General features: G+C 41.9%; 1 protein-coding gene across 9 annotated transcripts; it reads left to right on the top strand.

Annotated features, from left to right (window-relative positions):
• Window positions 1-54,324: 54,324 nt before the first annotated feature.
• rps6kl1 (ribosomal protein S6 kinase-like 1) lies at window positions 54,325-143,577 on the top strand. Of its 9 annotated transcripts, XR_011888049.1 has the most exons (12): window positions 54,325-54,382; window positions 70,780-71,156; window positions 74,999-75,123; window positions 76,133-76,225; window positions 78,335-78,382; window positions 84,865-84,997; window positions 86,501-88,006; window positions 88,134-88,223; window positions 108,023-108,105; window positions 129,799-129,882; window positions 137,461-138,773; window positions 142,926-143,577. XR_011888049.1 is itself a non-coding variant. In XM_072274087.1 (11 exons), the coding sequence occupies exons 2-10, from the start codon at window positions 70,874-70,876 to the stop codon at window positions 129,832-129,834; spliced, it is 2,397 nt and encodes a 798-aa protein (XP_072130188.1). In that variant the 5' UTR covers window positions 54,325-54,382; window positions 70,780-70,873; the 3' UTR covers window positions 129,835-129,882; window positions 142,926-143,577. The 9 variants fall into 9 exon arrangements, 8 of the variants coding, with proteins under 8 accessions (XP_072130188.1, XP_072130175.1, XP_072130140.1 ...); XM_072274087.1 differs by lacking the exon at window positions 137,461-138,773; XM_072274074.1 differs by lacking the exon at window positions 142,926-143,577 and having other exon boundaries at window positions 137,461-140,818.
• Window positions 143,578-144,179: the final 602 nt, after the last annotated feature.

The following is a 144,179-nucleotide window of genomic DNA, read 5'->3' as shown; positions in this document are numbered from 1 at the left end:
AGGATGCTTAGTATTACCAGTGTTCATTACATGTGAGTGCCAGAAAAGCACATACACTTAGCAGAGTGCTTGCCTGTATAAAGTATGTGTGTAAGCATGTGTAATTAATGAAAGCAGATTCTAGACCCAATTGGAATACTAACTTGCTAAAGCACTTACTATAGAGTGTACATTGGTAGTGATTTGGAGTTGGACACCATCAATGGCGTCGAGGTCTTCATTGACACGATGGACAAACAACATTGGTAGTACTGAGTGGCATGTCCATAGTAACATGTGAGAGCATATCTCACATAGGTGAATGTTATGGGGTGTCATATACTGAAAGAGAGACACTGAAATATAGGCTCATCACAAAGCAGCAAGGGTGACCTGCAGGCTAGCAGAGTGAAGCAGCGTCTTACGCCTCCTTTGGTAGCAACATTTCTCTACTCACCATCCCAACAGTAGATGAGTAGAAGAGGCCACTCTCAGGGTGGAGGACTAACACCTTATATTCTGTCTGGGTAGCTTCCAAACTGATGGCATATCGATTTCTCCTTCCAGTAATTTTTCCTCCCACTCCCCTCTTCTTCTTTTCCCCATTCTGACCTTTTACCTCTTCTTATCTGCTCATCACTTCCCCCGGGTCCCCGCCTCCTTCCCTTTCTCCTATGGTCCATTATCCTCTCCTATCAGATTCCTTTCTCTCCAACTCTTTTTTTTATTTCCTACCAACCTGGCTTCACCTATCACCTTCTAGCTAGCCTCCTTCCCCTCCTCCACCTTTTTATTCTGGCATCTACCCTCTTCCTTTTCACTTCTGAAGAAAGCTCTTGCCCCAAAATATTAACTGTTTTATTCATTTCCATAGATGCTGCCTGACCTGCTGAGTTCCTCCAGCATTTTGTGAGTGTTGCTTGAGATTTCCAGCATTTGCAGATTTTCTTCTGCTTATGAAAATTAATTATTGATTGCCTCAGCAACTGAGGTAAGTCACTGTGAGGCCTTAATGTGCATATTTGTATTATAAAAAGTGATTAGAAAACATAAAAACTCAGATTTAAAGTCAGTTGGGTTTATTTAGTGTATGTATGCACAGAGGCAAAGAAAGACTTACTTGGGGCAGTATCACAGGCACACTGCAGCATTCATCAGAAAAACATGAATTGAACATACATTTATACACAATATTTACAAGAAAGAAGACAATTAGAACAAAGTCTAGTTTAGTGCAAAGTGATCAATGTGGTCATAGTGTTTCTAAACTGTAGTGAATTGGTTGTGCAGGTTGATTGAAGAGCAAAATGGTTGAAGGGAAGTAGCTGTTCCTGAAACTGGTTGGGTGTCAGATCAGCTTAATGCCCAATGCAAGAAAATGGCATGGCCCAGATGGTGGGGGTCTTTGATGGTGGATATTGCCTTCTTCAGGCAGTGTCTCTTGTAGATACTAATGATGGTGGAGAGAGATGTATCCCTGTTTTGAGCACTACTCTCTGCAGCTTCTTGCATTCATACACATTCAAATTGCAGTACCAGACCAGTCAGGATACTTTCAAGAGTACATGCACATAGAAATTTGTTAGTGTTCAATGACAAGCCAAATCTCTTGATCCCCAATGTCAGTCTACAATGTAGACTATAAAAACACCTAAATTTATACTGTACCTTTAACATTAGATGCATCGTGTGATTTATAAAATCTGATGATGATTATTAAAAACATCATCCATTCCACGCTGAAATGTTTCTGGAATAAACAAATGCTACAGGAGTAAATGAGCACTATTGATATACAAAATATAACAACAATCCTAAATAAAAGCAGAAAATGCTGGAAAAGCTCAACAAGTCAGTCAGCATCTATGAAGAGAGGCGCAATCCTGGACCCTTCATAATCTTACACGAATTGCTGACAGTGCATCATATGATGAACATTAAGGCTAGCTCAGGATTTAAAACTTCTCTTTTTGAAAAGTTCAGTTCTGCTTGATTTCAGCAAAGCCCAATCCTCATATTGGCCAGTGCAGAGCATTCCTGGGCTCTGATTCTTTGTTTCATTTGCCACCAGTTATATAGCACTGTCTTCTGCAAGAATGAGGGAAAAATATTACAGAAATTCACACAAATGATTGTGTGGCTGTGGTGTTTAACTAGAAAGCACTATGTCATGAGTATTTGAGGTTTTCAGTAATGCAGAATATTATGGCTGTGGTACATGAACGATAGAAATGATCCAAATCTTTAGAGATTGTGGGAAGATTAATTATGTAATTACAGTAAGCCCCCTCTGTTTCTCTGAGGTTGCAAGATTTCTCTCCTTTCACTTAAGATTTCAGTGCCTGAAAACCCTACTTGCACACCACTTAATGTACGCTATTTGATGAGCTTGTAAAAATACAGCATTGTATGCAGAATGTATCTCTCATTTAAGAAAAAAACAGCCAATTTATGATGTACTTTCCCTGGCAATAATCGGGATCATGATCGGGTTTTCTCAAGTTCTTCGCTCATACAGTATTACAAGCAAATCAACACAGCTGCTTTTCCTGTAAATAAACATATTTAAGACAACACTGAAATTAACACGAGGATACATGGTTATTATGTTTTGGCAACTGTTCAGTAAGTGTGGTAAAACAGTGCATGCAACACTGAATAACAAACGCTGCTAGGGTGTAAAAACTCAGTTCTCGCAAAGTAAGTCTTGTAACTAAAAAAGGGAATAGTATATGGGCCAGTGCGATGAACCGCAAAAACTGCAGGATAAGCAACTTTGGACTCGAGCCGGCTCTGAGAATTAGAAAAGCAGCAAAATAAATCACGTAGAGCGAAAACGTCAATATAAACAGAAGAAATTTGGGGCCGTTTTGACACATCGGCAAATTTGACAGATGCAGGTGAGCGGTGGGGAGATTTGGATGTGGATGCAATGACATACCGACGAGTTTGAAGCCCAGCCGCGGGTGTGGGTTCGGCGCACTTTACCGTCAAATTTTACGTAGGTGTACAAAATACCACATACCATCCTTAATGGAGAAGCCCATCACCCGCCCGCCACGCTACCACCCTGCCTCGGCCGTTAGTAACCCATGGCAACCATTTGAAGGGAAGGGGTCCGCGAGGCGCGGCTCTCCTGCGGGTGGTGGGGGTTGGGGAACAAGATGGCACCCCTCATACTGAGACTCCATCACGCCAGCATGGGACTCATCATCGCAGTAAAGGTTCTCGTGCCTTCAGCTAAATCCAACATTCAGGTAAAAAAAATAAAGTGATCATTATTTTCACTGTGTGCCGTGTTGTACCATTTGGCGATCATGGTCTTTCGTCTGTCTTTAATCCGAGAAGTTCCAATAAACTCTTAAAAACTTTTGCCTACCCATCCCTCGATCACAAGCTCCCTGACTGACGGGGTGCAGCAAGTAAGACTGGGGAGCATCATGTCTAGCACCCGGACAATCGGTACCGGTGCCCCCTAGGGATGTGTGCTCTCCCCACTGCTCTTCTCCCTTTGCACTAATGACTGCACCTCACAGGATCCATCTGTTAAACTCCTGAAGTTTGCAGACGACCCAACTGTCATTGGCCTTATCCGTGACGGTGATGAGTCTGCATACAGACCGGTGGTGGAACGGCTAGCCCTCTAGTGTGGTCAGAACAATCTGGAGCTAAATACGCTCAAGCAACACTCACAACACGTTGGAGGAACTCAGCAGGTCGGGCAGCATCAGTGGAAAAGATCGATCGACGTTTCGGGCTGGAACCCTTCGTCAGGACTGAAGAGGGAAGGGGCAGAGGCCCTATAAAGAAGGTGGGGGGAGGGTGGGAAGGAGAAGGCTGGTAGGTTCCAGGAGAAAAACCACTAAGGGGAAAGATAAAGGAGTGGGGGAAGAAGCAGGGCGGTGATAGGCAGGAAAGGTGAAGAAAGTATAGGGGAAAACACAATGGGTAGTAGAAGGAGGCAGAACCAAGAGGGAGGAGGTAGGCAGCTGAGGGAGGGGGCAGAGTGAACTAGGGATAGAGGACGGGAGGGGGAGGGAATTACGGGAAGTTGGAGAATTCTATGTTCATACCAAGGGGCTGGAGACTACCTGGACGGTATATGAGGTGTTACTCCTCCAACCTGAGTTTAGCTTCTTCATGGCAGTAGAGGAGGCCATGTATGGACATATCTGAATGGGAGTGGGAAGCAGAGTTGAAGTGGGTGGCTACTGGGAGATCCTGTCTGTTTTGGCGGACGGAGCGGAGGTGCTCGATGAAGCGGTCCCCCAATCTGCATCAGATTGCACTTATGTAGAGGAGGCCGCACCGGGAGCACTGGATACAATGGATGACCCCAACAGACTCACAAGTGAAGTGTTGCCTCACTTGGAAGTACTGTTTGGGGCCCTGAATGGTGGCAAGACTGTGCTCAAGACTGTGCAGATGACAGTCAACTTCAGGAGGAGCCCCCTAATACTCCCCCCACTCACTATACTCAACAGTATTGTGTCTGCTGTGGAGACCTTCAGGTTTCTGGGTGTCACAATCTCCCAGGACCTGAAGTGGACACCCAACGTGGACACTCTTATCAAGAAGGCTCAGCAGAGGTTGTATTTCCTACGTCAACTCAGGAAGTACAACCTGCCTCAGGAGCTGCTGATTCAATTCTATTCAGGAATAATCCAGTCTGTTCTCTGTTCATCCATCACCGTCTGGTTTGGATCAGCTACCAAACAAGACAAGAATAGACTCCAAAGAACCGTCAGGGCTGTGGAAAGGATTATTGGTGTGAAGCTGCTCTCGATCCAGGACTTATATGCATCTAGAGTCAGGAAGCGAGCAAGCAGCATCATTGTAGGCCCATCACACCCTGGACATCACCTGTTCCAACTCCTTCCTTCTGGTAGGCACTTTAGATCACTGTATGCCAGGATAAATAGGTACAAGAACAGTTTCTTTCCATATGCCATCAGTCTTATGAACACTTGAATTTTAGTCTATTATAAACCAAGTCCACCTGTACATACACGGGTATACCTCATTGTATATAGTTCATGATTATTTGCACTATTGTTTGCTTTTTGATTCTGTACAGCGAGAGCTCAGGGAAACCGGCATCAAATTTCCTGTATGTGTCCACATACTTGGCGATAATGAAGGATTCTGATTCTGATTCTGCTGTTAATCATGAATACCATCGGCTGTCGAACATCAGTACAAGATGTTCGACCTTCTCTTTCTTCATTACATGTCCCAGAAATTCCAGCTGCCTTTTACTGATTGATGATATCAGCTCTTCTTAGTCCGGCTTTTCGCAACGCTTCCTCATTTGTTACATTGTCCTTCCTCGATATTTTCATCATTCTCAAAATAACGTATTTCTGCAGCTTCGAGTCTTCCCTTGTTTTGCTTTGATGTTGTCCAACATTCGTTAGTGCGGAATGAATATAGCACCGTAGCACTCTGAGCACTCTGAGCACTACCCATAGAAATATGTTATTCCTTAGTATCTTGCTCAAATTCTCGAACATGCATTTAACAATCCCAAGCCTTCTAATTTCAACATCAACCCTACCGTTAGATGTTATCGTGCTCCCTAAGTAATTGAACTTTGTTTCTTTAATTGTTTCGCTGCCCACTTTTAGTTCGTACAGAATGCTGGAGGAACTCAGAAGGTCAAAAGCACCTACGGAGAAGAATAAACCCTGATGAAGTATCTCGGCCTGAAACGTCAACTGTTCATTTTTGTCTATAGATGTTACTTGACTTCCTGAGTTCCTCCAGGATTCCGAGTGTGTTGCTCAGGATTTCCAACATCTGTATTTATGGACTTGGAATGTAAGGGAAAAAAATCTTGGGAGGAACATTGTGGGTAGTTAGAGTTTTTTGAGTGGGTGGTTGGATGAGAGGAAAGAAAAAGGCTTCTACACCCTTTTTTGGTGACTCAGGTGAGAGGAGTATGTATCGGGTCAAAACCCAACGGAAGTCAGGAGAAAGGATAAAAGAAGCAGATTCAGGTAAGGCCTGTCCTTTTGGATAGTGTCGGTGTCAGAAGCCTAACCTCAGCAGAAAATAAAAGGAAGGAAAGAAGGGTCAAGTGGAGAGGTCATTGTTGGAGTGTGCCAGTGATAAGAGTGTGAAGGCTTTGGCTTAACAGGCTTCAGCATGAAAAGGTGGAGGTACAGTTAAGAAGAGGCAAACCTTTTTTCTTTTCTTTGTTTAGACTAGTCAGGATGGAATGCTCATCCTGTCAGATGTGGGAATTAGGTACTCCTGTTGGTTTCCCTGATAAAGACATCTGCGGGAAGTGCATCCAACTTCAGCGCCTGACTCACTTGGTCAAGGAGTTGGAGCTGGATTTGGATGTACCCAGGATCACTTGCGAGGCTGAAGATATTATAGACAAGACATTTGAAGAGGTGGCCACAGCCAAAGTATAGGCTTCAGACAGTAGATGGATGACTACCAGGAGAAGTAAGGGGATTAAGAACTCAGTGCAAAGTTCCCCTGTGGCCATTCCCCTCAGCAACAAATTTCTTTTTGGATTCTACTGGGTGGGGGGGGATGACCCATCAGATCATGGCAGCAGCTGCTAGGCTGGTGGCACTGTGGCTGGCTCTGAGCCTCAACAGGGAAGGGTAAAATCAGGCAGTGCTGTAGTTAGGGGGACAGAAGGAAGATTCTGTGGCTGCAAAAGAGACAGCAGGATGGTGTGTTGCCTCCCAGGTGATAGGATCCACGTATCGGAGCAGCTGCGGGATACTCTCATAGTCATAGTCATAGTCATACTTTATTGATCCCAAGGGAAATTGGTTTTCGTTACAGTTGCACCATAAATAATTAAATAGTAATAAAACCATAATAATTAAATAGTAATATGTAAATTATGCCAGGAAATAAGTCCAGGGCCAGCCTATTGTTTCAGGGTGTCTGACCCTCCAAAGGAGGAGTTGTAAAGTTTGATGGCCACAGGCAGGAATGACTTCCTATGACGCTCTGTGCTGCATCTTGGTGGAATGAGTCTCTGGCTGAATGTACTCCTCTGCCCACCAGTCCATTATGTAGTGGATGGGAGACATTGTCCAAGATGGCATGCAACTTGGACAGCATCCTCTTTTCAGACATCACCGTCAGAGAGTCCAGTTCCATCCCCACAACATCACTAGCCTTACGAATAAGTTTGTTGATTTTGTTGGTGTCTGCTACCCTCAGCCTGCTGCCCTAGCACACAACAGCAAACATGATAAAGGGGAGGGAGAACAGACAGAGGTCTTGGTTCATATTGGCACCAATGAGATTGGGAGAAAAGGGGAAGAAGTCCTACACAGTGGGTATATAGAGTTAGGAAAGAGGCTGAAGAGAAGAACATCCAAGGCTGTAATCTCCAGATTACTCCCTGTTCTACAAGCCAGTGCAGATAGGAATGGGGTGATAGCACGAGTGAATGAATAGCTGAGGAGATGATGCTTGGGACAGGGATTTAAGTTCTTGGATCATTGGAACTTTTTCTGGGGATGGGGTAACCTGTACAAGAGAGACAGTTTGCACCTGAACTGGAGGGGATCCAATATCCTGGCCAGGAAGTTTGCTGAGGGATGGATTAGACTGGAAGGTAGATGTCAGGAAATGTATTGAAAGGCAAAATTGAAATAACAGGTATAATGAGCCAGATAGTTTGAAGTGTGTATATTTTAATCCTAGGAATATTATGGGTAAGAGTGATGAACTTACCCAAGCATGGAACTACAATGGTTGAGAAAGGGGCGGGAATGTGTGATTAATGTACCAAGTTTTTGAAGCTTTAGAAAAGCTAAAGAAGGAGGGAAAAGAGGAGGTGGAATTGTAATACTAATTAGGGGCAGTATCACAGCTGCACTCAGTCCATCTGGGTGGAACTTAGGAATAGGAAGGTGCAATCTCACTGATGGGATTGTACTACAGATAATTTATATCCACTGGGACATGGAGGAACAGCTATGTAATCTGATTAAGGAAATGTGTGAAAATAATTGGGTTGTTGTCATGACGGATTTCAACTTCCCTAATATAAACTGGTACCTACTTGGTCAAAGGGAGTTTAGATGGGTCTGAATTTGTTAAGTGTATCCCGGAAGGTTTCTTAAATCAATTTGCGGACGGTCCAGCAAGAGGAGGGGCTGTACTGGACATTGTGTTGGGTAATGAGCCTGGCCAGGTGACTGACCTTTCGGTGGATGAACAGTTAGAGAACATCGACCACAACTCCATATCTTTCAGGATAGCTATAGATAAGGATCGTAAAGTAGAGATAACTCAGGAAATTATAGACCGATGAGTCTTACTTCAGTGTGGGTAAGTTGTCAGAAAAGATCCTGAGAGGCAGGATTTATGAGCATTTGGAGAGATGTAATCTGATTAAGGATAGTCAGCATAGCTTTATCAAGGGCAAGTCATGCCTTACAAGCCTACATCTTTGAGGATGTAACAAAACGCATTGAGGAAGGTAGAGGAGTGTATGTAGTGTATATGGATTTCAGTCCCAAGAACCTTCTCCCTAGTTATGGTAACTTCACACGCTTCATCACCCCTGACACCTGGAACTTCCACCATGCTGCTAGTGTCTTCCAATATGAAGAATGATACAAAATACTTTTTCAGTTTGTCCACCGTTTTGTTATCCCCTATTACTACCTCTCCAGCATCATAATCCAGGGTTCCAATATCTACTCTTGCCTCTCTTTTACAGTTTATGTGTCCAAAGAAACTTTTAGTAACTTGTTTAATATTATTGGCTTGCTTATTTCCATGTTCCATCTTAACCTTAATGATTTTTTAGTTGCCTTCTGTTGGCTTTTAAAAGCTTCTCAATCCTCTAGCTTCAATTTTTGCTTTATTATATGTCTCCTCTTTGGCTTTTATGTTGGCTTTGACTTCTTTTATTACCCATGGTTGTGTCACCTTTCCTTCTTCCTTTTTGGGATGTATATTCCTGTGCCTTCTGAATTGCTCCCAGAAATTCTGGCCATTGCTGCTCTGCCATCATCCCTGCCAGTCTTCTTTTCCAATCAATTCTGGCCAACTCCTCTCTTATGCCTCTGTAATTCCCTTTACTCCACTGTAATACTGATACATCTGACTTTAGCTTCTCCTTCTCAAATTTCAAGGTGAATTTGATCATACTATGATCACTTGCCCCTAAGGTTTCTTTTACCTTAAGGTCTCTAATCAATTCTGGTTCATTGCACAACACTCAATACAGAATAGTTGATTTTCTAGTGGGCTCAGACACAAACTGCTCTAAAAAGCCATTTCATAGGCACTCTAGAAATTCCCTCTCCTGGAATCCAGCACCAGCCTGATTTTCCCAATCTACCTGCATATTGAAGTCCCCCATGACTATTGTAACATTGCCTTTTTGGCATGCATTTTCTATCTCCCACTGTAATGAAAGCCACATCCTTACTACTGTTCAGGTGTCTATATACAAGTCCCCTCAGGATCTTTTTACTGTTGCAGTTCCTTAGCTCTATCCACAATGATTCAACACCTTATGACCCTATGTCATCTCTTTCTAATGACTTGATTTCATTTTTTTACCAACAGAGCACTGCTGCTCCGCTGCCTTTCTGCCTTCCTTTTCGATACAAAGTGTATCCTTGTACATTAAGCTCCCAGCTATAATCTTTCAGCCATGATTCAGTGATGCCTACAAAATCATATCTGCCAATCTGCAACTGTGCTGCAAGTGCATCTACCTTATTCCGTATACTCCGCGCATTCAAACACAGCACCTTCAGTCTCATATTCATCCTTTTCAATTTTGTCTGCCTTTTATGTTGCAACTCATTCTGTTGACTGCTACTTTATCCTATCAACAGCCTCGCTTCACTATCTATCGTCCCTGTTTGTAAACCAGCTACCTCATCTTCAGCACTATTACCCGCCTTTCCTATGATACTTCTTGCATTGAAATATATGCAACTGAGGACACTAGTTGCGCCATGCTCAACCTTTTGATTCCTTACTTTGAGTTCTTACCAACATCTGCCTATATAACCTCTCCACTAACAGTTCTGGCACTCTGCCTCCCATCCCCTGCAACTCTAGTTTAAACCCCATCATGCAGCATTAGCAAACCTTCCCACTAGGATAATAGTCTCCCTCTCATTCAGGTGCAAGCTATCTCTTCTGTACAGGTCCCACCTTCTTTGGAAGAGAGCCAAATGATCCAAAAATCTTATGCTCTCCCTCCTACACCAACTCCTTAGCCACATATTACACTGTTTAATCTTCATAGTTCTGGCCTCACTAGCACATGGCACAGGTAGCAATCCTGAGATTACAACCCTGCAGGCCCTGCCGTTTAAATTAGCACCTACCATAACTCCCTAAACTCCTTATGCAGAACCTCGTCACTCATCCTATCCGTGTCATTAGTACCTATGTAGACCATGACTCCTGGCTGTTCACCCTCCCACTTAAGAATGCTGAGGACTTGATCCGACATATTCCAGACCCTGGCACCCAGTAGGCGACATATGATCCAGGAATCCCACCCACAGAATCTCCTGTCCGTTCCCCTAACTAATGAATCCCCAATCACCCATAGCTTGTCTCTTCTCCTTGCTTCCCTTCTGAATCACAGAGGCAGACTCAGTGCAGAGACTTGACCATTGCAACTTTCCTCTGTTAGCTCATCCCTCCCAATGGTTCCAAAGTGATATACCTGTTGTTGAGGGAGATGGCTACAGGGGTACTCTGCAAAGGCTTCTTAACCCCTTTCCTCTCCCTTACTGTCACTCAGTTTTTGTGCCCTGCACCTTGGGTGTATCTGCCTCTCTATTATGCCCTATCACCTCTTCAGCCTCCTGAATGATCCGGAGTTCACCTAGTTCCAGCTCCAATCCTTCAACATGGTTGTTAGAAGCTGCAGCTGGATGCACTTCTTGCAGTTATAGCTGTCAGGGACTAGGATGACCAGAAGTAAATGCAATGCCCATAATGTAGCTTAACCAGAACTTAATAAAGCTGCAACATAACTTCCTGACTCTTAAACTCAGTACCTTGACTAATGAAGGCAGTTGCCACATGCTGTTTTTTCATTACCTCATCAACTTATGCAGCCACTTTCAGAGAGCAATGGACTTGGACACCAAGAGCCCTCTGTGCTTCAGTGCAGCATACTATTCAGGATCCTGCTATTAACCATGTACTGTCCCTTTACATTTGATCTCTCTTAAGTGCAACACCTTGCACTTTGCCGTGTTAACTGAATCTTCCATTTCTCCAGCCATATCTTGAACTGATCTACAATCTGCTGTATCCTTTGGGAATCTTCTACATTATCCATAATGCCACCTAACTTACCAACACACCCATTCATATTTCGATCCAAGTCATATATTCTGAGGTCCCAGTATGAGTCACTGTTGAATACCACTAGTTATGGACCTCCAGCCAGAATAAGTCTTATTGACCACTATCCACTGCCTTCTATGGGCAAGCTACTTCTTAATTCAAACAGCCAAATCAGTCTTCTGGATAGTTTATCATGTAGGACCTTGCCAAATTCCTTGCAAAGAATCCATGTACACAACATCCACAGCTGTACAGTCATCAGTCACTTTCATCAGATATACAGGTATAAAGGATAAGATATTAAAAGTAACAAGATACTGTAAATGCCCTTTTCGAAATGCTGGAGGAACCCAACAGGTCAAACAGTATCTATGGAGAGGAATAAACAGTCAACGTTTCAGGTCAAGGCTCTTCATTGAGACTCACGCTTTCTTTTCCACATAGCACAGGTATCAGAATTAGGTAGCACAGGTCAAAGATTCAGAGTAGATTTGGGGAAGAACATTTTTACCCAAAGAATGGCAAGAATCTAGAACACTTTGCTTGACTTGGAGGTGAAATCAGGCAGTTTCACAATATTTAATAAGTAGCTAGAAGAGCATTTAAATTGCCATTGGAGAGGAGATTACAGATTATAAGTGGGTGTAATGCTGTGGTTAAGATTTCTACTGCTATACTATGAGGTATTTTTATTTTAGCAGTTTTCTGCAAAAGCAGTGTGTCCTGTTAGTAAGAGTGTTTTGGCTTTGGCTAAAGATAAGGAGCTGTTTTGTCCAACTTAGGAATGTTGTATCGGCCAATCAGGATTGTCTTGGTATGTGTTATAACTTTCTGCCCAGTGGAATACGATGGAAGATTGAAGAGAGCTGGGCAGGATCAGATACCTGAAGGACAGTAGTCTGGTTTGGGCTCATTTGGTGAGAGTGCAGCACAAGGGAAAATGCCTGCAGAATGCTCCCCGAAGGAGAGACCCCAGTGCTTTATGCAGATGAATGGTTCCGTGGAGGAAGTGCCAATTCTCCTGAGGTAGCTAGTTCATTCAAGATAGTCTTCCAGGGAAGCTTGAACTGTGGCTGGTATCTTTCACATAGAACGTGGGTTCAGCATCTGAGTAAAGCGACATATCCGAATACTCCGGAAATGAGCTTCAATATTTATGTGCACATTAGACTGGTTTACTGTAATGGGTCCTTTTATTTTTGTTTTCTTTTTCTGTTTGTTAAAGCTGAACTATTGGTAAATGTATTTCCTTTTGTAATTTTATACCAGAATACGATCTGTTATTTTTCTGGCAAATGATAACTTTGCATGGGGCAGTATTTACACAGCATTCACCACATTCAATGTTCTTACCTGGAACACCCCAACTTTCCTGTATGGTTGGATCCCTGATCATACTGACACTAGACATACATTGCTTATGATAGGTGGCCTTCTCATTGCAGAGTCATATGGCTGTTAGCAGAGTTAGCTAACAAGCCAAGTTTGTATTCGAGCCGGTGGGAGAGTTGCATGGGATTAGTATGGAAAGGTACTTGATGGTTAGCATGGGCATTGTTGGTCAAAAGGCATGTTTCTTTTCTATATGTTTCTATATATGTCTCTTCTACTCCCTCTCCAGCACCTGGTAATTTTTCCTATTGTAGTAACACCTCAGCCATTGTGGGATCTCAATTTTCCTTCTCTTAGTTCCTGCTATCCAATCCATTCTATCTCACTAATTAGCTAATATTTTAATCAAAAATTGTTTAAAAATATAAAATAAGTAGTGAAAGTATGATTTATTTAAACATCATATTCATTTCTTTTGCAGTAGACAGTTTCTTCCTTCTCTAATCCAGGTAACTTCCTGATCAATAAATCTACTTCACTTAATTAAAGTTATGAAAAATGACAATAAATGACACTTCTAATTGTGTTCTCTGGTTGAAAAGAAATCTGGTGCATTCAATGCTGCCCCCTCCAGGTTTTTTAATTATCTATTGGTGCTGAAGAAACACAATAGCAGTACTATCAATTTGCACTTTCATTTTTAAAGCAGAAAAACAATTTCAAGCAACACACACAAAAAATGCTGGTGAACGCAGCAGGCCAGGCAGCATCTATAAGAAGAGGTACAGTCAACGTTTTGGGCCGAGACCCTACGTCAGGAAAAATTGAAAGAAGAGATATAATGAGATTTGAAAGTGGAAGGGGGAGTGGGAGATCTGAAATGATAGGAGAAGACCGGAGGGGGAGGGATGGAGCCAAGAGCTGGACAGTTGATTGGCAAGAGGGATCCAAGGCTGGAGAAGGGAGAGGATCATGGGATGGAAGCCTAGAGAGAAGGAAAGGGGGAGGGGAGCCCAGAGGATGGAGAGCAGGCAAGGAGTTATAGTGAGAGGGACAGAGGGAGAAAAAAAAAGAAAAAAAGGAAAAATAATAAATAAATAAATAAATAAATAAATAAGGGATGGGGTAAGAATGGGAGGAGGGGCATTAACAGAAGTTAGAGAAGTCAATGTTCATGCCATCAGGTTGGAGGCTACCCAGACGGAATATAAGGTTTTGTTCCTCCAACCTGAGTGTAGCTTCATCTTGACAGTAGAGGAGGCCGTGGATAGACATATCAGAATGAGAATGGGACGTGGAATTAAAATGTGTGGCCACTGGGAGATCCTGCCTTCTCTGGCAGACAGAGCGTAGGTGTTCAGCGAAATGGTCTCCCAGCCTGCCTTGGGTCTCGCCAATATATAGAAGGCCGCACCAGGAGCACCGGACGCAGTACATCACACCAGCCGACTCACAGGTGAAGTGTTGTCTCAACTGGAAGGACTGTCTGGAGCCCTGAATGGTGGTGAGGGAGGAAGTGTAAGGGCATGTGTAGCACTTGTTCCGCTTACAAGGATAAGTGCCGAGAGGAAGATCGGTGGGAAGGGATTGGTGGGGGCGGGGGTACGAATGGACAAGGGAGTCACGTAGGGAGTGATCCCTGCGGAAAGCAGAAAGTAGGGGGAAGTAAAGATGTGCTTAGTGGTGGGATTCCGTTGGAGGTGGCAGAAGTTACACAGAGTTATATGTTGGACCTGGAGGCTGGTGGGGTGGTAGGTGAGGACAAGGCGAAACCTATTCCTAGTGGGGTGGCAGGAGGATGGGGTGAGAGCAGATGTGCATGAAATGGGAGAGATGCGTTTGAGAGCAGAGTTGATGGTGGAGGAAGGGAAGCCCCTTTCTTTAGAAAAGGAAGACACCTCCTTCGTCCTGGAATGAAACGCCTCATCCTGAGAGCAGATGCGGCGGAGATGGAGGAATTGCAAGAAGAGGATGGCATTTTTGCAAGAGACAGGGTGGGAAGAGGAATACTCCAGGTTGCTGTGAGAGTCCATAGGCTTATAATAGACATCAGTAGATAAGCTGTCTCCAGAGATAGAGACAGAAAGATCAAGAAAGGGGAGGGAGGTGTCGGAAATGGACCAGGTAAACTTGAGGGCAGGGTGAAAGTTGGAGACAAAGTTAATGAAGTCAACGAGCTCAGCATGCATGCAGGAAGCAGCGCCAATGCAGTCGTCGATGTAGCGAAGGAAAAGTGTGGGACAGATACCAGTATAGGCTTGGAACATAGATTGTTCCACAAAGCCAACAAAAAGGCAGGCATTGCTGTGACCCATACGGGTGCCCATGGCTACACCTTTAGTTTGGAGGAAGTGGGAGGAGCCAAAGGAGAAATTATTAAGAGTAAGAACTAATTCCGCTAGACAGAGGAGAGTAGTGGTACAGGGGAACTGGTTAGGTCTAGAATCCAAAAAGAGGTGGAGAGCTTTGAGACCTTCCTGGTGGGGGATGGAGGTATATAGGGACTGGACATCCATGGTGAAATTAAAGCGATGGGGGCCACGGAACTTAAAATCATTGAAAAAATTCAGAGCATGAGCAGTGTCACAAACATAGGTGGGAAGGGATTGAACAAGGGGGGATAAAACCGTGTCGAGGTATGCAGAAATAAGTTTGGTGGGGCAGGAGCAAGCTGAGACAATGGATCTCTCTGGACAGGCAGGTTTGTGGATCTTGGGTAGGAGGTAGAAACGGGAAGTGCGGGGTGTGGGAACTATAAGGTTGGTAGCAGTGGATGGGAGATCCCTTGAGCAGATAAAGTTGGTGATGGTGTGGGGGACAATGGCCTGGTGCTCCTTAGTGGAGTCATGATCGAGAGGTAAATAAGAGGAGATGTCTGCGCGTTGTCGCTGTGCCTCAGCAAGGTAGAGGTCAGTACGCCAGACTACAACAGCACCCCCTTTATCGGCGGGTTTTATAGTAAGGTTAGGATTAGTGCGGAGGGAGTGGAGAGCAGAGCACTCGGAAGGAGTGAGGTTGGAATTGGAACAAGGTGTGGTGAATTCGAGATGGCTGATGTCCCATCGGCAGTTAGCAATAAAGAGATCCAGAGCAGGCAGAAGACCAGAGCGGGGTGTCCATGAAGAGGAGGAGGGTTGAAGATGGGAGAATGGGTCATCGGTGGGTGTGGGAGAGTCCTTGCCGAAGAAGTGGGCTCGCAGACAGAGCCAGCGAAAGAAGAGTTCAGCGTCATGGCAAGCGCGGAACTCGCTGGGCTGTGGGCGAAGGGGGACAAAGGTGAGGCCCTTAGTGAGGACAGAGCGCTCTGCTTCAGAGAGTTGAAGGTCGGAGGGGCTGGTAAAGATCTGGCACAGATGAGAGCTGGGATCAGAGGGGGGAGGGGGAGGGAGGCTGGGGGTGTCAGTTGAGAGGGGAGTGTTGGGGTGAGAGGAAGAAGGGCCCAGGAGTAGGTGATGGGATGTGAGGGAGACGGGTTGCAGAGTGGTGGTGGGGGAAGTGGAGACAAGAGTCACAATAGCAGCACGTGAAGATCTGGCCTGGAGTTCAAGACTGGAGTCTTGAGAGCTAGGATCAAAGGGGAGAGGGGGGAGACTGGTGGTGTCAGTGGAGAGGGGAGGGTTGGGGTAAGAGGAAGATGGAGGCTCTGAGGGCCCAGGAGCTGACGGTGGGATCTGAGGGAGACGGGGTTGCAGAGTTTGAAACAATTTCAAAGTGCTTTGCAGAAAGGCAATTAGAAAAGTGTATCGACCATTACAAAGGAGATGTTAATTGATCAAAAAAAAACAATTTTTAAATAGCATCATTAAGTAGTTGGTAGAGAGGAAGAGGGAAACTATAACTGTGGGTAACAGTGAAGTGAAGGAAGTAAGCGTATGCAAGAGTCAAAACTGGAATAATTAACGCTTCTGGAGATTTTTACACTGGATAAGGTGAGAGATATAGGGAAGGGCCTCATGAAGGAATATTTATTTTTAAAAATAAGTTGAAATTTTTAAATTGGGGGCATAGGAGGATCAGAAATTTGTGTGAGTTATTTTTAAAGATTTGTATATCATAACATAGTGAAATGCGTCATTTACCTCAAATCAAATCAGCAAGCATTGTAGTGGGTAGCCTGTGAGTGTCGCCATTCTTCCGGCACCAACATAGCACACTCACAACTCACTAACACTAACCATACATCTTTGGAATGTGAGAGGAAACCAGAACATCCAGAGGAAACCCACACAGTCATGGGGAGACCGTATAAATTCCTTGCAGATAGTGGTGGGAATTGAACACAGATTGTACAACTGGCTGGTGCTGTAACAAAGTAATGATAACTGCTATGTTACTGTGCTCCCCAGTTAAGGTAAAACTAAGCTGATAGTTAGCAAAGGAATATGGGCTCAATATGGTCAACAAATATCCTAGGGATTTGAAGTTTACAGAGTAAAATATTGGAAATTAGTCTAAAGAGCACAAAAACATTGGCATCAGATATGTTGTAAAAGGGATGGGAACTGGTGATGTTACAGAAATGTTAGTAGCAGGGTTTGTGATATAAAGGATATGGGTTTAGAAGTTTGGAATTCAAGTAAAGGCATCCGTTAGTCTTGCGAGACCATGGATCTGCGCCTGGAAAGTCTTCACTCTCCAGGGTGCAGGCCTGGGCAAGGTTGTATGGAAGACCAATAGTTGTCCATGCTGCAAGTCTCCTCTCTCAATGACACCAATGTTGTCCAGGGGAGGGGCATTAGGACCCATACAGCTTGGCACCAGTGTCGTCGCAGAGCAATGTGTGATTAAGTGCCTTGCTCAAGGACACAACATGTTGCCTCAGCTGGGGTTCGAACTCATGACCTTCAGGTCGCTAGTCCAATGCCTTAACCACTTGGCCACCTGCCCACTTGGATTTCAAACAGGATGCTGAATTTGCAACTGAAATATGGCTTGGCTAAAAGAATTTGAATTTGAAGGCATGAGTAACGACTTCACAGTGAGAACCAAGGAATAAAATAAAAGCCATCTTACAGTCCTCAACTGGCAGGTTCCTCAGCTGTAAAAATTACATGTAACTACTTTGGCAAAATGGTATGGCCCCCCCCCAATGACAAAGCTGTCCTTATTTTTACATCTTTCAGTGAGAATATGTGCAAGCAAGAGAGAACATGGTGCAACTGTAAAGAGGAAACTATGGAATTTTAGAGAGGAAATGGTTGAAATATGAAACGGAAAACTATTAATGAAAAAGTCTGACTACATAGAAAGCATAATAAACAAATCATACTGTTTTGAGTTAAAGAGAATGCAGTGCCAATGTTAAGGGATAGTGTTATGTATGCATCTATTTCTTTTAGAGCAATGACCTCCCCCTCCTCTTTAGCACTAGATATTGATCTGTTGTCTGAGCATGTGCTGTTCTCTACGTATGTTCATTTTCTCTCTGTCTCTGTGTCTCTCTCTATCACTCCCTCCACAACAAATTGCCGGTGAGTACAAAACGGAATGTCAGAAAAATCACGAACTGCACAAACAATTACAGGATGAAAAAGTGAGGGCTAAACAGCACACGAACACCGAAGCACCCATGAATAACAGTGAAAGACGCACCGAACTTAAAGTGAAAATAACGTGGCGATGGCTTCAGTTGGGAAAGTTGATGAATTTGATAGCACTAATGAAGGCTGGGGGTCGTATATCGAGAGAGTTGAACTGTATTGTAATGCAAACAACGTGGAGGAGCAAAAGAAAGCCCCTACATTTCTTAGCTTAGTGAGCCCAAGAATGTACAGTCTCTTATGTAACTTAGTAACCCCTGCAAAGCCAGCAAGCAAGCCCTTCAACAAAATTGTTACAATTTTACAAAATCACTTGAGCCCTAAACTGCTGGCAATAGCTGAGAGACTTAGAATTTACGAAAGGAACCAGTCAAAAGATGAAATCCTTTCCGAATACATTGCAGAACTACGCAAATGTTCCCAGCACTGTGACTTTACAGATGGACTTTCTGGTGCATTAAAGATTAGACTTGTATGTGACATGCATAATCAAAGCACCCAAAAGAGGCTACTATTCGAAAGAGACCTAACCTTAGAATGGGCATTGACCATTGCAATATTATTAGAGACTGCAGCAAAGGATGCAGCAGAACAACAGAAAAAGAGGTTAGGATGTAAAATGCACAAAATGTCCCTGAATGGTGCAAAAAGCCAAAAATTTTACTGATGTGGGAAATCCTCCCATGAGGCAAATGGCTGTTGGTTCAAAGAAAAAGTCTGCAGAAAGTGTAACAGACAAAGTCACATAGAGAGGATCTGCAAGGCAGACAAAATGCACAACCAAGTTGAAGATCTCAAACACAAAACTAAGCAAATGCATAAAGTTATCAAATGTAAAACAGAATCAGACAACATAGTCTGACAAAGGTGAGTGCATGCCTAGAATTGCATAGTATTATTGAAGCAGATCACAAAATTATATGGATCACAATAGATGTGTCCAGTATAAAACTGAAAATAGAACTAGACACAGGGTCAGCTTTGTCTGTAATTTCAGAGGCTGACAGCTTCTTAAGATATCATTAGAGAAGACCTCAGTGATGCTAAAGACTTGTGCAGGCAAAAAAAGTGTCTCCCAAAGGCAAACTGAAAGTAAATGTGATGTATAGAGGCCAAACAGAACAACTAGAGTTTTATGTATTGAAAAGTAGAGTGCCAGCACTTTTCGGACATGAATGGTTGAGAAAAATCCAACTAAACTGGCACTCAATCAAAGCTCTCAGTGTGACATCAAAAGGCAACGTCAGCCTAAATGGTACCGCTAACCAGAGATTGTCAGCTGCTTAATGCTAATGAGGTGTTTGAGAAGGAGACTGGTAAACTCACTGGCATGAAAGGCCAGAATTGGACTGGATGAAACAGCAACACCAAGATTCCAATGCCTTGCGTGTTACGTCCTAAAGTGGATGCTAAACTGTAGAGCTTGGAGGCATCTGGCATTCTCTCTAAGGCTGAGTGGAGTGATTGGGCCATGCCCATTGTCCCGATGATCAGGAAAGGGAAAGCTTTCGCATATGCAGGGATTTCAAGGTGAGCATCAATCCGGTGCTGTGTACAGTGCAATATCCCCTGCCACAAATAGAAGACATTTATGCATCTTTGGCAGGTGGGGAGAAGTTTTCAAAGATAGGCTTGTGACAGGCCTATCTGCAAATGGAGATTGAGGAGTCAAGTAGGAAGTTCCTCACAATCAAGCTCACAAGGGACTGTTTCAGTATAATCATCTCATCTTTGGCATCCTATCAGCTCCAGCAATTTGGCAAAGATAAATGGACCAAGTGCTCCAAGATATCCCAGGAACACAGTGTTACCTTGATGACATCATCGTGTCTGGCAGAAATGATGAAGAGCACCTCCAGAATCTTGGTAAAGTGCTTACCAGACTGAGTGAGTAAGGTCTGTGCAACAAAGAGTGAAAAATGTGAGTTTTTCAAGAATGAAATCTCATGTTGTGGACATTTCATTGACAAGCATGGCTTACATAAGTCACAAGATTGAAGCAGTGATACAGGCACCCTGTCACATACCCTGTGACGGGAATAAAGAACCAGCAGAAATAGACAACGCTTTGGAGTCCAGTATTGCTATAAACTAATAATATTTATTAGTAACTATGCAATACAGTAATATAAATGTAGATAAATCAAACAGGTTAGCAATGATTATATAAGTAAGTATATCAGTAAGTGTGGAAATATATGTATGGAAAAACCAAGCTTCTTTAAGTCTAGGGGTAAAAAGATACAGTCTTACGATGATGAGTAAAGTTCAGTTCAGATCAGTTCGTGATATTGAGTTGAGTAGTGATGGAGAGAGACAGAGGGAGAGATTTGAGTCTTCAGGTGAGCTGACGCTGTCGATCTTCTCGTTGTCCTTCGAAATCCTTTAAAAGTCACTGACTGTGACTTTAACAAAGGGGACCGGTTTTCTGTGATGGAGCCATGAGGGTGGACACATGGACAACTCCCCACCAGTCTACCCCTTTTCTTTCCACTGCAAGAGCAATGGATCGATCCGCCTGATCGATCCTCCAAAACCCACTTTTCCTGCGGGCACAACAATGCTCATTCAGTGTCCAAAACATGTGTCTGAGGTCTATCATCTGACCCCCTATTTTATCTTCCCGTGCTGAGCATCCACTGTCATTCAAATGCTCCACCTTCCTCTCTCTCTCTGAAGAAATGCAAGCAGGCAAAAGTCCTTGAGAAGTGTCAACAACCTGCCGAAAAAATCATAACATCGAGTGTCCATTAAATAACGCTGCTTTCAGTCACCGTAGCAACCTACGAGCTGCTCAGTGCTGTCTCCAACTCAGCAGAAATCCAAAAATTACTTCCAGTGCCCTAAAGTGACAGTCCAACAGTTAATCTTCGTCTCTCTCTCTCTCTTCAAAAGCACAGTTAATAGGGGTAAACGAGCACAGTTCATAGGGGTAATTCGGGATCCCGTCACACACCCAAACTGGAAAATGTGCCACAACTCAGGCCATACTTGGGCCTTGTAAACTACTACCACCGGTTTCTTCTAAGCATTGCCACAGTGTTACATCCATTGAACACTGTTACAGACAGGAGTAAAGTAGGAATGGTCAGAAAGATGTGAAAAAGCATTCACGGAAACAAAGAGACTAATAACATATAATAAACTGCTCACCCATTATGACTCATCCCTGTCCATCAGATTGGTGTGCAATGTGTCCCCTTATGGCATTGGAGCTCTTTTCTCACACATTATTGAAATATGGATCTGAACACCCAATTGCATTTGCTTCAAGGTCACTGATGAGCACAGAATGCAACCACACACATTGCAACCGAGAGGCCTGTAGTCTAGTATGGGGAAGAAAGAAGTTCCACCACTACTTCCACAGACAAAAGTTTCCGGTGGTGTCAGATCACAGGCCCTTTGTGTCCATTTTCAATCCCAGGAAGGGAATTCCAGTGATGACTGCTACCCAATTACAACACTGGGCACTATTCCTAGGAGCCCACTCTTATGACATAGAGTTCAAGGGTACCAAACAACACAGCAACGCTGATGCTTGTCATGTCTTCCACTAGTGGCAACTGAAGAAGAAAAGTCTTTATACTGTGACCCAGCAGAATTTTTCTATACTGCATTGTTAGGCCAGTTGCTGGTAACAAATTCCAAAATACAAAGGGAAATAACGAATGACCCGACATTGTCAAAATTCTATGAAATTAGCATGCAAGAATGACCAGCTGATGGTAACACTATGTTTCCAGGGTTCTCAGCGAGACAAGACCAACTGTTAGAATGTCAAAGGACACTGATGTGTGGATCTCCTGTGGTTGATCCCTCTAAACTGCCCACCAAAGTATTAGAAAATCTGCATGAAGCACACCTGGGTACAGTCAAGATGAAGAGTATTGCCCAGAGCTACATGTAGTGGCTGGGAGTAGATAAACAGATTGAAGACTTGACCAAAAGCTGTTCGAGATTCCAAAACGTTCAAAATGCACACCCACAGGCACCATTCCACCCGTGGGAGTGGCTGTCTTCACCATGGCAAAGAGTACCTATTGACTTTGCTGGGCCATTCATGGACTCCATGTTTCTGATTGCTGTGGATGCTCATTCGAAGTGGCTGGAGGTTATACCAATGAAGTCAGCCACCTCAGTACAGACTGTCTCCACACTAAGGGCTATCGTCACTAGAAATGGCTTACCAGTACAAACTGTGAGTGACAATGGACCACAATACATGTCAGAAGAATCAGAAGAATTCCAACTGTTCATGAAAAAAAAATGACATCAGGCACTTCAAATTAGCTCCTCACCACCCAGCAATGAATGGGTTAGCTGAAAAGTTTATCCAAACTTTCAAGAAGTCCAGTAAAGTGATGGACAAGGAGGATATTTCTCTACAGCACAAGGTGGACAATTTTCTTTTTGTGTATCAGAACTCTGTTCATGCAACAACAAATTAAACACCTGCAATGCTGTTCATGAACAGGAAACTGAGATCTTGCATAGACCTCCTGAAACCAGATCAATGGAGGGAAGTGCGGAATAAACAGTTCAACCAATTGCCATGTGAATCAGCAAAGAGCTTCAATATTGGACAAGAAGTCCTAGCGTGTGATTACCGAGAAGACAAGTGTCCATCTGGTAGGATAGCTACAAGAACTGGACCAGTGATGCACACAGTGGATGTTGGAGCTCAGACATGGAGATGTCATGTGGACCAGATACTGGCTGCTCAACCAGAGAGCATACCTGAATCGGTTGCATCCAACAAGATGAACACGTTACAGCCACCGAACTTACCTTTCAGTGATGATATCACTGACAGCAATGTTACACTGGAAAATGAGAACGTTGTCTTAGATAAGACACCGACCAAACCTGGTGCCACTCCATAGGTCCAGAGGCACTATCCTAAAAGAAAAAGAGCGCCACCCAAGAAACTGAACCTTTAGAACTGTGAAGTTAGTTGTGGACTGTTATTATGGAAACATGTTTATTTAGAAAATTGGTTTTTGAAAGGGAAATTGAATGTTTTTTACATATACAGTTTAATGTTGCATTGATCTAAAGGGGGAGGAAGTGGAGTGTCTGGGTCTATTTCTTCTAGAGCAATGATCCCCTGCTCTTAGCACTACATATCGATCTGTTGTCTGTGCATGTGCTGTTGTCTACACATGTGCATTGTTCTCTCCCTTTCCCTCAAATTTGTGCTAATTTGAATTAAAATATCAAAAGTTATATAGGCAGATTTGCTGATGACACAAAGGTAACTGGGTTAGCAAGTGGTAGGGAGATATGAAGAGCTTAATGCTGTGGAGCAAGAAATGCTCTTGCTCAGAAGCATATTAATTCCACTGATATTGCACTTTCAGGGAGGATACAACAAGCCTATTTGCTTTAACTTTAGATCCACATACTTTCTCTCTCTAATTGTCAAAAGCAATTTCAAACAAATTCAGAGATGGGGTAGGTCATACTCACTAATCCATACACTTTCCGCTGTCATTTCTTGACTAATGCAAAGAAAAAAGATGTATGATCATATACTGACATCACATTCCCAACATGATCATCTTTTGCTTGTAAATATCTGTTGTGATGATCCAATATATAAAGTATTCCTTTGTTTAGATAAGTCTTTGGTTACCATGGTGATGTACCAGCAGGTCTGCTGTCTCCAGTTACCATATTCCTCATGAGGGCCTTCTGGTATCTCTTACTTGCCATATCTAGTGGGGTACATATGCAGTTTTTGTCTCACTCTATGTTTTTTTTTAATATAACCTGCAAGTTAATCCTTCAAGCAAGTTAATATAACCTGCAAGTTAATCTCGCTGTCCAACAGCTTTAATAAGAACTACAGAACCCAAAGCTGGAGTAGGTCATTGGAACCTGCAAGATAGTTCTGCTATTTCTTAAGAACATAGCTGACCACCTACTTCAGTGCCATTTTCCAAAAAGAGAAGTCTCCACCGTCAGCTGCAGTAGGAAATTCCAAAGGTTGATTTCCTGGTAAAGAAATTTCTCCTTATCCCAGTACTGAATGTCTTCCTCCTTAGCCAGAGAAAATGTCTTCCCCATTTTTAACTGGATAAAATCTATTCATTTTGTTAGATTTCATTGAGATCTCCTCATTCTTTAAGCCTTCAAAGAATACAGTCCCAGTCTATTCACCTTGCTTTCTATAGCATTTCTGCCATTCCTGAAACTAGTCTAGTGAATCTTCACTTGCGACCATTTGGTGTAGAAAAAATATTCCTTCCAAAGTCAGTGCCTTTCAGTCTCACCATTTTAAAAATGCTCACTTTTTCTACAACGTCAAATTGGATAACTTCACATTTTTCCACATTGTATTCCATATGTCCCTTGAAGCCTTTTTATGTCCTTCTCTGCATTTAGTTTATTAACATTAACAAACTTGGAGATGTGATGTTTGGTTGTCTCTGTTGATACAGATTGCGAAAAGCTCGGATCCAAGCACTAATCCCCAGAGAATCAAGCTAGTCTTAGCCTACCAACTGAGAATAAAACACTTATTTCCAATCTTTGGTTTATGCGCAGTCATAATATTGTTGTTATGGTCACAAACACAAGAAAATCTGCAGTTGCTGGAAATCCAAGCATTGCACAAAATGCTGGAGGAACTCAGCAAGCCAGGCAGCATCTATGGAAAAGAATTCTGATGAAGGGTCTTGGCCCTAAACAACAACTGTTTGCCCTTTTCCATAGATGCTGTCTGGTCTGCTGATTTCCTCCAGCATTTTGTGTATGATTCTTGCTATGGTGTACTGTTATTACATTCTGTAACATTGATATAAAGTCAACAAGGTGGTAGTCCCCTGTTTTCTCTCTCCCTATCCTCCAATCTATACACAATTCGAAAATCCTACTGAACCTTGGAAGATGTTACCTGGACTATCTCCAAACCCATCTTCAAAATTCTGGATGCACATCATTGGTTCTCTGGGATTCATCACTTTTCTAGTTCATCAACTTGTCCTGTACTCTTTTTTATTACATTACATAATTAATTCCTTCAGTTCCTCATTTTTACAGTCCTTATTTCTTGAATACACCTGGAAAGTTTTTCTTTGAGAGTGCATACAAGATTATTTTATAAATTCATCTCTATTTCCTTATTTCCTATTATAAATTCTCAGTAAAATAAAAAAAAATACTGCGAAGGCTGGAAGTGAGAAACTTCTTCTGTTCTGGGCCCGCACTTGCCTGTTTTTTCTTTGTATGTACTGATGAAAGCTCTTTCAACCCATGTTTATATTTCTCACTCTGAACTTGGACACAATGAGGCGGTGATCGGTCCAGCAGTCGGCACCACACATGGCTCTCGTCACTCTGGCATCCATCCTGTCCCTCTTCCTGGTGATGATGTAGTCAATCAGATGCCAGTGCTTCGAGCATGGGTGCATCCATGATGTCTTCTTACGGGTGGGTAGGCGGAACAGGATGTTGGTGATGACAAGGTCGTGTGTGGCACATGTCTTGAGGAGCAGAAGGCCGTTGTTGTTGCACTTGCCAGTGCCGTGTCTTCCAATGATCCCTTCCCAGGTTTGGTAGTCTGTCCCTACTCTGGCATTGAAGTCCCCGAGAATGATGAGCTTCTCTGACTGTGGGATTGCGGAGATGAGGGCATTGAGTTCTTCATAGAACTTGTCTTTAATGTCATCTGGGTTGGTCATGGTGGGAGCGTAGGCACTAATCAGCGTAGCACTCTTCTTGTTTGCAAGTGGGAGCTGGAGTGTCATCAGGCGGTCGTTGATGCTCTCTGGGTGCTTGGTGAGTTTACGGGCGAGGTTAGAATTGATGGCAAATCCCAGGCCTGCTTCTCGTCGTTCAGCGCTGCTGCGACCGCTCCAGAAGAACGTGTATCCACCACTACATTCTGTCAGCTGGCCCTTGTCTGCTGGCACGTTTCGCTGAGAGCTGCTATGTCCACATTGTAGCGAGCTAGCTCTTTTGCAACCAGTGCAGTTCTTCTCTCTGGTCTGTCTGCCTTGATGTTATCTCGCAGAGTTCTCACCTTCCATGTGCCAAGGTTGAGCACCATCACTTTCTTCTTCACTGTTGTAGGTCGACCGCTATGAGGGATCCCCACCAGCCACGGTAAGCTGGCCTGGGTGAGGTGAAGCAGACTATGTTTGAGGCACCTTTTCTAGCCCGTTCCTCCATGGAGGTGAGCAGAGCGATCCTAAAGAGGGCTGCTCAGACACCTGGGGGCTGCCGAACTCAACTGCTGCTTCGGTCCAGTAGAGAGCGACCCTATGCCCTGTGCCGCCTGTGTCCGGGTTTGTGACTACAGCTTCCAGTGTATCCGTACCTGCTGCTTCGCCACTCCCCCATCGCCACAGGACTTTAGGTTGCGCGTTGGGTTTGAAGTCATGACTTGCGCTTGACTTGGATTAAAGTGAGGGAGAGTTGCGCAGGTCGTCAGCCTCACTCTCTCGTCCCGGCCTATCTGGACCCAGTGGCAAGACATAGTCGAGACGGCTGGAGATAGGTCAGGATGCAGTGGATGGCCAGCAGTGTTCTGTGTGTCTCACTGTGCCCTCTTAGTGCTCCACGACGCATTGCTGAGAATCGCCTTTCTGCCCATTGAACCAGTGATGGTTTCTTCCGCGCAGTCCACCGAATCCAGGCTTCACACGCTAGGTAGACAAGCCCTGAGTGTTGTGGGTCTATGGCAGTTCTTGCGGCGTGCTCGCAAGCCTCGCTACCCATTGTTGGGCATTCCCATCTGCCTTTGCAGCAGTTGGGATATGTCTCCTCTTCCGCCTGCTCCGCCATTGGGATGATCACCTTGGTTACTGGCCTATGGAAGTGGGCTCGCAGCTCGCCACCGCACTGGCCGTACCAGGTGGCAGGGGCCGGCGGCGGCGATCGCGACGAGCGGCAGGCCAGATCCAGGCCTTGGGCCTCGCCCCCTTCGCCTGCCGCCACCTCGCACTGGCTGCAGGCCGCCGACGGTGCAGTGGCGGCGGGCGGCCCGGGGCCAGGCCCCGGCCTCGGCCTCACCAAGAGGCAGCATCGTGCCTCCCCACACCGTGGCGACCGGAAGACGCACCGGCCCAGCCTGCTGCACCAACTGCACCATCAAATGCACCCACCTATTTAAAGACTGCAAAGAGCCTGAATGTCTTCAAGCTGAAAAGCAGCAGGGTTGCAGAAGAATTCGTCGATGACCTTGAAGGCAGACTACCAGACACACCACAGGATGACAGGACCAGCATTGAGGAACAGTGGACGGCCTTCAGAGACGCTGTCTACACTACCGCCCTCAAACATCTCGGACCAGCAACCCGAAGAAACCAAGAATAGTTCGATGAGAATGATGAAGAAATACAGGCACTACTAACGGAGAAACATCAACATTACAGAGCGCATCAGAATGACCCCACGTCGCTAGCCAAGAAAGATGCCTTTACCAACGTAAGAAGAAAGGTGCAGAAAAAACTTCGCGAGATGCAGGACAGCTGGTTCAGCAAGAAGGCCGATGAAATCCAGGGCTATGCAGATAGCCACAACATAAAGCGCTTCTACGATGCACTTAAGGCTGTATACGGACCCCAGTCCTCCGGCTCCTCACCCCTACTCAACGCAGATGAGACGCAGCTGCTGACAGAGAAGAAGCAGATTCTGGATCGGTGGGCTGAGCACTTTAACAACGTCCTTAACCGCCCTGCCGACATCAACGACGAGGCCATTGCCCACCTGCCCCAGGTAGAGATCAACAAGAACCTCGACACCCTCCTCACAGTAGATGAAGTCAGGAAGGCAGTGAAGCAACTCTCCTGTGGCAAAGCACCAGGACCCAATGCAATCCCTGCTGAGGTATACAAAGCAGGCGGCCCTGTCATGATGCAAAAGCTGACTGTACTCTTCCAGTCCATGTGGAAAAAGGGACAGGTCCCGCAACAGCTGAAAGATGCCAGCATAGTGCACACCTACAAGAGGAAAGGCAACCGCCAGTCTTGCGACAACCACCGAGGCATCTCCCTCTTGTCCATTGCGGGGAAGATTCTGGCCCACGTCCTGCTCAACCGCCTTCTCCAACATCTTGAGCAAGGTCTGCTCCCAGAAAGCCAGTGTGGCTTCCGTGCTGAACGAGGGACTGCGGACATGGTTTTTGCTGCGCGCCAACTCCAGGAAAAATGCCAGGAGCAACACAGCGACCTCTTCGTGACCTTTGTTGATCTAACCAAGGCTTTGGATACAGTCAGCAGAGAAGGCTTGTGGAAGATCATGGAGAAGTTTGGCTGCCCCAGCAAGTTCATCATAATCGTCCGGCAGTTCCACGACGGTATGATGGTGAAAATTCTGGATGACGGCGGCGAGTCGGAGGCCTTCGCAGTGTCAAATGGCGTCAAACAAAGCTGCATTCTTGCCCCGACTCTGTTCAGTATGGTATTCTCTGCCATGCTGACAGATGCCTTCCGTAACTACGAAGGGGGAATCCACGTCAGGTACAGGACTGACGGCAGGTTGTTCAACCTTAGGTGCCTGCAGGCAGTTACAAAGGTGCAAGAGGCTGTCATCAGAGACTTCTTGTTTGCTGATGACTGTGCACTCAACGCCAGCACAGAGCAGGAGATGCAGCGTGAAATGGACTGCTTCTCACAAGCCTGCAACAACTTCGGTCTCACTATCAGCACCAAAAAGACCGAAGTTATGTACCAGCCTGCCCCAGGAAAGCCATACCAGGAGCCGCGCGTCACGGTGAAGGGCCAGAACCTCCAGGCAGTCGACAACTTCACCTTCCTGGGCAGCATACTCTCTTGCGCAGTGAACATAGGCACTGAGGTCAACAACAGGATTGCCAAAGCCAGCGCCGCCTTTGGGAGACTCCGTGAGAACGTCTGGGAGCGGAGAGGACTCAGCCTTATCACCAAGCTGAAGGTCTACTGTGCAGTTGTCCTTACCACCCTCCTTTACGCCAGCGAGACCTGGACTGTCTACAGCAGACACGCCAAACAGCTCAACCACTTTCACCTGAGCTGTCTCCGCAGACTCCTCCACATCAGGTGGCAGGACAAAGTCCCCGACATGGAAATCCTGGAACGAGCTGGGCTCTGCAGCGTCTACACCCTCCTGCTGAAAGCCCAAGCCAGTTGGGCTGGACATGTGGTCAGAATGCCAGACAGCCGATTACCTAAGCAGCTGCTGTACGGAGAACTGTGTCAAGGCAAGCGCTCAGTCAGGGGGGCAGAAGAAACGTTACAAAGACTGCCTCAAAGCATCCCTCAAAGGCCTGGGTGTTGATATCAACACGTGGGAGACGCTTGCCCTCGACCGTCCAGCTTGGCACAGCAAGATCACCACAGGAGCCTGTGCAGCTGAAGTCAGGCGCATCATCGAGGCGCAACGAAAGTGTGCTGTGCGCAAGGCCCGAGCAGCATCCACTGCCACGACAGCACCCACCCACTTATGTCCCATGTGGGCGAGCCTTTAGGGCCCGGATTGGCCTCATCAGTCACCTCCGGACCCACAGCCACCAATCTCCCATTTGACTTTGAAGCCATGGTCATATTCGACTACGAAGGACGAACAACAACAACATATTTCTGTGTAGCCTACACCCATGTTCTCTTCTCCCATATAATGGATTTATTATCCATATTAATATCTAAACTATCCCCTGAGACAAAGGTAGAGACATTAGTAAAAGGAAGGCAGCTATCACAAATAAAGCATGTGAATGTGAAAGCAAGGTGGAGTTGACCATAGAAGCAGTGAAAATTTTGATTCAAGCACTGGAACCTGCCCAATACGTTTATCAATTTAATGGAAAAAGAATTGAGGGAAGGGGGCTGGACAGGGTTGAAGCAAGCATTGTTCATGTTTCCTATAGCTGCACACCACTGTTGTAATGCATTGTTATTTGAGTTACTGTCACCTTCCTGTCAGCTTGAACCATTCAGTCTAGCCTTTTCCCTCTGACCTCTCTCATTAACAAGGCTATTGGATATTTTGTTTCTAAATTTGAAGCACCATTTTCTGAAACTAGAGGCTGTTGTGTTTGAAAATCTGAGGAAATCACCAGTTTCTGAGATACTCAAACCACCCCGTCTGGCACCAACAATCATCATCTCCACTCACCTCCCTTTTCCATATAACCCTTAATTCCCCTACTATACAAAAATGTATCTGACCTTGTTTTAAATATATTTACTGAGGTAGCCTCCACTGCTTCATTGGGCAGAGAATTCCACAGATTCACCACTCTTTGGAAAAAGCAGTTCCTCCTCATCTTCATCCTAAATTTACTCCCCGGAATCTTGAGGCTATGTCCCCTAGTTCTGGTCTCACTTACCGGTGGAAAGAACTTTCCTGCCTCTATCTTATCTATCCCTTTTATAATTTTATGTTTCTATAAGACCTCCTCTCCAGAACTAGACACTAGACACTAGAATACTACAGCACAGTACAGGCCCTTCGGCTCTCGATGTTGTGTGGACCCATATATTATTTTTAAAAGGGTATTAAACCCACAGTACCCCATAATCCTCTATCTTTCTTTCATCCTTCTGCCTGTCCAAGAGGCTCTTAAATACCCCTAATGTTTTAGCCTCCACCACCATCCCTGGCAAGTCATTCCAGGCACCCACAACCCTCTGTGTAAAAAAAAATTATCCCTGATGTCTCCCCTAAAATTCCCTCCCTTAACTTTGTGCATACGCCCTCTGGTGTTTGCTATTCGTGCCCTGGGAAACAGGTACTGGCTATCCACCCTATCTATGCCTTCATAATCTTGCAGACCTCTATCAAGTCCTCTCTCATCCTTCCACGTTCCAAAGAGAAAAGTCCCAGCTCTGCTAACCTTGCCTCATAAGACTTGCTTTCCAATCCAGGCAACATCCTGGTAAATCTCCTCTGCACCCTCTCCATAGCTTCCATATCCTTCCTATAATGAGGTGACCAGAACTGAACACAATACTCTTAAAAGTGTGGTCTCATCAGAGATTTGTCGAGTTGCAACATGATCTCTCTACTCTTTAACTCAATCCCCCTATTAGTGAAGACTAGCATCCCATAGGCCTTCTTAACTATCCTATCAACCTGTGCAGCGACCTTGAGGGATGTATGGATTTGAACCCCAAGGTCCCTCTATTCATCCACACTCTTAAGTAACCTACCATTAATCCTGTACTCAGCCTTCTGGTTTGTCCTTCCAAAATGCATCACCTCACACTTATCCGGATTGAACTCCATCTGCCATCTTTCTGCCCAACTCTGTATCCTGTCTATATCCTCTTGTAACCTTCGACAACCTATAGCTCCATCCACAACTCCTCCAAGTTGTGTCATCCACAAACTTACTCACCCATCCTTCCACCTCTTCATCCAGGTCATTTATAAAAATCACAACGAGCAGGGGTCCCAGGACAGATCCTTGCGGCACTCCACTAGTCACTGACCTCCAGGCAGAATACTTTCCTTCCACTACTACCCTCTGCTTTCTTCCTGTAAGCCAATTTTTTATCCAAACAGCCAAGGTTCCACTGATCTCATGCCTCATGACTTTCTGGATGAGTCTCTCATGGGGGACCTTGTCAAATGCCTTGCTAAAATCCATGTAGACCACATCTACCATCCTACCCTCATTAATTTCTTTTGTTACCTCTTCAAAAAACTCAATTAGGCTCGTGAGGCAAGACCTTCCCTTCACAAAGCCACGTTGACTATCCTTGAGTAGACTGTACTTCTCCAAATGCTCGTAGATCCTATCCTTAAGAATCCTTTCCAATAGTTTGCAGACCACCGACATAAGACGCACCGGTCTATAGTTCTCAGAATTCTCCCTATTACCTTTTTTAAACAAGGGAACTATATTTGCCCTTCTCCAATCCTCCGGCACCTCCCCTGCAGCTAAAGAGGATTCAAAGGTCATAGCCACTGCTCCAGCGATCTCTTCTCTCACTTCCCACAGCAACCTGGGGTATATCACGTCCAACCCTGGGGACTTATCAACCTTGATGTTTTTAAGAAGATCCAACACTTCTTCTTCCTTAATCTCCACATTGTCCAGCACACAGGCCTGTTTTATTTCGACCTCACCCTGATCAAGGTCCTTTTCACTTGTGAATACTGAAGCAAAGTATTCATTTAGGACCTCCCCAACCTTCTCCACCTCCAGGCACATGTTGCCTTCTTTATTCTTTAGCAGCCCCACCTTCATTCTTGTCATCCTTCTGTTCTTCACATACACATAGGACATCTTGAGGTTCTGTTTAATCCTACGTGACAAGGCCTTCTCATGCCCCCTTCGAGCTCTCCTAAGTCCTTTCTTAAGCTCCTTCCTGGCTACCCTATATTTCTCATGAGCCCTCCTGCTTCCTGCTTCTTATATCTAACATATGCTTCCTTCTTCCTCTTGACGAGTTGCTTCACGTATTTCATCAGCCACGGTTCCCTTTTCCTACCATTTTTTCCTCGTCTCGGTGGGACAAACCTATCCTGAACCCAGCACAAGTGGTCCCTAAACTTCCTCCACATTACTTCTGTGCTTTCACCCTTGAACATCTGTTTCCAATTTACTCTCGCTAGTTCCTGCCTCATCCCTTCATAGTTAGCCCTTCCCAATTAAGAACTTTCCCATTTTGTCCGTTTTTATCCTTTTCCATAGCTATGCTGAAGCTAAGGGAGCTGTGGTCACTCTCACCAAAATGCTCCCCCACTAGGAGGTCTGCCACCTGACCAGGTTCATTACCCAGAACTAGATCCAGTATGGCCTCCCTTCCCGTCGGCCGGTCCACATACTGTGTCAGGAATCCTTCTTGAACACACCTGACAAATTCAGCCCCATCTATCCCCCTTGCAGTCAGGAGGTGCCAGTCAATATGAGGGAAGTTGAAATCACCCATAACTACAACCCTGTATTTCCTGCACCATTCTAAAATCTGCCTGCTTATCTGCTCCTCGGTGTCCCGAGGGCTATTTGGGGGCCTATAGACTACTCCCAGTGCCCTTCTGAAATCCAGCAAGTACAGTCACAGGTGACTCAATCTCTCCTCATCTCTGGAATCAACCTGGTGAACCTCCTCTGCACTGTTTCCAAAGCCAGTATATCCCTCCTCAAGTAAGGAGACCAGAACTGCATGCAGTACTCCAGACGCAACCTCACCAGTACCCTCCTGTACAGTTGCAGCATAAATTTCCTGCTCTTAATTTCAATCCCTCTAGCAACGAAGACCAATATTCCATTTGCCTTCTTAATAGTGTGACGACAAACCAAGTTATCAGAAGATTGATGCTAATGAGAGAGAGATAAGGCAGACAATGGAGAAATGTTTAAAATGTTAATGAGAGAGGAGAGAGAGAGATAATGGAAAAGAAACACAATTCAGAATATTGATAGACCGGTTGCTTTGAACCTGAACTGTTTAAAGTTTGATGGACAGGCGATACCCCAGCAGGGGGATAAAAAGAACAGGTTCGATAAGGCACAGGACACACCATGAGATCACAAGATAACGAGACCCCTGGAAAGAGTGGTGTGCCCCCACAAGTTGTGGGAGTTTAGAGGTCTGGTTCGCGGGAACCGACCATAGGCTCACCGGGTGTAAAGGTACGATCGGTGGGGACCTGGTGTGTGTGTCTGCCCTTGCCTGGGTGCTGGGTTCACCGCGGAAGTACGTCGTATTCGGAACAGAGGGGTCACAGTCGGTGACCACAGCGGGACAGAAGATATAAAAGGGTCCGCCTGAAACCACCTGTGAACATCAAAGGTCTGCCTGAATCAAATTTGCATCACTCTCTCTCTCTCTCTCTCTCTCTCTCCCTCCCTCCCCCAACAGAACAACAACGATTACTGCGAACTGCACTAAGCTGAACTGAACTCTGCATCACTTAAGACTGATCATTTTACCCCTAGACTGCGATAGAGCTTGGTTGATTCCTATTACCCTAGTTCTGTGTACATGTGTGTTTTATCATTGCTAACCTGTTGCATTTATATCCTTACGATTAGAGTACTGTGTTACTTATTTCTTTAATAAAGCTTTATTAGCTTCTAGTAAACCAGACTCCAACACGTGGTCCATTTCTGCTGGCTTGGCAACCCAGTCACGGGGTACGTAACAATAGCCTGCTGCACCTGCAAACCAACCTTTTTGCAATTCATGAACAAGCACTCCCAAGTCCCTCTGCACAGCAGAAAACTGCAATTTTTACCATTTAAATAATAATCTGATCTTCCATTGTCCCTTCCAAAGTGGATGACCTTGCATTTACCAACATTGTAGTCCATCTGCCAGACTCTTGCCCACTCACTTAACCTATCTATATCCCTCTGCAGGCTCTCTGTATCTCCTGCACAATTTGCTTTTCCACTCAATTTAGTTTCAGCAAACTTAGATACACTACCCTCAGTCCCCTCTTCCAGATCGTTAATGTTAGATCATGAACAGCTGTGGGTTCAGCGACGACCCTGCAGCACACCGCTCACCACTGATTGTCAACCAGAGAAACACCTGTGTATCCCACCCCTCTGCTTTGTATTAGTTAACCAATTCTCTATCCATGCTAATACATTACCCCCAACTCTATGCATCTTTATCTTATGGATAAATCTTTTACGTGGCACATTCTCAAATGTCTTCTGGAAATCCAAGTAAATAACATCCATCTGTTCCTCTCTATCTACTACACTTGTTATATCCTCAAAAAAACTCCACTAAGTTTTGTTGTTGCATGAATGAAGTCACCAGAAAAAAATTACTGGTAGATACAAAGCAACTTCTTTATTTGACAAAACAAGGTACAGCAGGCATCATATGGATACTCTTTCGGTGGAAAGGTCTGCTGACCCAACGTGGGGCTCCATATTTTGTATGCCAGACATCAAAGGACAATTCCACATTTACAATGTATGGACAATGCTTTCTTTGAAAACTACAGTTGAAGTCAGAAGCTTACATACACTTAGGTTGAAGTCATTAAAGCTCATTGCTTAACCACTCCACAGATTTCATATTAGCAAATGATAGTTTTGGCAAGATGTTGAGGACATCTACTTTATGCATGACACGAGTAATTTTTCCAACAATTATTTACAAACAGATTATTTCACTTTTAATTGACTATATCACAATTCCAGTGGGTCAGAAGTTTACAAACAAAATCAGAAGAAATCAGCCAACACCATAGGAAAAAAAAATTGTGGATCTCCACAAGTCTGGTTCATCCTTGGGAGCAATTTCCAAACACCTGAAGGTACCACGTTCATCTGTACGCAAGTAGAAACACCATGGGATCATGCAGCCTTCATACCGCTCAGAAAGGAGACAAATTCTGTCTCCTAGAGATGAACGTACTTTGGCGCAAAAGTGCAAATCAATCCCAGGACAACAGCAAAGGACCTTGTGAAGATGCTGGAGGAAGCAGGTAGACAAGTACCTATATCCACAGTAAAACGAGTCCTATATCAACATAACAACCTGAAAGGAAGAAGCCACTGCTCCAAGACTGCCATAAAAAAGCCAGACTACAGTTTGCAAGTGCACATGGGGACAAAGATCCTACTTTTTGGAGAAATGTCCTCCGGTCTGATGAAACAAAAATTGAACTGTTTGGCCATAATGACCATCATTATGTTTGGAGGAAAAAGGGTGAGGCTTGCAAGCTGAAGAACACCATCCCAACCATGAAGCATGGGGGTGGCAGCGTCATGTTGTGGGGGTACTTTGCTGCAGGAGGGACTGGTGCACTTCAGAAAATAAATGGCATCATGAGGAAGGAAAATTATGTGGATATATTGAAGCAACATCTCAAGACATCAGCCAGGAAGTTAAAGCTTGGTGGCAAATGAGTCTTCCAAATGGACAATGACCCAAAGCATACCTCCAAAGTTGTGGCAAAATTGCTTAAGAACAAAAAAGTCAAGGTATTGGAGTGGCCATCACAAAGCCCTGACCTCAATCTGATAGAAATTTTGTGGGCAGAACTGAAAAAGCATGTGCGAGCAAGGAAGCCTACAAACCTGACTCAGTTACACCAGTTCTGTCTGGAGGATTGGAACAAAGTTCCAGCAATTTACTGTGAGAAGCTTGTGGAAGACAACCCAAAACATTTGACCCAAATTAAACAATTTAAAGGCAACGCTATGAAATACTAACAAAGCGTATGTAAACTTCTAACCCACTGGGAATGTGATGAAAGAAATAAAAGCTGAAATAAATCATTCTCTCTACTATTATTCTGACATTTCACATTCTTGAAATAAAGTAGTGATCCTAACTGACCTAAGACAGGGAATGTTTTCGAGGATTTAATGTCAGGTATTGTGAAAAACTAAGTTTAAATGTATTTGGCTAAGGTGTATGTAAACTTCTGACTTCAACTGTACATACAACCTTCACACCTCCTGATTCACATCCACACCACAGAATTTTAATCAGCATTGTCTGGACTGGGATTCACAGCTTTTAGGAACCCATTGGTCAGAGCTGCACTCCAAATGAAATGTACATTTCCAGATGTGAAGACTGATAGCCAAAGTCAATTGTTAAATGTACATGTCCTAAACCCAAAAATCACTCTAAGGCTACGTCCACACTAGACCGGATAATTTTGAAAATGCCGGTTTTGGGTAAAAACGATAGGCGTCCACACCAGGCATTTTTGAAAATACCTCTATCCACATTAAAACGGGTATTTGAGCGAACTTCCTCCTACTGGGCATGCACAGGATACATCTACAGAATTCACCTGCTTCGACAAGTATGCCCGACTCCGACAGTTTGGACCAAGCAACAGGTGATGGCTGTGACATGTTTGGTGTGGAATCTCGCCATGAAAGACTTGATGCATATTTGTCTAGTTACAGACTAGAAAAATTTAAAAGGAAATTGCCAAATGACGGACAGCTGTTGGCTCTCACGCAGGAGGACTTAAGACTAAAAAAATAAATACTGGAGCGTAAGGAGGCAACCGACAGAGAGTTCACAGACAGTATGACCCAACTGACGACGAACATTGAAAAACGGGCTAACTCTGTTGCAGAGGGATTTACAATGATGAGGAATATGATAGCACCCCCCCCGTACTTTTCACCGCCACAATACCAGCTTCACAGCCACTACAATAGCTACACATATGGACACACAGACCCCCGGGTGGCCCCACCAACATCTTCCCCACTCCCACAGAGGGGTCACCCTGGAAACATTTCCTACAGCCATAGTCTCTTCACCGATGAAAGGGACAACAGCTACAATTAAATGCAATAAGGCTTGTTACTGGGCAAAAGTGAAATTTGCTGTTACCTCATTTGTTTGCCTTTACTTTTGCCATGTCTTTCCGTATTATTTTGCTGTATTTAACGTGCAATAAAACGAGTTACTGGGCAAAAGTGATTTTATTTTTACCTGAGTAAAAGTGAAACTTACAATTTTCCTTTTTTGGCCCTAACATTTTCAAATGCTACTAAACATAAGCTACTACTTCTGGCCGCCGCGGTGCAGGGAGGCGCAATGCTGCCTCTTGGTGAGGCCGAGGCCGGGGCCCAGCCCTGGGCCGCCCGCCGCCACCACACCGTCGGCGGCCTGCAGCCAGTGCGAGGCGGCGGCGGGCGGAGGGGGCGAGGCCCAAGGCCTGGAGCTGGTCTGCCGCTTGTCGCGACCACCGCCGCCTGGTAAGGCCAGCGCGGCGATGAGTTGCGAGCGCACTTCCATAGGCCAGTAACCAAGGTGATCATCCCAACGGTGGAGCAGGCGGAGGAGGAGACATCTCCCAACGGCTGCAAAGGCGGATGAGGATGTCCAACATTGGGTAGGGAGGCTTGCGAGCACGCCGCAAGAACTGCAGTAGACCCACAACACTCAGGGCTTGTCTACCTAGCGTGTGAAGCCTGGATTCGGCGGACTGCGCGGAAGAAACCATCACTGGTTCAACGGGCAGAAAGGCGATTCTCAGCAATGCGTCGTGGAGCACTAAGAGGGCACAGTGAGACACACGGAACACTGCTGGCCGTCCATTGCATCCTGACCTACCTCCAGCCGTCTCGACTATGTCTTGCTGCTGGGTCCAGATAGGCCGGGACGAGAGAGTGAGGCTGACGACCTGCGCAACTCTCCCTCACTTTAATCCAAGTCAAGCGCAAGTCATGACTTCAAACCCAACGCGCAACCTAAAGTCCTGTGGCGATGGGGGAGCGGCGAAGCAGCAGGTACGGATACACTGGAAGCTGTAGTCACAAACCTGCACACAGGTGGCCCAGGGCGTAGGGTCGCTCTCTACTGGACCGAAGCAGCAGTTGAGTTCGGCAGCCCCCAGGTGTCTGAGCAGCCCTCTTTAGGATCGCTCTGCTCACCTCCATGGAGGAACGGGCTAGAAAAGGTGCCTCAAACATAGTCTGCTTCACCTCACCCAGGCCAGCTTACCGTGGCTGGTGGGGATCCCTCATAGCGGTCGACCTACAACAGTGAAGAAGAAAGTGATGGTGCTCAACCTTGGCACATGGAAGGTGAGAACTCTGCGAGATAACATCAAGGCAGACAGACCAGAGAGAAGAACTGCACTGGTTGCAAAAGAGCTAGCTCGCTACAATGTGGACATAGCAGCTCTCAGCGAAACGTGCCAGCAGACAAGGGCCAGCTGACAGAATGTAGTGGTGGATACACGTTCTTCTGGAGCGGTCGCAGCAGCGCTGAACGACGAGAAGCAGGCCTGGGATTTGCCATCAATTCTAACCTCGCCCGTAAACTCACCAAGCACCCAGAGAGCATCAACGACCGCCTGATGACACTCCAGCTCCCACTTGCAAACAAGAAGAGTGCTACGCTGATTAGTGCCTACGCTCCCACCATGACCAACCCAGATGACATTAAAGACAAGTTCTATGAAGAACTCGACGCCCTCATCTCAGCAATCCCACAGTCAGAGAAGCTCATCATTCTCGGGGACTTCAATGCCAGAATAGGGACAGACTACCAAACCTGGGAAGGGATCATTGGAAGACACGGCACTGGCAAGTGTAACAACAACGGTCTTCTGCTCCTCAAGACATGTGCCACACACGACCTTGTCATCACCAACACCCTGTTCCGCCTACCCACCCGTAAGAAGACGTCATGGATGCACCCACGCTCGAAGCACTGGCATCTGATTGACTACATCATCACCAGGAAGAGGGACAAGATGGAGGTCAGAGTGACGAGAGCCATGTGTGGGGCCGACTGCTGGACCGACCACCACCTCATTGTGTCCAAGTTCAGGCTTCGCATTCTGCCCATGAGAAGACCACAAGGGCAGAAGACTGCAAAGAGGCTGAATGTCTCCAAGATGAAAAGCAGCAGGGTTGCAGAAGAATTCGTCGATGACCTTGAAGGCAGACTGCCAGACACACCACAGGATGACGGGACCAGCACTGAGGAACAGTGGACGGCCTTCAGAGACGCTGTCTACACTACCGCCCTCGAACATCTCGGACCAGCAACCCGAAGAAACCAAGACTGGTTCGATGAGAATGATTAAGAAATACAGGCACTACTAACGGAGAAACATCAACATTACAGAGCGCATCAGAACGACCCCACGTCGCTAGCCAAGAAAGATGCCTTTACCAATGCAAGAAGAAAGGTGCAGAAAAAACTTCGCAAGATGCAGGACAGCTGGTTCAGCAAGAAGGCCGATGAAATCCAGGGCTATGCAGACAGCAATGAGATAAAGCGCTTCTACGATGCGCTTAAGGCTGTATACAGACCCCAGTCCTCCGGCTCCTCATCCCTCCTCAACGCAGATGAGACGCAGCTGCTGATAGAGAAGAAGCAGATTCTGGATCGGTGGGCTGAGCACTTTAACAACGTCCTTAACTGCCCTGCCGACATCAACGACGAGGCCATTGCCCGCCTGCCCCAGGTAGAGATCAACAAGAACCTCGACACCCTCCCCACAGTAGATGAAGTCAGGAAGGCAGTGAAGCAACTCTCCTGTGGCAAAGCGCCAGGACCCGATGCAATCCCTGCTGAGGTATACAAAGCGGGAGGCCCTGTCATGATGCAAAAGCTGACTGTACTCTTCCAGTCCATGTGGAAAAAGGGACAGGTCCCGCAACAGCTGAAAGATGCCAGCATAGTCCACATCTACAAGAGAAAAGGCAACCGCCAGTCTTGCGGCAACCACCAAGGCATCTCCCTCTTGTCCATTGCGGGGAAGATTCAGGCCCGCGTCCTGCTCAACCGCCTTCTCCAACACCTTGAGCAAGGTCTGCTCCCAGAAAGCCAGCGTAGCTTCTGTGCTGAATGTGGGACCGCGGACATGATTTTTGCTGCGCGCCAACTCCAGGAAAAATGCCAGGAGCAACGCAGCGACCTCTTCATGACCTTTGTCGATCTAACCAAGGCTTTCGATACGGTCAGCAGAGAAGGCTTGTGGAAGATCATGGAGAAGTTTGGCTGCCCCAGCAAGTTCATCACAATCGTCCGGCAGTTCCACGACGGTATGATGGTGAAAGTTCTGGATGACGGCGACGAGACGGAGGCCTTCGCAGTGACAAATGGCGTCAAACAAGGCTGCGTTCTTGCCCCAACTCTGTTCAGTATGGTATTCTCTGCCATGCTGACAGATGCCTTCCGTAACTACGAAGAAGGAATCCACGTCAGGTACAGGACTGACGGCAGGTTGTTCAACCTCAGGCGCCTGCAGGCAGTTACAAAGGTGCAAGAGGCTGTCATCAGAGACTTCTTGTTTGCTGATGACTGTGCACTCAACGCCAGCACAGAGCAGGAGATGCAGCGTGAAATGGACTGCTTCTCACAAGCCTGCGACAACTTCGGTCTCACTATCAGCACCAAAAAGACGGAAGTTATGTACCAGCCTGCCCCAGGAAAGCCATACCAGGAGCCGCGCATCATGGTGAAGGGTCAGAACTTCCAGGCAGTCGACAACTTCACCTACCTGGGCAGCATACTCTCTCGCGCAGTGAACATAGACACTGAGGTCAACAACAGGATTGCCAAAGCCAGCGCCGTCTTTGGGAGACTCCGTGAGAACGTCTGGGAGCGGAGAGGACTCAGCCTTACCACCAAGCTGAAGGTCTACTGTGCAGTTGTCCTTACCACCCTCCTTTACGCCAGCGAGACCTGGACTGTCTACAGCAGACACGCCAAACAGCTCAACCCCTTTCACCTGAGCTGTCTCCGCAGACTCCTCCACATTAGGTGGCAGGACAAAGTCCCCGACATGGAAATCCTGGAACGAGCTGGGCTCTGCAGCGTCTACACCCTCCTGCTGAAAGTCCATGCCAGGTGGGCTGGACATGTGGTCAGAATGCCAGACAGCCGATTACCTAAGCAGCTGCTGTACGGAGAACTGTGTCAAGGCAAGCGCTCAGTCGGGGGGGCAGAAGAAACGTTACAAAGACTGCCTCAAAGCATCCCTCAAAGGCCTGGGTGTTGATATCAACACGTGGGACACGTTGCCCTCGACTGTCCAGCTTGGCACAGCAAGATCACCACAGGAGCCCATGCAGCTGAAATCAGGCGCATCATCGAGGTGCAACAAAAGCGTGCTGTGCGCAAGGCCCGAGCAGCATCCACTGCCACGACAGCACCCACCCACTTGTGTCCCACATGTGGGCAAGCCTTCAGGGCCCGGATTGGCCTCATCAGTCACCTCTGGACCCACAGCCACCAATCTCCCATTTGACTTTGAAGCCATGGTCATCTTCGACTATGAAGGACGATCAACAACAACTACTTAAAAATGACATTTTGGATGTAGTGACAATTGCATCTATTGAATGTTTGCACAAGCAATACATTAATAAAGCACCTTGTTAAATGTATAAAACATGTCTGCATCAGTGTTACTGTATCTTGTATTTCCATACAATGTTACATTAGGCTGTTACACATCTATTGTCAGAGAAGTACTTGCATAAGTAGGTAAACCACCTCCATACAAGCAAGGACAGAAAACAGGGCAAAGTGAGTATACTTATTTATTCAGTATTCCAGTAAGTTTCAAATCCTTGGAGGAAGAATTCAAGGTAACAAGAGCCAGAGAAGTGCTACAGTATAGGGACTCAAGTGACCCAAAGGTGGCTAGAGCAGGGATCCAAGTGAGGACTGGCAGGAAGTGGAGGGCAGAGGAAGCTGTTCAGGAGGCAGAGGTAAGGTGCATCACAGGAGGCTGGTGGGAGTGGTCACACGAGGCCGAGCTGGGCTAGGATCCTTTCCAACTCCCCAAATAGACACCAGAGGGAAGGAAAGGCGTCGTCTAGTTCAGGAGGAGGTGACAGCAGTAGGGGAGGAGATGAGAAGCCTGCAAGGCGGTGGGAATGAAGCAACAGGGAGCTTGGACAAGATGGGAGAATGCGGTTGAGAGGAAAGTGACCTGGGCTGATCTTTGGAAAGCCGAACCACACCGCATCCAATTTCTCATCCAGGCAGTGTACGATGTGCATCCAAGCCCATCAAACCTGCACACATGGGGCAAGGCAGAGTCATCTGCGTGCCCACTGTGCTCCAAGCGAGGAACCCTGGAGCACATCCTCAGCGGCTGTGCAAGGGCACTTGGTGAGGGATGGTAACGACGATGAGGAGGCAGTGTGCATGTGGCAAAATCTGCAAGAACGATCGTGGCTTGAAGATCCACCAAGCGAGGATGAAGTGTTTGGCGGGAGCAGGAGCAGCACAACGCGCAGGTGTCCAACCTGGTGAGACGAAGGAGGGGACAGGCCCGGAGTCACCCCATAGTGCCCTGAACCTCCAAGTGTTGCAAACTAATCCCTCTAACATGAAGTCTAACGGGAGGCGGATCAAATGGCCTGCAGCTAACATGACTTCACTGTGAAAGCAGTTCGATGAAGATGTTAACCAAATTCTGGAGGCAACGGCGAAGGGAGGGGTTGATAGGAAGCTGCAAGCCATGACAACAATTATTGTCCCAGTGGAGGTTGGTTGTAGGGGATTCGTAGCCCGTTCTTTAGTTACAGCCTTCAGCATTTTGGGCATCAAGGGAGAGAGGAAGAGGAGAGCCATCCGCAGTACCACCGATGTGGCAGAGAGGGCCTCAAGATGGCTATGGCTCAAAAGAGGGGAGCCATGGAGTCATAAGTAGCTAGCCATCTGGACACAAGCTGGGGTCTGATCAGCCCCGGCTGGGTCACCTGGAGGAGGTTGTATGATGTTGAAAGACCCGAAACACCCGATGATTCCAGGAACATCACTGAAGATGTGTCCAGAAGCATCAATAGATGTATATACACAGCTTGGGTCAAAGTATTTGGTGAGTACATTTCTAACTCTTCTGGCTTCAGTCTCGTTGCCATCTGTTCTGAAATTGTTAGGTTGTGTGGGCCGTTGAAATTAACGTAGACAATAAAGTAAACAACACACGCATGAAGCCGTCCGCCATTGTTGTTGTGGTGTTGGAGGTTGCGTTCGAAAACAATGAAATGCCGCACTGCCGCCATCATCTGTTCCGGCACATCAGGACAGCATTTTTAAAAAGAGTCGGTTACCCCGTACACACTACACCGACCATTAGGCGTTTTCAGATTTATTCACTCTGGAGAGCGTTTTTGAAAAGCTCCATTTTCGGGGGAGGAAAACGCCGTTTCAGTGTGGACGGAGAGTCAAAACGAAGAGAAAGAGCTTCGGTTATGGACTTATCTGGTCTAGTGGGGACGTAGCATAATAGTTTGTCAAACAGGACCTGCCTTTGCTGACTCCATGCTGCATCTGCCTAATGGTTCCAGTTGTTTCCAGATGCCTCGCTCTTCCTTCTTTAATGATGGCTGAAGCATTTTCCCAACCTATACCTCACTCTTCCAGCTTGGAGATCACCCAAGCCATTTTCAGGTTCATTGTCAGATTTTGATACACATGTCCTTGGACAGCAGGGTCTAAAATATATCCAATGTCGCCCTCACCCTGATAACCAGCTTCATGTGTGGTTGCATCAGGTTGTGAGTAGAATTTAAGTACTATCTGTCCCCAACGTTGCGAAGGATGGAATGGTTCAGTTGCTGTGATATGTCCCACTCAGCTGGACGTTGCTGCACTACCTGTCTTTGTGGAAAAGTTCTTCCCGATCAAGACATTTGACAAGTCCATCAGTCAGCCGTTAGCACGGAACATGGAGCAGATGCCACAGGAGAAGACTTGATGGACACGGGTGGTTCTCTGAGCAGAATGCCTCATTGCCAGATCTCACCAATAGGCATCAGCACCTTGCCTGGCTGGCAATGAGAGGGGCCCTCCCAATCAGATTCTTTCTGCATGCCTGGAGAATCACTCCCACTGTGTACTGCCCATTGGATGATTGTAGTGAGTACAAGATGGTTGCTCAATTCATTGCAGATTGTGGATTGGCAAAGAGGGTATGGAGAAAGTTGAAAGGGCCTTTGTCACGGTCCATCTTGAGCAGGTTTGTGACTGAGGACTCTCTGATCTATGGGTTGTTCCCAGAGACACACACACATATGGGTATCAACTGCTGCTGGAAGATCACCAACTTGGTGAAAGACACCCTTTTGTCTTCTGAAAACTTGTTGGTCTGCTTGCCCATTAAGATGTCCATAGAGCAGGGATTCCCAACCAGGCGTCCATGGACCCCTCAGTAATGGTGGGGGTCCATACCATAAAAAATGTTGGGAACCCCTACCATAGAAGAATGCTGCTGTTTGGCACATTCTGGGCTGCAGGAGTACATCCCGAGGAACACACTGCAGCCACTGCAAAGGCTCAGTGGGGAAGGACCACAGTATACAGTTCTTCTGCTACTGAACAGAGTTTCTGGGTTGGGTGAGGAATCGTTTCAATTATTTTAATAGTGCATCTCCCCAGGGGACCACATGAGTGGCAACAATCCTAGTTGCCTTAAGGTATGTTATAAAATATTCCTTTATGCTTGACAATAAATGTAAGAATGAAAAGGCATTGCACGGTTTATTCTTGTAGATATGCCTTATTATGAATAAAGTTTATTTTAGTTCTTAAAAATTAACAATGATTTATATTTTTTAAACAGAAAGTGTAACTGCAATAATTAAACCAAGTACAGGTCGACCTTCACTAATCTGGCACCATTGAGACCTGAGGAGTGCTGGATTAGTGAAAATGCTGAATTACAGAAGGATGACATTAAGCATAATCAGTGCCGGATTATCGAAGGAACCGGATTACAGGTAATCGGATTAGTGAAGGTCGACCTGTACTTCACAAACTCTAGTTTGTCCATTCTACCTTTTATTTATACATTGTTCTTACTGATGCCCAAGTAACACATAGCACAAATAATTGAAACTGATACTCTTACATAGTTAGGGAAATCTTAATCTAATTTTAACTACTTTTAATATTTTTAATATTTAATATTTGTAATCCGGGGAGTGTGAAGCGCAGAATCAAATATCGCTTTGATGATTGTATGTTCTAGTACCAATTGTTTGGTGACAATAAAGTATAAAGTATAAATCTCTTTACACTTCCCATCTTGCTCAAGGTGTTGGCTACATCTTATTGGATTGAGCTCCAGCATTTTGTGTGTCTTGCTCTGTAAATTTTAATTTTTTTTTATTATTATCACAACTCTGTTTTGCATGCCATCCATATAGATTATTTCATCACATCGGTGCTTTGAGTCGGTACAGGAGAAAAGCAATAACAGAATGCAGAATAAAGTGATATAATTACAGTGAAAGTGCAGGTTGATAGCAACGTGCAAGGTTATACAGTACTGTGCAAAAGACTTAGGCACCCTAGCTATATACCAATTTCCCTTGGGATCAATAAAGTATGACTATATATATGTGCCTAACAGTTTTGCACAGTACTGTAACAAGGTAGATTGTGAGGCTGAGTACATTTTATTGTATTAGGAGACATTCAATAGTGTGAGAGAAGCTGGTGCTTGAGTCTGGTGGGTCATGTTGCTAGGGTCATTCAGGGGTTATGAAATTATGCATAGCATATTTATTGATTAACTAAAGTGAGAACCAGTTTTCAGGCAAAAGAATCTGTTCATTCTTTAACTTCCAACTGGTACTTTGTGGCTAGTGAACCCAGTCATTGAAATAACACAGGGAAAAACAATAGATGAATGTTGCTAAACACAAGAGATTTTGCAGATGCTGGAAATTTTGAGGAATACACAAAGTGCTGGAGGAAACCAACCGGTCAGGCAGCAGCTACAGAGGGGAATAAACAGTTGACATTTTGGGCTCAGTCCATTCATCAGGACTGATGAATGTTCCTGCTATTAGCACTTTATTAAATGTGTATCACAGCTCAGGTGACACACACAAAAATTCACTGCTCAGGTGAGATGTTTTGTCACTTAACCTGGTTAGTTGTAAATTCATGGAGTCATGAATATAGTCAATACTTGTAACAAAAAGTTATCTGGCTTTTGGAATTGGTAGATAGATAGATAAATACTTTATTGGTCCCAAAGGAAATTACCGTGTCACAGTAGCATAACAAGTGCACAGATATACAAATATTAGGAGAAAAGTAAGAAACAATAAAAAAATAAGTTACCTCAAACAGTCCAATAGGAGGAGGCCACCACTTTCCCAACTATAGGTTGATTTATTATAGTGCCTAATGGCCAAGTGTAAAAATGACCTCCTATGGTGCTCTTTGGTACTATTGCTGAATATGCAAAGCAGTCCTGCTAGTTGGGATGTGCTACCAATGTAAATAAGTAATTCTGCAAATTTACCTGACAATTGTCCAAATTAAATTGGTGATTGTAGCAATTGAAGCTGCAGTTAATTGTTCATTGCTATTTTGTGTTGAAGAAGTATAAAACATGCTGTCAGGAGAATGCAATTCTCTTGGATTCGCCTGAACATTCTGTCTCCTAGAGGCTCACTGTGTGAATAAACACTTTTATATTTCCTAGTTACAGCTTCCATGTGGCTCAGTTTTAGTTCTGTCACAAGACCTGCTTTCAAGCTTTTGTATTTTTTGCCCAGTGGGAGGGGGAAAAAAAGAAAGTGAGTCCAGAGTGTGTGAAGTCTTTGAATTTGTTGGCTGCTTTAGAGAGGTAGTGCGAAGTATAGACAGAGTCCATGGAGGAGAGGCTGGCTTCTGTGATGTGCTGAGTCATGTCTAGAATTCTCAGAATCAGGTTTATTATCACTGGCATATGTTGTGAAATTTGCCATCTTTGCAGCAGTTGTACAATGCAATAGTTCGATGATTCGATTTAGTATCAGAGAATGTATACAGTACACAACCTGAAATCCTTACTCTTAATAGACATCCACGAAACAGAAAAAAAACAATGACAGAAACGTTAGAAACATTAGAATCCCAGAGCCACCCTCCCCCCACGCACACGCAGCAGCAAAAGCATCAACCCTCCCCCCACTTGCTCCAACAAAACCATCAACCCCTACAATCCATCATGCAAGCAATAGCAATGGCCCCAGAGACCATGATCTAGAGTCCATCAAAAATTACTGTTCATCTCAACACTTCAACATCTCAGACAGGCTCTCTCTCTCTCTCTCTCTCACTAGTGAGGGAGAGAGAGATAGCACTCCTACCACAGTGAGAGGGGAAATCAACAGTTCGCTGTTTCGATGTTATAATCTGCTGTGTCGCTTCCATGTGCCCCTACCTCTACCTGAGGACCAACAAATTCTCACTCACCATTCAGAGAGAGAGATTGGTTGAGTGCAGAGGCCTTCTTTAGACAGCAGTGTATACCATGTGCCTCCTGTCTCGATGTTTCAATCTCCTATGATGCTTCAGTTGGCAACACTGGCAAGAAATTGGGTCATCCACGGGACTGCAGCCCAAAGGTACACATCTTCCAGGGCACACCTGGTGATATTGAATGCCAGGCTGCTCAATGAGTTCTGAGAGCCAGAACCCACCTCCCCCGGCCCCCCTTGAAGAACTGTGGTTTGAGCGCAGCTGTAGATCACGGACTTTGACAAGACCCCAGCCACCTTGAAAAAGAGAGAAAAGAGATATGTGAAGAGGAGAATTAAACTCTTTCACAGACGAACTGGAAGAAGTCGCCGCCCAGGTTCACAAAAACCTCTGGCGCCATCTTTAACTCCTCCCACTCCCAATATATAATAATAGATTACAGTTTTAAAAAAAAGTGTGCCTTCTGGGTGATGGGGGGGGGGGGGGGTCCTTAATGATGGATGCCACCTTTTTGAGGCATTGCTCCTTGAAGATATCCTGACTGCTGGAGGCTAGTGCCCAGGATTAAGCTGACTGAATACACAACTTTCTGCAGCTTCTTTTGATCCTGTGCAGTAGCCACCCCCATATCAATCAGATCGTGACGCAGCCAGTTAGAACGCTGTCCACGTTACATATGTAGAAATATACAAGTGTCTTTGGTAACATACCAAATCTCCTCAAACTCCCAATGAAATTATAGCTGCTGTCGTGCCTCCTTTGCAGCTGCGTTGATATGTTGGGCCCAGAATAGATCCTCAGAGATGTTGACATCCAGGAACTTGAGATTATTCTCTCTTTCCACTTCAGATCCCTCTGAGGACTGGTGTGTGTTCCCTTATCTTGCCCTTTCTGAAGTCTACAACCAGTTATTTGGCTTCTGTCTCTCTCTATGCTGTTGGAAGATGTTACTGAAGTTCTGCAATTTATGGACTAGAGTCTAACATGCCCCTGGACAAGTTCTGGATTTCTGTGAAAGAAGAGTATCTTGCCTTTCATGGGAAGGCAGTGAACATCTTGCTGCAGTTTTCAACTTCTTACATGTGTAAGCAAGCTTTTTCTTGTTTAACAAGCATCAAGAGCAAGGATAGAGATTGTCTCATTTCAGTTGAAGGTGAAATCCATGTGTGGTTATCTCAAGTTCAACCCAGAATTGAGTCCTTGTGCAGCAAAAACCAAGCACAGGTTTCACGAGCTAGGCCTAAATTTGAGCCTGAACATGTGACTTAGTAAGAAAAAGCTTTTTCAAAGTCTTGTATAAAATTGTGTCTTAGGCTATATTTTTATTCATATTGCTTTGGCTTATGGTTTTTAGTAACTTCACTATTCAACATTGTCAATAAATTTTCATGTTGTTAATAGCATTAATTAAAATCAATTTACAACTTTAAATGTACTAAGCCTACCTTGAGAAAAATTAGATTCTGTTTTGGCTTAAGCCAGTTATTTAACAGAAATTTATTATATTCACCTTATGAATTTTTAAAATTTATGAAATGGAAAGAAAGATTAATTTCAAGAAAGGCAAGCTGAGCTTTTTTCCAGAAAAGTTGGCTAAAAATTAGTTCTCTATTCAAAATAGCATTGACAATTATTTTTGGATTATTTGATCACGCTAATCACATTAACGTACCATGAGCTGTAGATGTAATAATTTTTACGCAAAGATTCCCTGAGACTTGAAAATTATTTCAAGGGTTCCTCCAGGGCATAAAGGTTGAGAAAGGCTGGATTAGACTGTGGACTGTGGTTTCTTCCAGTTTTAGAGTTTTTGTATTCTGTGTTTTTCCCATTCTTTCTTGTTGCCACGATCTGCTTGGTGCAATTTTTTAGGTATTTTTGTGCAAGTGTAGGGGATTTGGGGGTTGATGTTTTTGTTGCCATTTGGCGCGTTTTGTTAGTTTTTTTGTGTTTGGGGGTTGATATTGTTATCATTTGGTGTGTTGTTAGTTTTTTTGTGCGGGGTGTTTTGGGTTTGATGCTCTTATTGCCATTTGGTGCTTTTTGTTAGTTTTTTTCTGTGGTATGTTTTGGGTTTGATGTTCTTGTTACCATTTTGTTAGTTTGGTTTTATTGTGCAGGGTGTTTTGGGTTTGATGTCTTGTTGCCGTTTGGTGCTTTTTATTAGTTTTTTTGTGTGAGGATGTTTTGGGTTTGATGTCTTGCTGTTTGACATGTTTAGTTAGTTTTTTTTGTGCGAGGTGTTTGGGTTTGATGTTCTTGTGGGGTTAGGTGCATTTTGTTCATTGTTTTGTGGGTGGAGGGGTGTTTGGGGGCTAATGATCATGTTGCCATTGTCTTTTTTTGTGCAGCAGGGACGAATTTGAAGTTTTTCCTTGAACGATTTCTGTTGTTTTCTTTGTTTCATGGCAATTTGGAGAAGACAGATCTCAGAGTTGTATATTGCATACATACTTTGATAATAAATTAACTTTTGAACCTTTGAACCTGACATTGAGTGCAAGGGTTGTTGGTGTGACACGATTCAATTAACTAATGTATCTCAGTCCTGCACACCTTCTCATCACCATTTGAAATTCAGTCAACAATAGAAGTATCATCAGCAAATTTATAGATTACTTTTGAGCTGTGCCTAGCCACACAGTCATGGGTGTTGAGAAAGTAGAGCAGTGAACTAAGCACATATCCTTGAGGTGCAACACACACAAAATGCTGAAAGAACTCAGCAAGTCAGGCAGCATCTATAGAAAGGAGTAAACAGTTGACATTTCAGGCCAAGGCCCTTCTTCAGGACTGAGAATGAAGTGGGAAGGTGCCAGAATAAAAAGTGGGGGAAGGGGAAAGAAGCTAGCTGGAAGATAATAGGTGAATCCAGGTGGGTGGGAAAGATCAAGGGCAGGAGAAGAACTGAATATGATAGATGACCCCAGCAGATTCACAGGTGGAGTGTTGCCTCACATGAAAAGAACGTGAGGCCCTTAATGGAGGTGAGGGAAGAAGTGTGTGGGCACTTAGGCCACTTGTCAGGATAAGCACTGGAGGGAAATTAGCGAGGAGGGAAAAATGGACAAGGAAATCATGTAGGGAGTGATCCCTGTGAAAAACAGAGGGGGGAGGAGATATGTTTAGTGGTAGGATCCCTTTGGAGATGGCATAAGTTGTGGAGGATATTGTATTGGATGTGGAGGCTGATGATGTGTTAGGTAAGGACAAAAGGGATTATCTCTATTACCGTGGCAGGAAGATGGGGTGAGCTCGGATATACTGGAAATGCACCTCTGTGCCATACCCCACAAACAGGATTTCTTGATGGCCAAACATTTCAATTCCAATTCCCATTCCTGTTCCAACCTGTTGATCCATGGCCTCTTGTGCCAAGATGAGGCCACCCTCAGGATGAAGGAGCAACGCCTTATACTGTATTCCATCTGGGTACCTTCCAACCTGATGGCATAAATATCGATTTCTCTGTCCAGTGAATATATCTTCCTCCCTAACCCCCCATTCCTCCATTCCCCATTCTGACCTTTCACTTCTTGTCACCTGCCTATTACTTCCCCAGGGTCCCCTTTTCCTTCCCTTTCTCCTACTGTCCTCTCTCCTCTCCTATCAGATTCTTTCTTCTCCAGCCCTTTACCTTTCCTACCCACCTGGCTTCACCTATCACCTTCCAGCTAGCCTTCTTCCCCTCCCCCCACCTTTTTATTCTGGCATCTTCCCCCTTCTTTCTCAGTCCTGATGAAGGGTCTTGACCCAAAATGTTGACTGTTTACTCTTTTCCATAGATGCTGCTTGACCTGCTGAGTTCCTCCAGCATTTTGCGTGCGTTGCTTTGGATTTCCAGCATCACATTTGTGATTATCGTTTAGATGCACCAGTGTTGATTATCAGTGAAGTGGAGATGTTATTTGCAATCTGGACAGATTGTGGTCTTCTGGTGAGGAAGTCAAGGACCCAACTGCAGAAGGAGGTACAAAGGCCCAGGTTTTGGAGCTTTTCAATCAGAACTGTAGGAATGACTGGGTTAATTGCTGAGCTGTGCTCAATAAAAAGCAGTCCAACATAAGTGTTGGCATTGTCCAGATGATCCAAGGCCACATGAAGAACCAATGAGATTGCATCTGCTGTAGACCTATTGTGGTGATAAGCAAATTACAATGAGTCCTGGTCCTTGGTGAGACAGGAGTTAATTCTCTTCAGTCTCTTGCAGTTTTGGGCACAGCAGTTGCCCATACCAAGCTGTGAAGCAGCTGCAGGGTGAATATGTTACAAATAAGAAATATGAAAACAGAATGTTGGAAGTACTGAGATCAGGTAGTATCTGTGGGAGGGTGACAGTGCAAATGATGATCTTTTATTGTAATCTCTCCTCATCTCCACTAATATTTCCAGAAACTGCAAATAAGAAGGGGAGAAGTAAGAGACTGCAGAATTTGGTCAGCTTCAGAATAGAAGGACTTTCTTGGTCTTTTCACTCAAACAGTTGGCAATATGTACTTTATGAAGTCCTTCAGTCAGTCACAAGAATTGCAAATCAGGGAGGTCAGGTAAAATTTTTATGGGTTGCAGCACATGTAGGGGTGAAGGGGAATGAGAGGGTGGATGAGTTGGCAAAGAGGGCTTTAAAGAAAGAAAATATAGAAATGCACATTAGTATCAGTAAAGCAGAGGTTAAGTGTGTAATCTGGGAAAAAATTAGATTAGATTAGATTCAACTTTATTGTCATTGTGCCGAGTACAGATACAAAGCCAATGAAATGCATTTAGCATCTGACCAGAATTGCAAAGAATAGTGTTATTTACAAAATAACTGCAAATGAAAAAGTGCTACAGCACACAAATATAAAAGTACTGAGACAGTACAATACGGATGCAATACTGCTTAGCGCTGTGATGAGAGGTTCAGCAGTGTCACAGCCTCAGGGAAGAAGCTCTTCCTGTGCCTGCTAGTGCGGGAGCGGAGGCTCCTGTACGCCTACTGGATGGGAGGAGAGTAAAAAGTCCATGGTTAGGGTGAGATGCATCCCTGATAATGCTTTTCACCCTGCCCAGGCAGCATTTATGGTAGATCTTCTCAATGGTGGGCAATTGGGTGCCGATAATCAACCAAATGTGGCAAGAAAGGTGGGACATGGAGGGGAAAGGGAGGCATTTATATCAAATACAAAAAAGTGTTGCAGCTACTAGGGGAGGTAGTGGATACAGAAGAGAGGAGACTATGTGGACTAGGTTAAGGCTGGGGCACTGTATGTTAAACAAAACATTGAAAATGATAGGGAAACACCAGACAGGATTGTGTGAGGAACATCAGGAAGAGGAGTCAGTAGAACTTGTAGTTCTGAGTTACAGGAAGTATGGTGTACAGAGAGAGATGATGATAATCAATCTAAGGGAATTGGGGGTGCAGGAATTCACATTAAAAGGGTTGCTGGGCATGGGTGAAAAAGCACAGGTCAGGTTATTTCTAGTTTTCTTAAGGGGTACAGGGTTTTTTTATAGGATATGATGAATAAGTAGGAATAGGGTACTAGGATGGCCAAAGATGGGAGGATAAAATGTAGGTTAGGGTATGTGTGTGTGTGTATGATTGGGAGCAGAAGGTGGCGGTAATGCACCATCAAGCTGGGTGCCAACCACCGTAAAACAAGAAGGAGAAGAAGGACTTACTTTCAAACAGAGGAATTTCTTTAGTCATAGATTGGTGAATCTGTGGAACTCGTTGCCACAGATGGCTGTGGAGGCCGTCATTGGGTGTATTTAAAACAGAGGTTGAGAGATTCTTGATTAGTAAGGATATCAAAGATTACGGGAAAGAATGCAGGAGAATGGGGTTTGAGAGGGATAATAAAGCAGCCATGATGGAAAGCCAGAGCAGGCTCAATGGGCTCAGTGGTCTAATTATGGACTTGTATCTTATGGTCTTATCAATGACCAAGGATGGTGTACTGGATGCAGAGGCTCATGCGTGTGAGATAAGCACCAGGGGTACTCTGTCTCTATTTTGTCTCGGACAGGTGGGGTGAGAGCATAAGTATGGGGCACAGAGAAGGAAGCCGCGCTCCTAAAAAAAAATGGAATTTCAGATGTCTTGGAACAGAAAAGCCGTATCAGGGCTGCAGTAGGACTTTGCGGACAAATCTAAAGCAGGCTTCATGGTGGGGAAAAAGAAGGAGCGGCGTACTGGAAAATACGGAAAATCGGGCGAACAGGAAAATCATATATTTTCTCTAGGGTCTGCTGTCATATTGCTGACTGATAATACTGTCGTCTATTAACGGAAACAAAACACTCGGGACTAGTGGGTAAATGTGCCTGCACACTACGGGGACTAAGATTTAGTTACTGGGTAAAAATAACGCTACCGCCGCTACTGCGGTGAGCGTTATCGGGGACGTTAGTGAAATAAATTCAACAAGCGCTGGAAGTCGCTGGCTCTTTAAGAAACCTACCAGTGCGGCCGATCAAAATGTCGGCTCCTCCCCTTGAGTCGGTTTACGACTTTCTTGGTAGGTATTGCATTTTTAAAAAATTCACAACGTTGCCGTAAATTGTAGAGGAGAAAATGTAGTGGCTCAGAGGTGGAAGCTGCGGAAGGTACTATAATTATGTGTTCAATATATGAAAAGAGGGAGGTGGGGAGGGGAGAAGGGAAAAGAAGTTACAGTAGTGGCAACGAGCGAAGGCGGCACAGTTGCTGATCGTCTTTCTTTGATACAATGTCTTCTGCTGTAACACGGCGATGGTGGGTGGTTGAGCCGAGGACCCGGCATTGCCGCTTAGCCTGAGGCCAGCTATGAGTGGGCTCAGCCGTCGGGGAATCAGGAGTAAGCAACCCGCATACAACGGCAAAAAAAATTACTTCTGAAAAGTCTTTGTCCACCTCCAAAATATCTAGTGAGTAGTAAATTCGCAGTAATTTTCAGTATGCTTAAGAGGCGGTGTATGTTTGTTATGTTAGATAAGTTACAGGTTGTTCGGCATAAATAAGCAACCCTGCAGCCTGCTATGCCTCCAATACCAAAACGCACTGCATAGATGTTAATTACATAATGGTTAATATTATTAATATGAGAACGATTCCAGTCTTTCTTCTCTTCAGTAGATAATTTAAATGACATGTAGCACCGCGATCTGTTATCATCACAGTTTTAAAGTGTGAATGAAGTATGTGATAAGTTGAGAGTAACTAACAGCTGTGGGTGCCACATTAAGATTTAGCAAATTAGCACCTCTAATATTGTGACAGTATCTAAGTTGCATGATTTAGTATAGGATTTTTTAACTGTATGTTGGCTTCAAGGAAATTGGCAGTTGAATTTATCTTGGGATGGATGTTGGTGCGTCGTGTAAGGTAATGTTATTTGGTGTGACGGTGATCATTTAAATTACAATTCGAATCAGTGAATTACAGAGTAGTTCTGAAGTCCAGCATAATTAGCATCTACAACAAAACTGTTTTTTTCTGTATTGGATGAGAACCCAGAGATTTTGGAATGAATAGATTTTCACATCTCAAAACAAAGGAGCTTGAGGGATTGACCTTATAGAGATCATAGGAGGTTGACCTTGTAGAGATTCCTGGAATCATATGGGCAGATATGGTGTGGATGGTCACAGTCGTTTTCTCAGGGTTGGTGAATCTGGGACTGAAGGGTGTGGGTTTAGAGTGATCTGAAAGAATTTGAGGGGGACGTTTGATGCAAGTTGTCCAAAGTTCCTCTATACCAAATTTTAGCCATCCAATAGTGCTCGCTCTTCTGAACTTTGCTGCTTCTCAGCCACCGTATTGGGAGAAAGATTATTTTAGAGCAGGGGTTTCCAACCTGGAGTCCACTGATCCCCTCAGTTAATGGTAGGTGTCCATGACATTAAAAAGGTTGGGAACCCCTGCTTTAGAGGCATATGAAACTAGGATAGATCAGCATGTACGTTTGGCTAAAACGCCTGTTTCTGTGCTGTAATTCAGAAAGGCAGTAGGGTGGCTGAAAAGCAGCAAAGCCCAGAAGAGTGAGCATGACTACATGGCTAAGATTTGGCAGAGAGGAACTTTGGACACAAGTTCACATCGTCTTGTGTGTCTGATAGAAGAGGATATGCCAGGTGAACTTGGATAAAATCCCAACACATGACTGTAATTATAAAGGAGTTTCCCTGATGCCTACTACATAAAGGTCATTAATTGGGTCTTACATGACCACCAATATCTCGTGACTGAAAAAGAATAACTCTTGATTTGTTATGTGGATTCCATTCAGCTGGATATTCAATGGATTAGATCTTCATTGCCTGACAACTCCAAGAATAAATCAAGAAACAGCATCAGCAATATACATTTTTTAATCTTCCCCTCTAACCTTCCCCTTTTCCCAAACGGGGAGAGGGGTTGAGGAGAATACTTATCAAATTTGGCTGCCCTCAGAAATTCATTCTCCATCCTAGTTCTGCAATTTGATCATTTGTAAGCCGTGATCAGTTTGGATTATTAAATCCAAACTAAACCCAGTTCTAGTGCAGAATGACATCAGGCAAGACATGACATAAGAATGACATCAGGCAAGACATATGTCAAATATCCCAATCTTTCCCTCTGAAGTTCTGTACCTCTCCAATGAGCTTTTGTTGGAGTGGAGTAGGTCAACAGAATAAACATGGGACAGTTAAACCCATATTGCCTCTCTTAAGCATTCAGTGTATCAGGCCATCATTTGTCCATCTGAAGAAAAAGTTGTTTGATGATCAAATGTGAAACAAAGCTCCGAGACCACAGGGTAAGAGACAAGGTAAATGGAACTGATGGGATCGCTTTGCTAAGAGTAGGCATGGATTCAGTGGGTTGAAAGGCATCCATGCTTAATAAGCAAGTCAACATTCCTGTAAATTTCTGAATCATGGGCTACTTACCTCAGATTTCTCAAGACTCTTGAAGGATACCAATGTTAGCTCCACTAACAACTCCAATGTTACACCAGTGTCAGCATCCTTTCCTGGGCCAACATACCCAGCACTGAGGCTCTGATTACACGTAATCACCTTTGAGCTGCAAGCCATGTCATTCACATGTCTGACACTAGACTGTCAAAGCAAGCATTTCTGAAGATAACCAGATGAACAGAGGTATGTTCTCAAAGCATCCTTGGAAAAAGTGTAATATTCTCACTGACGTGGGAATTCCTATCTAATATGTTCAGTGGAGAAGAAGCATTTGGAGTGGCCTTAAGCATCACAAAATCCCTTGGGAACATGTAAAAGCTCTGCATAAATGGTGAAGATGTTTCAGAATCTACAGTTGCACATTAGCCTCATCAGCTACAAAACTTACAAAGCCCAGATGGAAGCACAGGTTTATTATCACTGGCATGTGACGTCATCCTCGATCATGGGGACTTCTTTCAGAAATACAATTACTGGTAAATATTTCTTCACTTAAGAAGATTATGCCTCTGTCATTTACATCTTGCGACGCTACTATATTAAGAACATAACTAAAATCTAATGATCTGTTATATTAGTAGATACCCATTAAGAAACTAAAGGAAGGTGAGAATCATATACAAAGCAACAGACCGTACAATTGGGGAGTGATGCATGTGAGGGCTGAGATACTATCTTAACTATCTTACTATCCACTGTTGTATTTTAACTTTACTGTCTTATTTGCTGTGTAGTTGGATGGCATTAATAGTGATCTATTGACTATAACATACAATGTTCCAATTCTCACAGAGGACATAATGAATGTGGGTTTTTGCCTTTGCTTTTAATGTTGAAATGTTATCACATTGTGCATAGGGAGGAGGGACAAGAAAACTAATTTTGGTTTACAGTGTTTATGTTTTCCAAAGGAATTGAAATATAAATTCAGTTCAAAACTGTGAGGTAGTTTTCTGGACAATCAAAGGATATGTAGGTTCCATCGTAACTGAAGGAGTTGGGTTCAAACTGTTTATTTTACATTGGGTTGATAATGGAAATTTTTTTCACATATATAAAGGAAACTGAAAACTCTTAGGCATATATATCTACGGTACCTAAGACTTTTGCACAGTACTGTAGTAATTTTATGTATTGCACTGTACTGCTGCAAAAAAAAACAAATTTCATAGCATATGTGAGTGATGATAAATCTGATTCTTATTGTGGACTGAGGAGGAAGGGGTCAGGGAGAGAGGAATCACGGTTGCGAAAAGGGGAAGGGAGAGGGGAAGAAGCGGGAAGCACGAGAGACATTCTGTTATGATCAATAAACCAATTGTTTGGATTCAAATGACCTTGCCTGGTCAGAGCTGGGTGTGTCAACCTCGCTCCTGGCACTCTGCCACCTGTCCCTCACCTCACCCACAGCACTCTATCCTTGCCATTCCCAGCATCCTTTGCTCTTGCCAGATTTACAAACACATTCGGTGCTCAGTGTTGACAAATACACTACAGTGCAAAAGTCTTACACCTTCGCTATATATACAGTATGTGCCTAAGACTTTTGCACAGTACTGTTGTTTCAAATAGGTGGGGCAGGTATACAAACTTTTTGAACTGCATTGTGTGATTAGAAGGCCATTGGTGAAGGATGCAGGGATTACTTAGTACAATTTGAAATAATAACAATATTTGTCATTAAAATAGATAGTGGAGAGAGTGACAGGGAAAAAAAAGGTACAAGTCACTTTGGAGTGAAGTAGGAATCAGCAAAAGAAAGCTTCAGAATTTCTGAATGTTAGCTATAAAGCCTTGGTTTGAATAATTACTGCAGGAGGATGTTAAATTCTCATTGAGCTGGCCTGAATTATTGATTATGAGTCAATAATTATAGGGATAAAACATTGAAGAATAGGAGAATGCAAAAGAATAATAATGATGTTTAATCAAAGAGTATGTATTTTTGATCATGTTTGGGTGTGTATTTATGTCTGTTTGCTTGGTTCAGGCTTCCTTCTGTGTGTGCGCACAGAGTTGGATATGTTAGTAGGAAGATTTGGATGCTTGACAAGGATTTGAGTTTCCTATCTGATAACAATTATGTTGGAAATCTAAAACAATGCCAGAAGTCTTCTCTACATTGAAGAAGACAAATATAGATTGAGTTACTGCTTTACAAGACCTTTTGCAAAGGATTACCTTGAGCTTCCAGTTGTCCATCATTTTAATTCTCTGTCCAACCTGTCACTCTGACTTTGCTATCTTCCTTTCATGCATTTCTTCAAATATGTACAAGATAAACTCAAAGGACAACACTTGATCTTCTCTCTGAACATATTGCAGCTCTAGGACAAATATAAAATTTAACAATTTAAAGTAACTGCATTTTCTCTCTTCCTCAGATGTAGCTGTATCCTTCGGTTTCAATTTGTTGCCTTTCGCTTCCATCTCTAACTGTTTTTAAAGAAATTGTTCCTTTTACAGTCCACGGTTGCAACCGCAGTTACGGTTACAGTTCCCTCTTCTCTCCATTCCTCCCCTTCTCTCTGGCTTCTGTGAAAATTTTATGTAAATGCTAATCTGATTTTTCTAAATATAGTTTAACGAGACTTTGCTAACTTGTGCTAATGTGGTTCACTTTGCTTAAACAGAAGACTCTTGATTACTGAATTCAACTTCTTAGAATATTCCTGACCCTAATGTTACTAATTAACCTGTCTCAATGCAATACCTGAAAGAGAACATTCCTTGGTTACTCCTTCAACATATTGCCTTAGCAAATTCTGGCAAATTCATTTCATTGACTTGTCATCCATGTTATGTTTGCCAAGTCTTACTTTTTTCCCGATCTGTATAAAGTTTAAGGAATCCCAGGGCCATAAAAATAAAAATCATTCAATACTTATCTCTCTGTGGTATTGATTCACAGGGGCAAATATGATGAAAGATTGGCCTCAATGACATTACCTAATTGCTTTGGTTGTAATCTAAATCATTTAACATTGTATTGGGCCATGCCAGAGGAATGAGGAATGTTAATAGCGGATAATTGTGTATAATACTCTACTCCCTGAGAATTAAATTACATGTATAGTAGTCAGAAGTGTTAGAACAGAGAGTAGTGCAGCACACTAATGGCTCTTTGGCCCACGGTGTTATGCCAAACTTGTTCTATAAACAAAAGTAAGAGGGAGAAAAGGGAAAATATCATGGTGTTTGTTTGCTAAAAATAAAAGTATATAATCAACAGGCAGCTTATCAGCTGGGTTACTGGAAGTACTAAATCATCTGTTGAACAATTGTGCTGCATTTGTAGACATCTCTGGCAAACTACATAATTTGTATGACATTTTTCTTTCTCCATCCCAAACCTTAAAGGATATGAACTGAGGAACAGGCTAGATACATCCCAAAGATGAAGTTTTTTACAGAGAGGATGAGGCAACCGTGGCTGACAAGGGAAGTCAGACACTGCATAAAAACAAAAGAGAGGACATATGATATTGCAAAATTAGTGGGAATGTAGAGGATTGGGAAGCTTTTGAAAACCAACAGGCAATGAAAAAAGCCATAAATAGAGAATAAATGATGTATGAAGGTAAGCTGGCCAATATAAATATAAAAGAGGATACCAAATGTTTTTTTCAGATATATAAAAAGAGAAACGAGAGTGGATATTGGACTGCTGGAAAATTATGCTGGAGAGGCAGTAACAGGGAACAAAGAAATGGTGGATGAACTTAAGACAGGTGGAGGGGAACGAAGTGTTGAGGAAGCATGGAGTCTGCAGATGAACTTGGACAGATTGGGAGAATGGGCAAAGAAGTGGCAGATGGAATACAGTGTAGAGTAGTATATGGTCATGCACTTTGGTAGAAGCAATAAAGACTTAGACTATTTTCTAAACAAGGAGAAAGTTCAAAAATCAGAGGTGCGAAGGGACTTGAGAGTCCTTGTACAGAATCCCCTGAAGGTTACCTTTCAGGTTGAGTCGATGGTAAGGAAGGGAAATGCAATATTAGCATGCTTTTTGGGAGGACAAAAATATGAAAGCAAGGATGTAATGCTGAGGCATTATAAGGCCTTGGTCAGACCACACTTGGAGTATTGTGAACAGTTTTGGGCCACTTATTTAAAAAAATATATATGCTGGCATTGGAGAAGGTTTAAAGGAGGTTCATAACAATTATTGCATGAATGAAAGGGTTAACACGAGCATTTGATGGCTCTAGGCATGTACTCACTGGACCTTAGAAGAACGAGGGGTGATCTCATTGAAACCTATTGAATACAGTGGATTTAAGTTAATTGGACCATCAGACGCTAAACACTACACGATGCTTAGAGTGATCAGTTTTTAAATAGCATCAGTTGCTCGTGATTGTGTTCAAAAAAGACGTGATTAGCTGTTAACTAACTATAGTTGGTGAGAAATTAGCAGCAAGACAAATTGGAACTGTTTTGCTCAATGTGGTTTCAAGCATTCAGGCTTCAAGTTCCCAGAAATAGTTTGGAGGAAATGTGAAACAATTTTGTTACTTCAACAAGTTGGGAACTATGAAGAATTTGAAGGTATCGACAATTAACTTGAATGTTACAATGCAAATTTGAAAATTGTTGACTGCATTATATGAAGATAGCCTATTATGTGCATTAAGTGTCTGCAGTGATTTTATTCAATTACAGCCAATCAAACGAATACGGCAGCATACAATGGAGTGAATTTCCCTGTCGATAAATATTAGGAACTAATACACAGTTTTATAGTATTGTAGCAGTATTGGTAGTATGCTAATTTGTTCTATATATCATTTAAATACTATGAATTCCAGTTAATTGGGCCATCAGTTAATCAGGTCAGTCACTTGTTTGGGACAACTTTTAAAGAACAAAAACTAATTGAAAATAACCGGACACCCTTCCTATATTTGGGGTACATTCCTGCTTAGTTTGACAGGAGACTGTTGTCAAACAGTTTCTAACTAGCGTCAGATCTGTGCATTTCCATGGCTGTTAGACACTACACTGTGCTTAGAGTGAACAGTTTTTAAATAACATCAGTTGTATGTGCTTCTGTTCAAAAAGCAGGGATTTTTGTCACATAGTTGGCGAGAAATAAGCAGTAAGATTTGCTTACTGCGGTATCAAGCATTCAGACTTGCAGCTGGGAGTGAAAATGAAACGATTTCATTACTTCAACAAGTTAGAAACTCCAAAGAATTTTAAGGTATCAACAGTCATCTTGAATGTTAGAATGCAAGTGAAGATTTGGAGGATGCAGTCGTCAACAGCATTATATGAAGGCAGTCCATTATCTACACTAGTTGCTGACTTTGTTCATTTTGCTGCCGTTAACGAATGATACTGCATAGTTTGTCTTTTTCATACACGTTTAATTATTTCCATGAAACTTTGGCTAATTGGAACAGCTGCTTAATTTGACCAAAATGTACTAGTCCTGATGTGTCCCAATTAATCGGAATCCACTTTATTGGAAGGCCAGGATAGAGGGGATGTTGCCTATGGTGAGGAAAGTCTAGGACCAGAGGGCACAGCCTCAGAATATTGGGACGTCTATTTAGAACAGGGATGAGGAGGAATTTCTTTAGCCAGAGGGTAATGAATCTGTGGAACACACAGAGCGCTGAGGATCTGTGGAATTAATTGCCACAGACAGCTGTAGAGTCCAAGTCATTGGATATATTTAATGCGGACCTCGATAGGTTCTTGATTAGTAAGGGTGTCAAAGGTTACAGGGAGAAGGAAAGAAAATGGAGTTGCGAGGGATAATAAATCAGCCATGAGCAGAGCAGACTTGGTGGGCTGAATGGCCCTATATCTAATGCTCGGTGGTGAAGATGATGTTTTTAAGACAAATCTATCATTATATTGTATTGACATTATATTGACATTATATCCTTAATTGAAAAATTTAAGAGTGGGGAAATTGAAGAGTTGTATTCTAGGTTCCTAAGTATGCATTTGGTGATATACAACAGATATATATGGTGATATATAGCAGATGACAGCAAATATTTTAATGTGGCCCATTGTTTCATTACTAGACAGGTTCAAATGTTAGCCCAAAAGGGGTGATTTTTTTTTCCCTCACTTATCTGTGGACATGTATAAAATTACTGTTATCCCAGGTCAAAATGTTTGTTTTAGGTTAATGCTATTTCATAGTAATGAGGGGAATTTAAGAGATAAAACAAGTATTAAGATGTGGAGAAAAAGAGGAAGGGCAGAGAAAACAAAAGCTGGTATGTTAACAGCTGGCTGACAAAAGAATTTGAATGACCAAGGGAGTGATGGAACTGAATGATAAAGTTTGAACAGAACATCAGTGGATAACAAGGTAGACTTAGAATTACTTTAAACGGATGTAATGTTGTAAGGGATTTGGCTAAATATCTGTTTCTGAAGATGGTTGAAGGCAGCGTGGATAAAGATGACTGCATACTATGCAGTCATCTTTATCCATGCTGCCTTCAACCATACTATGCTCTCATTATCTCACAATTGACATTAAAACCAGATGGGCTTAACTTTGGTTGTTTTAGTGTGCTACTTGTGAATTTTAAATTGCCACAAGGGTGGTTGTTATTAAGTCAGGCATGGTACTATTGAGGACTATTCACCTCATTCCCATCAATGAGCTCTGTAGAAGAGTTTAAGAACCAAGCAAAACACAGTGTTCCCACAGGTGGGTGTTTGCCTGTGACTGTTACAAAAGGATGACATCATCAGCAACCAATCCACACTGAGCATTATTTTATTCAAGGCAATTGGTTTGGGGGTGGGAGTGGTGCTGTCAATGCCATCAGATTTGCTGTTAACTCTTACTTTGCCAATTAAGATGCTAATGACTGCTTTCTGCAGCTGAAGTGTAAAGTAACTGATGGATCAGCCCTACTGTTTTCCTCATGCACAATCACTTCATTTTAAAGTAATTCTGCTAGCTTCTTCGGTTCACAGTTCTTCAACTCCACCATATTAAAATATATAATGGACAAAATACAGAGGGTAGTGAGAAATTTGGTCCACTGAATCATCAGCAAAGAAGCAACTAAACTGTGGAGTTTTAAAACACTGATGGTTTTTGTTTTTGAGTTCTGATTTATTTGAGGACAATGATAATGAAAATGTACTTCCTGAGATCATGAAAAGATCTGATAAGGGAATATTACTACTTCATCTGTAGCAATGTGTAAGTTTTGTTTTGTGATATTTTTGTTTTGAATGTTGCTTTGTTCATAATGCTTTGTCTTTTAGATGGATGGATGTTATGTTGTTACCAGGGCTGTTTGTTAGTGTATTTCTGGAAGTTAAATGTTATTTTCCTGTCACCTACATTAACTGGCTTGCTTTATTTTTAATATATTTAGCTATTGCTACTGGATTCAGTACAACTTTTGATGCTGTATTTCTACTGCCAAATCCTCTTTTTAAACTTTGGACCTTTGGTTTCCTTCCCCTCATTTCCTCCTCTTGTCTGGGAATGCCCCATTCCATTTGTAAAGTTCCACAATTTGCACCAAAGGGAATAGTGCACGTAGAAATTGTTTGTTAAAGGCAAATGTGATGGCTGAAGAAGATTAGTGCCACACTGCTGGATAACAGGCAGGATAGAAAAACGAGAGTCACTGGATGTTGTTTACTTGGTTTTTCAGAAGACCTTTGAGAAGGTGCCACCTGTGAGGCTTCTTAACAAGAGTCCGATGTATTACAGGAAAGATAATAGCATGGATAGAAGAATGGCTTACTAGCAGGAGGCAAAGAGTGAGAATAAAGGGGGACTTACGTTTGGCGTCAGTGACAAGGGCTGTTCCACAAGGGTCAGAATTGGGACCGCTTCTTTTCACATTATATGTTAATGATTTGGATAATAAAATTGATGGCTTTGTGGCCATGTTTGTGGACAATACAAAGATAGGCGGAGGATCAAGTAGTATTGAGGAAGCAGTGAATCTGGAAAAGGACTTGGACAGATTGGAAGAATGGGCAAAGAAGTAGCAGATGGAATATAGTGTGTAGGGAAATGTATCGTCATACTCTTTGGTAGAAAGCATAAAGGTGCAGACTATTTTCTAAACGTGGAGAAATTCAAAAATCAGAGGTGCAGGGGGTCTTGGGAGACCTTGTGCAGGATTCCCAAAGGCTAACTTGCTGGTTGAGTCGATGGTAAGGAAGGCAAATGGAATGTCAGTGAGGATCTCATTGAAACATATTGACTGTTGGAAGGCCTAGATAGAGTGGATATGGAGAGTATGTTTCCAATAGTGGGTGAGTATAGGACCAGAGGGAAGTGACTCTATGGAATTCATTACCGGCCTGCTATGGAGGCCTAGTTATTGAGTATATTTAAAGTGGAGGTTGATGATGGGTTTCTGATTATTCAGAGTGTCAAAGGTTATGGGGAGAAGACAGGAGAATGGGATTGAGAGGGATAATAATAAACCATGATGGTAGACCATACTTGATGGGCTGAATGGCTTAATTCTGCTCCTGCGCTTTAGTGGTCTTATGCTGTCAACAACAAGCAAGTTGTAGACATAGTTGCATGGTGATATTTTTTATTATTGGTTAACCAATTCCAATGCACATTTATGATTGAAATTATATTGTCAGGCTTTTGACCTGAAACATTAACTTGTTTCTCTTCCCACTGATGTGGCCTGAGTTGTTCAGTATTCCCAATGTTTTCTGATTTTATTTTAGATTTACAGCATTCCACTCTATGTTATTCTCATGCAAATTACATTCTTCTGCTTTACAGTACAATGTTGATGGGAAGGGTATTAATAACATGGAAAGGCAGACAACATATTTAACATCAAAAAGGGGACGCAATTCACTTCACTGCCATTTATCCCCAGGTTACTAAATCCATGTCACCTGAAAATATATTTTATTGCCAGGCATGTTAGTGCGACGCTATTATAGCTGGAGTTAACAGAGTTAGGAGTTTAATCCTGGAGTCCTCCATAGGGAGTTTATATGTCCTTCCCTTGGAATGCATGGGTTTTCTCTGGGTGCTCTGGTTTCCTCCCATAGTCCAAAGATGTACAAGTTAATTGGTCATTGGTTACCATAAGACCATAAGATACAGGAGCAGAATTAGGCCATTTTGTGTCATCGAGTTTGCTCCACCACTTTATCATGACTGATCTATTTTCCTTCTCAGCCCCAATCTCCTGCCTTCTTCCTGTATCCCTTCATGCCCTGACCAGTCAAGAATCTATCGATCTCTGCCTTAAATATACCCAATGACTTGGGCTCCACAGACATCTGTGGCAACGAGTTCCACAAATTCACCCACTCTTTCTGTAACCTTTCGCGGCCTTACAAATCAGGAACCTTTGGCCATCAGAAATGCCCATGCACCTCCCTTATCCTGGCACTGGAACAGTGGCTATATTCCTGTCAGACTACTAGGATTTCCAGCTCAAAGGGCTGGAAGGACCTATTTTAATGCAGGGTTTTGTATGAGATTTTAATGCACGGTGACTTCTGCAATCCAGTATTAAAAGGGAAATACCCAGGTGTTCTGACCAATTTTTATTTTTAATGATGGGCCCAACATATCAATGCAGCTACTGAGAGGGCACGATAGTGGCTATATTTCATTACAAGTTTTAGGAGATCTGTTATGTCACTAAAAACACTCGCAAATTTCTACAGGTGTACCTTGGAGATGCACTGGCTGCATCACCATTGGTATGGGGGGGCAGGGTCAGTGGGCTACAGCACAACATCGAAGAAAGCTACAGAGAGTTGTAAAATTAGTCAGCTGCATCTTGGGCACTAGCCTCTGTCGTACCCAAGACATATTCAAGGAGCGATGCCTCAAAAAGACAGCATCCGTCATTGAGGACCCTCGTAACCCAGGTTATGCCTTGTTCTCTTTGCTACCATCAGGAAAGAGGTACAGAATCTTGAAGGCACACACTCAGTGATTCAGAAACAACTTCTTCCCCTTTCCATTCGATTTCTGAGCGGACATTGAAGCCATGAACAATGCCTCACTACTTTTTTATTTCTATTTTTTGCACTACGTATTTAATTTAGCTATACAACCACCAGGCCATTTCATGACAGCTTCTTCCACCAGGCCATCAGACTGATTAACTCATGCTGATTTGACTATATAGAACAGTCAATGTAGGTTATTATAAATTACTATGATTGCACTTTTAGATGGAGACATAAAGATTTCTACTCATGTATGTAAAGGATGTAAGAAATAAAGTCAATTCAAGATATATATACTATAATTCAGTTTTTTCTGTATTATTACTATTATTATGAATTGCATTGTACTGCTGCCGCAAAGTTAACAAAATTCATGACATACACAGGTGTCCCCCGCTTTTCGAACGTTGGCTTTACGAAACCTCACTGTTACGAAAGACCTACATTAGTCATAGTCATACTTTATTGATCCTGGGGGAAATTGGTTTTCGTTACAGTTGCTCCATAAATAATAAATAGTGATAGAACCATAAATAGTTAAATAGTAATATGTAAATTGTGCCAGTAAATTATGAAATAAGTCCAGGACCAGCCTATTGGCTCAGGGTGTCTGACCTTCCAAGGGAGGAGTTGTAAAGTTTGATGGCCACAGGCAGGAATGACTTCCTATGACGCTCTGTGTTGCATCTCGGTGGAATGAGTCTCTGGCTGAATGTACTCCTGTGCCCACCCAGTACATTATGTAGTGGATGGGAGACATTGACCAAGATGGCATGCAATTTAGACACCACCATCAGAGAGTCCAGTTCCATCCCCACTACATCACTGGCCTTACGAATGAGTTTGTTGGTTCTGTTGGTGTCTGCTACCCTCAGCCTGCTGCCCCAGCACACAACAGCAAACATGATAGCACTGGCCACCACAGACTCGTAGAACATCCTCAGCATCGTCCAGCAGATGTTAAAGGACCTCAGTCTCCTCAGGAAATGGAGACGGCTCTGACCCTTCTTGTAGACAGCCTCAGTGTTCTTTGACCAGTCCAGTTTATTGTCAATTCGTATCCCCAGGTATTTGTAATCCTCCACCATGTCCACACTGACCCCTTGATGGAAACAGGGGTCACTGGTACCATAGCTCTCCTCGGGTCTACCACCAGCTCCTTAGTCTTTTTCACATTAAGCTGCAGATAATTCTGCTCACACCATGTGACAAAGTTTCCTACCGTAGTCCTGTACTCAGCCTCATCTCCCTTGCTGATGCATCCAACTATGGCAGAGTCATCAGAAAACTTCTGACGATGACAAGACTCTGTGCAGTAGTTGAAGTCCGAGGTGTAAATGGTGAAGAGAAAGGGAGACAAGACAGTCCCCTGTGGAGCCCCAGTGCTGCTGATCACTCTGTCGGACACACAGTGTTGCAAGCACACGTACTGTGGTCTGCCAGTCAGGTCATCAAGAATCCATGACACCAGGGAAGCATCCACCTGCATCGCTGTCAGCTTCTCCCCCAGCAGAGCAGGGCGGATGGTGTTGAACGCATTGGAGAAGTCAAAAAACATGACCCTCACAGTGCTCACTGGCTTGTCCAGGTGGGCGTAGACACAATTCAGCAGGTAGACAATGGCATCCTCAACTCCTAGTCGGGGCTGGTAGGCGAACTGGAGGGGAGCTAAGTGTGGCCTGACCATAGGCCGGAGCAGCTCCAGAACAAGTCTCTCCAGGGTCTTCATGAAGTGGGAGGTCAATGCCACCAGTCTGTAGTCATTGAGGCCGCTGGGGCGCGGCGTCTTCGGCACAGGGATGAGGCAGGATGTCTTCCACAGTACAGGAACCCTCCGGAGCCTCAGGCTCGGGTTGAATACATGGCGAAGTACTCCACGTAGCTGAAGGGCACAGGCTTTGAGCACCCGGGTACTGACACCATCCGGTCCTGCAGCCCTGCTTGGGTTGAGACGTTTCAGCTGTCTTCTCACCTGTTCAGCTGTGAAGCCCACCATGGTGGTTTCGTGTGGGGGAGGGGTATAGTCATGAGAGCAGGGTGGGGGACTGTGAGGAGGGGTAGGAGGGGAGAGTGGAATATGTCTTGGTTGGGGGCTGACAATAGATGGCTCATGTGGGGGATGGGCAGGGGCCACAATGTCAAATCTGTTAAAGAACAGTACCCTGTTTTCGCTTTCAGAAGGTGTTTTCACTGTTACGAAAAAAAATCAGCGCACGATAAAAGGCAGTGCGCGCCCTGAGCAGCCGCTCTCCCCCGGATTCGGAACTGCATTCTCGCCAGCATTGCTTAAACACATGCCTGTGAGCAGTCATTTGCAAGATGAGTTCTATGGTATCAGGAAAGCCTAAAAGAGTTAGTAAGGGTGTTACACTTAGCGTAAAACTAGACATAATTAAGCGTTTCGATCGTGGTGAACAAAGTAAGGACAAAGTGAGTTTGGCTTGTGGAAGCTGACTAACATGATGTTGAAGAGGTTTTGGCATCCCATGACCAAGATCTGATAGATGAAGAGCTGATGCAATTGGAAGAAAAAAGGATAACAATCAAAACCGAATGAGTAATGATAAAGTACAACCTTAATTTTGAAAGGGTATGTCGGTTTAGGGGATATTTGCAGGATGGTTTGGGTCCTTACAAAGAACCGTGTGATAGAAAAATGCACAAGGCTCAGCAGTCAAGCAAGCCTTCCACATCAGCCACAGCAGATGACGAACCTCGACCTTCGATATCGAGGCGGGCAGAGATAGAAGATGACCTGCCTGCCCTAATGGAAATAGACAATGACAAGATGACACCCCAGTGTCCTACCACCCCAACCCCCAGGCGACGGACAGATACTGATTTGTGGAGACTGCAGCGGTAGCCGGGAGGCACACAGCACATCTTTAAGAAAAAAGCCAAAACAAACATGCTAATTAATTAGGTGCCGCCCGACACATAATTGTTGGTCCAGATCAGAGATGATGCAATCGGAAATCGGCACTGATCTGGGCCGACAATTACGTGCCGGGCGGCACCTAATTAATTAGCATGTTTGTTTTGGCTTTTTTCTTAAAGATGTGCTGTGTGCCTCCCGGCTACCGCTGCACCCCTGCATGCTTTGCGGCAATGTATCAGTCGGCAGCCCAGAGAGCGGGGGTCACTGCACCACCCAACCTGCGACGACTCAGTCTAACACACCATCATCAGTGTGCTCGGCGCTGTCTTCCTGATTCCGGTAAGTGATACTACACTGTACATACATTATTACTTTATATAGGCTGTGTATTTTTACATGTTATTTGGTATGATTTGGCAGCTTCATAGCTTAAAGGTTACTGGAGAGCACTTGCGCCAGGTTTTTGCTGACGGCGCTTGCGTGAGGTTTTTGCTACGGAGAACAATGCAATAATGATTGTGGAAAAGTATTTCTACTTTATACAGGCTGTGTATTTATCATATCATTCCTGCTTTTACTATATGTTACTGTTATTTTAGGTTTTATGTGTTATTTGGCATGATTTGGTAGGTTATTTTTGGGTCTGCGAACGCTCACAAAATTTTCCCATATAAATAAATGGTAATTGCTTCTTCGCTTTACGACATTTCGGCTTATGAACCGTTTCATAGGAACGCTGTACCTTCGGATGGCGGGGGAAACCTGTACCTGTGATATTAAACCTGATTCTGATTATTTCTTTCTTAAAAAAAGGAAGTAGAAATTCACCTTTAGTTACAAGTGCCAAAATAATTAGCCCTCTCCCACTTATTGCCCTTCTCCATAATTATTGATTTCAGTGCTTGAGCAATAGCTCATCTATATGGACCAGAGTAGTTCAGTCACATAGAATGCATTTGTATTGTCGGTGACAAGTGGGGATATCACATAACTACAGAAGAATTAGTTCCTTGTGATAATGGTTTAAGCAGACCTGCTCAATGTGCAGAGCCTTATTTTGTATTTTGCCCTCTGTAACGTGCATTTCTGCAAATAGTTTTTGGAACATAGTAAGAAAGTTTTGTTTCCCTCACGTGATTACATGAAATAAAAACGCTTAAACATAAAGGCAATGATTACTATTTAAAGCAATAACTTTTTCTGTCTTTGTGCTTTTGTCATGTAGACTCGTCTGATTCTTTTATTTTCCTTCCATCAATCATGGCTTGGTATTGGACTGAAAGCTGTCCACCTTATACTCTCTGAGGAAGACACTGACCATGCACAGCCTTGCTGGAGAACGGCCAACAGGGCAGGATGCTGATCTCTGTCCTCGCCCCCTTTCTCAAGCCCGAGTTTACTTGGAGCAGATTCGGAGCCGTGTGTCTTCCAGCATCCAGGAGGGTCAGCAGCCTGCCAGAAATACAGCCTGCAAACGAGACTACTTGGTTGATGCAGCAAAGCAGATCCGCTTAGCACTGGACAGGGAGGTTAATGAGGATTATGAAGCTGCATTTAACTATTACAAGAATGGCGTTGATCTGCTCTTGAAGGGAGTGCAAGGTATATGTTTTGCTTAGAACTTCTAACTGTTTCACTCCAAAATAGTTTGTGAGCCAGCTAGATTAGATAATTAATGAATAACAAGATTGGTGTATGTTGGTGGTCATGCTGTAAGTTGTTTTGTCAGTGGGTGCACAGACACAAGAAAATTTGCAGATGCTGGAAATCCAAAAGCAACCCGTACAAAATGCTGGAGGAACTCAGCAAGTCAGGCAGCATCTGTGGAAAAGAGTAAACAGGCTATGTTTCAGACAGAGGCCCTTCATCATGTCCTGATGAAGGGTCTCGGCCCAAAAGATTGACTGTTTCATCTTTTCCATAGATGCTGCCTGGCCTGCTGTGTTCCTCCAGCAGTTTGTATATGTTACTTTGTCAGCAAGTGAAATGGTCCAAAATGAAAAGCACTTCAGATTCTATTATCAGCATAAGCCATCTTCTTTAAAGTGATGTGTTTGCAGCATGTTTTAAAGCAGAATCCCCTTGTATACAACGAGATTTATTTTTCACTTGTTTCATCTTCACAGTCTCATTTATTAAAAACTTCATATATTATAGGGCTAACTGACTTCTGTCAACATAATAACTTTTGATCACCGGTCTCCAAGTTGGGCATTCTGGTTAAGTTAAAAAGCTGTTAGAAGTTAGAGCCCCAGCTAAGGTCAATTGTGAACCAAGGTTTTGAAATAACTGATCCAGGATTAGGGATAGAGGGCTGGTGTGTGGTCCTTGGGTTGCAATAATTGAGCATCATCTTATCTAAGGCTTGTTTTATTCCCTTGTAGGAGTAATATAAATGAGTTTAGAGTCCAGCTGAAGGGTCTTGACCAAAATCTTAACTGTCCATTTCTTTCCATAGATGCTATCTGGCATACACGGTTCCTGAAGTGTGTTGATCCAGATTTCTGGATCTGCGGTCTCATGTGTTTCCACTGGGTTAGTTCTGATAGTTTTCATAGTGAGCAGCTTGATAACATCTTTGTAAATTTGTGTATTTAAAAATGGCTTCTTCTCGTCTTTCTTACGATTCCTAAATGGTCATTGAACCCATGAACACTACCTCACTTTTTAAAAAAATATATATATCATTTCTGGTTTTGCACTTAAATCTATTCAATATAATATATATACTTAATTGATTTACTGATTTTTTTTTCCCCCTTTTCTATATATCATGTATTGCATGGAACTGCTGCTGCTAAGTTAACAAATTTCATGGCACAGTGTTCAGTAAATTGCCATGAAATAGATGCACATAGGACTGAAGGACATTAATGAACAAACACCACTCAGTATTTTAATATAAGGAGATTTGGTTTATGGTGGAGATAAGAACTGTAGAATGAAAAATATCCAGAATGGTTGTTTAGAAAAAATGAAGCATTTTGACGACAGATGTTCACAATGTAGAGTCATAGATTTGTACTGCATAGAAACAGATCCTTCAGCCCAGCCATCATCCTATCCATATTTATCTGTACTAATCCCACATGCCTGCAGTTATTCATACTCTTACTTGGTGCAGTAGCTGTACAGATACCTTTTAAATGTTGTTACTCTTCCTACTTCCACCATCTCTCCTGTGGTTCATTGCAGATACCAACTAGAAAACGAATCTCTCAGGGTAGTACTTGGTGACAGATACGCACTTCAATAATAAATTTATTTTGAACGTTGAACTTTGAACTACTCATTATTTGGTTGAATCCTGAATTTAGATAGAAAATTTGTACAGTTTCACTTCTGGTGATTGAGTTCTTTCAAGATACCTGGCTGTGTCATCTTGGAAGTTGGAGGACCATTATGGCAAGCTGATTAGGACTGACATTTCTCTATTTTGTCTTGGAAATGAAGCAGGAAGAACATTATTAATTTCTCGTACTCTCTGTTTTGAGGGCTTTGTTGGTTTTGAATAATGGATATTGGTACTGGAGAATTTCAGGTTTGCAACGTTTTATACCTAAAGCCAAGTGAGCTCTTGAGAAATGAACTTAAAAGCCCAACCCTCACACTTCATTCATGTACTTTGAGTTAACTTTCCCTAGATTGTACAGTAAAGAAAGAACATAAACATAAGAATGTCTGCAAATGTTGGAAGTCCAAAGCAACAAATACAAAATGCTGGCAGAACTCAGCAGCTCAGGCAGCATCTATGGAAGTGAGTAAACAGTTGACACTTTGAGCTGAGACAAGCCTTCATCAGGACTGGAAAGGAAGGGGAAAGTTAGGGGGAAGGGAAGTAGGACAGCTAGAAAGTGATAGATGAAGGCAGGTGGGACGTTAAGGTAAAGGGCTGGAGAGGAAGGTATCTGGTCGGCAAGGAGAAAGGGAAGGAAGAGGATACCCAAGCAGAGGAGATAGGCAGGCTGGAATGGGAATCAGAATTAAAATGTTTGGCCATTGGGAAGTTCCACTTTTGGAGGATGGAGTGGAGGTACTCGATGATGCGGTCCCCAATTGATGATGGGTCTCCCAATTTAAGATGGGTCTCAATTGGTGAGACGGGTCTCACCAATGTAGAGGAGGCTACGTCGGACACAATAGACGACCTCAGCAGATTTGCAGGTGAAGCGTTGCCTCACCTAGAAGGACTATTTGGGGCCCTGAATGGAGGTGATAGAGGAGGTGAATGGGACTAAAGGAGGCCTTTTCTGGTTGGCTGCCAGTGACTAGTGGTGTTCCTCAGGGGTCAGTATTGGGACTGCTACTTGTCACATTGTTTGTCAATAATTTAAATAATGGAGTTGATGGCTCTGTGGCAAGGTTTGCAGATGATACGAAGATAGGTGGAGGGGTAGGTAGTGCTAAGGAAGCAATGCAATGCAATTGCAGTAGGACTTAGACAAATTGGAAGAATGGGCAAATAAGTGGCAGATAGAATGCAATGTTGGGAAACGTATGGTAATGCATTTTGTTAAAAGGAACAATAGTGCAGAGTATTATTTAAATGGGGAGAAAATTCAAACATCAGAGGTGCAAAGGGACTTAGGAGTCCTCGTGCAAGATTCCCAGAAGGTTAATTTACAGGTTGAGTCTGCGGTAAAGAAGGCAAATGCAATGTTGGCATTAATTTTGAGGGGAATAGAATATAAAAGCAAAGAGATAATGCTGAGACTTTATAAGGCACTAGTCAGGCCGCTCTTGAACTATTGTCGATAGTTTTGGGCCCCATATCTCAGAAAGGATGTGTTAGAGAGAGTCCAGAGGAGGTTCATGAGGATGATTCCGGGAATAATCCGGTTAATGTATGAGGAGCGTTTGGCAGCTTTGGGCCTGTACTCACTAGAATTTAGAAGAATGCGGGGGCATGTCATTGAACCCTACTGAATGTTGAGAGAACTAGATAAGGTGGATGTGGAGAGATGTTTCCTATGGTGGGGCTATCCAGAACCAGAGGGTGCAGCTTCAAAATTGAGGGTGACCTTTAAGAACAGAGGTGAGGAGGAATATTTTTAGCCAGTGAGTAGTGAATCTGTGGAATGCTTTGCCACTGACTGCATTGGAGGCTGTGTTCGTGGGTATATTTAAAGCAGAGATTGATGGTTTTCTGATTGGTCAGGGCATCAAAGGAGGCAGGTGTATGGGGTTGAGTGGGATCCAGCCGTATTGGAATGGCAGAGCAGACTCGATGGGCTGAATGACCTATTTCTGCCCCTATGTCTTATGGTCTTGTAGCACTTTGGCCACTTTCAGGGAAAACCGTTCTGTCCATTGCACTTCTTAGAGCATTAGCAGAGAATTGAACGATTGATGCAACTGCGGAAGCATATGGGCCGTTCAACCTAATTCATTTACTATTCTAGCTTGACCAACTTTTATTATTCTGCCTTTTTTTTTAATTGCAGTTGATCCAAACAAAGAGCGTCGTGAAGCTGTGAAACGAAAAACGACCCAGTATTTGAAAAGAGCTGAGGAAATATTCGACTCTCACTTACAGGGAAGCTTAGGAAACGGTACCGACGATTCTGGGGTATGAAGAGCTGCATAGAATCTGGCAGTGCACGGCATGTTTTGAGTCTTGTGGGACTAAATTCATGTGGGGATGGATTCTAGACTAAGCTCCCGTGGGGGCGGAAAAAGTCGGTCCTTTTTCCTGAGATTTCTCATTTTCCTACACAAAGCTACATCCATTCTTTTCTCATTTTCCTTTCTTAACTTGCCATGACTACTGCAATGAAAATGTCTGATGTTATGTCTGATTTTGTAGGGTTGTGTTTAATGTATCCTCTGTTTACAAGGCACAGGCAAGACTAACCCTGGAAAGCGTACTGTTTACTGTTTATGTTCAATGAACAAAGCTTTAGTTGCATATTCCAAAAGAATGAAATGCAGACATCTAGCATAGATGGGTCAACAATACAATTTAAACATATTATTTTACCAATGTGTATATCTAGTTTTGAATTAAATAAGAATTGAGAAACTTCATGTCATCCGGTCACCTCTTTGAGCAACTATGTCAATACACCAACTGCGCGTATATTAAAATGTGGTACTTTGTTTCTTGTCCTTCCCTAAATAAAGGTACAAAGTTCACTGAACAATTGTTCATGATGCCTCTTTTTCTCTCAAGATAAATTGTCTATCCTCAGATTATGTTAATTAGATGAAATTAGAAAAATGTCACTATCATGTGATTCATTCTGATTTCTGGTGTCAGGCATAGGTCATTTGGATTTGTCTGTCATGACACAGTGCCATTTCAAGGCCGGATCATTGGTTACAGCAGTAGTAATGTACAGTAATCTGCCCTCTTTATCAGTGAAATAATGGTCAGAATTGGTGAATAAAATATTTTTTTCCACTTTGCCCCATTATCAGCCACTTGCCCTGAATAGAGAGGATACAGACTCTCTTTTGTACTGTCATTTCAAAGTCTGTTTAGTCTAGTTGAGTTGTTTCTTTTTGGGCATGTTGTATTCTGAGATAATATCAGTCTCCATTGTCAACTTGCTTGCCTTTCTTCGTTTTGTTTGCAGGGTTTCAGCAGCCTGAGGTTTCGGCCAAATAGAATTCTCAGTTCCCCAGTAGAGGATTTGAAAATGTCAAAGGTCATTGCAATCATTGACAAGGTAATTATTCCCACCCTTTGTCCACAACCGTGTTGGTGCGTGGCCAAGTGGTTAAGGCATTCGTCTAGTGATCTGAAGGGCGCTAGTTCGAGCCTTGGCTGAGGCAGCATGTGTGTCCTTGAGCAAGGCACTTAACCACACATTGCTCTGCAACGACACCAGTGCCAAGCTGTATGGGTCCTAATGCCCTTTCCTTGGACAACATCGGTGGCGTGGAGAGGGGAGACTTACAGCATGGGCAACTGTTGGTCTTCCATACAACCTTGCCCAGGCCTGCACCCTGGAAACCTTCCAAGGTGCAAATCCATGGTCTCATGAGACTAACCGATGCCTATGTCCACAACCACCCATGCCCAGTTACCACAATGTCAATGCTACTGTTGGGTTAACATGCAATTGATTCGTAAGACTCTTGTAATTAAACTGAAAGTCTTAGTGCAATTTTCAATGTCTCTCAAGTGAAATCCGTTGTTTATTGACTTTCACACAGCTATTGCTAATTTTCAAAAACTCCTTAAACATTTTCCATGCTAATTTGATTTGAGTTGGATGGTTATGTTGCAAGTGGAATGTATGCTAGATTTTTGTTACTATTTAGAATTGAAACTTTTCAGTCAGTAAAAGCTGTTCTTCTTTCCCTTTAACTATAAAACCATTTATTAAGTTTCTGTGCAAATTTAAAGAAATGTTTCCTCTGACTTTCCCCTATAGATTGCTGTAGTCTGTTTCCATTTATTACCATAACAGAATTTTTGATCTACCCACAAGTTCTGCTTTCCCAGAGCATTTTTAGCTGAGCGGTGCAGTCATGTAGCACAGAAAAATGCCCTTCTGCCCACCATCAAGCACCCATTTGCATCAATCTTCTTTTATCTATTCTTATCACCTCCCCTCCCCCCCCAAAGATTTACCACTCACCTACAAGTGTTTACTGTGGTCACTTCACCTACTGACCCATGTGTCTTTTGGAGGTGGAAGGAGACTGGAGCACCTGGAGGAAACGATGCAGTTACAAATAACGTGCAAATTCACCAAGATAGCACCAAAGGCTGAATGAGACTGAGCTCTCAGGAGCTGCAAGCCAGCAGCTTTCCCAGCTGTATCACTGTCAGAGTCTATTCCCGGAATATCCTTATTTCAAAATTCCACTGTATCTTCATTTTTGCTCCGTCATTTAGTGGACACTTCTCAAAACCCTTCATGGAGTAGATGTGGGAGAGGAAAGAGCTCTTTTTGCTTTCCAAAATACTCGGCTTATAAATTGAAAATTGGATCATATTAAATGGTAGAATAAGGGATATAAATGGCCCACTTCTGTTCATATATTCCCCCTAGTGTCTAATGGACATGTAAGGTCATGTGCATCTAACCATAGCTTGTAATAGTAAAGTAAAGGCATCCGTTAGTCTTGCGAGACCATGGATCTGCGCCTGGAAAGTCTTCACTCTCCAGGGCGCAGGCCTGGGCAAGGTTGTATGGAAGACCGGCAGTTGCCCATGCTGCAAGTCTCCCCTCTCCACAACACCAATATTGTCCAAGGGAAGGGCATTAGGACCCATACAGCTTGGCACCAGTGTCGTCGCAGAGCAATGTGTGATTAAGTGCCTTGCTCAAGGACACAACACATTCCCTCGGCTGGGGCTCAAACTCACGACCTTCAGGTCGCTAGTCCAATGCCTTAACCACTTGATCACATGCCCAGCTTGTAATAGTAAAACTTTGGTAATCCACCATACATTTGGATTTCCCTGTGGTTTGGCATTTGGTTCACCAGGAGATGTTTGCCACACTACTTAACAGGCCCTTGGTTGCTGTGATCCATCCAATCACTGGGGCCCAGGGCCCAGATCCCAAGGTTATGGAATCTGCTGTAAACTTTATTGTTCTATCATATAACATCTTAAAGAATTAAGTAATTTGGAGTAACTATGGAACGTCCATTGGTGCACAGAATACCTGCTGTGGCTGTGGCTTCAGCACACCCAAGAACGCTGGGTTAACAAAGTTTACTATAGTTAGAAGGCTCTTTTGCCTGAATCAGCTTGCACGAGTATATTCATTTACTGTCAGAATTAAGTAATGTAGTTATTCTTTTCCACTTTTGTCAAGGTGCTGTTAGTGCAGAATCCATCCACAAAGGAGCCTTTCATAGTTAAAGTAAGTATCTGAATTTCAAACTGGCCCGAAACCACAGTCACTCAGAAAAGATTTGCTGCATCCCTGACAGTTTTGGCTTTAATAAAAACCTGTTGTGACTGTGGTTTCAGCTGCCAAACCCCAAACTTTGGAATTTCCTCTGTAGCAGGTCCCATAGCTGCCTCTATTCCCTCCATTTTATGAATTGGTATTGGTTTATTATTGTCACATGTACTGAGATACAGTGGAAAAACTTGTCTTGCGTATTGTTCATATGAAAAAAAAATCATTATACAGTGCATTGAGACAGGACAACGCAAAGCAATTACAGAATGCAAAGTAAAATGTAAAAGCTACGAAGTGCAGTTTTTATAGATATTACAAGTCAATTTTGTCCTTAAGTTGAAAATCACACAGAAATCACTTTGTGTTAACCGGACCTCTGTAGTATTATAATGAATGGGATAAAAATCACTTAAGACCGATGAATAATTTCTGAAAATGAGGGTTGGGAGTAGAGAGAGAAAATTTGTTCTGCTGTCCATAGGAGCAAACATATGTACGTACATCAGACTTGTTAAGTTAGTTTAATTTTATGGTACATGATTCAAGCATTCATAATCTGAGGACAGTCTGTAATACATTGCATTGAAGTTCTGTGCTCACTATCTTGCAACCCAAGGTATAGATAACACTATGCCACAGACTGTAAAAATGAAATCAAAAGACAGCTTTAAAATTAATACAACAGCAAGTGCCTGCACTAGTAATACAGAAACTGCTTTGACTTTTTAAATTATTTCATTTATTTAGGAAGCAGGAGCAGGAATAGACCATCTTACCCTTGAGCCAACCTGATCCTCTACCTCTGCTATTTTCCTGCAATATTCCCATATCGCTTGATTCCCTAAATAACAATAAATCTTCCAATCTCTGTTTTAAATGAACTGAATGACTGAGCCTCCACAACCCAACTTCTTATCCCAAGTGCATAGAAAATTCCAAAGGTCTGCCATCTCTCTAAAAAGATTACTCTTCACATCAGTCCTAAATAGCACAAGACTGTCCCATTAAGTTAAGGAAACAAATATGCTTGCTACATGTTGAGCATTGTAAAATATGTTTAAGTTTCAATGAGACCTCTTCTTATTCTTATAAGCTCAACTACTTTACTTAATGTCTCTTTATGGCAGGCCTATCATCATCGGAATCAGTTTAATGATTTTTTTTTGTTTTCTGTCCATGATAGGTATATCCAATTTTAGGTAAGGAGACTAATATTGTCGGAGTCAGGAACCATAGAGCACAGAAATGCCCAACCCATCCATGCTAATCAAATTGCCTACCTGAGCTAGTCCTATTTGCCTGTGTTTGGCCATTATCCCTCTAAACCTTTCCAAGCCATCTGCCTGTCTAAATATCTTTTAAATGTTGTAAATGTACTTCCTCTGGCAGCTGATTCCATTTCTTCACCGCTTTTTGTGTGAAACAGTTGTCTCTGAGGTCCCCTTTAAATCTTTCCCCTCTCACATTAAGGCTATTTTTAGTTTCCTGTACCCTAGGACAAAGATTGTGACCACTTCACCTCATCCATGCCCCTCATCTATAAAGATCAACCCTCAGCCTCCTTTTACTCCGTTGTAAGAAGCCCTAGTCTCTCTGGTCTTGTAACTCAAGTCCTTCAGTCACAGCATCATTGTTGCAATTCTTTCCTGTACCCTTTCCAGTTCTCACCAACATTTTATACAGTTGTAACATGTCATTCCAACCCTTGTACTCATTGCTTATCAGCAAGTGAATCAAATCCCGCCTTCACCACCCTGTCAATCTGTGGTTACTACTTTCAGGAAATCAAGTACTCATACCCCAAGCTCTCTCTATTTTATAACATTCCTCAGGGCTCTGCCATTTACTGTGCAAGCCCTGTCCTGATTTAACTTGCCAAAATGTAAAACTTTGCACTTGTCTGAATTAAATTCTTGGATAGATACATGGAGCTTAGAAAAGTAGAGGGCTATGGGTGACACTAGGTAATTTCTAAAATAAGTACATGTTCAGTACAGCATCGTGGGCTTAAGGGCCTGTATTGTGCTGTATTGTAGGTTTTCTATGTTCCTAAATTCCATTTTGCCATTTCTTTGTCTACATATCCAGTTGATCTAAATCCTGTTGTAATCATAAACAACCTTAATTGTTCACTGTGCCATCATCAATTGTAATGTCATCACAGACTTACTAACTACATTATCATTCTTCAGTACATACAACAAACAGCAGTGGATTCAGCACTGATTCCTGCACACGTCATTTGTCACAGGTCCTCAATCTGAAAATTGACTGTCCACTACCACCTTCCTTCCACCATTTGGCTAGTTCACCGTGGATCCCATCTGATCTAACCTTCCAGTCCAAACTACCATGCAGGATCTTGTCAAAGGCCTTGATAAAGTTCACATCGATGACATCTAATGCCCTGCCCTCATCAATCCTCTTGGTCGCCCCTTCAAAAAAGGAGGGGAGGGAGGGAATGTCGACTTAGACCATGCGAGGCCTGCCTCGGGCATTTTCACGCCTTACAAGGGGCAAGTTGGAAGTCTGTGTGGGGTGCCACTCCTTGCACAGACACTAGATCAATGTGTGGTTAAGTGCCTTGCTCAAGGACACAAACACGCTGCCGCAGCTGAGGCTCGAACTAGCGACTTTCAGATCACCAGACGAATGCCTTAACCACTTGGCCACGTGCCCAACACAAAAAAACTCTAATCAAATCTGTGAGATATGATTTCTTATGCTTTCTTCCAGCTTTTTCTGTTTAATTCTAGTATCTACAGTTTTATTTGTATCCCATCTTGTATCTGAATTAAGAGCTTTTTTAGAAGGCATGAACCACAGTTATGATTTTGAATTAGAATGACGACTGAGAAAGACAAGCCAGTAAATTCCATTTCAGTCATGTTTTCTTATTGCTTTGGCGGTAGGGGAGCACTGGGGCTTGGCAAAGGCAGGACTGCTGATGACATTAGTTTTCATTGTGGTAATCCTTAAATACTTATTTCCCAAAATAAAATGCCCAGTGTAAAATCCAAGAACCTAGGTTGACTTAGTCCGATGGTTCATGTGAGGACATGCCACACAAAGCTTCATCTGATATTAATTACTACTTTAGAAATAGGTTCACCTATTTAACTCTTCTAGAATCAAATGTATTATTTATACTGTCACTATGAAAGTAAGTGGTAGTTGGATGAGGACATTAGTAGTGTTTTCAGTGATAAGCGATATTTCAAGGATATTGTATTTTGTTCAATTGATGTATGACTGTGAAAGTTTGAAACCTGACGCAGATTCCACTCAGTACAGATAGGGTGACAGGTGCTATCAGAGTTGCTAAATCTTCCAGATTAGTGTAGGAAGGTCTAGAAATTGTAGAATAATCTTGGCGTGGTCATGACTAACCAGTAGAAAACTTTCTCTGCACAGATCTTGCTAAAAGCATGTTTGATTCTGCAAGGTTGTTGGAGGCAGGTATCCTGTGGTGAAATCTCCCAGAATATGACCTTCCACACAGGCTTGTGGGATTTTTTCTTGGGACAGGATAGTCTGAGGAAACTCAGACCCTCACATTGCAGGTAATTTGGGTAGCCAGGTACTGGTAATCTCTGTGGTCAAAGTTCCTCACCTTGCAAAATTTCCAAAACTGTTTACAGTGGAAATACTTGGTTTATTACACAAGAATTAAATATTTAGTTGATAAATGGTTACCAAGCAGTTAATCAACTAAGATTGATAGTAATGCATTGCTTGACAGATCGATAGAAGAAATTGGATATCAGGTCCGATCCAGCAGTGGGAATGGAATTTAATAGCTTTGAGCCCAATACCTTGAGTGCTATGATTGAATTGTTCTGGTAGAGAATGAGTAGATAATTAGATGAACCCCCTGAACTACCTGTTAGACACTATCATTTAAACCATTTAATGGACGTTGCTCATCTCATTTCAGTATTCACCTCATTCCTGTGCTGATCAACTGGCTGGAGTGTTAACTGAGATCTTTAACCTCTCACTTCGGGGCCTGAGATACCCACCTGCTTCAAGCAGGCTTCATTTAAACTGGTGCCTAGGAAAAATGTGGTAACCTGCCTCAATTACTATCATCCAGTAACCTTTACATCCACAGTGATGAAGTGTTTTGAAACATATCAACTCCTGTCTGAGAAGTGATTTGGATCTGCTCCACTTTGCCTACCAGCACAACAGGCCATCTCATTGGCATTTTTGCTCAACCCTGGGACATCTGGACAGCAAAGATGTAAACATCAGGGTGCCCTTGATCGACCACAACTCGAGACTCAATACCGTCATCCCCTCGATACTAATCAATAAGTTTCAAGACTTTGACCTCAATACCTCCCTGTGCAATTGGACTCTTGATTTTCTCACTTGCAGACCCCAGTCAGTTTGGATTGGCAACAATATCTTCTTCACAAACTCCATCAGCACAGGTGCACTACAAAGCTCTGTGCTTAGCTCCCTGCTCTACTCATTCTACACTTATTCCTATGCACAGCTCCAGTGCTATATTCAAGTTTGTCATAGGTGGGATCAAAGGTGGTGATGAATCAGCATATAGGAGGGAGCTTGAAAATCTGGCAGAGTTGTACCACAACCACCACCTTTTATTCAATGTTAGCAAGACCAAGGACCTGATTATTGACCAGGAGAAGAAAACTAGAGCTTCACAAGCCAGCCCTCATCAGAGGTGGAGAGGATCAGCAGCTTTAAATTCCTCGGTGTTTCAGAGGACCTGTCCTTGGCCCAGCATGTAAATACAATTACAAAGAAAGCATGGCAGCGACTCTACTTTCCTACAGACAAACGGCTGTAGATGTGTGGGTGAGAGTACATTGACTGGCTGCATCACAGCCTGGTATGGACACACCAATCTTCTTGAATGGAACATCCCCATAGTGGATATGGCCCAGTCCATCAAGCCCTCCCCACTGTTGAACACATCTACAAGGAGTGTTACCAAAGGAAAGTAGCATCCATCATCATGGAGCCTCCCCACCACCCCAGTCATGTTTTCTCTCTGCTGTCATCAAGAAGATGATACAGGAGCATCAGGACTCACACCACCAGGCTCTTGAACCAAAGGGAATAACTTCACTCAGCTTCATTTGCCCCACCAATAAAATGTTTCCACAACCTATGGGCTCACTTTCAAGGACTCCATGTCATGTTCTCAATATCCATTGTTTATTTATTTATTGTAATTTTTTTTTTCTCTTTTGTATTTGCACAGTGTGTTGTCTTTTTGCACACTGGTTAAACAACCAAGCTGGTGTGGTCTTTCATTGATTCTTTTACAGTTATTATTAACTGTATAATATGAATATCTGGAGGAGAAGATGGCAGCGCGCCTGCGCAGCTCTCCGGTGAAAAATGATATCATACCTGTTAAATAGGGGCCGTGGACGATTCTGATTTGATGGAGACAGACGTGAAAGCACAGAGGAACATCTGGAGAAATTTCTGAAATGCCTGTCCGCTGCTGTCGTTACTGTGTAGTCGGGAATCTTTCGGAGGGTAGGCCTCAAAATCCCCGGCCTTGCCTGCTTTTGGCGACCGAGAAGGAGGTCGAATCATTCGGACAGAGATGGCGCTCAGTACTCGGTGTCGAAGAGCTGATCAGAGCTCTAAGTTTTCGGATGACTCAGAGTCGGATTGTGGTCGGCATGGCAGGGAGAGTTTTTCTTCCTTCTCCTGTCGAGAAACTTTGAACTTTACTGTGCTCATGGACTTCTTCATCAAGTTATGGTATTGTTACACTGTTTGTAACTATATGTTATAATTATGTGGTTTTGTCAGTTTTTTCAGTCTTGGTTTGTCGTCTGTTTTGTGATATCACACCAGAGGAAAAAATGTATCATTTCTTAATGCATGCATTACTAAATGACAATAAAAGAGGACTACGTGTCTTCATAATCATATATGTATTAACCATATATTACAAATAATAGTTATTATTCTATGGATTTGAGTATGCCTGCAGGATCGTACACAATGAAATATGTACTTAGACAATAAACTTACTTTAACTTATTTGTCTTATTTATGAATTGCAAATTATTCATTGCTGTTTAGTGTACTGGTCAACGCTTAACATGCTTAAGTAATCAATGGGAAGCAGTGAAAGCTCTCAGTAAGTATGTGTAAGACAAGGTTGGATAGATTTTTGCATAGTAGGGGAATTAAGGGTTATGGGGAAAAGGCAAATAGGTGGAAATGAGTCCATGGCCAGATCAGCCATGATCTTATTGAGTGGCGGAGCAGGGTCAACGGGTCAGATGACCTACTCCTGCTCCTATTTTTTATGTTATTATGTTCTTATAGGGAGAGAATACTGGTGAGGTCTTGTCCATTTCTGACTGCTTGTTTAACAATTTACCAATGGGTCGTGTCTGTGATGAAGACTTACATCATTTTTCTCCTCTTTGTAGAGCCTGCCTAAATGTAGCCTGATAAATCGTGAGCGGCAGACAATAATACCACAGGGCGTTCCATTCATGGTTCGACTCCTGCAGTATTATGTCAGTGATGATGCAGTCTTTCTTCACCTGGAACACGTACCTGGTAAGGTACTCCTGAAGAGCTTTGTAGCAAGGGAACCATGGTGGAATGAAGTTTATGGAATTACATTAAGTGAACCTAAAATATTTTGAGTGGAAAATACAAAAAGATTGGGAAGTGTTTAGAAGTTGCTAACACAGAGGGTGGTTCTTTGGCCCCCATTTTAGCATTTACTTAGTTCTTGGGTGCAGCTAATGTGGAAAGGAGTAATTATCTGATGCTGTTTTCTCATGTTCATGAGCATCGGCTACAGAAATGCTTCTGAGAATAAAACCTTGGACTTGGATAAAAGGGGAATGATTCCTGAAACTGTGTTATACGGATGTAATAACACAGCTGTACTTGGCTTTGCATTCAACTCCCCAATCCACCTTCGTGTATAGACAACAAATAAAATGTCATCATATTCATTTACTATAGTTTATTTTTGAGGAATCTGAATTTAGATTTTGAGCCAAAGTATGCATAAGATAACATGCAACTATTTCAGAACTAAAAGGCAGTTCCCATAGGCTAATCAGTGTTTATTTTAATAAAGTCATAATTTTCCATACCTTTGATAAGAATGATTTAATTTACACTCCTCGAGAATGAATTGCTCCTTTATGTAATTCCTTTCATAAGCTTCAAATGGCCCAAACAAAGCACAGAACTAAGATTTTTTTTTAATGTAGAAAATGCAACAGCCAACTTGGATACAAAATGATCCAGAAAACAGAAATCTGAATCTGTTTTTAGCAATGTTATATGTGGAATGAAATGTTACTGGGGAAACACTCTTCAAAGTACATTTAATTATCAAAGTATGTAAACCATGCACATCCTTGAGATTTGTCTTCTTTCAGGCAGCTGGGGTGGCACTGTAGAGTAGTGCTTGGCATAATGCTTTACAGTGCAGGCGTCCCAGGGTTCAATGCCCGACACTGCCTATAAGGATTTTGTACGTTCACCCCGTGACTGCATGGGTTTCCTCTGAGAGCTCCCATTTCGTCCCACAGCCCAAAGATGTACCATTTGGTAGATTAGTTAGTCATTGTGAACTGTTGCGTGATTAAGCTAGGGTTACATCAGTGGGTTGCTGTGCGGCACAGCTCAAAGGGTTCATTCCACGCTGTATCTCAATAAAACAGAAACACAATAGAACACATAAAAAAACAACATAGCAGACTCTTATCAAACACCCAGTGTGCAAAAAAAATCATGCAAACAATTTTATAAAGTAAACAAATAAACACGACATTAACTCCAGAGTCCCCAGACCTGAGTCCTCAGCCACAGAGCCTGCTCAGCACAGAACCACACATCTTGAGAATAGAACCAGGGAACCTGAGCAGTGACATCTACTTGGCTTAATGATGGTCAGTGCAGCACTTCCTCATTACATTTTCACCTTTAATTTTCATCCTTTTGCATTCTTTATTGTTGTATTTGCATTGTGGTGTAGCTGCAAGTTCGCCTATGTCTAATGTAGCATGTGGTCTCATTGTTTCCCTCCTCTGCCTCCAGGTGGGAAACTCTGGTCTCAGCTGCGTCATTACCGGCCAGCTGTCACGGGAAAAGGGATGGAATTCCCGGAATGCTCTAGTCCGCATCACAAGACCATTAAACTAAAGAACAGCTACACTGCACCCTCTCTTGCACTAACATGTAACGATGCTTCCACGCTTGCACCAGTCAGCAAGGGGTACCGGCAAAGTGAAGACAATAAAGTGTGCAAAGAATTCACCAGGGAGCACAGTTACAACACTGATAGATTCGGAAACACACAGACAAGGACAGATCTGGGTGTAAGTGACAAGCCACCTTGTCACATGAATGGTGCAAATCAACAAAATGCACAGAATGAGTGTGCAAACAGGACAAGGACTTGGCAGGGAAATAACAAAGCTTCAAAAACTAGCCCACCACTGATTGGCTTGAAGCAAAGTCCTGAGAGGATAAGTTTGCAGGCTGCAAATGTGGAATACAGTGCTGGTGTAACCTTTGACCTTGCATTCCTTTCAGAAGAGGGCAGAGACTTAACTCAAAGTAGTAAAATTATGAATCACATTATGAGCAGCAGTGTGGACAGTTTGATGCTAAAAGACCCGCGGCATGGAAAGATTCAGCTTCACTCACAGGGTGAAGCTTTACACTCCCCTGATCATTTTTCAAAGACCAAAGACTCCAATAAGTCACCAAGCCCAAAGTCATCAAGAACTTACCAAAACCAAGCCACTCCAGATTTGTTGAAAGGAAAGTTCTCATTGGTTAATGAGAAATCCCAACATGGATCTAGCCCAATTAGAAGTCCTGTTAGAGCCACCAATTTGAATTTGAAGGCTGGCACAAGACAAGGAAGGAGGGGTTCCTACCAAATAACAATCAATCCTCTGGATACAATCGATAGTAAAGTTAGTAGTGTTATGGATAGCTCCAACCTGGTCATTATAGGGTCGTCAGCTGTCTTGCCTGCAAGGAATACAACTGTCACTGTCTTGGAGAAAGGACAGTCAGAGCAGAAGACTTCAGTCAGTGTACTCAGCTCTGTACAACAAAGTAATGGGCATCTGTCATCACTAAGTGTAATTGAATCGCCATTAAAATTATTATCATTGAAAGACAAAACACCTGAAGAAATGTTGAACGACAAAGATAAGAGTTCTGCAAATCTAGATTATCAACTTAAACTTCCAGACCAGTTTCTGGTCTCTGAAACCTGCTGTGAACATGAGGATCACAGTTCCAGAATAGTTGCAGGCAAAGGCACCTTTTGCAGAGTTGACAGTGCAAGATCCTTGAATAGGACATTAGATTCCTCGGCTCCCTCCAAAACAGAAGGCCATTTCTTATCCCCTCCACCAATCCATCCAAATGCCGAACAGTCCATCTCAAGCCAGGTTTTCTCAGGCCTGTCAGAGGATCAGATCAGAATCTGGGTGGCCGAGATAGTTCTTGCCTTAGAGAGTCTACATCAGCAAGGAATTGTCTGTCAGGATCTAAACCCTAGAAATATACTTGTGGATAATGCAGGTGAGTTCAGAGAAAAATGCATAGAAGATTTTAAAATGGTATTTCCTGGTCGTTGCTTCTGTTATACAGCAATGAAGTGCTGTTCAAATTCATAGACTAGAACTTCTAATTCTGTTTTATTTTACAGGCCACATTTGCCTCACCTATTTTGGCCAGTGGAGTGAAGTTGAAGTTCAATGTAACACAAGAGCCATAGAGGACATGTACTGTGCACCAGGTAATGGGGTTTGACAGTACAAGACTGAACCTGGGTGGTGTATAAGCTTTCCTGTTGAAGTATTAGGATGTTCTGCTATCTTAATAGTTGTTAATTAATTCACTAATAATTGCAATACATTTATCATGGGGCACTGACATCAAAGGTTCTTGAATTTTCATCGGACCAAGGTTGGCAGGCAGGTATGAGCACTGTGAAAATTAAATTCGGGCACCTTCGCTCTTAAACTCTTCTTGGGCTTCAAGCCTGCTATCAATTATAACCGATGTTTCAATGACAAACTCGGCCACCTTATTCAAAGGTGAAAATGGCAGAGTTTGTCATCGAAATGCCAGTTATAATCAATACCTCTGCCTGGTTTGAAGCCCGAGAAGAGTTTATTCGTCCTACTCGCCAGGAAAGCACCAGATCCTTTTTCACCTTTGCTCCTGTTTATTATGTGATTGCTAGTAACAGATACCATAGTGAATCCATACCACTTAGTGAGTGACTTGGTTAAAAGACTTGCCAGTGTTTTCACGACAAACCATAAGATATAGCAGCAGAATTCCGCCATCTGGCCAATCGAGTCTGCTCCGCCATTCAATCATGACTAATCCTTTTTTTCTGTCTCCTCCTCACCCCCAGTTCCTGGCCTTCTCCCAGTAACATTTGATGCCATGTCCAATCAAGAACCTATCAATCTCTGCCTTAAATACACCCAATGACCTGGCCTTCACAGCTGCATGTGGCAACAGATTCCACAAATTCACCACCCTTTGGCTAAAGAAATTTCTCCGTATCTCTGTTTTGAAAGGGCACCCCTCTATCCTGAGGCTGTGTCCTCTTGTCCTAGACTCTCCCACCATGGGAAACATCCTTTCCACATCTACTCTGTCTAGACCTTTCAGCTTTTAAAAGGTTTCAATGAGATCCACCCCCATCCTTCTTAATTCCAGCGAGTGCAGACCCAGAGCCATCAAACGTTTCTCGTATGATAACCCTTTCATTCCTGGAATCATCCTTGTGTACCTCCTCTGGACCCTCTCCAATGCCAGCACATCTTTTTTAAGACAAGGGGCCCAAAGCTGTTCACAATACTCAAGGCCTCACCAGTGCCCTGTAAAGCATCAGCATCACATCCTTGCTCTTGTGTTCTAGACCTCTTGAAATGAATGCTCTCGTGACATTTGCCATCCTCACTACTGACTCAACCTACAAGTTAACCTTTAGGGTGTTCTGTACAAGGACTCCGAAGTCCCTCTGAATCTCAGATTCCTGGATTTTCTTCCCGTTTAGAAAATAGTCCACACATTTATTTCTACTACTAAAGTGCATGACCATGCATTTTCCAACATTGTATTTCATTTGCCACTTTCTTGCCCATTCTCCTAATCTGTCTAAGTCCTTCTGTATCCTACCTGTTTCCTCAGCCCCTCCACCAGTCTTCATATCATCTGCAAACTTGGCAACAAAGCCTTCTCTTCCATCATCTAAATTATTTATATACAGCATAAAGAGAAATGGTTCCAACACCACCTCTAGTCATTTGCAGCCAACCAGAAAAGGATCCTTTTATTCTGACTCATTGCCTCCAACCAATCAGCCAATGCTCTAACCATGTTAGTAACTTTCCTGTAATACCATGGGCTCTTAACTTGGTAAGCAGCCTCATGTGGCACCTTGTCAAAGGCCTTCTGAAAGTCCAGATATACAACATGCACTGCATCTCCTTTATCTATCCTACTTGCAATCTCCTCAAAGAATTCCAGCAGGTTCCAGGCAGGATTTTCCCTGAAGGAAACCCTGCTGACTTTGTCCTATCTTTTCCTGTGTCACCAAGTACTCCATCACCTCATCCTTAACAATTGACTCCAACACCTTCCCAACCACTGAGGTCAGCTAACTGGTCTATAATTTCCTTTCTGCTGCCTTCCTCCTCTCTTAAAGAGTAGAGTGACATTTGCAATGTTCCAGTCCTCTGGCACCATGCCAGAGTCCAATGATTTTTTGAGATGATTTCTAATGCCACCCCAATCTCTATAATGTTATCTCTTTCAGAACCCTAGTGTGCAGTTCCTCTGGTCCAGGTGACGTGTGTACCTTTAGGTCTTTCAGCTTTTTGAGCACCTTCTCTCTTGTAACAGTAACTGCACCCACTTCTCTTCCTTCACACACTACAACATCAGGCATACTGCTAGTGTCTTCCACAGTGAAGAGTGATGCAAAATACTCATTTAGTTCAACAGCCATCCCCTTGTCAACCGTTATTATTTCTCCTGCCTCATTTTCTAGCGGTTCTATATCCACTCTCATTTCTCTTTTATTTTTAACATACTGGAAAAAAACTGTTACTATGCACGTTGATATTATTTGCTAGCTTGCTTTCATACTTCCTCTTTTCCCTTCTAATGGTTTTTTAGTCGCTCTCTGTAGGTTTTTAAAAACTTCCCAATCCTGTATCTTCCCACTAATTTTTTGCTTTGTTGTACGCCCTTTCTTTTGCTCTTACAATAGCTTTGACTTCCCTTGTCAGCCATGGTTGTGCTATTTTACCATCTGAGTATTTCTTCATTTTTGGACTACACCTCTCCTGCACCTTCCTCATTTTTCCCAGAAACACATGCCATTGCTGCTCTGCTGACATCCCTGCCAGCAGCTGCTTCCAATTTACTTTGACCATCTCCTGTCTCATACCATTGCAAAATCCCTTACTCCACTGAAATTTTGCTAAATCAGACTTTACTTTCTCCCTATCAGATTTCAAGTTGAACACAATCATATTGTGATCACTGGTTCCCAAGGATATTTTTTACCTTCAGCTTCCTAATTGCCTCTGATTCATTACATAACACCCAATCCAGTATAGCTGATCCCCTAGTAGGCTCAATGACAAACTGCTCTAAAGAGCTATCTCTAAGGTATTTAACAAACTCACTCTCTTGAGATCCATTACCAACCTGATTTCCCAATTGACCTGCATGTTAAAATCTCCTGTGACTACCATAATATTCCCCTTCTGACTATTTCCCATTGTAACCTGTGGTACACCTCCCAGCCACTGTTGGGTGCCTGTATGTAACTGCCATCAATATCCTTTTATCCTTGCAGTTTCTTAACTCAACCCACAAGGATTCAACATCTTCCGATCCTTTGTCACATCTTTTTACTGATTTGATGCCATTCTTTACCAGTAGTGCCACACCACCCGCTCTGCCTACCTTCCTATCCCTCCGATATAACGTGTAACCTTGGACATTCAGCTACCAACTCCAAACATCCTTCAGCCACGATTCAGTGATGGTCACAACATCATACCTGGCAATCTGTAATACTGTAACAAGATCATCCACCTTATTTCTTATACTATGAGCATTTAGATACAACACCTTGAGTACTGTATTTGCTGTCCTTTCTGAGTCTGCATCCCTAATGATTTGATACTCAGCCTGTTGGCTGCAACTAAGTCCCATCACCTGCCTGCCCTTCCTGACAATCTGACTGCACGCTATCTTTACTTTTTTTTTACCAAACTGCCTGACATGAAGACAAGTAGGCAGGAAAACTGGAGAATTTGCATTGAGATTCCTAATTTACTTGCAACAAATGTGAAGAGAGAAATTTTTGCTATAGATTCTGACTGGTGTCCATTTATTGGAAGCTAAGAGAATGAATCGTGATGTTTGACTAAATCACACTTCTCTGGGCAATTTCCATTGATAAAATACTTCAGGGGTATTGTTTTAATATTACTGTAATATTTCAAGAGGAACTACAGGTTACGTGAAATTGACCTTCAGATCTAATGTAGGTAAACATCTGTACAGAATCATACTTGGTGGTTCATTCACTTGGTACTAAATTCCACTGTCTGATCCTTTCCCATGGCGCTATATATGAAACTGCAACTAAACATTAAAATTGTCAGTATACAGGTGAATCCACTGATGTACATTCACACACATGCAAAAGTAAGCAAGAAACTTGAGGTAATAAAATGTCAGATATTACAGTTTCAATTTCATCACCGATTCTTTGATCAGGACTTTGAACTTAGATCATTAGTCTAAAATTCAGGCTGCTGTTCAGTGCTATATGCAGTAAGTGCTGCATTTGTTTTGGATAAAGTGTTAAACCATGGCTGTATTCAGATGAACCTGGAAAATTCCATGGCATGATATGAAATAAGACAAGAATGGCTCTACCATAACTTCTGAAATTGATTTGGAGAGGGAAAACAAATCATCAACTTGTGCACCATCTTACTCTGGGATTCCTGGGCTTAATTACTTCTGAAGTGGCGCGTCTGACAAACATTACACTCACTAAGATCCACCAAAGTAAACTAAATATGATTTTAATCTTGAAGATTTGGGGGGCGTCACGTGATGACGTGGGATTGAGACGTGTAAATCCAGCTCTCCTGCAACAAATCAGTAAAGTACCGTTTAAACAAAACAAAGTTAGTAAATATTTTCTGAAAACTATTTATAAACTTTGTAAGACTACTTTACGATATGCCTCCTAAACCGCAACAAAAGAAGTCTGCTGTTGCGAAGCAGCCGCGAGACGGGAAGAAAAAAGGGCCTACTGCAACGATGGAGCCTCAGACTCAGGTTGGATCTCCTTCGGTAGAACAGGGAGCAATGGCGGTGATAACGGCTTCTTCGAAGAAGACACCGGAAATGCGCATGCGCAAATCGACACAACGCAAACTACAAGAACCAACAGCCACTGCAATTGAAAATGACTCAGAGTCGGAATTGGATTCTGCAGAGAACACAGATGAAGAATTGGAAGCGATTGGAAGTAAAGGAGATGATAGAGATATGAGAGAGGCTATATTGCAGTTAACAGCTGAATTAGGAAAAGTAAGAGAAGAGCTTAGAGATACGAAGATGTGCTATGATAAAGTTATGGCAAGACAGGACAAAATGGATAAGAAGCTTCAGAAGATGGAAAGAAGGTACGGAGGGAGATAAACCAATAGAATTTTTTCAAAGATGGATCCCGGATGTTTTGCAAATGGAAGAGGAGGTTCGACCAATTGAAATTGAGCGGGCACGTAGAGCTTTAAGACCAAAACCAAAAGATGACCAATATCCACAACCGATTTTAATAAAATTCTTAAGATTTCAAGACAAGGAAAGGATTCTACAGGCAGCTGCTCGAGCTGCCAAAGATAGAAAAGGGCCACTGATAATTAAAGGGAAAAAAGTTTTTTTCTACCTTGATATAAGTTATGAACTTTTGAAGAGAAGGAAGAAATTTAACCCAGTGGAAAAAAAACCCTATGGGATCATGGTTATCAATTTACACTGCGTTATCCTGCAACCTTGAAGATTTTTTTGCCTGGTGGAGAAAAAAGATTTTTTGATGACTACCAGAAAGCAGAGCAGTTTGTGCGAGATTCTCTGAATATTCACCAGATACAAGAACAAACCCAGGAGAGCGAGATAGATTGAAGATGAAGAATGAAGATTGGGTTAAAGAATGGACTTGTTGGATTTTTGAAGCTGGATGAATGTATAAATATATTATTAATTATACGAGGGGGGTAAGAAAGGTTAAAACTGGAGGAATATTAGTTGGGAATAGTAATACTAATTTTGTCTATATATATATATATATATATATATATATATATATATATATAAATAAAATGTTTTTTTTGTTGCGGGGGAGCTGGAAGAAGCTCTGATCGATTGCTACACTAGTCATGTGTGCAAGCGTGGCTTTTGCCACGACCCGTAAAATGGAGGGGGGTAGTGTTGTGTATCCTTTCATTCACAACATTAGTGGGGGGGGGGGGTATTTTGTTTTTTCTTTTTTTTTCTATCTTCTTTTTTCTTTCTGCCTGGAAGGTTGGGAGGGAGACACATAGCAACATGGTGAAGTTTAAAGAGATTCCCCAAGGAACTATGAGAGTTGAGAAGATAAATAATGTTTTAGATTGGAGTAACTTTGTTAAGAATAATGACTAATTTATTGAATTTTTTGACTTTTAATGTTAACGGGCTTAATGGACCAGTGAAAAGAAAAAGAATCCTAACACATATTAAAAAAATGAAGATAGATTTAGCTTTTTTACAGGAAACACACCTAACGGAAACAGAACATCAGAAACTAAAGAGAGATTGGGTGGGTAGTGTTGTTGCGGCTTCATTTAATTCAAAAGCGAGGGGAGTAGCAATTTTGATCAATAAAACGTTACCAATTAGAATACAAAATGTAATAACTGATTCTGCGGGGAGATATGTGATTATACACTGTCAACTTTTTTCTGAACTATGGACTTCTATGAATATTTATGCACCAAACGAAAATGATGCAAAATTCATACAAGAAGCTTTTCTGAGTTTGGCGGATGCGCATGAAAAAATATTAATTGGAGGAGATTTTAATTTTTGCTTAGACCCAGTCTTAGATAGATCAACCAAGGCTGTTATAAAATCGAAGGTGGTAAATTTAACTTTATCATTGATGAAGGATTTAAATCTGATTGATATATGGAGAAGAATCAATCCTAAAGAAAGAGACTATTCATTCTACTCCCATAGACATAAAACTTTTTCAAGGATAGATTTGTTTCTATTATCAATGCATATTCAACACAGAGTGAAAAATATGGAATATAAAGCAAGAATATTATCAGCTCATTCCCCTTTATTAATGACAATAATAATGGCTGATAAGGAAGAAGTGGCTTATAGATGGAGATTTAATTCAACATTATTAAAACGTCAAGATTTTTGTGATTTTATGAAAAAACAGATTCAATTTTTTTTGGATACAAATTTTTATTCAGTGGATGATAAATTTATATTATGGGATGCGATGAAAGCATATCTTAGGGGCCAGATAGTAAGTTATACGTCTAAAATTAAGAAAGAGTATATGGCAGAACTAGATCAATTGGAAAAAGAGATTACAAAATTAGAAAAAGAATCTCAAGGATATATGTCAGAAGAAAAACGAAAACAACTTGTCAATAAGAAGTTACAATATAATACGCTTCAGACATATAGAACGGAAAAAGCAATTATAAGAACTAAACAAAGGTATTATGAGGTAGGTGAGAGAGCACCTAAAATTCTTGCCTGGCAGTTGAAAACAGAACAAGCTTCCAAAACAATAAATGCAATTAGAACAAGGGCAAATAAAATATCTTATAAACCTCTTGAAATAAATGAAACCTTTAAAAATTTCTATTCTGAATTATATCAATCAGAATCCCAAAATGATGTTAACGAGATAGAAAGGTTTTTATCATAAGTTTCTCTTCCAAAATTGAATTTGGAAGAACAGAAGGGATTAGATATGTCTTTTACATTAAAAGAAGTTGAAGAAGCTTTAGGATCACTCCAAAGTAATGAATCTCCAGGAGAAGATGGTTTTCCACCTGAATTTTATAAAAAATTTAAAGATTTATTATTTCCTCTTTTTATGGAACTAATACGTCAAGCAGAAAAAATACATAAACTTCCAGAATCTTTTTCAACAGCAATTGTATTAGTATTGCCAAAAAAAGAGAGATCCTATGAAACCAGCATCATACAGGCCTATTACTTTATTGAATACAGATTATAAAATAATAGCAAAAATTTTATCGAATAGATTATCTAAATATTTACCAAAATTAATACATATGGATCAAACAGGATTTATTAAAAATAGACAATTGGCAGATAATGTAACCCGGCTACTCAGTATAATTCATTTGGCACAAAAAAGGGATGAGAAGAGTATAGTAGCTTTGGATGCAGAAAAAGCATTTGATAGATTAGAATGGGATTTTTTATTTAAAGTACTAGAAAAATATGGGTTAGGAACATCTTTTATAAATTGGATTAAAACTTTAAATTCTAACCCTAAAGCTAAAGTAGTGACAAACTCTCAAATTTCAACACCATTCCAGTTAAAAAGGTCAACTAGACAAGGTTGTCCACTATCACCTGCTTTATTTGTATTGGCGATAGAGCCATCAGCAGAACTAATTAGAATTGATCCAGATATTATGGGTTTTAGAGTTAATCAGGAGGAATATAAAATTAATCTTTTTGCCGATGATGTTTTGATCTATTTAACAAACCCACAACATTCGTTACATAAATTATCTTCTAGATTGGATGAATATGGGAAGGTATCAGGTTACAAAATAAATTGGGATAAAAGTGAAATTTTACCTCTTACTAAAGGAGACTATAGTCAATGTCGATTAGTAACCCAATTTAGATGGCCGGTAAATGGTATAAAGTATTTAGGCATAAGACTTGATAACGATGTAAAGAATTTATATAAATTTAATTATTTACCACTATTGAAAAAAATTCAAGAAGATCTTGACAAATAGATGATATTACCAATAACATTAGTAGGTAGAGTCAATGTTGTAAAAATGAATATATTTCCTAGATTACAGTATTTGATTCAAACATTACCAATACAATTGCCACAGAAATTTTTTCAAGAGTTAAATAAATGTGTGAGAAGATTTCTTTGGAAAGGTAAAATGTCAAGAATATCATTGGAAAAATTGACATGTAAATTTGGGTTAGGAGGGTTACAACGTCCAAACTTTAAAAACTATTATAAAGCAAATCAACTTAATTTATTGCATCTTTCTTCGATGATCGAAAACCAGCATGGATTAAAATAGAATTAGACAAGATAGGAGAAAATAGACCTGAAGATTTTATATATAAATGGGAATCTAAATTGATACAGGAAAAGAAAGAATCTCCTATATTAATGCATTTGATTGATCTATGGAATAAGATAAATGTTGATAATGAAACACAGAAATCTCTATTAGCAAGGAGGCCTTTGTTCCAAAACAGACTTATTCCTTTTACAATGGACAATCAACTTTTATAAAATTGGTACCAAAAAGGGATTAAATTTATAGGAGATTGTTTTGAACGAGGTATATTGATGTCATTTGAACAATTAAAGGATAAATATAAAATATCTAATAATACTTTCTTTTGTTACTTTCAATTAAGGGCTTACTTAAAAGGTAAGCTGGGTCAAACAATGTTTTTGCCAAAACCTAATGAAATTGAAATTTTAATACAAAAAGGGAAAATTAAAAAATTTATTTCTTGTATGTATAATTTGATTCAGGAACAGACAATTAAACAAGGAACCCATAAGTCAAAGCAAAAATGGGAAACAGATCTGAATATTAATATTGATGAAACAAATTGGTCAAGACTTTGTCTTGACAGTATGACAAATACAATAAATGTTCGACTTAGATTAGTACAATATAATTTTTTACACCAATTATATATTACACCGCAAAAAATAAATAGATTAAATTCAAATCTATCTGATAAATGTTTTCGGTGTAATCAAGAAATTGGTACTTTTTTACATTCTACTTGGTCTTGTTTTAAAATTCAACCCTTTTGGATAAATTTAAGAATCTTATTGGAACAAATTACTGGAACTCAACTTCCACATAACCCTGTATTATTTCTATTAGGTGATATTGAAGGGATAAAACCGAAACTTAAATTGAATAAATATCTTTCTTTCTTTTTCAATCTTCTGATTAATTTCAAAATATAGAAACAAAACATAGCAATAATACAGATAATATGAGATGTATTGTTACATTTAAAAAAAAAGAGTAATTGCAAAACCAAATAGTGGAAATTACCAAAATTCCCATACATGTAGAACTGATCACGGATAATATAAAGCAAAAAAAAAAAGGAAAAAGACAAAAAAAAGAAAAACAAAACCCATCCCGAAAGAAAAAAACAACTAAACTAAACTAAACTAAAAGACTTGGGCAAAACTAACAACTGAAAAATGGAAAAGAAGAAAACCTCAGCGTCGACGCCTCCATTCCCCTCCAACAACAGTACAGAGAAATAAAACCAGTTTGGAAATGATCAAATTACATCAAATGAAAATGCTGAATAAATGGCCTCCAAATTTTTTCAAACTTAATAGAAGGGTCATAAACTGCATTTCTAATTTTCTCCAAATTCAGACACACCATAGTTTGTGAAAACCAATGAAATACTGTAGGAGGGTTGATCTCTTTCCAATTCAACAAGGTGGACCTTCTAGCTATTAAAGTAAGAAATGCAATCATCCTTCGTGATGAAGAGGTTAAATTATTTGAGTCTATCATTGGTAACCCAAAGATAGCAGTAATTGGATGAGTTTGTAAGTCTAGATTTAGGACCGTTGAAATAATATCAAAAATATCTTTCCAATATTTCTCCAACAAGGGACATGACGAAAACATGTGAGTTAAAGAAGCAATCTCAGACTGGCATCTGTCACATATTGGATTAATATAAGAGTAATAATGAGATAGTTTATCTTTGGACATATAAGCCCTGTGAACTACTTTAAACTGTATCAACCTATGCTTAGCACATACAGAGGATGAATTCACCAACTGAAGAATTTTTTCCCATTTTTCAGTCGGTATATTAATCTCAAGTTCTCTTTCCCAGACAGCTTTAATTTTATTAGAGGCATCAGGACATAAATTCATAATTATATTATATACAATTGCTATTACACCTTTCTGAGAAAGATTTAAGTCTAAGATTTTTTCCAAAGTGTCCATTGGATATGGGTGTGGAAAATTAGGAGAGACAGTAATTGAAAAGTTTCTAATCTGTAAATATCTAAAAATGTGAGATCTGGGTAAGTTATATTTATTGGAGAGTTGATCAAAAGACATAAAACAGTTATCCAAGAATAAATCGTGAAAAGATATTATACCTTTGGTTTTCCAATCAAAGTAAGCTTGATCCATCATGGAAGGTTGAAAAAGAAAATTTGATATAATGGGACTTGCTAGAATGAATTGATTAAACCCAAAAAATCTTCGGAATTGAAACCATATACGTAAAGTATGTTTAACTATTGGGTTATTCATTTGTTTATATGATTTAAAAGAAGTAAAAGGAAGTAAAGTTCCTAAAACCGAACCCAAGGAAAACCCTTGTAATGAATTAGATTCAAGATTTACCCAATTTGGCGAGTCACGGATAGCAATTGCTAAAGGTTCAAGAGCAATATTAAATAGTAAAGGACTAAGAGGGCAACCTTGCCTAGTACCGCGAGAAAGACAAAAAAAAGGAGATCTATAATTATTTGTACAGACCGAGGCTACCGGGTAGTAATATAACAATTTAATCCAAGATATAAATGTCAAATTAAAATTAAATTTCTCAAGAACATTAAATAAATAAGGCCATTCAACTCTGTCAAAGGCTTTCTCAGCATCTAATGAGATAATACATTCCGGGGTAGTAAGTGAGGGGGTATAAACAATATTCATTAACCTCCTAATATTAAAAGATGAATAGCGATTTTTAATGAATCCGGTTTGATCCATGGAAATAATTTGAGGTAACACCTTCTCCAGTCTAGTAGCTAGAATTTTTGAAAAAATTTTTGAATCTACATTCAGAAGAGATATCGGTCTGTAGGATGCACAATCCGTAGGATCTTTATTCTTTTTAAGAATTAAGGAAATAGAGGCTTCATAAAATGATTGTGGTAATTTACCTAAACTAATTGCTTCCTTAAATATTCTAGACAACTTAGAAGAAAGAATGGAGGAAAAAAATTTTAAAAATTCCACTGTAAACCCATCGGGACCGGGTGCTTTACCGGAATTTAATGATGAGATTGCAGTTATTATTTCTTCCTCTGAAATGGAAGTTTCTAATGATAGGCAATCTTCAGGAGATAGTTTCAGAAAACTCAATTTACTTAAAAAATCATGCATGAAATTAGAATCATGAGGAAAATCAGAATGATATAAAGAGGTATAAAATTCTTGAAAGGTTTGGTTTATCCCAACATGATCAACTGTGAAAGTATCATCCTGTTTGCGGATCTTAGTAATTTGACGTTTAACCGAATCAAATTTCAATTGGTTAGCCAGTAATTTACCCGATTTATCACTATGAATATAAAAATCACTTCTAGTTCTCATTAATTGATTTTCGATCAAGGATGTTAATAATAAGCTATGTTCCAATTGGAGTTCAACTCTGTGTTTGTACAGCTCCTTGCTAGGAGAAATAGCATATTTTTTATCAACTTCTTTAATTTTATCAACCAGTAGAAGTATTTCATTGTTAATACGTCTTTTCAAACCGGCCAAATAGGAAATAATCTGACCACGGATATAAGCTTTAAAGGCGTCCCAAACAGTTCAGTTGGAAACTTCATCCGTAGTATTAGTTGAAAAGAAGAAATCAATCTGCTCCTTTATAAATTTGACAAAGTCCTGATCTTGAAGCAAAATAGGGTTAAATCGCCATTGTCTGGTAGTACAAAAGGTATCCATTAACTTGATGGAAAGTTTCAATGGAGCATGATCTGAAATAGCAATAATGTCATAATTACAATCAACTACATATGGAATCAAACAAGAGTCAATCAGGAAATAATCAATTCGGGAAAAAGAACGGTGAACATGTGAAAAAAAAAGAGAATTCCTTATCATTTGGATGTAGAAATCTCCAAATTTCTGAAATCCCAGCATCCAACATAAAAGAGTTGATAATAGTAGCCGACTTATTCGGTAAAGCCGGACTACTTGTGGATCTATCCAACATGGGATTCAAACATAAATTAAAATCACTGCCCATTATCAACATATACTCGTTTAAATTAGGAAGGGAAGTTTAAAGAAATGTTTAAAGAATTCAGGATAATCCACATTCGGAGCGTAAACATTAACCATAGCGACCTTTTTATTAAAAAGTACCCCCGTAATTAACAGAAATCTGCCATTACGATCTGAAATGATGTCTTGATGAATGAATGTAATTGAGGGATCAATAAAAATTGAAACGCCTTTAATTTTGGCTTGAGCATTTGAGTGGTATTGTTAGTCTTTCCAAAACTTAAAGAAGCGTTGACTATCCTCTTTCCTTACATGAGTCTCTTGAGCAAAGATAATATGAGCATTCAGTCTTTGGAATATTTTGAAAATCTTTTTCCGTTTTATTGGATGGTTTAAACCATTTGTATTCCAAGAGACAAAATTAATAGAATGAGCCATAACTAAAAATTAACCCTTTGGTGAGTAAGGGGTTAACCATAATGTGAGCTCATGAAATCGGAAGAGGAATACATGATTAGAGAGGAACCGGAAATCTCGACACTGGGGACATCTTTGTAGTTCTGAATCAGCCCAATAGAAAAAATTAAAAAAGAAAAAGACCACCCCCTCCCCCAACCCCAAATAGAAACCCGAACTGAGCCAGAGAAGGCTGAAAAAAGCGCTAACTAATACTAACTTTAACCCCATTTCTGCAGGGGGCAACTCCAAAAATATATGTTAGATAAGTGACCTCCCAAAGACTAATATGTGAAAAATAAACAGTATTGTAAATTAGTCTCCATAGTAAAAATTACTAAAATATATAAAATAAAAGAAACCAGTATCAGTGCATATAATTAGTTAATTATAAGCGAGTAAATAAAAAAAACGCTTCCAAAATAAGAAAAATGGATTATGGGAAGAAGCATAAGAACATGGCGTCCCGAGAAAAAAATAAAAATTATAGAAAAGAAAGACAAGTCGCCATTTTAATTATGCGAAAATCAAAAATAGGAAGCATATAACTACAAATGACCGTCGGATCGGATCATTAGTAATAACAAAAAAGGATAAATTAAAACAAAAGGTTAACTAAGGGAAAGTGATGTTATTCACAGAAGATAAATATTCTATATAAGTTATAGAATAATCACTATAGTAAAAAACAAAGAACAAAAATCTTAAACTTATAAAAAAACCTTCATCGCACAGTAGTAGAAGGTTTATTTTGAAGAAAAACACCAGAGAGAAAAAAAAATTGATGCTGGAAGCACCCAACACAGATTAAGAGAGGGTATCTGTAACAGATGGGAAATTATCATCCAAAAAGCTCCGAGCAGTAGTTGTAGAATGGAAAACACGACGATTTCCATCGGGAAGAGAGATTCTGAGTCGTGCAGGATACAGTAGTGATGGTTTGAGATTTTTTTGATAGCATTCCGACATTAAAGGTTTAAAAGTCAGTCGTTCCTTCATCACTTCAGGACTGTAGTCTTTAACTATTCTGAAGGAATGCTGGTGATACTTGATCATCCCTTGTCGACGAGCAATCTGGAGAAGTTGTTCTTTAACATTAACATAATGGAAATGAAGAATAACTGGTCTGGGTTTGGAAACAGCCGCTGCCGACTTTACCCACGGTATACGATGGGCGCGATCGAGTAATGGAGGATCGTTGGGAAAAACTGAACCGAACGAATCCTTTAAAAGTTTAGCAAAGAATATTACAGGATCTCCAACCTCAACATCCTCGGGTAGGCCAATTAAACGTAAATTTTGTCTTCTCGATCGATTCTCAAGATCAATAACTTTGGATTTAAGTTGTTGGAGCTGTTTAGTAGTCGAAGCTAGATTCTTCTCTAAGATCTCAACTTTTGTATCCGTCTTCTGAGATTTAGTATCCAGCTCAGAAATTTTTGCATCATGTTTTTGAACATCAGCATTCAGGAATTTCAAAGATTCCGTGATTGATTTTAAATCTTCATTAAGGCTTTGACGATGTTGTTCAAATTGAGCAGTTAAACTTTCAGATAATTTTATCCAATGCTGCTCAAACATTTCCTCCAAACACTTCACCATAACTTCATAAGTTAATTCCATTGGTTTAGAGTCACCTTTCTTCTTTCCTCTGTTCCCATCAGCGTCTTTCCCATCTTTGGTTTTAGATCTCGTACTCATTTCTTTAAGCTCAAAAGTTGCGATTGACAAAAGGAAGTCAATTAATCGATAATTCAGAGAGATAAAGTAAGTCTTCTGGTGTACTTAAAGTTGATTAGATCAAGGAGATCATAGGTTAAAAAGGATAACGGGAATGGAGCGAAGCCAGAGAGACGACCTCACTCCATGAGCGCTCCCTGCAGAATGAATAAATATCAGAAAGAATTTATAAAAATTGCATTGGCGGTAGCTAAGAAGACTATAGCAGTTACTTGGAAATCTGATTCGTTTTTAAGTATGGATCGTTGGAATAATGAAATGGCTAGTTCTATTCCACTCGAAAAAATTACTTATAATTTAAGAGACAACTATGTAACATTTTTGAATATTTGGCGCCCTTATTTACAAAAGATAGGATGGCATATTTAAGTGCTGCGATAAAGACTTTGGTCACTTGGGGAAAGTAACGAATAATTATACCAAATTTATTTTGAATCCCATGGAGCATGTGGAAACCTTCCAATACCCAGGCGGTTCTTTTCTTCCTTTCTTTCTTTTTAGGTAGGACTATATATGGGGGGGGGGGGGGAAGAGGGTGGAGGGTAGATTCTATTTTTTTCATGTATTCCTTTTGAAAATTCAATAAAAATTATATTACAAAAAAAATCTTTAAGATTTAATTCAGATGCCAGAAGGTTTCTCTAAAGCTTTTCAAGTAGTGCCATGACATCTCTTAAATCCATTTGAAAGTACTGATTATCAGCTTGCTACCTTCATTTTCAGACTCTAGGTAGGCCCCTCTTCCCTGTAAGGAGAGTGTGGTAACGTTAGAAATAGATATGCAGCTAAAAGCATCCGATAATTATTGCATTTTGGATCAAAGAGTTGGCTCCAAAATAAACAAGTTCTCCAAGTGGACAAGTGAAAATAAGATCTGAAGCCCCTTTTTATTGGGCATTTCTAGAAACATGGTTCAATAGCCCCTCGCTAACAGCCATTGGACTCAACAGTGAGAAAACCACCTTTCTCAGGCTCTGTACATCTTGGGTCAGTATGACTTGGGTCCCACCAAAACCAGGAGGTTGGTATGTTTCACCCACCCAAACCCCAGTCTGTGTGAATACTGTGTAAACATTGCCACTATGCAATTGGCCATCGGCAAGAAATAACAGATCATACACTGCATACAATTATAAAGTAGGTATATTCAGAAGTGTCAGCTTTATCAAACAGCTGTTGGAGAAATTAACTGGAATGAGATGATGGCAAAATCTATAACATACCATGGTTGGGAGGGTGCAATCCCATACATTCCCTCATTTGACACACTTTGCATTTTACTCCACAAATCACAAAGACGCCAATATTTCAGAGGTGAAAGCCCAGCTCAAGACTTAGCACGCCAAGGGACATGGTGGAACGACTGGCGCCTTCTCACTATAGGACAGTACAATTTCTTAGGACCTCTATCTCCATCCCAAGAACTTTTTCCCAAATGCCACTCCGACTTCTGCGCGCAGATACACAATGATGCATATGACAAACTTTTAAAGATGGGACTCACCCCATATACTTCATGGTCTCAGGCTGACGCAGACTTCATAGCATGCCTCACTCCTGACTCAGATTGGGGAGCTGCTGCTGGCAGAGCAGTTTTTAGATTTAAAGACATGCTTACTACTCTTTTAAACAGAAAGATTCTGGAACCTACACCCTCATGCAGAATGCCACCACAACAACTATGCTCTGCACTGGACGGCTTCTGCTACACTCCTGTTCATGGAACAGGTACTGCTACAATTCCAGCTTCACAAAGAAAGATAAGGAATAACCCAGAATTATTAACTGACAAAACTAAACGTTCATACAAAATTGACCCAAAATGGACACTTGAACAGTATATCAAATGGGGCTTGACTAATACTCCCCTAACACGCCTCCAACTTTATAAAGCTTATACTAAACTCAAATCCCACACTGAGGGTGATTCTCCTATTAAGCAAGAAACAGCTGAAACATTGCAGACAACTCTCACTGATCCAACTCAACAGCTTAATCCTGTACGCATTTACCCATCTCACAAATCACACCTCTCTCATATGTTTCACATCCACAGACAACGACTTCTAAAGCATCGCAAAACCATGTCTGCTTCTTCGGATGATACAAAGGACTTCCAAGACTGCCCACTGGGGGACCCACCAGTTTTAAGAGGCAAAGTTCCACGCCACTCTGGCTGGAGAGTTTCTGGCAACAGAATTTACTGCTTCCAGACACGCAAGATGACATTTACAAGCAGAGAAATTTTCAGACAACAGTACCTCCACTCAAAGACAGGATACCCTTTCACTCTAACAGACTGGCTCCATGTTGATATAAACATTTGGCAAGAATTCATGGTCCCTGCTGCTATGCAATTCCTCTTGCTTAATGCAAAGAAATTCAGGGCAAATAACATTTCAATTACATTAGGAGAATTTCAAACAAGGGAGCCAGACACTGACAAAGGCTGCTGGTACCCATCTCCAAACAGAGTTTCAGTTCTCATTGACAATGGCAGATTACCTTACTGCTCAGGCCTCAACCCTCCAGCTTTCCCTAAAGACCCTCTCACAACTTACACTCCACTCCCCTTCGCATACTGGAATGAACCTCTCACACAAGACCCAATAATGTCAAACAACTTAGTCCTAGATGAGGGAGAAGTTATTACAATTGACATTCCAATTAATGGCACCTGGCAGTCTAACACTGAATCAAGATTTAACAACGTAAGATTTGGCTGCAACCCATTCACTAACTCAGAATTAACAATTAAAAGACCCTGGGAATTAAAGAAAATTGCTCAGGCAGACTCTCCGCAACAGATGAGAAACTTTGACCCAAAGCAGACACCGACACCTGACATACAAGGCAGAGACTCAGTGACAGCAGCTAAAAAACAGAAATTAGACAACAATGCAGGGAAGATACATATTACGCCACACTGGGAATCTACTGACTCAATTGTTTTACGCCACCCTGACCATGTCACTTTTCCATTTGGCCTTAAACAACAAGTGACTCTACAATCACATCATCCACAAATTCTGATTAAATCAGATCCAGGCATTGCTCCAGATATGAGTATTACTAAATCAGTAGAAGGCTTCATCCATATTTGTCTTACAATTGAATGTGGCTACTCAAGACCGCTTGGCCAATGGAATACAGAATGCATTAAAGACAATGAATTGACACAGCCAATTGACACAACCAAAGTAAGAGCTCTTTTCCCAATGACAGAAGCCTCAGCGAGAGCAGACACTATGAAAGACATAACAGAAACTAACAAAAAAACAAGTCTCATTGACATTCCTGCTATTGACACAACTCAACAAAGCCAAGGTGAGGCTTTAAGATCTCCACCACCAGCTACCCAATAATTATATGACTTAATAGGCCCATTACAGTTAACCTAGTCCAAATGTGCATACAATCTTGAAGTTGTCTTTAACTCACACACTGGACCCTCAGTTTGTGTGAAAGCACACACTGCCTTAAGAATATCACTCGAAATCCATCTCAAATAAATGGGCTCCCCCACTAGAGTATTGGTCCTTGCTCCTTGAAGCCATTCATCTACACAAAGCACCTGTGTAACAGGGACATTATCCTCAGCCATCTTCCCTCCTGTCTTCTCTCATCTTCCGCCAAAATGACCTCAACCCACACCAGTGTCCGTCACAAAAACCTCTCCACTGGGTGTTCTCTAGAACCTCTCCCAATCCCACCATCCCAATTGAATGACACTACATTCCTAAGTATGAACATCACAACCCTGTATCTTTAACTCAGACTGCTCTTACAGAACTTCTAAAGTGAAATACCTATAGCATAGCAGTAAAAACCAGGGCATTACAGATCTTTTTTATTTCAGCAGCATATATCAAGGATAGAAATTCCAGCAGAGCATTTGTATTCACTGAGCCAGCCTGGATTATGGGCAACAAGCTGCTTGAACCAATGAATTTTCTGATTTGCTGAAGTCATAGACAGGAAGTCAGTTGGGAGTTTAAACGAATGAGGTTGGTTAATTGGCAGAAAGTGAAGAATACTCAAAGGATTAATGTCCGGATTTGGAAATGGTAAAGAATATGGGAATTCAATGAGGTTCTCCGAAGTACAGAGCTAAATCGACTATTAAGTATTAAGAGCACAGCAAACAGAAGTGAATTTGCTGTACAATAATGTCAGTGGAGACAAAGGTGAATCAATCAAACTGAAGCATGGTGGGGGAAATGGTTGAAGTCTTGGGAAACTAAACATTTGGAGTGCCCAGCAAAAGGCAAACTCCACCACTCTCACAGGTTCAATTTGAGATAAGCAATAATTACTGCCTTTCCTTAAATCTGTAAAATAAAAGTCAACATTTTAAAAAACAAGAAGTCAACAAAGATCAGACTGTTGAATTTGATCAGCAAATTGCAATGAAGCAAATTGAAGGATGTTTTGTTTGCTAGTCTCTAAGGAGACTGCATCTTGAATACTTTGTTCCGTTTTGGACTCTTAAGAAATGGGGCTGTTTGATACGGGAGGTAGTATAGAGGTCAGTTGTGAGGCTGTTCCTTCATCATTCAGTTACTGAGTGAATGGTACAATTGGTAGAAGAATAAAACATACTTGATCTCAGAGCAAGACAAGGCAATACAGACATGAAAAGTACTATATCTATTTTGCTAATCCTGCCAAGTACAAACGTATTTCCAGCATCTTTTGTTTTTGTTCAACACAGATTCAAACTAGTTGGTTAATTTTGGACGTCTTAAATCTCAGTGATCCAAAATTATAACAGACCTCAAAACAGAGAGTTGAAGATAAAATGTCAGACTCTTAAGGACGTAGCAGTGGAAAAGTGCAAGACTTGATAGTCAACATCCTAATTAGATAGCGGACTATATTCTTCCCAGCCAAGTATTCTGTCCAGTGAAGATAAGCTGAAAGAAGAATTCTCCAAAAACTAAAATTGTAATATAGCTTTCTTTTGCTCTATGATTCTAATTTCTAAACAATTTGATTTTGACAGAAGTCGGTGGGGTTGGAGAAGTAACAGAAGCCTGTGACTGGTGGAGCCTTGGCGCATTGTTATTCGAACTTCTAACTGGGATGGTAAGGTTTTCATTGATGTTTTAACTTTTGTAAACATTTGCTTTATTAATTTGAAAGAAAATTACTTTAATGTCAGCAAACATCTCTCTTCAAGCATCTCAAAGAACTTCACTCTTGAAATGCCATTTTCTGGAGGAAATGGAGCAGTTGATTTATGCACAGTGTAATCTGCTTTTGTGATGTTCGTTGAGCAGCAGATATTAACAGAGGCACATAGTCTTCAGTGCCATGGAATCTGAAAGAGCAGACAATATCTTTAAGAGACAGCAGCTCTGTCAGTTCAACTCTTTCTCAACCCACGGTCAGGTTAGATTTTTGTTTACATTTCTAGAGTGGGCCTTAAATCCATAATCTTCTGACTCCAAGGTGTGTCAGAGAAAGATTCAGCATAGAAATCAGCTCTTCAGCCCACCAAGTCAGGAAAGAACATCAACCACCAATTTACATTTGATATTAATTCCTTTTCTTTTGTAATCCCAATCCCTATTAAACCACTCACCTGCACCCAATGGGCAATTTATCATTGCAAATTACCCTGCAAACCTGTAGATCATTCAGATGTGGGAGGAAACTGGAGCACCCAGGGGAAGCACATGTGGTCAGTGTGCAAATTCCACACTGAGAGCACGAGGACAGGACTGAAACCTGGTGTCTGCTTTTGTGAGGTTGTGAAGCGATGAGCTATACCACGCCGCTGCCTAAAGGACGCCAACAACTGGACTACATCCATTTACGTGGATAGATGTATTGATGAGGATAAATTATTACATGAGGTTGAGGCATTTGGTACAATTTCTGTTTAGCTGGTGAGGTATTTAATTCTGAAGTGGAACAAAGATTAAACCAAATGCCTCATGAATTTTAACTCTATCTCTCATTTATAATTTTCTGTTTTCTCTGGTGTCTTGGGGCCTACAGCATCTCCATCTGAGGACAACTTTTACCTAAAATGTTAATTCATTCTTTAAATGCTGGGGGGGGGGGGGGTGGTATTTTCAATATTTTTCTATTTCCATTTCAGATTTAAAATAGTTTTTCTTCAGTATATTTGTGGATATTACAGGGTATTTGATCACAAACATTCAGGTATTTCTTTCACTCCTTCACTTGGGGATGTATGCAGATGTTTGAATTTTGGTTAGTCACCAAACAGTTACACCGTGTGTGTGCGTGTATATAAAAATCATAATCCATACATACACACAGTACTTTTGATATACGTAATGACCATAGGGGTGGTGAGTACCATTTCTGAACACCCACCCCCCGCTTGATAGATGCTTCTGTTGTCATTCCTCTGCTACTTCCACCCTAGTGCCAAACCCTCCAGCCTACTGTTGTAACAGATTATTCCAGTATTTTCATTCCTTCTGTATCGAGTTCATTCAATTTGTCCATTCTATCCAAAGAGCATCCTGACATCAGTCCTTAATTTGTTATTTACTAATTAAATTCAATTTTCCTGTTCGATCACAATATCTACTATTCCTGATATTTTATTTACTTTTGAAAATGTATTTTATTTAGAGATCTTCCAGCACAACGAGCTGCACTGCCCAGCAACCCACTTATTTAACAATAGCCTAATCAGAGCAATTTACAATTATCAATTAACCTACTAAGCAGTACGTCTTGGACTATGGAAGGAAACTGGAACACCCAGAGGAAACACACATGATTACAAGTGAAGAACGTTACAAGCTCCTTATCGATGCTGCTGGAATTGAACCCCCATTCCAGAAACACCTTGAGCTGTAATAGTGTCACACTAACCATTTCCTTAAATCTTTTATGTCGAAGATATCCAAGATCTGTTTACTGATACTCCTTGGTCTCTTCCATCTTCTGCATATTCAAATGCCACTAATAGAGAGTGTGAACCTATTCATCCCTAATGCGCTGGGCTTTGTATCTTGCAAGTACAAGGGGTGATTGATAAGTTCGTGGCCTAAGGTAGAAGGAGTCATTTATTTTTCAACTTAGTCCCCTCCTACATTTACACACTTAGTCCAGCAGTCATGGAGCATACGGATCTTGGACCTCCAGAAAGTGTCCACAGCAGGGGTGATTGATAAGTTCGTGGCCTAAGGAAGAAGGAGATGAGTTATACAACTCTCGTTACATGCACATGCAGGTCAACTCTTTGATCATGCAGAAAGTTTGAAGTTAATAACTCATCAGGGGTGATTGATAAGTTCGTGGCCTAAGGCAGAAGGAGATGAGTTATTAACTTCAAACTTTCTGCATAATCACCGAAAGAGTTGAACTGCATGTGCATGTAACGAGAGCTGTATAACTCATTTCCTTCTACCTTAGGCCACGAACTTATCAATCACCCCTGCTGTGGACTCTTTCTGGAGGTCCAAGATCCGTATGCTCCACAACTGCTGGACTAAGTGTATAAATGTAAGAGGGGACTATGTTGAAAAGTAAGTGTGCTAGGTTTTCTAAAATTGACTCTTTCTACCTTTGGCCATGAACTTATCAAACACCCCTCGTAGTATTTAATCAGCATTTTTTGATCTAATTATGTGCACTTGACCAATAGCCAAAGTTTATGATCATTTGATCACAGTTAGAAATGGTTGTAAGGTTGTAGGCCGTGGCCCTGAAGATCCAAGATCTTTGCGATCTTCAGGCACAGAGCTCGTAAAATGCAACAAAACGGACTTTTTAAACATGGTAAGCCAGCGGGTTGTTGTTATGTCTCCTGCTCACTGTGAAAATGGGGGACATCTCCCTTTCCCTTATTAGAGAGAGAGAGAGAGAGAGAAAACCTGTGGTTTGTTGAATTCCAGATGAAATGCGATAGTCTTTGGGGTAATTGCAAATCTGTGTCCTTGCTATCGCCTAGCTCACGCTTATGCTTGGTAGCGGGTGCACTTTTTCTTGCTGGGGGAGGAGGGGGATAGTTGTTTGCTACTGCTTACGCGTGGGGTTGTGGTGAGCTGGGGGGGGGAAGGACTTTGGGGTTCTCATGTTTAACTGTTGTTCATTCTTTGGGGCACTTCTGTTTTCCTGGATGTTTGTGAAGAAAACGCATTTCAGGATGTAGATTGTAAACATTTCTCTGACATTAAATTGGATCTTTGAATCTTGAAACCTTTGAAGGTTGATGATGAGCCTTGAGATACCCAACAAAGTAACCATTAAACAGCCACATCTTCCCACAATCCTGGAAAGGATTCACTAATCAAATACCCATTTGTTTTCTACCCTGAACACAATTCCTATCCATTCACTGACATGGAATTTTGCTAAAGGTCTTTAGAAGTCTTCATGCGAGTAGGTCCTAACCATCTAATTGAATAAGAAAGCAATGTTCATTGCTCATGAAGGTGGCAGAATTTGTCATCGAAGCATCAGTTATAATCGATACCTATTTGGAAGCCTGAGAAGAGTTTGTTCATCAAAAAATTAGTCTGGAATGAGTTAATAAAATAAGTTATCATGCACTTGACTTGTGTGTTCTCCACTGTTAAATATTTGTGTTCTATCTTTCCATATCCCAGACCCTGTCCCAGTGCTATCCATCCAGAATCCATTCTCATACCCAGCTTCGACTCCCAGAGCATCTCAGTCCTGCAGCTGTGTCACTTCTGCAACAGGTGAGAATACAGAGTAACAGTTCATGCCACGTGCTTCCAGACTTCATCTCTGGAAAATCCAATATGTACACCAGGCAAGGTGATCAAGGGTAACCACGTTTCAGTGTCACTCATTGTAGCTTAACCTAGAATGACAGTGTAGTTTATGAAAAACGAGATATCCACTTATGTCTGTCCTCCACGACTACTGAAGTATTAAGTGACGTCAAGCAGATGTAGCAAACAATTTGTCCATATCATGGTTCGCACAAGCAACAACTTTGATTTGTTTTGGCACCAAGTCAGGGAAGAAAACTATGTCCTTACATAGTATGAGATGATATTTTGCATACTCCCTAAAAGGACTCTGAGCATTTGTTGACCTAAAGGCAGCTGGTGGCAATGTAGCACACGTCAATATTGCAGTGAAAATAGGGAGTAAGGTAGAAAGCTGAAAAGCAGGGCCTCGGGTGGTAATTTCTAGATTTCTGCCTGTGCCAGGCACCAGTGAGGATAAGTGTAGCAGATTTGGGTGATGAATGTGTGGCTGAGGAATTGGCAGATTTCTGGATCACTGAGATCTGAAGAAGGTATGACTTGTACAAAAAGGGCCGGTTATATTTGAACTCAAGGGTGACCAAAATCCTTGCGGGCATATTTGCTATAGCTGTTGGGGAGAGTTTAAAATAACTTGACAGGGCGAAGGGAGCCAGAGCGATGAGGCTGACCATATGGCAGTTAGTATACAAGTCAATGCACTGTGAAGTGAGACTGAGCAAGGATAGGCAGATGATAGAGCTAAATTTCAGTCAGCAAGATAATAGGGAATTACAGAGGCATGAGAGAGGAGCTAGCCAAAGTTGATTGGAAGGGGACACTAGTAGGGGTGACAGCAGAATAGCAATGGCTGGAGTTTGAGGGCAGTTTGGAAGGTGCGAGATAGATAGATCCCAAAGATGAGGCAATGTATTGGGAGGATGATGTAACCATCGCTGACCAAGGGAAGGCAAAGACAGCATAAAAGCCAATGAGTATAACATAGCAAAAACCAGCAGGAAATTAGAGGATGGGGAAGCTTTTAAAAACCAAAAGAATGTAACTAAAACACCTTATGGACAGAACAGATGACATATGAAGGTAAGCTACCCAAAATTATAAAATAAAGACCCTTGAAATTGACACTGGAGGCAGTAATGGACATAGAAATGGTGGATGTATTTAATAAGAATCTTGCATCAGTCTTCATTGTGGAAGGCACACACCAGCAGTATGCCAGAAATTCAAGAGAGTGTCAGGAGGCAGAAGTGAGTGTAGTTGCTATTACTAAGGCGAAGGTGCTTGGGAAGCTGAAAGGTCTGAAGGTAGATAAGTCACCCGGACAAGATGGATTATACCTCAGGGTTCTGAAAGAGGTAACTGAGGAGATTGTGGAGGCATTGTTAGTGATCTTTCAAGAATCACTACTAGATTCTGGCTTGGTTCCGGAGGACTGGAAAATTACAAATGTCACTCCACTCTTTAAGAAGGGAGATGGGGGCAAAAAAAAGGAATTCTTAGGCCTGTTAGTCTGACTTCAGTGTTTGGGAGGATGTTGGAGTACATTATTCAGGAAAAAGATTCAAGGTACTTGGAGGTACGTAATAAATTAGCCCATAGTCAGCATAGTTTTCTTAAGGGGAAATCTTGACTGAACAAATCTGTTGGAATTCTGTAAGTCATCCCCATAATTGCCAAGGTCTTTTTCCCTGGTGAATACTGAAGAAAAGTATTCATTAAGTACCTCTGCTACCTCCTCCGACTCTATGCACACATTTTCACTATCGCATCCAACTAGTCCTATTCTCACATGGCTCATCCTCTTGCTCTTCACATACTTGTAGAATGCCTTGGGGTTTTCCTTAATCCTGCTCACTAAGGCCTTCTCATGGCCCCTTCTGGCTCTCCTAGTTCTATTCTTAAGCTCCTTCCTAGCAACCTTGTAATTTTCTAGAGCTTTAATCATGCCTAGTTTCTTGAACCTTTCGTAAGCTTTTCTTCTTAACTAGAATTTTTACATACTTTGTACACCATGGTTCTTTAACTCTACCATCCTTTCCCTGCCTCAATGGAACATACCTATGCAGAACTCCATGCAAATGTTCCCTGAACATTTGCTACATTTCTGCTATGCCTTTCCCTGAGAACATCTGCTCCCAAGTTCCTGCCGAATAGCATCATATTTCCCCCTACCCCAATTAAATGTTTTCCCAAATTGTCTGCTCCTATCCCTCTCCAGCACTATGGTGAAGGAGATAAGAGTTGTGGTCACTACCTCCAAAATGCTCTCCCACCGAGAGATCTGACACCTGACCAGGTTCATTTCGCAATACCAGATCAAGTACAGCCTCTCCTCTAGTTGGCTTATCTACACATTATGTCAGGAAACCTTCCTGAACATACCTAACAAGCTCCACCCCATCTAAACCCCTTGCACTAAGGAGATGCCAACGTTAGGAAAGTTAAAATCTCCTATCACAACAACCCTATTATTATTGCACCGTTCCAGAATCTGCCTCCCTATCTGCTCCTCAATATCCCTGTTACTATTGGGGGATCTATATTAAAAAAAAACACCGGTGGAGTTATTGCTCCTTTACTGTTTCTGACTTCCACCCACACTGACTCAGTAGACAGTCCCTCCATGACTTCCTCCTTTTCTGCAGCCGTGATACTATCCCTAATTAGCAATTCCACGCCCCCACCTCTTTTGCTTACCTCTCTGTTCTTTTTGAAACATCTAAAGCCTGGCACACTCAGCAGTCATTCCTGCTCCTGAGACACCCAAGTCTCTGTAATGGCCACAATGTCACAGTTCCATGTATTAATCCATATTCTAAGTTCATCTGCCTTGTTTATGATACTCCTTGCATTAAAATAGACACATTTCAAATCATCAGGCTGAGTACATCTTTGCTGTAACATCTGCCTTTCCTACCTCGCAAATTCCCTACAAGCTGTCTCTACTTGTGCTCCAACCTTCCCATCCTCTGCCTCTTCACCTTGGTTCCCATCCCCCTGCAAATCCTGTTTAAACCCTCCCCAATAGCATTAGCAAACCTCCCCACCAGGATATTGGTTCCCCTCAGACCCAAGTGCAACCTGTCCTTTTTGTGCAGCTCATACCTGCCCCAGAAGAGGTCCCAATGATCCAAAAATCTGAATCTCTACCCCGTTCCAATCCTTCAGCCACACATTTATCCTCCACCTTATTCTATTCCTATACTCACTGTCGCATGGCATAGGCAGCAATCCCAGGATTATTAGCTTTGAGTTCCTGCTTCTCAGCTTCCTTCCTGACTCCCTGTATTCTGCTTTCAGGACCTCCACCTGTTTTCTACCTATGCTGTTGGTACCAATATGTACCATGACTTCCATTTCAGGATATTGTGGACACACTCAGAGCAACAGGAACCTTGGCACTGGAGAGACAAACTACCATTCTTCTTTTTTGTGTCCGCGGAGTCACCTATCTGTCCCCCTAACTATAGAGTCCCCTATTACTGCTGCCCTCCTCTTCCATTCCCTACCCTTCTGAGCCACAGGGCCAGACTCAGTACCACTGTTGCTTCCTCTAGGTAGGTCGTCCCCTCCAACAGCACTAAAAATAGAGTACTTTGTTAAGGGGGACTGCCACAGGGGTGCTCGCTACTACCTGACACCCCTCCCTTCCCGCATCCGACGGTCACCCACTTATCTGCCTCCTGTGGCCCTGGGGTGACTAGCTGCCTTTAGCTCCTGTCTATCACCTCCTCACTCTCCCCAACAAGCCGAAGATCATCAAGTTGCAGCTCTGTTCCCTAACTCTGTCTCTAAGGAGCTGCAGCTCGATGCACCTGGCGCAGATGTGGCCATCATGGAGGATGGAAGTCTCCCGGACATCCCACATCTGAGACCCAGAACAAAAAACTAGCCTCGCAGTCATACCCAATTTACTAATACACCAAGCCCCACGAGATGCTCCTCTTTTAAACTTTTCTCCCCGTCCTGTGCGAAGCTCTCTCTACAAATTGATTGGTCTGCCGCTAATGCTGATACAACTCATCCACGGCTTTTGGTTTGGGGAATGTACAGTAAGTCTTTGTAGGCACACACTCGTCCACACAGGTTTTCATGAAGTTGGTAACAACTGCGGCATTCTCATCCGGGTTCGAAGATGAATCCCTGAATACAGTCCAGGCCACCGATTCAGAACAGTCCAGTAGGCGCTTCTGTGCTTCCCTTGTCCATACCTTCTTAGTCCTCACTACTGGAATTCACAACCCAGAGAACTCCTGTGGTAGTTAAAAAGGACAGCATTTAACTGCTAGATATTCCAGGTCTGGTGAGCAGAACTGGGACAGCATTGATACATTTGTGCACCAAGAAGAGTCGATCATGAGGCATATTCCTCCACCTCTGCTTTTGAGACTCCATAGATCTGTCCTGATGGTGTGTAGTAAACCGGTTGATCTGAATCACTGCATCCGGTACGGAAGGGGTTAACCAGGATTCCATGAAACAAAGGACACACACAGTCCTAATCTCCCTCTGATTCAGCACTAGCTCTGAGATCATCGACTCTATTCACCAGAGACTGCACGTTTGCCTGCAAGGTAGTCAGTATTGGGAGTTTAAAACCCCTTTTCCTTAAATGCACTTGTATCCCCAATCTACAGCCACACTTCCTCTGTGGAATTCTACGCTTCCATCCACAATCAGTGTTGTTTCTGTCAGATTTAAGCAGCGATAGTTCATTAAAACGCATTGAGACATCTTTGTTGACTGTACTGACCTTGGAAGCAGTTGTGCTTTTTAGCTGCATCAAGCTGAAATGAGAATATTTAATCATATCCATTGAGAGTACTGCTGCTACTCGAGGCGCCCCCAGAAGTCAGATGAGATGGAATTTCTTGAGCCAGATGGTAGTCAGTCTAGTTGGGACACACTACTGTGTAGGACACAGCAGTGGGTACATTTAAAGCAGAGGATCTTGATTAATAAGGCTGTCAAAGGATACGGGGAGATGGCAGGAGAATGAGGTTAACAGGGAAAATAAATCTGCTATGATGGAATGGTGGAGCAGTCTCGATGGGCCAAATGGCCTAATTCTGCTTACAACAGGAATTCTGCAGATGCTGGAAATTGAAGCAGCACACATCAAGGTTGCTGGTGAACGCAGCAGGCCAGGCAGCATCTCTAGGAAGATTAACTAACTGAAGAAATCTCTTACTAACTCCTCCTTCAGTTAGTCCTGACGAAGGGTCTCGGCCTGAAACGTCGACTGTACCTCTTCCTAGAGATGCTGCCTGGCCTAATTTTGCTTTATGTCTTATGGCCTTAATTGAATCATTAATTCACTCCCACACGTTTATTATGGCACTGCGCTGTGATGAAAACTAGCTGATAATGAATAGGACTAAAAACTAAACAAATGTACCAAATTCAAATTATAACTTGTACTGTCAGTCCTGGGTATGACTCTAAACTGCAACCAGTGACGAGGCTCTGATTGGGGACTTTCAGAGCTTTGGGGAAAGTGGAGTTACCCCTTAGTCATTCATTGCTTCCAGGGCCGCTCTGACCTGGAACGGAAGCACCTGCAAGAGTTCCTAACTCTCTAAAGGATGCCTTGGTGGAATTAGCAAAGTCAGTGATTCCTAAAAAAGAAAAAAGCACAAAGAATAAATGGATGACAGATGAAATGAAAAATCTAATGGAAGAAAGGAGATGGAACAAAGCAAATCCAATAGAATATAAGTCCTTAGATAAATAAGTTAAAAGCTTATGTCAAAAAGCCAAAGAATGGTTAAACCAGGAATATGAGCAAATAGAAAGAATCCCTATTACTGATCCAAAAAGGTTACATCAATAAATCAAGAATATCACTGGTAAAAAGCTCCTCTGTTCTTCAGGTGGATGTTTGAAAGCAAAGCACGGTACCATTATCATGGAAAAAGATGAGATTATGAACAGATGGACTGAGTATATTCAGGAATTGTTTGAAGACGATCGAGGTGAAAAACCAGAAATTAAGAAAACATTGAAGGTCCAAGTATTTTAAAATCTGAAGTTTGTAATGCAATAAATAAGATGAAGAAAGGAAAGGCAGCAGGTCCTGATGAATTAGTAATGGAACAAATTATTGCCCTTGAAGATTATGCAATTGAAAAACTTACTGATTTAATCAGTGATATTTATGAGACTGGATTAATACCAGAAGAGATGAAAAAAAAATTCAGTATTTATCACTCTTCCTAAGAAAGCTGGAGCAATAGAATGTAAATTACATAGGACCACAAGTTTAATGAGTCATATCACTAAGATACTTCTAAGAACTTTGATGACAAGAGCTAAAAGTAAGATACAAGCTGAAATAGGTAAAGAACAATATGGTTTTGTGAAAGACAAAGGTACAAGAAACGCAATATTGATGTTAAGGATACTATCAGAACAAGCTATTTAATTGCAAAAAGATTTGTTTGTTTTATCGACAATAAAAAAGCATTTGATAAAGTGAAGCACAATATGTTATTTGAAATATTACAGAAAACTCTAGATCTAGATTCGAAAGATCTCCGCCTAATCAGAATTCTGTACTGGGAACAAACTGCTGCTGTAAGAATAGTTGGAGAAGTGAATCCGTTAGCGAAAATCAAGAGAGGCGTTAGACAAGGGTGTGTTTTCTCCCCTGATTTATTTAATGTGTACAGTGAAACAATATTACAAAAAATAAGAGACATCTTGGGAATCAAAGTTGGCGGTGAAAACATCAATAATTTCAGATATGCAGACGACACTTAACTGCAAGTACAGAGGAAGAACTGCAAAACTTAATTGATATAGCTGTTGAAGAAAGTGCAAAAATGGGTCTATCTATCAATTGCAAAAAGACAATGTATGGTGATATCCAAAAAGAAGGAGAATCCTATCTGCAGGCTGAGAATAAACGAGGAAGACATAAAACAAGTACGGAACTTTTGCTACTTAGGAAGCTGGGTGACATCAGATGGCAGGTGCGACATGGACATCAAAAGAAGAGTAGGGCTGGCAAAAGACACCTTTACAAGAATGAAGAGTATACTGATCAATACTAAACTAGGCATGACAACCCGCCTCAGTGTACTGAAATGTTATGTTTATCCAGTTATGTTATATTGCTCAGAATGTTGGACAATATCCAGTAACATGAGGAAACGAATTGTAGCAGCAGGGATGTGGTTTTTGAGGAGGATGCAAAGAATATCATGGACAAAACGAATATCTAATGAGATATTGTGGACAGAGCAAACACAAAAAGAGAAATAATGTATGAGATCATGAAAAGGCAATGTAACTTCGTTGGAAATGTGATTAGGAAAGAGGAGTTAGAATGCACGGTAATTATGGGAAAGATTGAAGGGAAGAAAGCAAGAGGAAGACAAAGACAAATGATGATGGAGACGCAAACGAGAGAAAATCTGCAGATGCTGGAATTTCAAGAAACACACATAAAAGTTGCTGGTGAACGCAGCAGGCCAGGCAGCATCTCTAGGAAGAGGTACAGTCGACATTTCAGGCCGAGACGTCGACTGTACCTCTTCCTAGGGATGCTGCCTGGCCTGCTGCATTCACCAGCAACTTTGATGTGTGTTGCTTGATGCTGGAGACAGCAGCCAGAGAACTGGAAATGAATACCAATGAATTGATCCACTTGACCTGAAACAGGAGTGTGTGGGCCATGGCAGTCAAAGCTCAGACAGGGCACGGCTCCTGATGATGAACTTGTATTGTGACTGAAATGAGATCACACTATGATTCTACAGTTTAGAAAGGGTTTTTTGACCCATAATGTCTGTGCTAGCTTTTTTTGAAAAAAATGATCCTGATATCGTCCCATGACTTTTACTCTGAAGCCTCCACACCACCACCCCCCCCACAAAAGCTGGTCTCTATGTACACAGGTCACGGAGTCGATACAATAGTGACACCCTGTAACTGAAAAGCTTCAATGAGGTTTGTTTGTAGATCTGAAGTTGGGTCTAATGGTATCTTGGGGGATGTGACGTATCACTACAAATGGTAGCTCACACCTTTAGAAACAAGGCAGAAGGTCAGTCTTATTTCTGTTTTTCAATCTTCTGTTATTTGACTCCACAAAAGCCCAAAAAAAATCCATCAACCTCACCTTAATACAGACATCCAAAGCTGACTGGAGTGTAATGTTACAAAGGTTTCCAACCATCTGCGTAAATAATTTTTTACCACAGCTCAGTCCTAAATTGCTGAATACTAAGCTCAAGGATGGAGCATCTTGCTCTAGGTTCTCACTTCAGTTTGTTCGGGACTGTTTTGTCAAATCCACTTAAGAATGTTGAGACCTTATAACTTGTTGAGGTCTCACTTGGAGCATTGTGAGCAATTCTGGGCCGCTTATCTTAGGAAGGATGTGCTGCAACTGGAGAGGGTTCAAAGGAGGTTCACGAAATGGATTCCAGGATTGAATGGCTTGTCATATGAAGGGTGTTTGATGGCTCTGGGCCTATATTCTCTAGAATTCAGAAGAATGAGGGGTCACCTCATTGAAAACTATCGAATAGTGAAAACCCTTGATAGAGTGGATGCTTCCTGTGGTAGGGGAGTCTAAGCCCAGAGGACACAGCCTCAGAATAGAGGGTGTTCTTCTAGAATGGAGATGAGGAGGATTTTCTTTAGCCAGAGAGTGGTGAATCTGTGGAGTTCTTTGCCAAGGGCAGCTGTGGAGGCCAGGACTTTTTGTACATAAGGCAGAGGTTGATAGATTATTGATTAGTCAGGGCATGAAGGGATATGGAGAGAAGGCAGGAGATTGGGGCTGAAAGGAAAATTTGATCAGCTGTGAAGAAATGGCAGAGCAGACTCAATGGCCAAATGGTCTAATTCTACTCCTATTATCTTATGGTCTTATTTGTATGGCATAGAAATATGCCTTTTGTCCGACAACATCCTTGCTTCCCTTTTACCCATCTATACTAATCCCATTTACTTGCACTTTAACCTGCTCCGTCTATGCCTTGCCTATTTAACTGTCTGTCCCAATGCCACTGAAACAGTGATTGTATCCGATTCCTCCACCACCACCTCTGGAAATCAACCAGTCAGTATAGTTTGAACTGTCATTCTTCCGAACTTCAGACAATGTGGACTCACTCAGTCTCAAAGCTATATTAAGGCTAAAGCACAGAACATATGTCACAATGGGCCAACCGAAAAGGAGGCAGCAAAGTGCCAGACATGACGAAGTCATCGTCTGTAAACACTATTTGAAATTATTTAGAAAATAAATGCATCTAACACGGAGAGTCCTGAAGGAAAACAACATCAGATTCCAGACCCTGTATCCAGCTCAGCTGAGAGTCTTTTACGACAAAGGGACAAAAACTTACGCTACGGTGGAGGAGGCAACATTGGACCTGGCGGACCGGGGACTACGTATTAAGGTTATCACCCAACCGGAGTCGCTACTGGAGAGGATTCGGCAGAAGTCGTGGCAGTTAGTGCGGCGAGGACGCTCCACTCGAACCAGAATGTCAAACTACAAGGAAAAGCTGCAAATATTCAGACGCGAATGTACAGAGAACACAGATTAATTAAGAGAAATGACTGAAAAGAGTAAATCGGACTTAAAGGTAAAATGAAAACTGGTAACTGAAAATAAACTAGACGGAATAACTTGAATGATAGCAATATGGTCGAGACATAAATAGGAGAAAATTCTCTATGATTATTCAAACTGCTGAGGGCCCTCTAACACGGTGAAGATAGAGGTTATCCCTCTGAACTGAGGCGGGTCGGTGCTCAGGCCTCACTGTGGGAAGTCGGGAAAAATTTTCAAATGTTGCACTTCAAAAATGTCTAGGGTGTGGTTATATGTTTTGGTTTACTGTTGAGAAGGGATTGCTTACTGTTTGGTTAGAAAAGGAGAGTGTTTTTTTTCTACTAGAGAAAAATGCAAACTGAATTGGTAAAAATAATTTCCTATAATGTTAATGGGGTTTTGAATCCAATTTAAAAGAAATAAGATTATGTCTAAATTGAAAAAAGAGAGGGCACAAATAGCTTTCCTCCAGGAAACACATATGAGCCAATCTGAACATGGAAAATTAAAAAGAATGGGCTTTAAGCATGTATTTTATTCATCATATAAATTGAGTCACAAAAGAGGGGTAGCTACTTTAATATCAAGTACTCTTAATTATGAACATATTTCAGAGACTAGAGACAAAGAAGGACGGTTCGTAAAAATCACAGGAAGAATAGAAGGTACAGAAATAACATTGCTGAATGTTTATGCTCCTCCAGGTTGTGAATGGTCATTTTATAGACACATTTTTGACCTAATGGTCAGTTCTCAAGGGGTAGTAATTTGTGAAGGGGATTTTAATATTAGATTAAATCCTATATTAGATTCTTCAAGAATAGTTACTCAGAATAAACCTCTAACTCGGAAAGTGAATTCATTGATGGAGGAGTTGGGAATTATAGATGTCTGGAGGGAATTACACCCTACTAGTAAAGATTATACATATTACTCTTTCCCTCATTCAGCCTATTCAAGGATAGACTATTTCTTTATCTTTAATACAGATAGACTCAGGATAAAAAACTGTAATATTGCAACAATTGATCTGTCGGATCATAGCCCAGTCTCTATGTCTCTAATCCTGGAAAGGAAAATGAGGAAAACACTATGGAGGCTAAACTCACATATACTCAATAACCCGAAAGTAATGGAGAGATTAAGGGGAGAAATCAGAGAATATCTAGACCTTAATGACACAGGAGAAACATCACAAGTGATCTTATGGGATACATTGAAAGCTGTACTGAGAGGGAAAATTATTTCCATTACCACTCACATGAAAAAAATCAATGCACAAAAATTAGCAGACCTTCAAGGAAAATTAAAACAACTTCAAGTTGTAGACAGCAACAAAAGTAATTCAAATCGAAAACAGGAAATTAGGAAATTGCAAAGTGAAATTGATGATATTTATACGTTGGAAACTCAAAGAAATTTTCTTTACCTGAGACAAAAGAATTATGAAGTAGGAGGTAAATCAGCTAGATTATTAGCATATAAATTACGAAAACAACAAGCAGACAATACAATTCATAAAATAAAGAATCCAAAGACAAAGCTTGTGGAGAGTACAATAGGGAAAATTCAAGAGAGTTTTGAAATATATTATCGAGAGCTGTACTCCCAACCCCGGGCCCCCAATGAGCCCTACATAGACAGTGTATTGAATTTTTTAGATCTACCTAAACTTACAGATTTACAAAATGAAAGTTTATTAGAACCAGTAACTGTCAAAGAACTGAACGTGGCCATCTCTAGGTTAAAGGCTGGAAAGTCCCCGGGTTCTGATGGGTTTACCTCAGAGTGGTACAAGTCCCTGAAGACACAGTTAGCCCCATTACTACTTAACACCTTTAATTGGATCTTGCAGAGAGGAGAAACTCCACCTTCCTGGAGAGAAGCGATTATTTCAGTTATTCCTAAAGAGGGTAAAGATAAACTAGAATGTGGCAATTATCGGCCAATTAGTGTTCTTAATTTAGATTACAAACTATTTACATCTATATTAGTGCGCAGATTGGAAAAGCTTTTACCTGGCCTAATCCACTTAGACCAGACTGGATTTATTCAACAAAGACAAACACAGGACAACATAAGGAGAACTCTGTACATATTAGAACAGGTTAATAAGAACGAGACAGAGACAATGGTAGTAGGATTGGACGCTGAGAAAGCTTTTGATTCGGTTAGTTGGGCATTCCTATACAGAGTGTTAGGAAGATTCGGCTTTCAAGAAAAGTTTATTAAAGTAATTCAGACTCTATATGACAGCCCTACAGCCCGAATTAAGATAAATGGGGACCTCTCTGACTCCTTCATCTTAGAGAGAGGCACTAGACAGGAATGCCCAATTTCTCCTCTCCTTTTTGCGCTATATATTGAACTGCTTGCCCAACTAATAAGACAGAGCGAAATCGTAAAAGGTATCAAGGTGGCAGGAATTGAACAGAAAGTGGCGTTATTCGCAGATGATGTTTTGGTCTATCTGAGTGAACCAGAAAAATCATTTATAGGATTGTTGGATGACTTTGGGAAAATATCAGGTTATAAAATAAATGTAAAGAAAACGCAGGTTATGTCCCTAAATTATACACCATCCAAAAAATTGCAGGATACATATGATCTTAAGTGGGAAGCTAAATCATTAAAATATTTAGGAATAACCCTGCCGAAGGATCTTTCAACACTGTCACAGGTAAATTATGGGCCATTAATCTCAGAGATAAAAGCAGATATGCATAGATGGAATCTTATCCCCTTTTTAAGTTTAAATTCAAGGATAAATACTATAAAAATGAATATTCTACCTCGGTTATTGTATCTTTTCCGTACTTTACCGGTGGAGGTGGATGATAATCAATTCAGGGAATGGGACAAATGGATTTCCCGCTTCATTTGGCAAGGAAAGAAACCTAGAATTCAATATAATACCTTACAGTTAGGGAAGGAAGGAGGAGGTATGGTTCTTCCTTGCCTGAGAAATTATTTTTATGCCTCACAGATAACCCCTCTGTTACATTGGTGTAATAGGGAATATAAGGCTAGATGGAAGGAAATAGAATTTGGATTAGTTGACAGTTTTCCTCTTCAGGCCCCAATAGCTGACAAAGGATTGATGGCCCAGTTGGAAAAATTTTAAAACGCTTGGATAAATCTTACATTAAAAGTATGGCAGAAGGTGGTTAATTCATGTGGAATTAATAACATGTTAAAACTCTTTAGATGGTGTGCATATGATACCGAATTCCTTCCCAACAGAGGAAATAAAAGATTTGAGCTATGGATAAAGAAAGGTCTTACAACCTACCGCTCATTTATAGATAAAAGAGTATTACAAAGTTTCCAAATCCTGCAGCACAAACATGGCCTAGAACATAATGACTTTTTTTGGGTACCTTCAAGTACGAAACTATGTTAACCAGAGTTGTAGATATGCAGACCTATCAACAGTAGAATTAGAATTTTTCAAGATTCTGAATTCGGCTTGCAGTTCAATACCTAGTAAATCAGTTTCTCGATTATATAATGCACTCTCCCATGCTAAAAATGTAAATACAGTGTATATTAAAGAGAAGTGGGAGAAAGAAGCGGGGTTGGTACTTTCAGAGGAGGCTTGGGAGAAAATCTGCAGCTTTCAATGGTCCTCGACTAATTCTTTGATTTGGAGAGAACATTGTTGGAAAAACATTATAAGATACTTCAAGACCCCATATCAGGAAAAATATAGAGATACAAATGTGATGTGTTGGAGAAGGTGCGGCTCCAAGGAGGCAAATCATTTTCATATTTTTTGGGATTGCCCTAAATTAAGTCTATTTTGGGAAGGTATTCATAGAACATTAGTTAAGGTACTTAGGTCCCAGGTACCTCTGAACTTTGAGACGCTCTATTTGGGGCATGTATTGTTTCTTGAACAGAAAGAAGATATAAGGTTTCTGCAGGCCCTCTTAGCGGCAAGTAAGAAATCGATCACTAGAAAATGGCTAAATCCAATACCACCTACATTAGAAGATTGGTACGAAATTATCTTGGAAATATTTAAAATGGAAAAGTTGACTTACTCCCTGAGAACTCAAAAAGAAAAATTTTATCAAATCTGGAATAAATGGATTGAATATATAACCCCAATGCGAGCAGACTTTAGATGACTCTCCTAATGATTTATACTGCTCTTCTCATCAACACAGTAATATTGCTAACGTAAGCACCCCTAGTCTAAATGTTTGTTTTTTTTGTTTTCTTTTGGAAAATAGAGAATTAACACAAGTAAAGGGAAAGATTTGGGAAAGGGATAAAAAAATGAAAAAATTAAGTAAATAAGTACATAGGGATTGGATAATTATGTCTGCAGGCAGGAACAAGCATGAACAAATTAGGATATAAACACCTACAATGGTTGATACATAGGCTTATATACAACATTTTGGACCAGTGGAAATGGTCCAGAAGGGTTATATGGAAACTATTATTACCATTTTTCTTAACAACTAATTCCATTACTTAGCCTAATAGGTTAGATTTACCACAGTACATAATTATCTATTTAAATGTTTATTTTCCTTTTATATCATCTCAATGTGTACTTAAGAATGTATAAATAATTGTAGTTTTATACATATAAAAAAATGGAAAAGGTTATATGTGTGAAAAAAGTACGATATTTGTGAATTCCTTATCCAAATAAAAATAAAATTAAAAAAAAAGAAAATAAATGCATCCAAAAAAAGGATATGATCTAACACATGAAGCAACATATTATTATCTATTCTAAATTTTTTAAACATTAAGTTAATAGCTAGTCCACTTAGGGACAAGCTTTCTTGGTAGCCTTGATAATTGGGGAAGGGATCCTGAGACAACCTTCTCAAAATATGAACCAGTCCAGTGAGCAACTACCCTTCTGAAGCAAGTATTGTACATTCTTTCTGAAGAAGGGCAAGATGTGGATTGCCTGGGTGAAAATGACTCCCAGTAGATCAGAGATTTTGGTGCTTGGGTGGAAAGTGAATGGGAAGGGGTGGGGAGAGGAGGTTTGAGTAAACAGTGTGGTGAACTCGAATGATATCTTGAGAACTGAGCACAAAACTAGTTTATACAGCCAGTAAAGAGGCAGCTCTGTAGTTAATGCTGTTCCCCAGCTAGTAAGACCCAGTACTGCTGGATAAGTACAGGCTGCACCACCACATGTTGCCCAGTCAGAACAGGACTGGCAAAAGCTGGTCTGCAACTAGATTGTCCATTCAGTAGATTTGACAATTGCTTGTACGTGGAAAACGACAGACTGTACAGAGCATAGAAGTATCTGGCACCTGAAAAAAAAAACTGGCATACTTTTGGAGCATAGAATCAGGACTTTTAGCCCACCAGGTGTGTGCCAACCATTGAGCACCCATTTACACAAATCCTAACTTATTCTCGCCAGATTTTACAATCTCTACACCCCAGGGGCAATTTACAATTGCCATGTGACCTACATTTTAATGTAGGTGACAAAGCCACTGAAAAGCAGCTGAACTACCTTCAGTGTACATTGACAAAACAGTCATTTCTACTGGATAGCGAAATACATGATATAAAAAGATGAGAAATAATTTGAGGTAATACAGAATTCAGGACATTACAGACAAAACTATAGTGCACAAGCTATTAATGATTGAGCTAGTGGCTGAATATAATCGCTGTAATATATTGCTGATAATAGTCTATCCACAGTAATGGCTAGTACCAATGATTACCTACACTGTCCCATTTGAAAATGAAGACTAACCAGCTGTCTTGCATTTCTTTCTCTTTCAGTTGTTGCAGTGGGATTATCGCTGCCGGCTTGGCTCTGGGGAGAATGGAATACACGAGATAAAAGCTCATTCCTTTTTCAGCTCTGTTCACTGGAATAAGTTAAATGGGTATAGATGAGTAACATAACTGAACAATGAACAGCTCAGGGGCAGAGTGCTCTGAGCAGATTTGGAACTTGTGCACCAGTGCTGAGCCTGCAAACAATTAGAGCTACAATGAGCAAAGGTTATCAGCAGAATTCAGTCCGTTACCACTCTGACTGGGTTAAAAAGAGTTGAAGTTCACTAGAAACGATTATTAGTCCTGTTGAATAAGCAATGTGCTGAACTTGGGACAGTGTTCAGCAAGTTACCATGCAGACATCTTTCTAGTGTGGCATACTTGGTGGTAATAACTTCTAGTGATTAAGCTTTCACTAGCCAGGCAGCTCCTCTTTATCCACTGGTGAAATACTTAGTCCTTACCTGATTCCCATCTCCTGGTCCATATATCCGTGATATCCTTCCTCAGAGCACCAGTTAATACTCAGTGTTCTCATCCATCCATTCCCTAGTGGTCAAGTTTGGTATTTTTCCTGGGTCTTCCTTTCCCCAGTGCTTACAAAGCTGTATATTCCAAATTATTTTCCTCCCCTTCCAGGATTACTGCTGAGAAAATGAAAGATAAATCACACTCCACCTTGTATCTGTTGAATTCTTGTATCATAAATGTTTGGTAACTGCCATGGAAAGAAAAGTATTCAGTCCATGCTGATCAGTGGACACCCATACATACATATTAATCCCATCTTCCAGCTCTAGGTCCATAGTCTTCTAAGTCTAGAAGGTTCAAGTATTTGTTTATTTAGACGTTTTTTAAATGCTCTCAGTGACATTGTTTCCACTACTCTCTCAGGCCACTTGCCACTTTTGGTTAATTCCACCCCCGCCCCCCCCATAGTTTTATCTACCTCTAATATTGGGAATAGTTTCCTCCAGTCCCCCTATCTCTACCCTTCTTATTATATACCTCAATCATATCTCCTCTTGACTGCCTTCACGCCAGAGAAAACTGACCTAGTCTCTCCGGTTTCTCCTCATAACTGAAACGCTCCATCTCAGTTAACATCATGGTAAATCCTCTCCAGTCCTATCACACCTCCTCTATAGTGTGGTGACTAGAATGGCAAACTAAGGTCTGACCAATGTTTTATAAAGTTGTAGCATAACCTTTTTTTAAATGTATTAATGTACAGTGCAGAACAGGCCTTCTGGCCTTCAAGCCGTGCCATCCAGCAACCCCCGCTTTAACCCTAGCCTAGCCACAGGGCAATTTACAATGACCAATTAACCAGTACATCTTTTGACCGATTGACCGTACATCTTTGGAAAGTGGGAGGAAACTGAAGCACCCGGAGGAAACCCACACAGCCCCAGGGAGAATGTACAAATACCTTACAGGCAGTGGCAGGAACATGCCTGCTCTTTTATTCATTGTAATTCACATGCAATCCCAAATTTATTCCATCTGCTATGGATATTTGTGTTTTGGTCCCTTGTTCACAAAAGCCATTAGTTTGAAAAGAGAAAGATGATTTTCTCTATCCAAAAAAAAATGCAGTTTCATATTCTAGGGGAAGGAATTGCACGCCAGTTTTGTCTGCTCAGAGGCTTCTGGTAACGTGAAATCTTGTCTAGGGTACCTTGTGTTTCCCTCCAGTTACATTTGGAAGAGATAGGAGGGACAACTTGGGATCACGCACTCAGGCACTGGTGCTGACAGTGATGGGAAGAGACTCACAGGCTCCATGTTCCCACTAAATCACACTGCTGGCAAGCTGTTTCTCTTTCTAAATTCACTTGAGCCTTGTTAAACTACTTGAATTGTGTGCAAACGGATGAAGAGCTCTACTGTTACTGGCATGGTCATAGGCCTGTGTTTGTGTTTGCACTTTTTTGCTCCTTGCAAGACTTGCTTGCCCAACTATTCAAACAGTTATCAGTATATATATCTGTACTGGGTTTCCATAACTTTCATATTGACCATCTTTGATTGACACTCCTGCAAGCAGCTAGCATGCAGGATTTTATTTTAGCAAGTTCTGCCAGGCAGCATTGAACAAAAGAATTTAGTCATTTCTCTAGCTTGTTTCACACAGTACATTCCAAATAAAGACCAATGAATCATCCCTCTATTGAAAACTAAAACTTGTTTATTCCTAAGTCTACTGTGTGCACTAGGTGCAATTTATTTGTTAAGTTTTGTGTATCCTGAGTCCCAATGTCTGCCTCTATAGTATACAATGATCCTCTTAATGACTAGTAAGATATAGTACATGTCTTTATGTCCTTCCCAGAAGCCTGTTGTGACACAATGCTTGCTACAGTGATTTACTGGTTTCTGTCAAAATATGTATGGCCCAGGCTCAGTGTACATCTAATTTATTTTTAATTTTCACAGTGGTCAAGGAACTGGGGCAGGGGTACTTACAAAAAAAAAAAAAGGTATAACAGTAACATACAAGTAAATAATGATGGCTCTCTGATTAAAAATCAGTCTACCTACCTCCAGCTGAGTGCCAACGTTACTCAAGGTTACTCTACCTTCCATCCTGCCGCTTTTTATATTATGACAGAATATTATTCAGAAGTTATGGTGTCTAGAGTAACAAATGTGCAAATTTTGTGACTGTAATTAATTTTTCTGTCCCCTAAGTTTGTTAAGTTATCCCATAAAGATCTCAGAAGCTAACTGTTGCTGAGGATGGCCACTTGTAAATTGGCAAAAAGAAACCAACAGGTATTCTTATTTTATATTTTTGTAAAATGCTATTTGTCTCTAATTTGATGTGATTGGCTGCTATTTTATGAATTGTACATGTAGCCAATCAGCTGCAAGCATGATATACTTTTTCCAATTTTAGCACTTTGACTAATGCATGTGAGATACATAAATATATTTAACTTTTATCCCATAAAATATTTTTCTTCATAGTTTTTTTTCAAACGTTACTGATTTCTTATTGTGGAATAGTTATGCAGGGGAATGGCAGTTATTAGTTGGGAGCTTGACTGAGTACCAGGGGACTCTGTGAAAGTCATTACATACACATGAAATCTTGCACACACAGCACTTCTAGTAAAAGACACAGAACAGATCCTGGAACGGGAATTGTGGCCGGTTTTGTTTTTCCTAATCCAGGGATGAGTGTATGTGACTACAAGTGAGGCAAGAGATAATACTGGAGGAAAAAGGATTTAGTACTAGACATGCCCAAGCATGTCCAGTACAATGGTATTTATACCCCAGTAGTCCATCCCTCCTGATTGATTAGTCCTCATCCAATCAGGTGTCTGCTCTCTCACCCTTATTACAATGGAATTCCAGTTCTTACTTGGAGCCAGTCCTTCGTGTTTGTTAAAATTCTTTCCCTCTAGGTATATTTCAATGGCTTCCTTTACCAGACGGTCCCAAAAGCCATTGGTGTGGCACAGTAGTTTTGTGCTGATGAAGTCCGTTCTACGGCCATTGCGAATGCAATGTTCTGCTACCGCCAATTTCTCTGGGTAACCCAAATGGATGCAGCTGCTATGCTCCTTGTTGCAGGTTTCTATTGTGTGTCCCTTCTGCCTGATGTACGCTGCTCTGCATTGACAGGGAATCCTGTAAATACCAGCCAACCTGTTTCCCAGCTCATCCTCATGCTGAGAGTGGGAGTTGTACAAAAGATAAGCAACCAAACAATGGCACTATCATTCAAGAAGCCAGTCAAAAGGGGGAGAAGAGAAATTAAGTTGCAATTTGGGATGGTAGAGTCAGAGGAATGAATGCAATTCTCTATCACAAAGATCGAGAATCCCGAAGGTTATGATGTCTGACTGGTGCCTGGGTTCAGAACATCTCATCTGACATAAGACCACAAGTCCATAAGATCATAAGATGTAGGAGCAGAAGTAGGCCATTTGGCCCATCAAGTCTGCTCTGCCATTCAATCATGGGCTGATCCAATTCTTCCAGTCATTCCCACTCCCCTGCCTTCTCCTCATACCCTTTGATGCCCTGGCTAATCAAGAACCGATCTATCTCTGCCTTGAATGCACCCAATGACTTGGCCTCCACAGCCACTCGTGGCAACAAACCCCACAGATTTACCACCCTCTGACTAAAGTAATTTCTCCACATCTCTGCTCTAAATGGACGTCCTTCAATCCTGAAGGTCGTGCCCTCTTGTCCTAGAATCTCCTACCATGGGAAATAACTTTGCCATATCTAATCTGTTCAGGCCTTTTAACATTTGGAATGTTTCTATGAGATTCCCCCCACCCCCCCCTCAATCTGCTGAACTCCAGGGAATACAGCCCAGGAGCTGCCAGATGTTCCTCTTATGGTAACCCTTTCATTCCTGGAATCATTCTTGTGAATCTTCTCTGATCCCTTTCCAATGTCAGTATATCCTTTCTAAAATAAGGAGCCCAAAGCTGCACACAATACTCCAAGTGTGGTCTTACGAGTGCCTTATTGAGCCTCAACATCACATCCCTGATCTTATATTCTAATCCTCTGGAAATGAATGCCAACGTTGCATTCACCACCTTCACCATGGACTCAACCTGAAGGTTAACCTTTAGGGTATCCTGCACAAGGACTTCCAAGTCCCTTTGCATCTCTGCATTTTGAATTCTCTCCCCATCTAAATAATAGTCTGCCTGTTTATTTCTTCCACCAAAGTACATGACCATCACTTTCCAACATAGTCATAGTCATAGCCATACTTTATTGATCCCAGGGGAAATTGGTTTTCGTTACAGTTGCAGCATAAATAATAAATAGTAATAGAACCATAAATAGTTAAATAGTAATATATAAATTATGCCAGTAAATTATGAAATAAGTCCAGAACCAGCCTATTGGCTCAGGGTGTCTGACCCTCCAAGGGAGGAGTTGTAAAGTTTGATGGCCACAGGCAGGAATGACTTCCTATGACGCTCTGTGTTGCATCTCGGTGGAATGAGTCTCTGGCTGAATGTACTCCTGTGCCCAACCAGTACATTATGTAGTGGATGGGAGACATTGACCAAGATGGCATGCAACTTAGACAGCATCCTCCTTTCAGACACCACCGTGAGAGAGTCCAGTTCCATCCCCAAAACATCACTGGCCTTACGGATGAGTTTGTTGATTCTGTTGGTGTCTGCTACCCTCAGCCTGCTGCCCCAGCACACAACAGCAAACATGATAGCACTGACCACCACAGACTCGTAGAACATCCTCAGCATCGTCCGGCAGATGTTAAAGGACCTCAGTCTCCTCAGGAAATAGAGACGGCTCTGACCCTTCTTGTAGACAGCCTCAGTGTTCTTTGACCACTCCAGTTTATTGTCAATTCGTATCCCCAGGTATTTGTAATCCTCCACCATGTCCACACTGACCCCCTGGATGGAAACAGGGGTCACCGATACCTTAGCTCTCCTCAGGTCTACCACCAGCTGTATTTCATTTGCCACTTCTTTGCCCATTCCCCTAAATTCTCTGAGTCTCTCTGCAGGCTCTTTGTTTCCTTAACACTACCTGCTCCTCCACCTATCTTTGTATCATCATCAAACTTTGCCACAAATCCATTAATCCTATAGACCAAATTATTGACATACATCGTAAAATGCAGCAGTCCCAACACCTACCCCTGTGGAACTCCACTGGTAACTGGCAGCCAGCCAGAATAGGATCCCTTTATTCCCACTCTGTTTTCTGCCGATCAGCCGATACTCCACCCATGCAAGTAACTCCCCTGTAATTCCATGGGCTCTCATCTTGCTGAGCAGCCTCATGTGCGGCATCTTGTCAAAGGCCTTCTGAGGACTTGCAGAGGAATTTGGAGTGAAAGGGAAAACATCAAATTACCATGGTCCATATGGCTACCAACAACGTAAGAACAAGAAAAATGTTACTCTGAGGGAATTGAGCAAAGTAGAACCAAAGTGGTAATAATCTCTGAGCCATGTGCAAATGTGCACAGGGTTTACAAGAACAGGGAATTAATTACATGGCAAAGATCAATATGGAAGAAGTGGATTTGAGTACCGGGGAAGGAAGCAAATGTTTCGCTAGGACAAGCTCCACCTGAACCATGCTGGGACCAGGGTCCTGGTAAATCACATCGAGGGCTGTGGATAGGGCTTTAAACTAAATTGTTGGGGGGGGGGGTCATCAGCTTGGAAGAATATGGACAATTTAAAAGGAACAGTGCAGGAGAAGTTACTGAAGCCTCCAAAATGAAGAATAAGACCATAAGATATAGGAGCAGAATTAGGCCATTTGGCCCATCGAGTCTGTTCCATCATTTCATCATGGGTGATCAGTTTTCCTCTCAGCCCCAGTCTCCTGCCTTCTCCCCATATAGAATCTATCAAACTCTGCCATAAATATATATAAAGACTTGGCCTCCACAGCTGACTGTGGCAAAGGATTCCACAGATTCACCACTCTGGCTAAAGAAATTCCTTCTCATCTCCAATTTAAAAGGATACCAGTCTATTCTGAGGCTATGTCCTTAGACCCTCCCACCACAGGAAATACAGACTCTATCAAGGCCTTTCACCATTGAATAGTTTCATTGAGGTCACCCCCTCATCCTTCTGAATTCTAGAGAATACAGGCCAAACACTCCTCATATGACAATCCATTCAATCCTGGAGTCATTTTTCATGAAACTCCTTTGAACCCTCTCCGGTTTCAGCACATCCCTTCTGAAATAAGAGGGCTAACCCCAGCTCACAATACTCCCAGTGAGCCTCACCAGTGCTTTATAAAGTTTCAACATTACATCCTTGCTTTTCTATTCTAGTCCAATTGAAATGAATTCTAACATTGTATTTGTCTTCCTTACCACAGACTCAGCTTGCAAGTTAGAATTCAGGGAAGCCTGCACAAGGATTCCTAAGTCCCTTTGCACCACAGTTTTTTGTATTTTTTCTCCATTTCCACCCAAGCTCCCTCTATTTCTGTGAACTGGTACACTTCCATTGATACCTCCATATTATTGCCCAGTCTTCCTCAGATGTGATTTCATTTTTCACCAACAGAGCAACTCCGCCACCCCCCCATCCCCCACCCCCACCTTCCTGCCTATCCTTTATATACAGTGTGTATCTTTGGATATTATGCTCCCAGCTATAATCTTTCAACCATAATTCAGTGATGCCTACAACATCATACCTGCCAATCTACAACTGTGCTGCAACAAAAAGTTAAAGGCATAAGAATTTACTTTAATGCAATGCTAAGCCAAAATTGTGAATGCAGGATTGAAGGGTTACATTTGAATATACAGTATACGCAATAAGGTAGGTGATCTTTCAGCACAATTAGAAATTGACAGGCATGACTCATAGTGTTGTGGTTATCCAAGGATACACGTTGTATTCCATAGGACAGACAGGTGAAGAGAGGAGGTGGGGTGATTTTGTTGATAAAATGAAATCAAATCTTTTGAAAGAACTTACAGACTTAGAAGATGTAGAATCCTTGTGTGTGGAGTTAAGAAACAGCAAGGGTACAAAGAACCTGCTGGAGTTATACATAGACCTCCAAACAGCATCCAGGATGTGGGCTACAAATTACAATGGGAGATATAAGAATGATAATATGGTTGGGGAGACCTCAATATGCAGATTTTTTTGGGGGGTGGTGGAATCAACTTGGTGCTGGATCCCAAAAGAGGGAATTTGTAGAATGGCCATGAGTAGGCTTCTGAGAGCAGCTTGTAGTCAAGTCCACTGAGGAAAAGGCAATTCTGGTTTGGGTGTTGTGTGATGAGAAGGGAGATTCCATTGAAACCTATCGAATGTTGAAAGTTCAAGATACACTGGACGTGGAGAGAATGTTTCCAGTAGTGAAAGAGTCTAGGACAGCCTCTGCTAAAGAAATTCCTCCTCACCTCTGTTCTAATGGGACATTCTTAAATTCAGAGGGTAGTGAATCTGTGGAATTCACAGCCACAGACTATTTGGAAGATCAAGTCATTAGGTACATTTTAGACCATAAGACATAGGCGCAGAATTAGCCCATTTAGTCCATCAAGTCTGTTCCATCATTTAATCATGGTGATCCACTTCCCTCTCAGCCCCAGTCTCCTGCCTTCTCCCCATATCCTTTCAAGCCCTGACCAATCAAGAATCAATCAACCTCTGCCTTAAATATACCCAATGACTTGGCCTCCACAGTCACCTGTGGCAACAAATTCCACAGATTCACCACTCTCACTAAAGAAATTCCTCCTCATCTCTGTTCTAAATGGACATTCCTCTACTCTAAGCCTCTGTCTTCTAGTCTTAGACCCATAGGAAACATCCTCTCCACATCCACTCTATCGAGGCCTTTCAATATTCAATAAGTTTCAATGAGGTCACCCCTCATTCTTCTGAATTCCAGTAGAGACCCACTGGCATCAAATATTCCTCATATGATAAGCAATTCAATCTAGGAATAATTTTCATGAACCTCCTTTGAGCCCAATGTCAGCACATCCTTTCTTAGATATAGACCCAAAACTGCTCACATTACTCCAAGTGAAGCCTCACCTGTACTTTAAGAAGCCTCAACATTATATCCTTGGTTTTATATTCTATTCCTTTCGAAATGAACAGTAACTTCACATTTGCATTCCTCACCACCAACTCAACCTGCATATTAACCTTCAGGGAATCCTACATGAGGACACCCAAATCCCTTTGCACTTCAGATTTTTAAATTTTCTCTCCATTTAGAAAATAGTCTTTTTTATTCCTTCTACCAAATGCATGACCATACACTTCTTGTCACTGTAATCCATCTGCCACTTCTTTGCCCATTTTCGTAATCTAAGTCCTGCTGTAGCCTTTTTGCTTCCTCAAAACTCCCTGATCCTCCACCTATCTTTGTATTGTATGCAAACTTATCCACAAAGCAAGCCATCAATTCTTTCAATCCAAATCATTGACATATAATGCAAAATGAAGCAATTCCAAAACAGATACTTGTGGAACACTAGTTAATGGCAGCCAACCAGAAAAGCCTCCCTTAATTCCCACTCCTTTCTTCCTGTCAATCTGCAAATGCTCTATCCATGCTCGTATCTTTCCTGTAATATCATGGGCTCTTAACTACTTAAGCAACCTCATGCGTGGCACCTTGCAAGGGTTTCTCAAAATCCAAGTACACAACATCTACCAATTCCCCTTAGTCAATCCTGCTTGTTATTTCTTCAAAGTCATCCAACAGATTGACAAGATTTCCCCTTAAGGAAACCATGCTGACTACAGCCTATTTTATTGTGTGCCTGTAAGTACCCGGAAACCACATTCTTAGCAAATGACTCCAACATCTACCGAACAGCTCAGCTCAGACTAACTGGCCTGTAATTTCAAACAAGAGAAAATCTGCAGAAGCTGGAAATCCAAGCAACACACACAAAATGCTGGAAGAACTCAGCAGGTCAGGCAGTATCTATGGAAAACAGTACAGTCAATGTTTTGGGCCGAGATCCTTCAGCAGGACTAATTTCCTGTCTTCTGCCACTCCCCCTTCTTGAAGACTGGAATGACATTTGCAATTCTCTTGTCCTCCAGAACCATGCCAGAATTAATTGATTCTTGAAATATCATTACTAATGCCTCCACAATCTCTTCAGTCACTTCCTTCACAACCCTGGGTTGTAGACCATCTGGTTCAGGTGACTTCAGACCTTTCAATTTCCCATGAATCTTCTCCCTGGTAATAGCAACTTAGCACTTCTGGCCCCAGACATTCTCGAACTTTCAGCATATTGCTAATGTCCACAGTAAAGATTAATGCAAAATACTTACTCAGTTCATTCACCATTTGTGTCCCCCATTACTACTTCTCCAGCATCATTTTCCAGTGGCCCAATATCTACTTGAGCCTCTCCTTTATGCTCTATATATTTGAATAAATTTTTCCTTCTTTGATTTTTAGTTGCCTTCTGTCAGTTTTTAAAAAGCTTCCCAATCATCTGACTTCCCACTAATTGTCAGCTGTGGTTGCATCAGCCTGCCTTTAGAATACCACTACTTCTTTGGGATTTAAAGATCCAGCACTTTCTGCACTGCTCCCAGAACTTACAGCCATTGCTGTTCTGCCATCGTCCCTGCTAGTGTTCCCTTCAAATCAATTTCGGCCATCTCTTCTCTCATGCCTCTGTAATTCCCCTTACTGTAATAATAATACATCTGACTTTGGCTTTTCCTCAAATTGCAGGGTGAATTCTATCATGTGATGATCACAGGGCCCCCAAGGGCTCCTATACCTTAAGCTCTCTAATCAATTCTGGTTAATTTCTCAACACCCAACTTGTCTACATTAAATCCATCTGCTTTTTTTCAGCTGGCCCAGATCCTGCTCTGACAGCCTTCTGCACTGTCCACTACACCCCCAGTAATGGTGTAATCCACACCTGCTGGTCTAGTTTACCACATTATCATCCAGATCATTGATATAGATGACAAGCAACAATGGACCCAGCACTAATTCCTGGAGCACATCACTGGTCACAGGATTCCACTCAGAGAGGCAACCATCTACTACCACAAACAACAGAAAATCTGCAGATGCTGAAAATCCAAGCAACACACGCAAAATGCTGGAGGAATTCAACATGATTTTGATCATAATCGTTCAGAACATTTAGGGCTGGGCAACAATTGGCATTGGTGAAATCCACAGCTTGTCAATATCTGAAATGTGTTGTGGCATACTAACTCCTTTTCCAAACACTCTTTAAATATATTATGGCATCCTGTCACTACCCTGCTTTCAGAGAGTCAGTTGTGACAGACCTATCATAAATTATCTAAAGAGGAGTGGAAACCATTATAGATCAACTATGATCTTACTGAATGGTTTGAAGGGCCTGATGGCCTGTTCTTGCTCCTTTTTTTTGTAATTTTGTTTTTGTCTCTAATCCTTCTACCAATTATGTTAGGTCTATAATGAACTTTTGTCAAATGTTCAGGTAAGTCTGGGTTTAAAGGTTCTGCAGCACAGCAACTGAATTTAGCTTCTTTGCCAGTAGAGGGTGCTGTCCTCCTGCATATCCAGAAGAAATCTCTTATCAACTCAGTACTTATCAAGGTCATAGACACAGGAATAGAATTAAGCTATTCAGTCCACAAGTCTGCTCCATAATATACCAACTTTGCTGGTTCTCAAACCCGTCTTTGTATTACTTGGTCACAGATGGGTAGAAGTTTAATATGAGATTCATTGCACTACAAATCCCACAATAACTCTCCCTGACTAACCTGCAGGCCTGTAATAGAAAGAGAAACGTGGATGGAAGATTTATAAATATAGAGCCTTTCACGTCAACTTCAAGCTGTGCAATGTGTCAATGAAGTACTGAAGTGTTGAAAACTTTTGTGTCCCACCTTTTCCCACAAACAGCACTACCTTATGTGTTCTGATAACATTGGTTGTGAGATAACTATTGGCCAGGTCCCTGGGGATCAGACACCTGCTCTCCTTGAAAGCCATGGGACTTTTTTCACCCCAGCTGAAATAACAGATCTAACATCCTACCTGAAAGACAGCAACTGTACTCCTTCAGTCCTGAAGCATCAGCTGTGATCTCAACTTCGTGACATCTGAACCTTTTTCCTGTCCTTGGCTATCGTACCATACTCCAGTGCATTTTCAAAGTAATAGAAATGTTCAAAAGCTATTAACATTGAAGCAAATGTAATTTAAAAATTTAAAGTTTATTACAGCAGTTAATGCTTTATTATTTCAAATTCACATTTGGCTCCCAATTGCCTAGAAATGAAGGATTTCATGTTCACCAGTTCTATCTTTTCAGCTATTTACACATTTAGATACTAATACTTGCTGAATATGGAGTAACCAAAATAGTTTAACAAAATGTCAGTGTTCAATTATTCCCCTTTTGGTAAACAATCTTCTGACTTAAGATGGCACTGGTGAATCACAGTGACTTCTGGCTGCTGGCTAACAAAACGAAATAACTAAATACTTGTTAATCACTCTATCCCTGGTAAACGATCATCACAAATGAAGTCTGTAACTTCCCTGTGGACTTGGATGCAATATGATGTGACAAAACTGAGGCGAGGCCATGGCTCCATCACCGAGAACAAGGAAGACCCAAAGTTCGGCCAATTTAAGCGCCAGGACGAGTCAGAAAGGGGGGTACAGACTGTATCAAGGTGGCAGGATCCAAACCCCAGAGTGTATCAAAGTGACTGGTTGCGATGATTGGACGATTTAAGCGATGGGCCAGGTTGAAAAGGTCAGGGTGTCAGGACTGGAGGCGAGGGTTGAGCTGGTTCAGTTCCATTCTGTGCTGAACTAAGGATCAATGGATAGACACTGTGGACTTCTGTTCGGAACGCTATATGCTTGCATTTAGTGTTTGCCTAGTTTTTCTCTCTCTGCACATTCAGTGTCTGATGACATTCTATTTTTATGGGTTTTTGGGGGGTTTCTGTGTTTTGTGTCTGCCTGTTAGGAGGCAAATCAAGGTTGTATAATGTATACATACTTAGAACTTTGATCATTTCGGAGATTGATCCAAAATTGAAGAGCAGCGCTCCCTGCTGGTTGGAACATGGATCAGCATAGCAGAGGAACAGGCCCTTCAGCCCACAATTTTCAAAGTTAAAAGTAAATTTATTATCAAGGTACATATACGACCCTGAGATTCTTTTCTTGCGGGCATTCATACTACAAGGAACGCAATGAATGAAGGACCACACCCAACAGGATGGACAACCAATGTGCAAAAAAGAAACAACAAACTGTGGGAATACAAATGAAATAAGACAACCACAAGACGAGGAGCAGTATCATCATGGCTGATTTATTATCTCTCTCAACCCCATTCTCCTGCCTTCTTCCCGTAACCTTTAAACACCCCGACTAACCAATAACCTATCAATCTCTGCTTTAAGTATAATAATAAATAAATAAATAAGTGCAACTCTCACTTCGGCTAGCGGCCTAACACAGGGATGATAGCCCCCTGCCAGCCCCAGCCCCAGCCCAGAAATCTCATTTGGGTGGATGCTGCGCGATGTGTCCCCTGTTACAAATCAGTACCACAAAATAACAAACAGAAGACAATATGCAATTAAACGATTGAGCTTTGTAATTCTTAATTTGACTATATGGTTAGGAAAGAAAACTAATAAAGAAAAAGGGCCCATTCTCATGAAACAGTCTAATGCGCAGGGTTGGAGCTCACTGATAAGGCCATTCGTCCACCATCGACCTCCTCTGATCATCACTGACATTCGGACCCTCGCTCCAACTCCACTCTGCCCAACGCCTACCAGTTCTCTTCATTTGCATCTCCTCTCCTCATCTCTCCCTGGCAAGAGAACCACAAATTCCCGGCTCCCGGACACACAAGACAGAACATCCCACTCATTGGCTAGCATGCCCCGTTATCTCTAGTCATAACCCAAACGCTGCTGCTACAGAGAAACCATTACCTCAGCAGTGGAACATTACAGAGAAGCCATTACATCAGCAGTGAAATCTTACAGCATGTTACATAAGCAATAAATATCCAGAACATGAGATGAAGAGTTGTGGAAATGAGTTCAAGAGCCTGATTGTTGAGGGGTAATAAGACATACGAGCAGAATTAGGTCATTCAGCCCATCGAGTCAGCTCCACTATGTCTTATGGTAACTGGTCCTGAACCTAATGGTGCTGGTCTGGAGGCACCTGCACCTTCTTCCTGATGACAGCAGTGAGGAGAGAGCATGGCCTGTGTGGTGGGAGACCTTGATGATGGATGCTGCTTTCCTGTGACAGCCCTCTATATAGATGTGCTCAATGGTGGGGAGGGCTTTACCACTACTTTTTGTAGGCTTTTACGTACAGGGGTATCAATGTTTCCATACTAGGCTGTCATGTAGCCAGTCAATATACTGTCTATCACATATCTAAATAATTTTGTCAAAGTTTTAGATAACATGCTGAATCTTTGCAGACTTCCAAGAAAGTAGAGGCACTGCCATGCTTTCTTGCTAATAGTACTTATGAGCTGGACTGAGAACAGATCCACTTGAAATAATAAAACTTAAGTATTTAAAGTTGCTGACCCTCTCCACCTCTGATCTCCTGATGAGGACAGGCTCATGGACCTCCAGTTTCCTCCCTCTGAAGTCAACAATCAGCCTCTTGGCTTTGCTGACATTGAGTGAGAGGTTCCTGTTGTGGCACCACTCAGCCAGGTTTTTAATCTCCCTCCTCTACACTAATTGTCACCAGCTTTGATTCAGCCAACGAGAGTGGTGTCATCAGCAAAATTAAATATGGCATCAGAGTCGTGCTTAGCCTCACAGTCGTAAGTATAAAGCCAGAAGAGGATGATAAAATGGACGCTTGACCTTATAATCTATTCGTCATGTCTTTGCGCCTTATTGTCTGTCTGCACTGTACTAACCCCATATGTTTAGCACTTTATTCTGCATTGTGTTGTTGTTTTCCCCCGTATTACCTCAATGCACCGTTGTGATGTAATGATCTGTAAGGATGACATGCAAGACAAAGAATTTCATCGTTACTCAGCCCTAACGCTTGGCAGCTCCCCTACTTCCTTAGGAGTCTGCAGAAATTCAGCATAACATCTAAAACTTTGACAAACTTCTATAGATGTGTGGTGGAGAGTATATTGACTGGCTGCATCACAGCCTGATGTGGAAACACCAATGCCCTTGAATGGAAAATCCTACAAAAAGTAGTGGACATTGGTCAATCCACCATTGAGCACATCTGCATGAAACTGCCATGGGAAAGCAGCATCCACCATCGGGGAGGCCCACCACCCAGGACATGCTCTCTTCTCGCTACTGCCATCAGGAAGGTGGTACAGGAGCCTCACAACTCACACTGTCAGATTCAGGAGTGGTCATTACCCCTCAACCATCAGGCTCTTGAAACAAAGGGAAAAACTTCACTCAACTTCACATGCCCCAACATTGAAATGTTCCCACAACCAATGGACTTATGTTCAAGGAACCTTCATTATGTTTTCAGTATTTATTGCTTACTTATTTATTTTTACTATTTCTTTCATTTTCTATTTTCAGTTTGTTGTGTTCTGCGCTCTGGTTGAACGCCCTAGTTGTGCGTGTTTTCATTGATTCTGTTATAGTTGTTATTCTATAGATTTATTGAGTATGCTCACAAGAAAATGAATCTCATGGTTGTATGTGGTGACATACATGTATTTTGATAATAAATTTACTTTGAAATGACAATAATAAACCAATTTAGCTATGGTTAATAAAATAGCAAATGAGACAGTACTTATCAACCAATCACTAAACGCCTCCATCATCACCCCCACAGTGCTTTCCAGACATTCAACATTCTACATCAGAGAACCTTAAATGCATGTTTTCTAATATTTAGACATTTTAACCCTGGGATAAGGATATAATTACTATCCATGTCTCTAATAATCTTATCAAGTCTCCCTCCTCTTCTGCAACTGCGGAGAAAACACCCTGAGTTTGTTCAACCTCTCCTCATAGCACACACTCTCTAATCCAGGCAGCATCTTCGTAAACCTCTCCAAAGCCTCAACACATTTGGTTGGGTTGAGTTGTTCTCCAATCTTGGCAACTTACTTGCAACAGTATATCAACAGTATATAATGGGGTGGTCAGGAGTGCAATACTTCAGATGCAGCCTAGTCATAGTTTTGTAAAGACATAAAGTAACTTCATGATTCTTGAACTCAGTAATTGACTAATAAAAGCAAACAGTTTGTAATGAAAATATTTTAAAATTTGAAACTTGTTCTTTTTTTGATTCAGATGTGTCCATAAACAAAGGAGCCACTGTATGCTTATTAAAGGTTACAAGGCGGTTAGAGGCGGGAGGAGAAGATGACAGCGCGACGCAGCGCGCACAGCTCTCCGGTGAAATTATATCGTATCTGTTAAATAGGGGCAGTGGACAATTCTGATTTGATGGAGACAGACGTGAAAGCACAGAGGAACATCTGGAGAAATTTCTGAAATGCCCGGTTTGCTGCCGCTGTGCGATCAAGAATCTTCCAGAGGGAAGGCCCCAAAATCCCCTGTTTTGCCTGCTGCTGGCGACCGAGGCTGAGGTCGAAGCGTTCGGATAGAGATGGTGCTCGGTACTTGGTGTCGGAGGGCTGATCAGAGCTCGAAGTTTTCGGACGACTCAGAGTCAGACTGTGGTCGGGCATGGCAGGGAGAGTTTTCTTCCTTCTCCCGTCTGCGTGAGATGTGGGACTTTCAAGAGACTTTGAACTTTTTACTGTGCAATGGCCTGTTCTTCATCAAGTTATGGTATTGTTCCACTGTTGTAACTATATGTTATAATTATGTGGTTTTTGTTAGTTTTTCAGTCCTGGTCTGTCCTGTGTTTCTGTGATATCACACCGGAGGAATATTGTATCATTTCTTGATGCATGCATTACTAAATGACAATAAAAGAGGACTGCGTGTCCTCATAATCTGATAAGAAAATACATCAGTTGTATGAAAAGTAAACTATAGTAAGAAAAATGCTTAGTAAACTAGAAGAGGCAAAATAATACTCATCAACCAATTACTAAACCACTCGACACAATATACTGCTGCAGGGAACCACAATTGTTTGACAGCTTGTCCAATCTCACTCTCTCCCCCCCTCCTTTCAACGTCCTTGTCTCTATTTCCAGCTCTTAGCATTAGTCCCGATCCAGCCTAACAGGAGATTCCCATTTGCACAAAAGGCTGTTTCTTTTATACCCTTCAAGACCCCTTACATTTTCCCAGACAAACATTTTTCACCATCACCTATTCTCAAGACTGTAGACTCGTACTCACACTAAATTCTCAAAACATTGATGTGGCCTGGTTCCTTTGTTCTTTCTCAAAACATTCCCACTTTAGAGACCAACACCATTTTGTATTACAAACTTCCATTTTGTTTTGCACATTTTAGCATGCCTATTTTGACTCTTTCCTTTCACCTACCCTATCAAGTTGTGCAGCCACCTACGGGGAGCTATGAAGTTGGACCTTCAGTAGTGTTATTCTTACTTTCCTTCTTCA

This window comes from Mobula birostris, chromosome 1 (assembly GCF_030028105.1).
Source record: "Mobula birostris isolate sMobBir1 chromosome 1, sMobBir1.hap1, whole genome shotgun sequence".
NCBI lineage: Eukaryota > Metazoa > Chordata > Chondrichthyes > Myliobatiformes > Myliobatidae > Mobula > Mobula birostris.
Note: the sequence above shows the minus strand (reverse complement) of the source record. Positions and strands in the feature narration are given on the sequence as shown.

Coding starts and splice junctions, on each gene's coding strand:
- rps6kl1 (XM_072274039.1), top strand. CDS start 70,874: ATGCACAGCCTTGCTGGAGAACGGCCAACAGGGCAGGATGCTGATCTC. Junction 71,157..74,998: donor GCTCTTGAAGGGAGTGCAAG/GTATATGTTTTG, acceptor TTTTAATTGCAG/TTGATCCAAACAAAGAGCGT. Junction 88,224..108,022: donor GGACATGTACTGTGCACCAG/GTAATGGGGTTT, acceptor TGATTTTGACAG/AAGTCGGTGGGGTTGGAGAA.